Here is a 144,179-nt window from a genome sequence, read left to right as displayed (position 1 = left end):
TGCAGTGTTAATGCAGCACTGGTCTAAAGGCCAACCCGTCTCCTGAGCCGAAACTCTCTCACACTGGCCTCAGAGCAGCGGATCATCCTTACTGAGTCCTGAGATGTGAAGTACCTTTTGTTCAGTGAGCTGCTGTTTGATCTCTTCCTGTGACACAGAGATCTCTTTGTGTGTGTCCAGCGTCTGTTCAACCTCCGTCATCCAGTCCACCAGCAAGTGCCACGATTCACTGAACTGTGGAAGTGAAAAGCACAGACGTTTAGTATTTGCCAAATGATTTCCTGGGAACAGGTCTTTCTGTCGGTGTTGTAGTTCATATGAGAAGTCGATACCTGTTTAGCATGTCTTTTGTCGTCCTCGAGTGTTTTCCCCCTGTCTGTGGTGTGTTGGAGGAGTTTCTTGAATCGGTCCTGAACGGTCATGATCAGGTTCTGCACCACATCGCAGTCTTCCTTTCTGCTGAGCTCGGAGAGACGTGTGGCAGCGGTTTCCACGCTCGTCTTCCTCTCTCCGTAAGACTGCACCTCACCTACCAGCACCTGCAGACGACAGGACTGAATCACACAGACACTCACAGCAGCACACACACAGATGCAGGCGCAGACGCAGACGCAGACGCACATACCCTGTGCTCCTGAAGCTGAGCGCAGACGGTGTCCAGGATGAAGCTGGGCGCAGGCAGAGTGTTTATGGTCTCCTCACACTTGGCCATTTTGGTCAGCAGGTCCTGGACATTACTGTTAAACTCCTTGGCAAGACCAAGCCCCTCTGTTAACTTTGCCTAAAAAAATCAGGGATATTATAGTTGACTAAACTAAGACCGTAAAAACATTTTTGTTACTTGAAATAAAATCTAATTTAACTGAAATACAACTAAAGAAAATAAAAATAAAAATAACTTTTTTTTTAAAATTTCATATTCATTTCATATCATTCATTTCATATCATTTAATTTACCATTTAAATTTCTTGGGCAACATTTCTCATTTTTATCAAACCTGATGTACTAAAATAAATAAATAAATAAATAAACAACATATTTAAAAAAATTGGGGAAAACAAAAACAAACACACACACACACACACACACACACACACACACACACACACACACACAGAGTGTGTGTATTGCATACTGTTTCCAAGCAATAGCATATCATAACATAAAGCTGAAAATCTAAATGATTAAAAAATAATAATTACATAATTTAGATAATAATAATTTAGATAGTTTAATTTACTATAAATAAAAATGATCTGAATTTAAAAAAATGTAAAACGTTGATGTAGAAAAGTATTTTGTTTATTTTAAGATTAGCCAGAAGAAATGAATATTTTAATAATTTTACTTTGAAAGTATTAATGTCAACAGATCATCACAGCCACACTTCTGGAGTAAATAACATTTTTACTTTCTTTGGTTACACTTTGTAATAAAGTTCCATTTGTTAACATTAGTTAACTTCATTAGCTATGATGAACTAACAATGAAAAACAATTCTAAAGCATTTATTCTTTTCAGGTCATTTTAATTTCACTCATTTACTCATATATTATATAAATCAAAAGTATGTGTCAATTTTATTTAATGGACCTGAGCTGGCAAGAACTAACAATAAACAGTAGTGTTTTTATTAACTAACATTAATGTAACTAACAAAGATGAATAAATACTATAACAAAAGTATTGCTAATTGGTAGTTTATATTAGTTAATGTATTAACTGACGTTAACAACTAGGATTGTGAAGTGTTACTCTTCTTTTTAATTATGTATACAGTAAATAATAATGTATATGTAAAAATGCTTTTAAATTCAAGTAAATTAAACTCTCACAACTTTATGCAATACTATGTTGTAAGCCTGTAGATATAGGTGGCTATAATTATGCCGAATACACCGTCATCACCTTTCTTTCTTGCATTTTAGCATAGACAGCGCTCCATTTCTGCTCCAGCATGCATAAGCTATGCTCCGTGCTGGAGCCCCGGGCCACTTCACGTCCCTCCAGCATCCTGTGGATGGCGTTGCGAACATTTGTGTAGGCGTGCATTTTAGAATCCATCTCATTACACAACTCCTGCAGCGCAAGATACAGAAACGAGTCATGTTTTATAAACAGAGTTTGTGGGGTTAAGACTCCCAAATGTTCAGCATGCAGAATTAAAGTCCTCATTACCAAATGAGCGCTCAGTCTCTCGTTGGCAGAGTCTGGCATTCCCCACACGGTCTTACTGGACGACAGCCTCAGGTCTGTGTGCTCCAGCCACTGCAGGAGATCCTGGATCTCCATGGTTACGTCCTGAACCTGCAAACCAGTTATAAGGGCTGAGTTTAAAATACACCGCAAATCAGCACTGAATTATCTAAAACTTCTGCCTGAGCTTAAACTTATATCTTGTATATATATATATATATATATATATATATATACACACAGTATATCAGCATTTAGCTGTAATAGAAAGCTTTCGTAACATCATAAATGTCTTTGTCACTTTTGATCGATTTAATGCATCCTTGCTGAACAAAAGTGTTAATTTCTTTAATTTATTTCCAAAAAAAAACTGATAAATGCTGTTCTTTTGAACTTTCTTTTCATCAAAGAATCCTGAAAAAATTGTACACAACTGTTTTCAACATTGATGATAATCAGAAATGTTTCTTGAGCGGCAAATCAGCATTAGAATGATTTCTGAAGATCATGTGACACTGAAGACTGGAGTAATGATGCTGAAAATACAGCTTTGATCACAGAAATAAATTACAGTTTAACATATATTCACATATAAAACAGTTCTTTTAAATTGTAAAAATATTTCACAATATTACTGTTTTTGCTGTATTTTGGATCAAATAAATTCAGCCTTGGTGAGCAGAATTAACTTCTTTAAAAACATTTAAAATTTTTACAGACCTAAAACTATTGAACGGTAGTTTACACTCAAAAACTGAGATGCATAAGCTCAATCAGATCAGATCAATGAGGTCTACGATCAATCAGTTCCAGAAAGAAATACAGAACCTGTGCTAACTGAAAGAAAACAAGTTGACAAAAACATTGAATCCAAGATTTGGTGATAGCATGGCATAATGAGAGATTTACAAGAAATTTTTAAAATGCTGGTTATTTTTGACTAAGAACACCAAATTAGGTAAAAGATTTTCAGCACGGTTTAGGATTACGTAATTTTTTGAGGAAAGGGGAATGTAAACATAAACACAATGGGACTGAAACTTACTAAAACCATTCTATTTGATTGAATTCTGTAATCTGGTTTATTTGCTGGTCACCTGACTGAGGTTATTTTCCAGCTCTAGTTGTCTGCGCTCTGTCTCACAGCGCACAAATTCCCAGCGTTCGTTCAGCTGTTCCAGACGAGTCTGCAGGACATGTGAGCTGTCTCCCGCCCCAGACTCCATCAGGTTTCTGCCGGCCTGGTTCAGAGAGTCTACCGTGTGCACATGGGACATCACATCATTCCACAGAACCTAAATGCACACAACAAAGCACTTTTGATTAAAAGCAGTAGCCAGTATACAGTACAGACTGTGTAAAGTCTGTGTAGGATGCAGTAAGCAGTGGCTGGTATATAGCTTAATCTTTTTTATTGACGACTGCTGGCTAGCTGACAACTTCAATTTTTTATTCTATGACCATATGGGTGAACATGATTTCACCAAGTACAACGTGTTTCTGGATCAACATCCTTTTTGATCCTGGAACAATATTCTAATCAACCAATCGGAATTGAGGGATATGTTTACAGGAAATGTCAGTTTTAGGCTTACAACCAGAGTTACATGCTTCTGCACCTTTGCTATTCAGCTATCATTTCCCTCAGATTTTAGGGATACGATATGGTAGGGATAGGGTTAGGGTAATATTAGTAATGTTGTTCCAGGACATCAACGTTCTGTTAACGTTTCATTAAATTATGAAAACATCCAGTTTTGCCTCAATAAACTCCTAATTTGCCGCTTAATAATAGTTAGTAACGTAGTTGTTCAGTTTAGGTATGTGTTTTTTTTTTTATTTATGTTTTAAAAAACTTATAGGAATGTTATTTTTTAATGTTCTCTGCACATTTTGAAACAAGTAGGAACAAAAAAAAAAAACCGCTAGATGAACATCCAACTAAAACGTTTCAGAAATTAAACATTCCATGAGTTTTTGTACTTGGAACTGTTGTAGAACTGTTGCTCATAACATTGAGAGAACCTTGCCAGAACGAACCGAGAACATTCCTTGTTACTATGCAGCATTCATTAAGCAGTCCACTAGTGTTTCATTGGAAACGAGCATAAATCACTGCAAAAGTGAGGACACAACATTGGCGCAAGAATTTGTATATAAAAACATGCCACAGACAAACTTAGAGTTTGTGTTTGTACCTTGTGCTTGGCTAGCTCTATCTCACAGGTTTGCAGGTCGATGCTGATTGGCTGAAAGGCTTGCAGTAGGTCAGCCGTGTGGGAGAGCCAGGCGTGCAGCTCATCAAGAGTGTTCTGAAACTGACCCAAGCCCAGCAGAGCACACTCCAGCTGGTGCTGCTCAAAAACACAGTGCTGTCGTTGAAGTACCATTATGATGAAACAATATATATATTTTTTCCATTTAGCTGAGATTTTACCTGTCTGCTGACAGTCTCTGACTCCAAGTTGTCCCATCGCTGACGGAAGTCGCACAGTGGAGAGATGGACCCAGGTCGCTCGGTGCCCGGGGAGAGACGACACACAAAGCGATGGTTTAGACTCTCAATCTCGATCTTCTTCTGATAGAGCTCTCGCTTAAATTCCTGAAAGAGAGGTGAAGATGGCATGACCACGAAAGCTCTGATGAAATCCGATTGTGAGAATTCAGTTTTCAGTTTCCAAGGTAAGCTGTTTGTGTGGTCTAACCTTCAGCTCACACAGCTGCTCTTTAACTGATCCCAGGTCAGATCCCACTGAGAACTCCTCGGTGGATTTCAGCTCTGCAGACTTCAGCCACTCAAAGAGTCCCTTCAAGAGAAGGTCTTATTTTTAAACATTTGCAATATTCTCTTGACCCATCCTAGAGTACATATGAATATTTATAAATGCACATTTAGTCAGTTTCTTCCATTGTCTCATAAAGTCAGAGCAACCAACAAGAGATTTCACTGAATTTAATCCAAATTCTCTATGGCTAGCTTTAGCCTCTCTCAGAAGGGCATCCAAAAGCCCTGCCAATTGGCAGGAAACTGGCCAGTCTGTTAGAGATTCATCACTACATCCACACGGAGGCACGAATACTGAAATACTACAACTGTAGACAGAGACCTACCACCACCACCACACTGTGTTTCAATGTTTTCTACAGTAAGTACAGAATTCATTAGGTAGCCTAAAATGTCAGGTTCTGCCTTTTTTTCTGTTGCTTTTATACTTGACAGTGACGTGACGTGTAGCCATGTACGGTGTCCCATACTCGGAATTTGTGTTTACAAATACCAAGACTCAAACCCGTGACCTTTGGGATACAAGTCCAACTCTCTAACCATTAGGCCACGACTTCCCCTTAAGGTAAGGTACTTACTTAAGGTAATGACTGAAAATTAGTTAGACCTATAGTACGCATGGCATTGTACATAATAGACCAATTGTGGTGTGCGAGAAGGTCGGATCTACAAAGAACAGTCAAAGCAATGTAAATACTTGTGCATATAATTTATGAGGACTGAAGAGAGCACGTCAATATGGGGAAAAAAAGCCAAAACCTGGACATTTTAAGTAATTAAGAAATCCCAGCCACGACGTCCAGGAAAAAGAGGATGTCATCCTACATTAGGAATGTTTTGAAAGGAAATGAGATCTGTTTCTTGTGGCTAACTCACCTGCATGCTGTCCTGATAATGAAGAGCCATTCGTAAACATTCTTCTAACTTACTGTTGCACTCTGTCCAGATCTTACTGAGATTGTTCCACGTGCCGTAAAGCTGCGGAGAAAGACCACTGGATAGTGAAATATGAACAATTAAGTGCATTATGTAGGCCTACAGCAGTTTCTGTGGGGTTTAGTCTCATTTAAATTTCAAATACAAACCTCATCCAAACTTTTCGTGACCTCTGGTTTGTCTGTGTCACCACAAGCTGACATGAGTTCCATTCCCAGAATTCCCAGTGTGTCCAGGTCACCTTGCAGAGAATCAATGTCCTCCCTGAGTGTCTGAGAAGGCAGGATAAGAGAGTTTGGATGGTATGAGGCAAATAGTTGATTCAAAACTTTCAGGAATATCCTTAAATAACCTTGCTGAAAGACTAAAACCAGGCAATGAGCATATCATATGTTCTGTTTTGGACGCTAGTCCCCATGATGGGATGTACTGCTAAAGGCTGCTAAAGCAAAACTAGCAAGATTACTCTGGTCAACCAGCTTCACCAACATTTTCAGCATTTCTGGTTCACCAGCTAGACCAGCAATAAACCAGCCAGCCTGGACCAGCATAGAGCAGGGAAACAATGACAACAGTATCACGTTTGTATCCTACCTGCATGGTCTCCAGGCTCTGTCGGATGGTTTCTGAATCTGATCGACTGGAGTTGAGGTCCAGAACAGCCTGCTGGGCATCATTCAGTCCAGCTATCATGTCACTCACTTCATTCCAGAACCTGACTGCCAGATCCAGTAGATTGAGAAGCCACTTCTCCCTCTCCTGAGCTTGCCTTTGAGCCTCCTCCCAGCGGCTTGTTAGACTGCAAACCCGCTCTTGAATAGCTGAAATGACCAAGATCATCACAGACAGACCACGCTTTTGAAACAAAGTGCTTATGTGATGTTTTGTCATGTAATGCTGTATGTGCAAGGAGATGCATGTGATACATTAAGTGCTTGAGGTACCTGTGCCAATGGAACTGTCCCCAAGAGCGCCTGTGTTGGTCAGGAGCTCCTGAGCCTGTGTCCTCACACTGCTGAGATCCAGATCCATTTTAGAGAGCTCAGACAATGTGTGCTTGTTGTTCTGTAGCTGCTCCTGAATTCGTGGGGTGAGGCCTTGAAGAGCCATTGAGGCCTGCATGTGACTACACAGACGCTCCAGTCTCTCTCCAATCAGAGTCATCCTCTCATTCAGCTGACATGGACATACAGAGTGTCAGGAGTGAGCTAGCATTTATGCAGCTAAAATGTGGCAATAACATCTTTCTATACCACTTTAGCAAAACATATGGCTTCTTTGAAAACAGGTTGTATCATTGTAAGGTGGCGTTCCTGTAGCTCAGTTGAGCATGGCGTTAGCAACACCAAGTTCATGGGTTTGAATCCCTGGGAATTTATAAACTGATAAAAGTTATTAAAAAGCTTTTAATAAAAGGTTAATTTTTTTATCCTTCTCTAAGTGTCCGGTACAGTAATCTCAGCCTCTGGTTCTCCCCTTCTCATACAATGGAGTTTTGGGGCATCCATCAGAAGTAGGTCACCTCTGTGAAGGTTTGACTTATTCAAGTTAAAGAAACTGATTTATAGCTAGAAACCATGTTAAACCAAACTACCATAAGAAGTTAATTTAGCTGCATTCTCCAGTATGGGTTGAGGAGAAAAGTCTTGTCTGTCTTGAAAAATAATGCTCAGAAGGCAGAGTTCCAGACATCAAAATGATACTTTATTGCAAGAAGACAATAAAGCTGAGATGCCTGAAGAACATCTGACCATCTCACTCTCAGCTCACAGTTTTATACAGTTGTCAGTGATCTTATTGCAGGTGTTCTCCTCCCAATACTCCCTAACTCTTCCGCCACGGCCAACTCATTAATTGGTCTCTTGTTCTCTGTGTAAGGATGGTAGACTGCCAACTAGCCTATTTCAAAACATATCACAAAGTGATTATTTGGAGTATTTACCTCATAATTTTTATCCAAAGAACATGTTGAAGGCCATGTGGCCCAAAAGAGCAACTTAGTATCAGTGCGGATGCAAACCGCAAACAACTTCAGCTAAAATCCCATTCTTTCCCATGTGACTTCTCTCACAGTCATGTAGGCCATGAGGTCTTCAAAACACATCTGGCTTTCACAGTATTCAAACTGCTTCTACAGTTGTTTTCTATATTTCTATAGGATAAATAAAATAATTACTCACATGCACTAGGAATCAGCATCGAATCTACATGTGTGTCACCTGTGTATAGCGGGGCAGAGACTCGTCCAGTACTCCAGCAGCTTCTCGAACCCTGTCTCTGATGGCCAGGTGCTGCTCTTCAGTGTCCCTGACTTTCTGGCAGAACTCCTGTCCCTGAGCTGCATTCAGGTCTGATAGACGCTGGGCCAGCATGATCAGCCGTGCTATCAGCGGCTTATGCTCTGCTATGGACTCCCTGATGCCCTGTTTGGAAGTAATGGAGCACCATGATCAAACATGGGTGCTTATATTACTTTATCTGAAACTACTAATGAAGTCTAATGATTGCATTACAACAAGTTAAAGAATTTTCCTATGAACTGTGTCCATTAAGATACTGAACACAGTCAGATGGCTATTAAATTCTTGAGAGAATACTGTATACTGCAAAACAATTATTTATTTAGTGAAATGGCCAAACCAGTGTGGATTCCAATGTGTTTGAACTTGAAGTTGTACTATAGCAAATGCAAGCACAAACATGTACATCTGCTTTCAATACCTTGCTCTGAAGAAGCAGGTTGTTTAGTACCTGTAAGAGGTCCTGTTGTTCTCGGAAAGCCTCGTAGTTGATAGTGTTCAGGGTAAACTGACCAATAAGGGCTTTGGTTTCCTGTAACCATGGTAACACCTCAGCATAGCCCTCTGAGAACTGAGACAAGAGCGACTGAGCATGCTCCAGATGAAGCACGACATGCGAATTAGTGGCAGTAGTGACCTGACACTGCTCCTGTAAGGTGTCTATGGAAGACTTTGGAAGAAAAAAAGACATTAGTATTATGTTGTTTCCTGTCTAGGTTCTTATGTCAAAATATTTAAAAAGGTATTAAGAATGTACATTAGCTTACCTGGAGTCTCAGTGTATCCCCATCCTCAGTGTACGTCTGCAGGAGTTCCAAAATCTTCACCATTTTCTCAATGTTAAACTTGTGCTGCAGAATCTCTACAGCAAGTATCTGTAAAACAACAGACATTATATGAATCATTTTGAAGATTTTTACAGCATTTCTAGTATATATGCAGATAAACTATTTGTGAATGTGCAAAAACTCACTTTCTGCTCATTGAGCTGGGATGCAATGACGTCTGGGTCCAGATTAATGGCTCCGAGCTCCTCCAGTGCCAGTGAGGTGTCTCTAAACCAAGCCAACTCTTTCTCAACAGCCTGTTCCAGCTGATTAAATGCAAACAGGGTGATGGGCAAGAATTTAGCAGCTGCTTTTATCCAAAGTGACTTTAGATTTTACATGCCTTGCTTCGGAAGCAGCAGCTTTCTGGTTGCCAGCTCTTATCTTTAAACCACTACAACACAGTGGTCCAGAATGATATTCTGTGTATGTGACTGCATTATGACAATTATCCACCTGTCTCTTACCTTCTGTCTCTCAGAAGAACACAAGACTGCATCTCCAGTCTCAGTCTGGGCAGCAGGAGCCAGCAGCTCTCTCTCGATTCGACCAAGCCACAGGTGGAGGTCTTCCTGACTGGAGGTACATCGACTAGATGCCTCCAAAGCCTGTTCCAGTCTCTGCAGGACATCAGCACTACCCAGACTCATCACTGAGTACCGGATACGCAGACTGTCCACCCGCTCCTGCACCAGCTGGGTTTCCTCCTCTTTAGATTAGCATGTGAAAGACCGAAACATGTTTGAAACATGATCTTGTGGGTATTGTGCAAGGTTTAGTGTATTCAAAGAAAAAAAAATGGCAGGAAACACCACCTGAAATCTTTTCCATGAGCTCATGAGCACATTGTTGGAGTTTCCCCAGTTCGACACTCTTAGCTTTTATCTCTTCCATGACTGCCTAAAAGGTGATAGAGAAATGCAAAAATTGCTTACACACTGAAATCTTGTAGTATGCAAATGTATTAATGGAAAACAAAACATTTTCTAATGTTTTGTTAACCTTGGCCTGTCCTGCAGCTTCTTGCAGATGGAGCATCCCTCTCTCTGCAGAGCGAAGCTCAGCTAAGTCCTGATCCACAGATATAAGCCATTGCTGAAGTCTGTCTGTCCTCTCCTGGAATAGCTGAGCTCTTGGCAGAATGTCCTCCAGAATCTTGTGTCTGTCAAAACAACTCACGTTCCATCACTAATGTCAGATTTACCTACCCAAAACATCTTGTAAAAAAGTCAGTCCGACAGCCCCATCTAAGTGGGTCGATCTGGGAGCAGAATGAGCTGCAGTGAGGACCAGACTGACCTGCTGTTGGTGCCCTGAAGTAGAGCCTCCCACTTGAGTTTGAGCTGTGCAAGCTGCACTTTGGTCTTTTCACCGTCATTTCCCTCAAGCCCCTCTGCCAGGTGTGGACCCTCCTGCATCATGGTCTCCATACTGGGTCTCCTGTCCTCCAGGAGGCGCTGTAAGAGCTGCAGGACAAGAAACTTATTAGAAATGTATTATGCTCCCTCCAAGGGCAAGGCATAGGCTCAGAGACCTGAAGTGCCAGATCCATAATATTATCCAATCTAGAAAAGCACCTAATTGTGCAGTTCTGTGGTTCTCCAGGACAAGAATTGAGAAACACTGGCAAATGGTGGTCCATTTGTCATTTTATGGTGTAAGGCCTAGGTCAACCTTTGCAACTTTCCTACAACTTTTATCTCCAACTTGCTTCAGCACACATGGCCTGTGATTTTTCAAGTGATCCTGAAGACCTTAATTAGCTGGTTCTGGTGTGTTTGATTAAGGTTTTAGCTAAACTCTGCTGGACAGTGGGTCCTCATGAGCAGGGTTGAAGACCTATGGTGTAAGGTGGTCATGAACACCTCCTATGTGCCCTTTGGCAAATTTCATGCTTATACTATTGTTAACACGGCCACTATTGCAACTGCTTTTAAGTGGCTTACATAAATCTGTTAATCTCTGTAGGTCTACAGGCTACTGAAGAAACTTATAGAATTAACTTCCTAAAACAATTTTGTAGAACACCACCCCCCTTGCGTCTTTGAAGATGCTTTGTATGAGGAAGCAAACACACATTTGGTTCATAGAGGTATTGCTCCTTTTGAGAATCTACAAGCTTTATAATGCACCTTGTTCTCTCTTGTCGCACTTAAGCCAAATGCTTGTATCATGTGTCAGAGGAGCATTGTGGGCATTCAGGTATGTTTCACCTTACTCACTAAGCTAACAAAGATGTATATCTCAAAAAGGTGAATTGCTTTTTTTTCCTTCACCCATTCCCATATCATACACAAAGGCATTCAAAGCTTATTATATGCATGAACTTACCCAGTATGCTTCTCAGTTCAAGAAAAGTTTAAGGATTGGATGAGAAATTACACGACAAGGCTTTTAAAATAGGGTAGCCTTTTTTATTAATAATTTATTTAAATATTAATGTATTAGTTTATTGTTTGTTTGTCTATATAGCACCAACTGAGTTTGTAACATACCTTCTGTTCTTGCAGTTGGGCTTTCACCACTTTAAACTCTGAGGATGGAGGTTTTTGATTGGCTGTCAGCTCCTCAATCTCGCAGACCCACGTCAGCAGCATTTCCAGATTTTGCAGGAATTTCAACGGATCCCTGAACTCATCGTTCAGAGCCAAAACACTTCTGCCATCCTTAACATAAGACCAGACAATATGCTAATTCTTCACAAAAAAAAACTTTTTTTAATAAAGTACAATTTAAGAAAAGATCATTGAAATGTACCTTCCATTGATCTAGACTTGATTCCTGGTCTGAACTTGACTGACCATCATTCAGCAGCTGTGAATCAGAACAACTTATTTAATTGCACTGAATAAATTGGTGATGCATTGTTGATACATTGACTCCAATATCAGTTAAATGAAAATGGTAAATGATGATAAAATAAAGGAAAATATGTTAGGTCTTCAATGAAGAACCTTAAAATCGAAAATAAATTAAAATGAAATTGAATGACCTCTGCAAGTTCCTCAGCAGCTCCAGTAAGGACTCTCACAGTTCTAGTAACAATAGGGTCACCTACTTTGCCCGCAGGAGGATACTCTGTCACCTCCACAATCTCTGTAACAATTGTCTCTGTCACTTCTGTGACTTCGGTAACCTCTCGAGTGTTCGGAGGTTTCCAGGACCAGGGACTTCCAGAATCCCTTCTCTGCAGGCTGGCTCTCGTGTCCACGGATCCATACTGACTCAAGGGGGATCTTCTGTACTCTGGAATATTACACCTTCTGGGCAAAGACCCATTTCTTGGTGTTTTTACTGGGGACGGAGTGCTTCGCCAGGCATTGTCCAGAGTGCTGGTAGTGGTGACAGTAGGGGCTGGGGAACTTCTCTGCTTGTCCGGTGTTGGAGTTTGTCGAAGAACCTCTTCCAAGTCCTCTTTCCTTGTCTCTTCTTTAGGAGGCTCTGGGAGCGGCCATTCTCTCCGTTGCTGGTAGCGTTCTTTCAAGACGCTCTCATCTGACTTAACCTTTTTGGACTTTTGTCCCAAACAGCTAGGTCTGCTAATGAGGTTACCCATGATTCTTGAATCCACGGGTTAATCGGGTCCCTGTGCCATACATACAGGAGTTGCCTAAACTACCTACAACACAAGAAAGGTCAAAATGAGAAGATACTTTTCTTAAACAGCAAAAACACCTATATCTTTTCAAGGAAACAGTATTAGTTTCCACTGCAGTCTTCAAAAGAGATTCATCCAGCTCTGACAAAGACCACTAAGCTTAAATCTCAATTAGATTCCTTGCTGTCCTACAAAGGAGTCTTTCACCACTGTCACGCCAACAAACACCACCATCATTATTTAAACGGCAGAGACAGTAACACTTGACTGAGGCTCTGTCCTGACCAAGAGGGGCCAGATTACTGCGGGAGAACTACAACATGAACACAGAATTGCTAGTACTATCCATACAAATGCAACTGACAAGCCTGTTTATGAGGGCAGTCTCCTCCAGGATACCCACAGCTCCTCCTGGCAGCCACAGCCACTGTCCTCTGCCAAGACTATCCACGGGATGGCCCTGGGAAACCATTTAACTCCTGATCAAATATGACAGGCATGGAAATGCTGCTTCATTTCTTTGCCACAAAAGAATGAACAGTGTTTTTTTAGTGCACGTGTTCATGGTTTACTGGGAAACACAGACCACATGCCTGAGGAGCAGGACAGCGATGAACACATAGACACACAACGAAACATGTTAATGTGCAGAAACACTTATTCAGAGATATTATTTCAACTAAAGACGAATGTGTGTGGTTGAAATCATACAGGCCTTCGTCGTTGGCCAAATTACTGTCCTGATAAATAGTAAATGTACATATTTGTCAAATAAAAGTTTACAGGCTACTTTGTGTGGATTGCAATAGCGCAATTAATTAAAAATTCTGTGCAACGGTGCTATTTCAGTGCTCTTAGAATCTGCTTGAAGATTGCAGGTGGTAAGTGAATGTGCTCCTGTTTAGTGAAGAAAGATTGCTTTCTTTATCTGCTTTGTTGCAGATGCATCTTCTAAAATTTACAGTTCATATTGAACTCTCTGACTGTTGATTTCATAATGTCTGCGCACAGTTTGTGTCTTTGTTGAGATCTCTTCTGAAACTACTGGAGACGTGAGATTACTGTGGCCTGTTTTGAAAGAGAACAATATAAGAAAAGTCTCCATTTGCTCTCTATTTCTGTTTTCTCTCACTCCTGTCTAAGAGAAACAATTAAACAGATAAAATTTCAGATTTTTTTGGGTAAAAGCAGACAAAATCTGAAAAAAAAAAAATTTTTTACAAAACCTATTCTGTTTTATACCTAGCTAAATCACAAAGCTTTTATTTTATAGAATGCAATGACATGTTGGCCTTTGGGTTGATGGTTTTGTTTGTGCAGGAAATACAGAGCTCTGTTGAATCCAGATAAGAGTGTATGTTAATTGCACAGGTGATCTGGGTCAGTCCAGGTCATTGTGGTTCACTGCATGCTAATGGCGAGTGCTGAGGGATCTGGCTCCAGACAGCAGACAGACTCAGTGTTTCTAGATCACTGGAGCAGAAGACTTAGTATCAGCCCACATTCTTGCAGGGTGGATTAGTTTGTATAATGTGTGGGATTTGACATTGCTAACAAGTGACGGGAAATACTGTAATGATGAGTTTGATGCTCTGAACGCTAGCTTATAAATTGATTGAACTAAACAATTATTAAGATCTCTATGAAATTGCTTTATTTAAGAGACTCATTGGTCATGCATTTGCAACACTACGGCAGAGATACTGGTGAATACTAAACATATGGCTTGTAAGAAACATTTTTCTTCATTCGGTTTCCATAAAATTAGTACATAAAGCCATAAAATCTATATAATCAATCTGAACAATATCACCATTGACAAATGCTCTTCCTCAAATCAAGTTTAATTATATTAACTCATTCCATCCATCTCACACGCAGTCGAAATCCTTGATGAATTACACAAGGAGGATGGGATTGAGGTTACAAGCATTAAAGCCGAAACAGTCAGTGATGTAAGAGCAGTAACACCACAGTCATTTGAATATAAAGTTTTACAAGCATTATCTCACCTGCCGTGGCTGTTAGACAACATTCTACACCTCAGTGTTGAACATTTTAATAGAGGTGATGCCATATTCTGCATCTGAACAGCTAAATTAGCTAATTCCCCTGCTCAAAAGACCAGCTTAGGGCAGCATGAATTCCAGGCTGGTTTATCATGGATGTTTGTATGGTGCAGGTGTAGCTGGTGTAAAACTGAACTGGTGATGTTGGTATTTCTGGTGATTCCGTCTGACAATTGAAGGCTTGCTGGTTAAGCTAGTCATGAAACCTTGTTGTAGTAGCACACTAACATCCACCAACCTCCAAATCACAAATTCAAGTAATCAAAGCTTGAGATAAATGATACAGATTGATCCACCTTTGCATGTTTATCAAGGCTTATTTGAACCAGCCGCCCTCTTAACCCAACTCTAATGTATTCTCTGATTTAAGACCACCCTGTGTAGCCTCTTGATTTTGATTTATGAGACATGTCAAAGACTGGCCCCCCAGCGAGCTAGATTAACCCCTGTGATGGACAGCTTTGTGCATCAACAATCCATAAAGCATGGTTAATATAGTCTCATCTCTTACAACAATTGACTCAAAGTCAAAGATTCTTCTGTCATATTCTAATGAATGATATGTCAATCAAATAAAGGTGGCAGAGATGCTCCACTCTGCCTGTCATAGCAATGGGTGTGGGTACTGTCAGAGAGCACAATGACAAATCCTAATCTGACCTCAGTATGGCAGACAGACGGTGTACACTGGTGCCATGCCACGTTCTGCTGGTGATTTAACTCGTACATGGAGCAGTGAGAGTGGTGGCTCTCTTGGGATGTACTTATGTCTTTTTATGGATTTCCTAATAGTCATAAATCAACGCTTTCTGTGTAGGGAGTGATCATGATAATGGTTTCTCTAATTAAAGAGGAGACCCACTAGAAACACAAGAGTGTCTGGTGTTAAGTGTATGCATAAATGCATAACATGAATAAACTCCATTATAAGGCATAATTAATATACTATATTTTAGTTGAACTGACGTTATACTTTTGTCAACATGTTGAAATAGAATCTAAAAGTTGATTCAAAATGTTTATACTAATAAAGAAACTGAATGGATGAATATACAATTAAATGTAACTATATATTTAGGGTATATATTTAACTTCAGTAGTGGTCCAATGAATAAACCACGTGAATGTACTAGTTAAAAAAAAAAGATACTCACAGAACAGTGAATGCGGCCACACACAGCAGCAAGTGAACTAATTACATCCAAATCCTCGCAAGCTGTTTCTACCCGTACCAAATTTGTGCCACAATTGCCTTCAGTGACATTCAAGTGGTTCTGATAACATCACTGTCTCCCTGCATCCAAAGCCGCTGCTGGTTTCAGTGAGAAAGTTTGAATGAGCCCAGAAAGAGGTGGCGGTTGTGACGGTTGGGGTCTCGGTGGTGCATACTTACTCTTGTGCATAGAGGAGGACAAACGGTTAACCGAACAATTCCACAAGTTCCTCCGTCATCATTCAAACAGGAGAACAAAAAAATGCTGCTTGATATTGCAAACTGGTATTTCTTATATTATTTTAATGTACTGTCTGAATTATAGACACACTGTTTTGTAGCGCAAATAGTTTTATCGTTTACTGCACTTTGATATTCTTCTAGTTATTTACCTATAGCGGCTAATGAACTGTAAATCTTGCACATTCACAGAAAATTGCATACTTCTGCTTTACAAAATAAGATGGATTACAGTGTTGTTATTGCTAACTAAAAAAAATGTTGTTAATTGAAATAAAGCTAAAATAGAAAACATATAAATATTAGATGGAAAATATAAACTTAAAACATTTCGTCTTGGCAACTTACTGATATAAAATATATTTATGTATTTATATATTTATATATAAGGTGAAGCACTGAATTTAGTAAACTGAAATAAAAATAAAGCTAAATAGAAATAGCTAAAAAACCAAAAACGAATAAAAATGAAAATCACAACAAAATTACTTAAACTAAAATAAAAACGAACATAAAGACAAAAGCTAACTCCAGATATCAATGAAAACTGTAATATAAATAATACTAAAATGACACTGTATTACAGCGGTATAAGAAACCCTGGTTCTTAAAATTCTTTTTTATTTTTTAATTACTTTTTACTGTTACGATATTCAAGGAGGCATGTTGCCACTTTCCCGACCCTTTCTTGTAATTCTAAGTTTGCAATTCTAAAGTCAGAATTGTGAGGAAAAAGAGTCAGAATTCTAGGTTTATATCCTTCTTTCTCACAATTTAAAGGGGTCCTATTATGCTATTTTACAAAGTCTTGATTTTGTTTTGGGGGTGTACTAGAACAGGCTCTCATACTAAGTTGTTCTAAAAACACATTATTTTTCACATATTATATTTAACTTCAGTAGTGGTCCAATGAATAAACCACGTGAATGTACTAGTTAAAAAAAAAAGATACTCACAGAACAGTGAATGCGGCCACACACAGCAGCAAGTGAACTAATTACATCCAAATCCTCGCAAGCTGTTTCTACCCGTACCAAATTTGTGCCACAATTGCCTTCAGTGACATTCAAGTGGTTCTGATAACATCACTGTCTCCCTGCATCCAAAGCCGCTGCTGGTTTCAGTGAGAAAGTTTGAATGAGCCCAGAAAGAGGTGGCGGTTGTGACGGTTGGGGTCTCGGTGGTGCATACTTACTCTTGTGCATAGAGGAGGACAAACGGTTAACCGAACAATTCCACAAGTTCCTCCGTCATCATTCAAACAGGAGAACAAAAAACCTGTCTTCTCTCAGCATCCTTTGAGAGGCCTTCCTTTCCAGACGTATAAACATGCGAAGCCTTCACATTCACTTGCTCAAACACGACTTCACTTACTCACAAATCCTGGTTTAAACACACACACTTTATGCAAGATGACCCATGCTTTTCCGTCGCCCACAGCCACAAGCAAACAATGTCCCTCTCTCCCTCCGGCTGCCCCCTCCCGTCAGCGGGTATTCTCTCTCTCTTGCCTTTGTTGTGCACAGTCCCATAGAGGAGGAATTCCTTGGTGAAGCAACCCACGGGATGTTCAGCTTCTGAAAAAGTCCTGAATGCTGTGTTTCAAGGTCCAGGATAGTAGGTATTCCCCGTCCGGTGGATTTGGTAGAGTTAAGGCAGGTCCGTAAGTCGGCAGTCTGTTGTGTGAACTCCTGTGCCAGACATTTAGACAGAGGAGCAGTCCCTTCACCTCCCTCTTTCCCTCCCAGCGTTAGCCCCTCCCCCAGCTCCTCTTTTGGCTCACAAACTCTTCTAATGAAACCGAGGAGGATAAAAAGCTTTCTAAAGACCCCCAGGCTGCTCCCAAACATTCACATGTTAAGTGACAGCTGCCTCCAGCCCCTCGCTCTCGTTTTTCCCTCCCTCTCCGGGGCAGACCGAGGCGGGCTACAAAAGGAGCCAACCATCCCGCACACAAAGCCTCCATCTGTGATTGGTTAGCTGGACCAGTGTGTGCTGTGATTGATTAGCTGGACCAGAGTGTGCTGTGATTGGTTAGCTGGGCCAGTGTGTGCTGTGATTGGTTAGCTGGGCCAGTGTGTGCTGTGATTGGTTAGCTGGGCCAGTGTGTGCTGTGATTGGTTAGCTGGGCCAGAGTGTGCTGTGATTGGCAGCACTCGGCGCCTGGTCTGGAAATGTCACGCGCCTTACCATAGCCGCCTGCAAGCTTCAGTGTAAATATTGTGTCAAAATCAAATCAATTTGAGCGCAATTTAAACCCGGATGATTGTAACCACTCTAAGTTCGTCTGCCTTGGGAAAGCTAGCATGTCTCTGACATCGTGATAACACTCATTGAAATGATAAAACAATATACTTATAAACAATATACTTATAAACAATATACTTTTCAAACACACTGTCTGGCAGTGGACCCTGTGGTTCCTTTGCTGGACACCTGTGTGAACTTAAGGAGAACTGACTCAATACATCCTCTAATAACTACCAACTGATTCAGAAATGTGCCCAAATACAGACAACTGTATCCGCCTTACTTTTACCATATGAGCAGGGCTTCCAGTGTCATCCGCTTCCAGTTGTTTTAATGGTCCAATGCTCAAACAGCAACATTACAGACTAACTAAAGTTGAAAAAGTGAAAAAGCATAATATGACCCCTTTAAAGTACTGTATACGTCTCACAATTCTTCATCTCTCAAATCTTTCTGCCAAGGCATAAAAAAAAGATAATTGTGACATTTTATCTCACAATTGTAACTTTTTTCTCGCAATCGCAAGTTTATTTCTCACAATTCTGACTTTTCATTTTCAGAATTGTGAGTTCATATCTTGCAATTGCAATTCTGGCATGATATCTTTCAATTCTGAGAAAGAAGAAAGAAAACAAGCTTGCATAAGGTAAAACTAGACAGTGCAGGGGTTTGTGCTGCCAGTGTCAGGTGTTACAGCACTGAGTATGGTTCCTCCTGCAGGTGTAAATGTGTTATTGTCTTGCTCAGTTTCCTGTCTCCAGGCAGTGTAAATGATCACAGAATACAGTGAGTGTAAGAATGTGAGTCTTGAGCTTGAGTGTAATGACGGTGAGGTGTGGGTCATCAGAGAGGAACGGCACACACCCACCCGACTGAAGAGAGGGGCAGCGCCCAGAAAACAGGGATGTGGAATGAGGAAGAGGGGAGAATAGAGATGAAAGCTCATGAGAGAGTCGCAGAGTGCACACATCCACTTTATGATGATGAATGTGTACCTCTAATTCAGTAGAGACCTGCAGAAGAGGGGACGACACGGCCACTACACTAACCACAGCACTTCAATTATTAACCCCGTCCCATCCCCCGACTGAGACAGCCAGCAAAATAAAACAGACAAAAGGAGGAGACCAGGAAAAAAAGAGGAGCAACAATGCCTGTCACCCTGACTGTCCTGGGAAAGGGAATTCAGTGCTGTGAGCCCAGGAGGTCAAGTCATTTAACCTGACCAGGCTCTTAAACAGAGACGGGACATCAGTGTCTGTCCTGAGTTATGGTCCTAAAACAGACCACCTCTGAAATTCAGTTTTTGTGATGCATATAAGAATTCACACGGCAATAATTTGAATTTTAAATCAGATTTGGGTAGCAAATCATATAAATATATATGGATTAAAAAAAGTCAGATTAGGGTATATGTCGAACATCACCTGACCAAACACGGAAAACAGGTCTCATCGCTTCCGCTTGTCGGAGAACTCACAATTCTAAAAGTAGTTTTCAACATTGATAATAATCAGAAATGTTTCTTCAGCAAATCAGCATATTAGAATGATTTCTGGAGGATCATGTGACACTGAAGACTGCTGAAAATTCAGCTTTGATCACAGGAATAAATTACACTTTACAATATATTACAATAGTCAACATTTATTTCATGATAAAACCACCCATATGATATATATAAACAGAAAATTCCATTTGAGTAATTATGATAAGAGAGACAAAATCAAAGAACGAGTGCGGTTGTGTCCACTTTTGGCACTGCTGTACTGCCATTATATACCCAATCTGACAGAGACACCTGATCCAGGCCTGTTCACTCACAGGGAAAATCAAATTGTCCTCCCATATCAGTTAGCCAGTGTGTGAATCATATGACAACATTAAGGGAGTTGACTGTATTTAAGGTTTTCATCTTATGAGCTTGCAGAATATCACCCTCATAAACAACCTAAAAACATATATACTTGCAGATTCCCCCAAATCCATATATTTTAAAAATGACTATATAAAAGCTGTGATATGAGGAATAATTCAGCTCAGATCTATTGTCTGCTGCACATGTGGCTCGTATGTTCAGAGAGCAGCAGATGAATCAGCGTAATGCCAAATGGGTTGCAGATGTGGCCAAATGTGATCACGGGTCCCCTGTGTGTAAATACCCAGAGAGCCCTAAAGTGGATTAATCCCACAGACATGTTCTCCTCCCCCACCACTCCTGCTTCAAATCAAATAACACACAATGGCTCCTCCAGTACATAATTAGCACCTCAGCGGACAGATCGCATGAGTCCGTCCGTGAGCCTGCCTGACGATTAATAATGCCAAATGGGTTGCAGATGTGGCCAAATGTGATCACGGGTCCCCTGTGTGTAAATACCCAGAGAGCCCTAAAGTGGATTAATCCCACAGACATGTTCTCCTCCCCCACCACTCCTGCTTCAAATCAAATAACACACAATGGCTCCTCCAGTACATAATTAGCACCTCAGCGGACAGATCTCACGAGGCCGTCCATGAGCCTGCCTGACGATTAATGAAAAACTAGCTGGGTCAAAACAACTCAATTGCTGGGTTTGTCCCTATTTTACCCAGCACTGGGTTGTATTTAACCCAGCATTTTTTAGAGTGTACACACGGATCTCCGTTGGGCAGCAAAATCAAAGTGTCATTCCACGAACACAGCGATGTGTCACTGTAACAGTCACTTCCCAAAACACACTGATGCTGACCGGCTCATTGTGAAGCGCTTCCCTGCTGGGATACTGGAAATGAAACCGTCGGTCTTTAATTTATTGTTTATTTGAACATTTATCAGTTGAGGTTGAAAACAGGCACCCTAATTAAGAAAATCCTCATTGCTTTGTATGATATTAATAATTTTCTTATTATTTCATCATATATTTAAAAAGGTTATTGCCCCTTAAATTGTGTCAATATATGCAGCGACTGTGTTAGTAGCTTGTAAAGTAACTACTTTTTCAGAAGGGTAACATGACTGTCGTTTACTCACTACTTGAGCGTTCTGTCAGCCTCTTTTGTCGCCCCATGTGTTTAATCTCCTCTGACGGTTTCATTTCCAGTATCCCAGCAGGGAAGCCCTTCACAATGAGCCGGTCAGCATCAGTGTGTTTTCGGAAGTGACCGTTACAGTGACACATCACTGTGTTCGTGGAATGACACTTGGATTTTGCTGCCCAACGGAGATCCGTGTGTACACTCTAAAAAATGCTGGGTCAAAACACCTCAATTGCTGGGTTTGTCCCTATTTTACCCAGCACTGGGTTGTATTTAACCCAGCATTTTTTAGAGTGTACACACGGATCTCCGTTGGGCAGCAAAATCCAAGTGTCATTCCACGAACACAGTGATGTGTCACTGTAACGGTCACTTCCGAAAACACACTGATGCTGACCGGCTCATTGTGAAGGGCTTCCCTGCTGGGATACTGGAAATGAAACCGTCAGAGGAGATTAAACACATGGGGCGACAAAAGAGGCTGACAGAACGCTCAAGTAGTGAGTAAACGACAGTCATGTTACCCTTCTGAAAAAGTAGTTACTTTACAAGCTACTAACACAGTCGCTGCATATATTGACACAATTTAAGGGGCAATAACCTTTTTAAATATATGATGAAATAATAAGAAAATTATTAATATCATACAAAGCAATGAGGATTTTCTTAATTAGGGTGCCTGTTTTCAACCTCAACTGATAAATGTTCAAATAAACAATAAATTAAAGACCACTAAAACTCAGAAAACATGCTGATTTATTATGAAAACTATGATTTTGCTTTATAAAATGCTGTATAAGGAATCAAAACATCGTCAGCCACTAAATCACTTTTTGAACGGCTTAATTTACATGAATAGTTCAAAAAATATAATAAAATCAGGTTGCAAAAATAAACTAAACAACCTAATGCTACTTAAGAAATGTTGAGAACCAAATACTAGTCTTAATGCATAGTGTACAGTACATACATTTTAGTATGAACAATAAAATACAGTATGCTATATTGTTGTTGTATGTTCATTTGTTGCATAATTCAGCAAAAGGCATACGGTTATGAATAATAAGAAAAGCAATTATTTTGCCTCTAACCCAATTTTGTGTAAAAATGTTAGCAGTATGCTGGAAGATGCATACTGAAAATATAATGTGACATTAAAACCAGTAATGCTTGTTACTGGAAAAGCTTTTCTAGTTTGGAAATTATTTAGAGAAACAATACTGAAAAATTAACTTAAGTTAGTAGCATTGTTTTTTTTTTTTTACTATACAGTTGCTAAAACTTATTTCATACACTGTAAAAACTGGCAACCTGCAATCGTTACATTAAAGAGCTATTTCTACCTGATCTTAAATGTATGTTTTGTTGGTTTAACACATTTTAACACCTTTTTTTTTCAGTGTTCATTAAGCTGTGTGTGTGATGCATCTGAAGCTGATTTGACAAACAGATGTGTGAATCTGGTAATTAATGTGATGGGGCTCAACCTCCGCACCTGAGTCAATTACTGTGTGACAGCCGGAGTCTCCTGTGAATACTGATCTAGATCTCAATCTACCTGCTGTGATGAGAGGACAATGCTGTAAAACCACCTCCAATAACAACATACTACATATGTCGAGACCAAACATTTCTAGTGTGCATTAAAAGTACACTTTTTCCTTATAGGGATAGTCCACAAAAACTAACATGTTACTAATATGTTATTAAAATCAAAAGTTGTATCTTTTAATATTATGTAATGGACCTGAGCTAACATGGACTGAACAGTTATAACAAAAATAATACATGTATTGCTCATTGTTAATGTTAGTTAATGCATCATTACCAATTTTCTTTTAACAGTGTATGAAACTTAGCATTACTGATGCACTTGTGTCCTGTCCGAAGTTTATGCAGTCAGGTTACAACAATAAAGAGGCTATTTACTGAAACAGTAAACACATTTTAAAAACTCTGTATGCAAGTAAAAGAGTGCTCTGCTGTCCAGAGGAAGTGTGAAGTGTGTCTCTGTGAGAAGCGGAGCACAGAGGAGGGAGCTGATGTTTGCGCGCTGTCATTATAAGTGTAGAGACGGGGAAAAGGAGACCATGCTGTGCTGTAACCCTTCACCCTGCTCCATCACAGCTCTGTTTGCAGGTTATGTGTGCGAGGCTCATTTGAGATGCAGAGTTTGCCACAGACTCAGGATAAAGACACACAAAGACTCCACCGTTAGCAGGAAGCAATGGATGAGGCCCTGGGCAAGAATCAGACCCACTGACTCTAGTCATAAACGACGACACTGAGGAGCAAACAACACTTTAGTGATGCACCGAAACACTAAAACTGAAATTAAAGTTTACAATTAGCCAAAACCAAAATCTAAAATAAAGTTTTGCTAATTAAATTTGATATCATTTACTACGACAAGTGACAAAGCTCATACTCGTACTAATAATAAGTTTTAGCTGTTGATATGTTACTCATTAGGCAGCATTTGTGATCCAGACAAATGATTCCTCAAATCATGTGTGTCGTTGAGGAGAGATGTGCTGTTCCTTTAAGTGATCAAACTTATTCACCTGCAAACAAAACAACAGGTGAAAATCCCAGCAATATAACTGCAACAATCCCATAGACTGACACAGATGGAGGAACCTGAGCCATATTTAAGAACCAGACCAGAAGATCACAGAAACTCTTTTGACTGGGACCAGCAAGCCACCACACAGAACACCTCGGCAACCACATAGCAACCTGCTAAAAACCCAATCAGAACACCTTAGCAACTGCATAGCAACACACTGCCAACCATCCTCAGCAGCTTAGCATCATGGCTGCGTGATTTGAAGGGGATTTTTCTCACAATTCTGTCGTTTTTCTTTTCTTTTCTTTTTTTGTGACATAAAATCGCAATTGTGAGTTATAAAATCAAATTCTGAGAAAAAGAGCGACTTTTTTATATCTCACAATTGCTTGTCAAATTTTGTGCAATTCTCAGAAAAAAAATCTGAATTGTGAGTTTATTTCACGCAGTTCTAAGAAAAAAAAGTCAGATATGTGAGATACAAACTCGCAATTGTGAGAAAAAATAGTCAGAATTGTGAAATAAGAAGTCGCAATTACCTTTTTCTTTTTTTCTTTTTTTTCAGTGGCGGAAACAGGCTTCCATACTGTAGGTTTTCACCACAGAATAAAAAAATGTAAAACATAATTGCAACTTTTATCACAAAATTCGGATTTCCTGCAATTTTGTTTTTTTCGCAATTCAGAATTATGAGATGTAAACAGAGTTGTGAGAAAAAAAATTCTGAATTCTGAGATATAAACTATGAATTGTGAGGAAAAATAGTCAAAATTGTGAGATAAAAAGTTTACCTTTTTAATTTTTTGTATTCCTTGGTGGAAACAGGCTTGACTTTTTTCTCGTAAATGTGATTTTATAACTCATAATTCTGAAATCTGTTTATTTCTCACAATTGTGAGCTAAAGAGTTGCTATTACTTTTTTTTTTTTTAGTCCTTGGCGGAAATAAGCTTCCATATGTTCCTCTGCAGTACAAAACTAGTCCAAGTCTGGCAGTGGACGGCTCAATTACTGTTGATGTGAGTGAGACAAAACAGAGAGGAGTGTTACAACATTTCCATTGTGGACAGATAAGAGAACATCCACTGTAAGATGACGGTCCGTCAGCGTCTCATCGGAGTCTAATGTGCTTTCAGAGTGCTCTCTCATGTGTGCGCGGGGCCCCAACACAAACCTGCACCCAGCTCTCCTCGACCAACCTCAACACAAAAGAGCTCTCCTCTCGCAGGACGGCCCTCCAGGGCTTTGGGATTTATGGCTATAGCTCAAGCATATTCTTTGAGCATATTTGATAGGGATGCTTACCCCAGCACCATGGGGACAAGCCTCACATCGCCGCCTTTGATCAGCTTTTTTCTCATCAAAAAAGGCCCCTGCCCACACAATTACCACTCAGCAAAGAGGTCTACATATTCCGGATGTGCATGGGATAGGAGTTTTTAAAAAAAATTTTTTAATGTAGTTTTATCCAGGTGGTCATGTTATAAGAATATTTCATGCTTATATAAAAAAAAGACAAATGAAAACAAAACAAAACATACATTCACATTCTTACATTTTTTTTTAGGATCATTAGTCTTAAATCTGAAGACATAAGCCACATGGCATAAATGTCTCTCCACTTTCCTCCAAACCTTAATCTTCATCTCCTTACAGTATGATGTCATGAGAAATGAGACGTTATGCTTCATCACAAGACAAAAGGATGAAAAGCCTGGGTGGAGACGGTCAAAGGCTGTCTCAACAATGGCACAAAAGAAACTTGAGCTTATTCAGTATTCAAATAAAAAGCTGTTGTATAACGAGTAACAGTAGAAAATGAAATAATGGCCATGAAGGTGTGAAGGGGGATCCAGAGGTCTAAAAGAGAAAATACTGCCCTGCATCATATTTGCATGAAGAAAATCAAATGGTTGTTTCTTACTAATCTTGGGGTGCTGATTCCAAAAATACTGCCTGTTTTGCTTAAGCATGTCACACTTTCTCACAAAATATGATGCATTACACAGCAATTTTGCGTTCAACAACCATTTGTAAGGTAAATAAGTCTTGTATGATTACTTATCAGTGGAAAAATATGCCACAAAGACATGATTCCTGTCTATCTCTGAGCCAGATTACAACTATCTGTTCAATTCTCAGCTCATTTTCACATGTATGAATGAATCTGAAGACACTATTTTATGCCTAAGCTGGATTTCCCTTTTCCCTTTTTTACCCTTTGCAGAAACCGTATGTGATGGAAAGTTTTTACTGGTATTTTTGCACTCAGCATCATCAAATTAGGTAACATCAGGCCTTTTTTTGCGAATCAGCAGAATTTTTGTATTAAATAGTATTATATTTTAAAACAGAAGCATTTTAGAAGTGAGTCTTGTGAATCTCAAAGAGGCACAAAATCACTTTCACGGACTTTTACATTAACTGTTCCCTCGTGGTGGAATGAACTACTATTGAACAATCCGAGCAGCTGAGTCCTTAGCCATCTTCAAGAAACGACTTAAAACACATCTGTTCCATCTTTATTTGACCCTCTAACTCTAGCACTATATATATATATATATATATACACCTTGCTACGTGTACTGCGTTAGGCTAACCAAGACTTATCATTTGCACTTATATATTGTTGCTCTTTTGTTAGTTTTGACTGCTTTTATTGTCCTCATTTGTAAGTCGCTTTGGATAAAAGCGTCTGCTAAATGACTAAATGTAAATGTGAATGTAAGTGTTCTCAGACTTGGGCCCCAGTGTCTGTGAGAGACTCACAGCAGGATCCGGTGGAGGGAGTCTCTTCTCCATGGTCTTCAGCCAGTGTCGCAGAGCCCTGATCTGCCCTCTGAACTCACTCTGCCACTGACTCCACTCCTCTGAATCCATCCTAGCAACAGTACAAGAACACATTCACACTTCACTGCGTGGAGTGAGCAGAGCTGGAGTCTAGACAAACAAGAAGACAGAAGCTCAAAATGTGTATCTCAAATATACTGTATAGTTTTCACTGGAGTCACCTGTTTTGGTCACTACATCAGAATGATACTTCTATTTGTTTTACTGTTGCTCTTAAATGTATAAAATAACCATACAGGATGAGTAGGCATGTCCAAATGTCTTACTGACATTATAGTGTTATAGTGTTTCTTGTGTCTTTATATGTTATCAATATTTTTCTATTGTTGTCTGTTTTGTTGACTAGTGTCTGTACTTATTCTGTTCCTTATTACTCACAAAAGAAACAACATTTTGGCCCTTTAGTGTGTCATAATGGAATAGAATAGAATAGAATAGAATTAAATACAGAATTACGCAGCAATGTACACAAGGTTGTGCTGTATTGCGAATGTAGTTAGATTGTTAGACACGACAGAAGTGACTATATTCGGCACAACTTCGGTGCCTTATTAATTTAACACAAACACACACACCCAATAAAACACACACAGGCCACACATTAATTCATCAAATGTCATCTTTCATATTTATCATGTTATCTTGCATATTTATCATATTTGATATGCCCTGTTGGAAGAAGAAGAAAAACAACAGCTTGAGATGGTTCGCTGGTCTTAGCTGGTTTTGTATGGTCTTGAGTAGTCTAGCTGGTCTCCCAGATTCAGCAGCTGAAAAGCGCCCAGCTAAGACCAGCGAATCAGTCTAGTTTAGTTTAATCTGGATTTTTAGCAAGCATATGGTTAGCAGGTATATCATATCTTAGCTGTTATATCATGGATTTTAGCACAATGTGAAATACAGTTTGGAGCTTCCAGGACGGAACTGTCTATTTTAATATAATCACCAGTAGCAGAGCTTGCATTTTCAACATGTCAGTCATATTAATATGTTAATATGTATTACCTATATATAGGTAGTTTAGGTGAAAGCTCCATGAATTGGTTAAAGCCTATATCAAAAGTAAAATAACTGTGATGAAGAATTGAATGGAAAAAAGACATAAAAAAGAAAATAGGTTTCACCTTTATTTAGGTGAAACCTATTCATGATAACATAACTCCCCTACCCCATAATATAATATAATATAATATAATATAATATAATATAATAACTATAAACACTATTAGATGTTAGCTTAGACACGACCTACAGCCTGAATGCATTACATTTGTGGAATTAAATTGAAAAATATATGGGCTTTATTATTAAATTAAAATATAAAATGAAAAATGGACAGTATATGCTTTGTTTACCCATACTGTCTTCTTTTCTGTGCAGCTGCTTCCTGAAACAGAGGGACACCAACCGAACACACACTTATTATTAACAAGCACATACTTATTGATTCATTTGCAATTCAATATTATTTGCATATTAAATATTTTCAGCTAGTTTATTAGCTTTTTATGTAATTCTATCTCTCTGCTGATCTGAAGACATACCGTAGAACTGCCATCATGCGGAGAAAGGCACGGCATGGGCACAGTTAATGCAGGAGGTCCAGAGAGGCTGTCGGCAGTGTAATGGCACAAAGGCAGGCCATCCATAAATGTGTCTCCCTCTGGGTTCTGTCTTCCAGCCTACAGATGTAACATAATGTCATCTGAGCCTGTCATTCAACCTCCCTACCACCAGAGGACAGCCTCCACTGAATACTGACTGTTTCTCTAATCAACACCATCATCTGCATCACACTTCCTGTCTGTATGTTTAAACAGTCTGGTGATTACTCACCTTAACGGCTCGCTTTGTAAAAGTATTCTGATACATGACTGCTAGAAATAGGTGTACTTTACTGTTTATTGGAATGTCATAGTGCTATGAATGATCAATTAGATTAAACACAAGATAAAAGATCAAACACAAACTGTACAAAGTCTGGAACTGATCTTTCCAAAATATATTTATTTACTCTTGAGTATAGTGTTATTAACTCACTCTTTATTACCAGTATCTCTTAAGGGAAAAGTTCATCCACCAGTTAGTATTTCATACATCTTTTACTCATAAAATCTTCCATATATTGGTGTAAATTCAAAAATCTATTCTTCATCTTTTTAGAACACTTTATAGCAAGTTAGTAAACCATGCAAAAAAATATTTTACATATACATCAAAAAATTAAAAAAATAAAAGAAAATAAAAAAAGTCAAGTACTTTCAAAAGACACAACAGTACAATTAATATAAAAAAAAAACAAGCAAAGAAATACATGGGAGGCAACAAATGACCAAAACATGTTTTTTGGCACAGGAAATTTAAAAATGAAAAATTAAATTGCCTTACACTAAATGAGCCAAAATACATTCAGTCAAAGATGTAATCTGCATTTATTTGTATTATGTAAATGTGTAATGCAATACAAGGGTTTGCACATTGTATTTAATGCATTGAGTGTTTTATTAAAAAAAACTCATGTTGGGGCTAAAAACAATGTAGGCAGTAGAACTCGGAGATTCTACATAAAAATTCCACATTAAGATCAATTTAATGGATCCAATTCTTTTGTTGTTTTGAATGATTTTGTGTAAACTCCAAAGTCCAGCTCCCAGCTGATGAAAACAGGAGCAGTCCACTAAAGTGTCAGTTCTTGATATGATATCCAAGGCAAACTTCAAGGTAGCCCTAGCCTCTAGTGTCTTCATGCAAATGGCAGATGCAAAGGTAGGAGGAAACCCTCAGTGAGGCTCTAAAAACAACATTAAAAATATACTATGAAGCAACAAAATGACAAAAGGGAAACAAAACAGTGAATGAAGGGAAACAAAAATATACTTGGTATCAAACATACAGTACGTACATACAATGCAAAATCATAGAGAGCTGGTGAATTTTTAATAAATACCTGAATGTCTAAGGATGTGGGCTGCTGATGAGCATCATTTATCTCAAGATCCAAGACCAAATGTGTGGAATCATCAAGTTGTCGGTATCTAGTAACTGATGATTTCTGCGGGAGAAAAAAACATGACAAAACCCACACTATAAATGACACAAGAACTATTATATGGCTTAATGCTGTCAAGAAAATCCTTTAGAAAAAGCAGACATATAGTATGCCATTCAACTTATTAAAAAGGAAGCTTCTCAAGATTGCATAAACGTCTTCTACAGTAGCTGTTTTTGAAAGCACAGTGGTAGAACTGAGTAAAATAGGTGTTAAAACAATAAAAAGATTTTGGAAAAGTAAAATCAGTGTGGTCATTAGGAAACAGTGGCAATAAATGTAAATTTAGTTCAACTTACAAGTACTATATTTCATCCAGATCTGTCCAGATGTTATGAGTGAGGAATGGATCAGACACCTGAGCCATCTGAAATCTTCATTGGATATCACATCAGTGGAGGAATAAGAGTAAAACTGGGCCTTGAGGACTCCTTTATAGGGTAGTCAGGAGTTTTAAAAAGGACTTTGCAGAGGGACTGGATCCAGTAAATTAAAAATTGACTTTCATAACAAAAAAACATCCAGTGTCAGGGGACAGTAAAATTGGCTTGTTGTACAAAGTGCTTGCTCCTCCTTTAATGTTTATGTATGTTTATGAATAGGTGTAGTGTTGTTTTACATTCTGTGAAACAAGCTGCAACTTTTTTTTTATAAGATGTCTAGCAGCCTCTAATATATCCATCTATCAAATCTATACAAATATGTAAAATAATCACACTCTTTGTTAATCTAATTTCTTTTTTGTAAAACCTGCTATATTTTCTGGTACATTATCCTGAAATAAGCCAAAGTATAAAAAGAATTTCCTAAAATAACATGTAGAAATGCAATAATAAGTGATATTAAATACAGTCTAGTTAGTTTGATTAAAAAAAAAAAAATCTCAAAAATGCGTTTTTTTTTTTTTACATTTCCTGAATTTAAATGCTGTACTTAAGTATAAAATAAGAAATGAAAATGATCACTTTCAAAATATGTAATATCTGTATGAACTGAAATAAACCAAAAACAGACAACTTGATTAACCATGTAATAGTTATTAAGCATCCAAAATACATAAAATGGGAATTTAACCATCATCAGACAAAAAGATACTGGTAGTTTTTGGAATGCATTTTCCTATACCAAACACATGCAAAGCAGAATAAAGTGATTATCTTTTTCTCTAATTAATTTCTGTGTATTATGTAACTGTGGTGTATAGAGTCAGCACTGATATGAAAGCTGCAGGACCATGTGTTAGGTTTGTTGTGAGGTCCAGCTTTAAAATCTGCGGCTGTAACCAGAGGAAGTATATGAGGATGATGAGAAGTTCATGCTGAATCCAGAGCCAGTAGCATCAATGCTCCCTCTTCTTGAACCTGACCTAGAGCCTGTCCTGGATCCAGACCGAGAACCAGAAGCAGATGCGGCACCACTTGCATTGTAAGGACTGTAGAGACCTTTACTGGATGTTGATGAAGCTTCCAGAAGCCTAAGGCCAGATCCCTCTTCAACCATGCTTCTGTCCATAGCATCTTTGTAGGAGATCTTCAGTTTGGTTTTGGGACATGTAAGATATTTTGTGTAAGCACTCACATCTCGGAGCTTTTGTGCTGTACGGCCATCAATAGAACCTTTCCTGATTGCCTTCTCTAGGGAGATTCGTCCCTCAGCCTCTGCCTCAATAAGGCCACCAGTGAGATACTGCACTTCCAGGAAACGCTGCCCTGCCTCATAATAAAGCCAGCCTTTCTTGAGAGCCTGAGCAGCAGACATTTTGACTTTAGTGCGAGGATCCTCAAATCCATGGAAAGCTTTTTGGGCTAAGTTGAGTCTGTCAACCATTATCTTATCTATAAGACCCTTCTTTGTCGCTTCGGCAACTGAGAATTTCTCTCCAGTAGATGGGTCTATTATGCCACCAGTGCAAGCCTGTGCCTCCAACAGTCTCTGGCCAGTTATAGAATCCACTAAGTTCCTACGCATGGCTTCAGTGACGGAAACTTTTTCTAGGCTATCTGTATCAAGGATTCCAGCCACAGGACCGGTCTCCTCAGTTGGATCATTCCATACAGTTGCAGGAGTTTTGATGGAAGGTACAGGGCTCATTGGATAAGAGGAGGTGGATCCAAAGGAAGATGATCGGGAACGGAAGCCACTCATGTTTCCAGATAACATATCAGCAAATTCTGTGATAGAAAGGGTGCCGGAGCGGTACTGCTCAATTGCACTCTGGTCAATAAGGCCTCTTGCAATAGAATCATCAATGTCATACTGTCGACCTGATCTCCGGTCAATGAGTATAGACTTCTCTACCCCTTCTGATGATGTCATTGTGATTTCTTCCCATTCACACTCTTGCTCCGAAAGTTCAATGTAAGTTTGATGGTCAATTAGCCCTTTGCGGTAGGCTTCATACACAGACATTTCTTTGCCAGAGTCTGGATCTACAATGACGACTCTGCGTTTACGAACTGAGGATTTGGACGAGGTCTTTGTCTCACGTTTCTTTTCTTTAAGAAGCAAGAGCACAAGACCTGTGTCTGGGTCGACTATACACCTGTCCATAAGTTGCAGGTAGGTAAGATTCTCCTCGGTGTTTGGGTCAAAGAAGCCTTTGGTGTCATCTGATGGGTCACTGAGGATCTCATTCATCTCCTCATCAAAAAAGCCTCGGTTGTAGGCCACTTCAACTGGCAATCGGTGACTCTGCTCTGGGTCAATGATTCCTCCAGTAGCAATCTGGGCCTCAAGAAGGCGAATTCCATGGTCTCTCAAAATCAGGCCCTTTTTCATAGCCTGGAACAGGGAGATCATTTTGCCTGTATAAGGATCTCTATAGCCAGTCACAGCCCTCTCGGCAGACAGGAGCTTGTCTTTGAACTCCGGGCCGACGATTCCCATCTTGCCTGCTTCATTTACAGTTAACTTGAGGTTCTTGATAGGGTCAATGATATAACCTGTGGCTGCTTGAGCTTCCAGCAACTCGAAAGCAGTGCCTGGCCTGATCATATTCTTTTTCATGGCTTGGTAGATAGATAGACGGTCTTTAGTAGACTCCACAAACACACCAGCAATACAGCTTGAGCCCTCAAGATATTTTCGCAAGCTATTGCTCACCTCCTCCACTGTTAGTAGTCCCTCATTAAGTTTGCTGACTGTTTGTTCATCAATGATTTTTGAGCGGAATAACTCTTCTATTGTTATTTCTTTTCTGAGACCTTTGAAGAGCAGTCTTCTCTCTCCTAGAGACAACAGATATACACCATCTTTGTCTAACTTGCATCTTTTCAGAAGCTGAGAATATGAAACATTTTCATCAGTCAATGGGTCGACATATCCTTTAACCTCATCGGAGAGCTTTTCATTTGTCTCTTTGTTAATATGTCCACGTTGTGTGGCAATCTCTGTTGGCAAGTGGAAGTTATATTCTGGATCAATGATACCGCCTGTTGCTGCCTGAGCTTCAAGAAGCCTTAGGGCATAGTCCTCTGGGACAAGGTCCTTTTTCATTGCTTGGAAGAGGGAGACAACCTTTCCACTATATGGATCCTTATAGCCAGTGACTGCTCTCTCTGCAGACAGGAGCTTATCATGAAGTTCTGGGCCCACCACGCCTTTACGCACTGCTTCATCTACAGTGAGCATTTCATTCCTGACAGGATCAATAATGAATCCAGTGGCTGCTTGAGCCTCCAAGAGGGCAATTGCAATGTCTGGCTTCATCAGCTCTCTCTTCATTGCTTGATAAATGCTGATCTTGGAATTTGAATCAGTCAACACACCAGCAACACTGCCAGTTCCATACAAATACTGCTTAACACTTTGCATCTCCATGACATCACGCATAGTCTTATTCTCTTTCTTCAGCAGGTTGTAAGTCTCAAGGTCGATGATGCGGGCATTGTACAGATCTTCAATAGTGATTTGACGTCTTCTTGTGCTGCCGGTCTGGGTTTTCCCCCCTTTAATGATTTCTTTCTGCTCCAGAATCTCAATTATAATGATTATCATTCGTTCCTTTGTTAAATTGCCAGAGCGATATTCTTCTAGAAGCCGAGCCCTCTGATCTTCAGGTAGTAGATTTGAATTCATGACATCCCAGAGAGACATAGAGCCCTGACCTTCAATGGGTATATCAATCTGGGTATTAGATAGATCACTCTGGGTTTGTTCTTCACTGTAAAGGTACGTCTTCTCCACAACTGTTGGGGCCTGTGGTTTGGAGAGCTTTAGTAGATTTAAGCCTGTATCAGGATCAGCCATACACTTGTCTTTCAACTGTTTGTATGATATGCTTTCATCAGATGCAGGGTCAGAGAAGTACTTGCTTTCAGCAATGCTGCTGGCCAGATGTTTGGTAACATATCCACGCTGGATTGCAGTCTCAACAGGAATACGATGACTGTTTACTGGATCAATAATTCCACCAGATGCCAACTGGGCCTCCAAGAGTGGCATGGCATGTTCTTTGGGGATAAGGTCTTTCTCCATGGCTTGATATAGGGAGATCTTATTGCCTGTGAATGGGTCTTTATATCCAGTGACAGCTTTTTCAGCAGAGAGAAGTTTCTCATGAAGCTCCGGACCAACAAGACCTGCTTTAACGGCATCATCCACAGTGAGACATTCATTTCTTGATGGATCCACAATGAATCCTGAGGCAGCTTGAGCTTCAAGCAAGGCAATACCAGTGTTCTGTCTGAGGAATTTCTTTTTCATTGCTTGGTAGATGCTAACTTTCTCTTTTGTAGGCTCAAGGTAAACTCCAGCAATGCTCTCAGAGCCTTGGAGATACTTGTTGACTGAAGTGTTTTTGCTGACCTCTTTTGGAGTCTTTTTACCTTGTTCCAGCAAATCATAGGTAGACTTGTCAATGATTTTGGAGTCAAATAGTGACTTGGCTGGAACTGGTGCCCTAAGTCCCTTAAAGCAGCCCTCTTCTTGTTTCTTGGCATCTTTCTTAGTAACAATTTCAATTAAAATCTTTATAATCTTCTCAATTGTCATTTTCCCAGATCTATATTGCCTTATTAGGTCAAGCCTTTGCTCTTCAGTGATATAGTCAGAGTTAATGAGCTCCCATAAGGTAACTTTTCTCCCTTTGAAAGGTCCACTCTGAACTTCAACAGTTGCCTGAGTCATTGTGTCTTTGGTTTGGGCGTCAGTGTACTTCATCTCCTCTTTGGCATTGATGGCTTGTTCAGACAAAGGCAGAAGTTGAAGGCCAGTCTTTTTGTCAGTGACACATCTTTTATAAAGCTGTGGATAAGTGAGATATTCCTGAGTGTTTGGGTCAAAGTATCCCTTAACTTCATCACTTGGGCTGGTCAAAAACTTGTGGGTTGCATCGTCAAAACAGCCCTTCATGCAGGCAATGTCATGTGGAATGCGGTGACTTTGAACAGGATCAATGATGCCTCCGGTTACTAGTTGTGCATCAAGCAGTCGAATTCCTTGTTCCTTCATGATCAGGTCTTTCTTCATAGCCTCGAACAGAGAAATTGTTTTTCCAGTGTAAGGATCTTTATAGCCTGTGACAGCTCTCTCTGCAGACAGTAGTTTTTCATGAAGTTCTGGACCGACAACACCTGCTTTGACAGCCTCATCTACTGTGAGTTGTTGGTTTTTAACAGGATCTATGACATATCCTGTGGCAGCTTGTGCTTCCAAGAGATTAAGAGCAGGCCCAGGTCTCATCATGTCTCTTTTCATGGCATCATAAAAGGACATTGTTTGTTTGGTTGAGTTAATAATTACTCCTGCAATGCATTTAGTGCCTTTCAAGGCATTACGCACATGCTCCATCTCAGACACGTCTTTTACAAGCAGTTGTCCTTTCTGCAACTTGTTATAGAGGTCTTTGTCAATAATTTTTGATTCAAGAAGTTTTGTAGCAGGTACAGGTGCTCTCAGGCCATCAAAGGCAAGCTCATTCTTTTTCCCTTTTTCCTCTGCAACAGTTAGAACAATTTTGATGATCTTTTCAACTGTAATTTTTCCTGTTTTGTACTGGCGGATAAGATCTTTTTTCTGGTCTTCAGTGAAGTACTCAGAGTTTATAATCTCCCAGATGGTCACAGTCTTTCCTTTAAAACGGCCAAATGGCACAGATACCGTTGTCTTGTCAAACACATCTCTTGTTTCCTCATCTGTGAATATCCTGGCATTTAGAGCAGCCTCCTCAGAAATGGGCAAAAGAAGGAGTCCTGTTTCTGGATCAGTGACACACCTTTCTATTAGTTGTTGGTACATCATATTTTCTTGGGTGTTTGGGTCATAGAATCCCTTGACATCATCTGTTGGATTTTGTAGGATTTTACTGGTGGCCACATCAAACTGACCTTGCTTATAGGCTATTTCATTGGGCACACGATGACTATTGACTGGATCAATAATGCCACCTGTTGCTATCTGAGCCTCAAGCAACCTGATGGCATGATCCTCCCCAATGAGACCCTTCTTCATAGCTTCAAAGAGGGAGATCTTTGCCTCTGTGTATGGATCCTTGTAGCCAGTGACAGCTCTCTCTGCAGACAGCATCTTGTTGTGAAGTTCAGGTCCAATTAGACCCTCTTTAACTGCCTCATTGACAGAGAGTTTCTTGTTTTTAACGGGGTCTATTATGTATCCAGAAGCAGCCTGTGCCTCCAGCAGCACTAGCCCTGTCCCAGGAGCAATCTTCTTCTCCTTGACGGCTTGATAGATGGGCATTTTTTGATTTGGATGAACAAGCAGGCCACCAATGCAGTTCTTGCCCTCAAGAACTGTTTTAAGTTTGTCTGTCTGGCTGAGTTCTTCGATTGTGGTGTCACCACTCTGGAGCTTATCATAATCCATTTTGCTTAAAAGTCCTATTTCAAAAAGTCTACTTGCAGGCACCTTCTCACGAATGCCATCGAATGATAATGGAGAGAAACCATGTGTGCTGTCAACTTCATCAGAAATACTTTGACCATTGAGGACTTTTTTGTATTCTGTCTGGATGTGAATCTCCTGGGTGAATTTTTGAGCAACTTCAAGCTGTTGAAGTTTCTCACGCAGTTTCTGGTTTTCCTCAGCAAGAATCCTTTCTTGTTCAAGCCTCTTCCTCTCAAGTTCGTGCATTTCTTTCTGCTTGTTAAGCATCTCTTGTTCAGCCTCTTTCTGTTTTATCAGAGCAGCATCCATAGTGGCCTTCAGTTTAACCTTTTCATCCTCCATTTGTTTTCTTTGACGTTCCTGCTCATCTTTAAGGGTTTTTGACTTTTTGACCTCTTCTTCAAATTGGTTCTCCAACCTCTTCTTTTCATCCTCAATTTGTTTTTCCTTCTTCAACAGCATCTCCTTTTCTGACATAAATGTCTGCTGGAGAATTGTTTTCTCCTGTTTAATTTGTTCTTGCTGAGCATTCACCATCTATAAAACAAGAAACGATGAACAAAGTTAAAACAATGCTAAAAACATTCAAACAAATAATTTTCAATGATGTAAATATCCATTTTAAGATTAATGAGAAATCATTAGAGAATATAATTAAAGATTGGAACATTTGTAACAGAAAAAAAATAACTGAATTAAAGCAATGTTAGTTTTCGGAGAGAGGGTTAACAATGACATAAGCAGCAATCTATGCCATCTTTTACACAATACCTGTTTGGACTTTTTCTGTAACTCTTCAGCTTCTTTTTTCAATTTTGCCTTCTCTTTCTCAAGATCAGCAATGGCTTCGCGCAAGTCATCTGCTTCTTTGTTACTGCTCAATCTTTGTATTTCCAATTTTTCAACAACTGTCATTTTCTCTTTGGTGGCAAGCTCGGTCTCATGAAGTCGGGCACTAATCACATCTGCCTGCTTCTTGAATTTCTTGGCTTCCTCCTCAGCTCTAGACTGGGCATCACTGAGCTGGGACACCTGAAGTCTAAGTTTCTCTGCCTCAGCTGTTATCTCCAACTGTCTTCTGCGCTCAGCCTCCAACGATTTCTGGAAGCCCTCAGTTTCCTCCTCAAGCCGTTGCTGCATCAGTTGTTTGTCTTCAAGCAGCTTTTGAGCTTGCTCTTGAGCAAGGTCTTTCTGTCTCTGTAGCATTTCTGCCTCTGCTCTAAGTTTAGAGGCCTCTTGAATGGCTTGAATCTTTTCTTTAAGCATCTTTTCAGCAAGTGCTCTTTGCTCGGCAAGGTCAGTCTCTGCAATATGTCTCATGCGAGCAGCCTCCTGGGTCTCAATGCTGAGCCTGGCAGCGTCCTCTGCAAGTTTTTTCATGTTCTCAGCCTCCTCAGCCAAGAATTTTTGAGTATTATCTTTGTCCCTCTGGATGAGACGTTGGTTCTCCTCTTCAATTCTGAGCTTGAGTTTGATGAGTTCCTCCATTTGAATCTTGACTTTGAACAGTTCCTCCTCTACCTGGGCTTTCTGTTTAACAGCATCACTGACCTCGTCCTTTAGGCGATGAAGCTCATCATCCAGGAGAGTCTTCTGTTTGTCTGTCTCATCCAGCCGCAGTTTCACTTTAGCAAGCTCTTGCTCAACCTGAGATTTCTGCTTAAGTGTCTGCTCTGCAAGTGTCTTGTGCCTAGCCATCTCTTCATCAGCTAGCTGTTTTTGTTTCAGCGCTGCTGCTTCTGCCTGGGCTCGCTTTTCTGCTTCTAGCTCTGCCTCTTTTCTGAGCCTCTCAGCAGCTTCTTGGGCTTTGGCCTGATTGGCTGCCTCAACCTCAGCAGCCTGCCGCTGACGCTCTGCATCTTCTGCTTGTTGGCGGAGGACGGCAGCCTCTTTCTCAGCCTTTTCTTTGGCCTTTTCTGCTTCTTGGGCAAGCTTTTTGGCTTTCTCAAACTCCTCCTTGAGCCTTTTCTGTACCAGGCTGTCCTCTTTCTGCTGAACAAGAACACTTTGGACTTGATGTTCAGCTGTAATTGCTTTCTCAGCAGCTTCTCTGGCAGCAAGTATTTGCCTCTCAGCTTCTTTATCAGCATCTTCTTTTTGCTTTCTGGCCTCATCAGCTTTCTTTTTGAGACGCTCTACTTCTTCTTGGGCAACCTGGCGCTGTCGAGCTGCTTCCTGCTCTGCGGCAGTAATCTTTTTCAGTTTTTCTTCAGCCTCCCTTCTTCTGTTTTCTTCGTGAAGGGCAAGCTTGCGTAGCTTCTCGGCTTCCTCCTCAGCTCGCTGTTTGCTTTGTTGTGTTTCCTCTGCAATATTCTTCAGCTTATTCAGTTCAAGCTCCAAATCAAGCTTGCCAGATGAAGCCTTCTCAAAGTTAACTTTCAAGATACGAATCTCCTCTTCAACTATCCTTTTCTGTTTAAGAGTGTCATCCACAATTGATTTCTGTCTATCTAATTCCACTTCAGAGGACTTCTTGAGCTGTTTGATCTTCTGATCAATGTCTTGCTTGTGCTGGCTTGCCTGATCTTCAAGAGCCTTTCTCTGGTAAACCTCATCCTCAGCTTGCCTTCTCAGGCGTTCATTTTCAGCCTCTTTTTCTTTTAGAGCTATCTCTGCTTCAGTTTTCAAGCGAGTGGCCTCATTAATGGCAGCAAGTTTCTCTTTGAGAATTCTCTCAGCTTCTGCTCTCTGTCTCGCAGCTTCTTCCTCAGCCACCTGTCTCTGTCTCTTTGCCTCTTCAGCAATGGCACGAAGCTTGGCTGCTTCATCTGCAAGATCCCTCAGTTTAGCAGCTTCAGCTTCCAAGAGTTGTTTACTCTTTTCGGTGGTGGACATGCTGTCCTTTTCAGCTTTAGACTTCAGCAGCAAAAGTATGTCCATTTCACTTCTAACTTTGGAAAGCTCATCTTCAAGCTGCTTCCGCTGCTGCTCTGCAGCACTAATCTCATTCTTAAGACGGTACAGTTCATCGTCGAGCAGTGATCTCTGTTGCTCGGCATGATCAAAATCAGCCCTCAAGCGGATCAGCTCCTGCTCTGCGGAAAGCTTCTGTTGTGCTGTGCTCTCTGCCAGCTTCCTCTGCCGCTCCAGCTCTTGCTCGGCCATGTCTTTCTGTTTCAGGGCAGAGTCTTCAGCTTTGGCCCGTTTTTTGGCCTCACGCTCAGCCTCGTCTTTCTGTTTTTCAGCCTCTTCCTGTGCAAGAGTCTTTTTGTGGGCTTCTTCCTCTGCCTGGAGCCTTAGACGAAGGGCTTCATTGGCTTTTTGCCTCCACTTTTCAAGCTCTTTCTCAGCCTCCTCCCTTGCTTTGTCTGCCTCTTCCTGTTGCTTCTTGAGGCGTTCTGCCTCCTCTTGCAGTTGAACGACAGTCCCATGCTTCTCTCGGAGTGACTCCTCAAGTTTGGATGTCTTTTCGACGTAGGACATGCGCTTGCTCTGCAACTCAGCAGCGGCACTTTTCTGAGCTGCATCTTGAGCGAGCTTGATTTGTCTGGCTTTCTCAGTCTCAGCCTGCTTCATGTGTCTTTCTGCCTCCTCTGCCTGCATCTTGTGCATCGCAAGCTCATCCAGGGCTTTCTGCTTCTGCCTGGCAGCCTCTTTCTCTGCTTCAGATTTCAGCTTTAACTCTTCCTCCGCCATCCGCTTCTTCTGGGTCTCCTCGTTAACCTGCTTGCGAAGTTTCTCAGCCTCTTCATGAGCAGCTTTGCGAAGTCTCTCTGCCTCTGCAGCCTTGTCTCTAAGCTGTCTCAGCTCGTCCTCTGCAGTGGACTTTTGCTTCAGTGTAGTTTCTAGTTGAAGTCTTATGATGCGGATCTCTTCCTCTATCTTGACCCGGCTGTGTAAAGCCTCCTCCACTTGTTGGCTCTTTGATTTCATCTGTTGTTCGGAGAGGTTTTTGAGCTCGTGCAGCTCCAGCTGGATGTTCTGTTTTTGCCTTTCAGCATCCACAGCAACAATCTCTCGTTTGCTAACCTCCTCTTGCATCATGAGCTTGAGCTCCTGTGCCTCTTTCTCTGCTTTGGCAATGGCCTTGGCATGAGCTTCAGCTAGCTGCTTCTGTTTCTCTAACTCTGCCTGCATCTCAGCCATTTTTTTCCTCTCTTCTGCTTTTAGTTTCTCAGCAGCTTTCTGTATTAGTGGAGGTAAATGGTAAAGAAAATTATGATTAAGATCAAGCATGACGGGGTGTTAAAGGAGTAGTTTACCCAAAAATGAAAAGTCTGTCATTATTTACTCACTCTGTCATTCCAAACCTGTATTGACTGTCTACAATATTATATGTTTTACTTTTTTCCGTAGAACACAAAAGGTGATATATATCGGCCACTCTTTCAACATAATAAAAGCAAATGATAACAAGAGATGTCAAACTCTTGATGTCCCTCTGAGATGGGACAGTCCATATAATTTGTGCATTATATTCCAAGACTTCTGAAGCCAGAAGGAACAGAGGGAAATCAACAAGTTGCTATTCACTGAAAATTTGTTCACTATTGTATTTTTTCAGTGAATAGTGACAAAAATGTTTACGCTATTGTATATATTCAGAAATCTAGGAAGACAGCACAAGTTGACGACTGTTATCGTGTTTCGTCACTTTTGAAGCTTGTAAGCTTCAGATCCCATTTATTATTAAATGTTTCTCTTTTGTGTTCCATGGAAGCAAGAAAGACATTTGGGGTTTGGAATAATATGAGGATGAGCAAATGATGACAGAAGTTTACATTTTTAAGTGAACTAATTCTTTAAGTGTTAAGGTTATTATTTAGCTCAAAGAAAGACAGGTTTAGATGCAATCATGACAAACAGGGTTAAGGTAAATTAATAGTCAAATATCATATGCAATCATTTGGATTATGGTAAGATGATATAATTAATGTATGGAGACACAAGACACTGCTTTAAAACACTACATTCTCACAACATGCGAGGGAGAAGCTCCCATATGGTGGCACTATGAAAACCATTTACTGCATTCCAGTTAAACAAAGTGATTAAAAAAGTCTACAGAACAGAATATAATGTAATCAATATGATTTTGCTATAACCTAGATGACTGGATGAAAACTGAGCATAAAGTTAATACAAACTTTAAGTGTGTTTAAAAAAAATCCTGCCCAGCTAAAGATTTATCATTGTTAATAATGAGAACTTGATTTGGTGGCCTGAAAAAAGGATGAGAAGAACAGAACAACTACAAACCAATAGTGCAAGCAAGAACTCCAGTTAGCAATGGAAAGTAAGCTATAAGTGTTAAAAGCAATGATTCAGGCAGACAAGCAGGTCCAGATCCACAGAAAAAGAGGAAACGTTAGTATGAAAAGAACATTTTAAATGACCTTGAAGTATAAAAAATAAGGGCAGTAGGAATCTGATTCGCAAATATGATTATTTACACCTATACAATATATTATTATATTTGAAATTTAGATGATACTATAAAGTTTTCAGTTTTCATTAAAACTACTACTACCTCATTCTATTTCAGTTATGTATTTTTAGTTATGCAGTGTGGAGACCATTTAATTCAATTAAAGTAAATGAATTACACAATCTACAATCATGAGCTAAGAGAATCAGAAAACTACAATGAACAAAAGTACAATAACATTTAACTAGAAAGGGTAACTCATATAAGCTGGATGGGAGGAAATGCAGAATATTAATGAAGACGGATACTGGAATATGGATATAGAATAACTAGAGCGTAATGAAAAGTTTTACCTCTTTAGAGCCCAAAAAAGATCAAGCAATCATCAAGACAAAGCACTGGCAAGCAGTTAAGAGAAGCAAAGAAATCAAAGGTTAGGGTTTGAAAGACATACAGTAGTGAGAAAAGAGAAAAGTATATAGGAAAAGTGGGCCTCATATGAATTGCTTTCCCTAGTGTGCATCAGACACCGTCTGATATCAGTGGTGTAATCTAACGAAGTAATAATACTTTAAAAAATATTTTTAGGAGAAAATGTGACCCTGGAGCACAAAAGCAGTCTTAAGTTGCTGGGGTATATTTGTAGCAATAGCCAAAAATACATTGTATGGGTCAAAATTATTGATTTTTCTTTTATGCCAAAAATCATTAGGATATTAAGTAAAGATCATGTTCCATGAAGATATTTAGTAAATTTCCTACTGTAAATATATTCAAACCTAATTTGATTAGTAATATGCATTGCTAAGAACTTCATCTGGACATCTTTAAAGGCGATTTTCTCAATATTTTGATTTTTTTGCACCCTCAGATTCCAGATTTTCAAATTCGAGTTGTATCTCGGCCAAATATTGTCCTATCCTAACAAACCATACATCAATGGAAAGCTTATTTATTCAGCTTATAATGGTTGAATGGTTGAACCCTGGTTTTGTGGTCCAGGGTCACATATGTACTTTACTTGAGTTTTAATATTTCTGTCAACTTTCACCTCTACTCCACTATATTTCCGAATTAAATATCTATACTTTTACTCCGATACATTTCCCCGAGGCATATTCGTTACTTACTACAAAATAAAGTCGGAAGAACACAGACTGAAAGAAAGCAGGTTTGACGAATCAGTGGTCTGGCACTTGCAAGTTTTAAGTGTCGCTTTCAAGCACTTTATCCACCACTGACAAATATAACATTTACTGTTCTGTTAAAATGTCAAAATACTTAATCAGCAGCTTGTATGTTTTCAAATAAATTCAATCAAATAAAATGTATCTAAAAATTAATCATTATAAGCTATTCTATTTTTATTTTATCGTATTTATTTATTTATTGACAACAATAAATGTGTAAAAACAAACAAACAAAAAAAAACTAATGAAATTGCCCTTAAAAGACAATTTAATTATTAATGCTTAATATTTTAAGCAAGACAGGGCAAATTTATTCTACCTGTCATGCATTTCTGAAATACTTGCAGTAACATACTACTGAAAATAGCTATATTTGTGTCCAAAGTGACACAGAATAAATGTCGAGTCACCCATACATTAAGCATATCTAGATGTTTTTTCTTTTTCTGATGAGTGGTTGGTTGGGTTGGTTAATGTTAGGTGTTGGGTTAGTCTGGTATGAATAGGGTCCCCTGATGTCACGCACCTCCTCACCCTCGATGCGCCACTGCGTGTCTGTGATGAACTTGATGTACTGACTGGTCAGCGTCATCAGCTCACTATAGCGAGTTCTCAGAGTGACATACTATGATGAAAAAGACAAAGCATTTTGAAAAATTATCATTCAAATCCTATCAGTTAGTAGGATGTATTAGTTTACAAGATAACATAAGTGTACATTTAAAATGATAAACCCCGTAGTAACCTACGCAAACATGAGTAATCAAATAATGCACATGTATAAATGTGAATGATCTGTGAGCGTTTTATAACCTCTTGAATGACGTTATCAGAGGCAGACTCCATCTTGGTTTTCTTCAAAGGAGAAGTCAGAGGTTCGACCTGAGCTTTGTAGGCAACCAACTGAAGTTCATAGTCCTGGAAAAATAAAGATTGTAGCACTCCAACCACAAATTGTAGGTACATACAGTAAATAAATAAATGTATATACCGGTACTCTCTCTTATAGAACTCTCTCTCTCTTACCTTAATGGTATCGATGTAAGCTTTAGCATATTTCTGGCATTCATCAACTTTCTCTTTGTTTTTCTCAATCTCTTCAAGCAGTTTCTGTGAAGGTAAAAGTCAGCATATTATACTTATACCTTTGCAATGGGTTAACAAAATTATTCTCATTACAATGTATGTCAGAGAACTAATGCACATAAATTAATATTCCAGAAGCGAAAAAAAGCTTCTGGAATATTTCTCACAAGATCTTTATTGAGCTTGTTTCACATTACACACTGCTCAAACTTTTTTTTTCAATAACAGGTTGTCTATCTGTAAAAATGTCAAGATGTAAAGTCTCTGACACTTACTACTGTACAATAACACTGTTCATCACTGCAATTAATAACTCGATGTCACCGGTCATTGTTATTTATATTTTTACTAGGATATTGGAATCTACACTCTAAAAAATGCTGGGTTAAAAAGGGACAAACCCAGCATTGGGTTGTTTTGACCCAGCGGTTCAAAACAACCCAATAACTGGGTTTGTCCCTTTTTAACCCAGCGCTGGGTTATATTTAACCCAGCATTTTTTAGAGTGTAAGTGAGCTAAATGATAAATGGTGGTAAAGTGAGGCAGTTCATGAGTGGGTTTTGGTTGTTACCAATCAAAAAGGCTCCACAAAGACTTTTTAGTGATAACCAACTTTCAAACTTCAAACAAGCATGAGGTATTGTTCAACCCGTTACCAAAGGATTAACCCAGGGTAAGCTCTGTGTGAGAAAGCTTGTGTTATTCAGTACCTTCTCCTGTGCCAGTTGTTCTTTGAGCATCTTGCTGTCGATTATAGGCACGGCCTGGATCGTCTCCTGCCGCTGTTTGGCGTCTGCGATCCAGCGGATGAGCCAGTCGTAGCTCTCCCTGTAGTAGCCCAGCTGCCGGCCCAGCTGCTCCAGCTCGCGCTGCCGCAGGTCGATCTGAGCGAAGACGGTGCGCCAGCGATCCTGTAGGCTGCCCAGGAGTTGCCGGTAGTGATCCAGCTCGGCGTCCCTATTAAGTGGACAGTTCCTGAGGAGTTACCATGTAAGTACACTGGTATTACAGAGGTGCACCAACTTGAGATCCAACTCTTCCTACTTTACATATCCCTAAACCTACCCATCTCCACCCCCTGTATCAAATGGTTCCAAATACTCTTATACATATTGCTGTTACAAAATGTAGTTATATAATTCCTGTTACACAAGTACTTAGTGAAGTGAAAAAAAGTGTTGTTACTAATGTCCTGTTACATTCTACCTAGATTTATCTCTTGCCTTGCCTTCGATATACCCGTTTGCCATTGTCTGACCCATGCCTGTTAAAACCACGTCTCTTAATAAAAGCTTGCACATGGATCCTCACGCCTCACGTCTCGTCGGGTCCCGTTACATAAAGATGTAGTGTGTTTTTTCCCCTTCTTGTTAATTAATATGCGAATGCAAGTGTAAATAATAATTTGTAAGTTGATTTCCACAACACTGTGGCTTTCAAAGCATAGTCTGTTTGTTTGAGAATCAGTCGACAACCAATGACATCAGTCAATTACGAATAAAGGGGCAGGACAGTCGGTTTGCCCGGCCAATGGCAGACTGGGAAACCTGTTTGAACACAGTCATTTCTACCATCTATCATGTCTACCAAGCTTGGTTTGAACAGGCTTAAAATGCTGAAGACATCTTTTTTACACTAATTTATGGTTCTCAACAAGAGCGCCACAGCCATCTTCCATCTTTCTTAATTTAAAATAAGACAAAACGAGCATAAAAATCTGCTAAAACAAAATTATGATTTTTTTTATTTTCAGTTCACCCCCTCAACAACTGTAAAACTGGGATATACAAGGAAGCCTTATTTTAAAAGTGTGATTTCTAAAGCTGGAAAAGTCATGTAAATTAATAAAATCCTAAAACTCCATGGACGTTTTTATAAAGAATAGACATTTTTGCAGTTATACCAAGCTCTAAAATATTTTATTGTGCATAAATTGCGAGCACAAACATAAAAAAAAAAAAACTATAATTATTCCTTATCCAGTAAACCACAAACAACTGGAAACATCATTAATTGGTTAAAAAGATCAGGATCCAGCTCATAAAACTTCAGGAATCCTACAACAGAATTTACAGAACCTAGGAATGTCGGTCCTTTGAATATTGTTGTGGTTGAGAAGCACTGACCTATATTGTTGTACATATTAAATAAATGGTACAGATACCAGTAAGTGAACATTAAATATTACCTTGAGCTCAGAGCAGTAGTTCTCCACCTCCTGGACGTTTGTAGGAACCGTGTGAACCTCACGCAGACGATTCTCATATTTCTTCACCACATCTTCTGCTCCTTGTGTATTCCGGATCACGATATCTATTGTCTTAAGTCTACAGAGAAAAGAATTGCCTTGATCTGATCTCATGCTTAATTGAAGATTATTAGTACATAATAATACAGAGTCAAAGCATGAATGACGAGCAGCAGTGGATGTGCCGTGCAAAGACAAATACTGCTGCTTACTTCTCCAGGTAGACTGAGGACAGGTTGTAGGTTTGGTCCATCTTCTGCAGCGTGATGTCCAGCTCTGAGCGCAGGACTGGAGTGCTGGACTGCTCCGGCGAGGACAGGACCTCCTCAGCTTTCTGAGACACTCGGTCCAGGTTCTTCTTAATTCCTTCCAGCTCTATTTGCACTTTCTGTTTGAGCCAGAAACAAAAACACAATGATTCATTTGGTTAAATATGACAAAGACCATGGTCCAAGTCATAGTTCACATCATAATCAAAAGAAAAAATAAGAAATTATTTTCAGGGTACAGTTAATTAAAAAACTGAAACTCAAAACCATTAAAAAAACATGTTTGTTGCTTGAAATAAAATAAATGTTACCTGAAATAAAATGAAATATAACAAAATTATTTCACTTTTCATTTTTTTGTTTAACTTGATGTACTAAAATAACTAAAACTGAAATAAAATTGTCTAATATCTATACACACACACACACACACACACACACATTATATATATATATAATATATATGGAAAATTGAAAAATAACTGATTCAAAATATTAATAACAACTATAATTGTATCTCAAATATGCTATATATTGGAGATTTTTTTTTACATTGTGACATTATTTTCAGGACAATTAAGCACAAATTTTAATACCATAATGGGTTAAAATCTCATTACTCTGATTCATTTATATCTCATATTGTTTTAGTATTTGCTGTTCTGTCTTTAATTTATTTTGTATTACAGTAATAAGCATTTAATGAGAATCACAAAGAGAAACACAAAATAAGCTAACAATTGTCTTTTGGATCCATTACAATAATAAGAACATTTAGTAAAACATGCTTAAAAAATAATGTCAGAAAGCAAAAAATATTTTTATGATTTTGGGGATGTGTTCTTAAAATTCACCCATTTCAAAAATGTGATTTAAATATGTATACACATTCTACAGTTGAAAAAGAGTTTTAACTGGATAAAATAAAAAAGAAAGAGTTTTGTGTCGTACTTTCTGATCTCCAGTTTTCTGAATGCAGTCTCTGAGCGGATCTTTATCCACAGGTTGCCGGATACGGGCCACTGTACGAGACTCACAGTCTTCAATCTGCACGCGCAGGTTTTTGACTTGGGTGATATATGACTTGCATATGGATTCATCCTGCTCGCCTGTGAAGAGAAAAGATTTCTCATTATGGCTTTCAAACAACACTAAAGGCAGACGACAGTTTATCTCTCCCTTTATCGGTGCACTGCAGCCAACATTCATGACACTTAGTCACGTCACACACATTCCATCTGTGTTAGTGGCTCACATTTCATCCCAAAATCAGAAGACAAAAAAATACTGTGCATGAAGAAAATGAGGCCTATTTTGAGGACTGTAAAATATAACAGTAAAATATGTTTCATTGCATTATTTTTTTTGTATTAAAATAAAAGAAAGAACAACAAGCACTACCATGATGCAAAATAGATAGATAGATAGATGGATAGATGGATAGATAGATAGATTGATAGATAGAACGATAGATAGATAGATAGATAGATAGATAGATATGTACTAAAATAACTAAGACTACAACTTTAATAAAATAACTAAAAACTATATAGACATTTTTTAAAATAATGACAATAACACAACAAAACTAACTGGCATTGTTTGACCAGGCTGTGTTTTTCCTCTATACTACTCTGCTGCATTGAGCGTTTTAATACATGCACACTCTTTAGAGATGTGCCGTTAGCTAAAGCACAGGACACGAACGACGACAAAAGCTGACACAACATGTTTTTCCATTATAAAGCAGCTCGTCCATGATAACCAATCTCTGCTCATCAGGCCAGCAGGAGCACAAGACTCACCCTGCGCTCTGACAGCTGCTCCTGAAACGTGAATTCAACAGTTACCCAACGTAAACTAACCCTCGTGTTTCAGCGTTTCATGGCATCAGTGGGCTCTGTCAGGGGTTCGTGTCTGTACCTTTCTCCAGGGTGCGGATCAGGCTGTCGTAATGCTGTACGGTCTCCTTATAGTCCCTCTCGATCTGCATGTTGTCACTGGAATCTAAAAGAGAAAGCGTATTTATTCAACTTTCAGATGATGTATACATCTCAATTTCCCGAAATTTACCCTTATGACTGGTTTTGTGTTTTCAAATTTTCCTTGTTTACCATCTGTTTCCTAAATACAACTCGGTCGGTCTGCAACATTACAATCAAGTTACTGAATTAGTTACAGGGTGGCGTTTACTGTAGAACATGTTTCCTTCCTTTTACATATGAGAGAGTGAAATAACCAGTCAGTACATTTACTCCTATAACCACTGATCATCATACATTATTTGTCAACTTATTGGCTAAATCCTAAGTTAATGACTAAAACACAGAGGTTTGTATTTATGTAATGAATGAAGTGTAGAACGGACCATAGTGATGTTCCAGGAGCGGATGAGATGGATGTCTTTCATCAGGTATTGCCAGGACAGCAGACTCCTGAGGTCAGCGTGAAGCTTCTGCCACAGAGCCAGAGTCTGCTGTTGACCGGCCTCCAGACTGACAGAAACATCAACATAACACAACGCTCAACACCTTGCAGTCAATGTGTTTCAGCACAACCACAGGAATCTGTGATTCTTTACAGACCTACAGTAGCTGACCCGCAAACCTAGACAGCATTTGTACTCATTAAAATGTTAACATTCAACTATACTGAAAACAGTTGTTCGTGTTAGTTAGTCATTAATGAAACTACTGCCAATGGAGAGCATTTCCATTCAGTTCCATCTTAGTAAAGATGCTTTCTGTGTAGGCAGCCGTTAACTAAAACTAAAATCACAAGAAAACAATTTCATTACTTGAAATAAAATAAACGTTAACTAAAAAAAAACTTGTGATAAAATGTATTTTATTTCAGCTAGCTGTCAAGACAACATGTCTCTTTTTTATTTAGTTTATCTTAATCAAAATATTATTATCAAAATAACTACAACTTAATAAAAAATATAGACATTAAAAAAAAATAAAAATGACAAAAACACAACAAAATGACTAAAACTACATTTAAAATTAAAACAGAAAACAGAAAAAAAAAACAATTAAAAAGTTATAGTATCTTATAGTAGTATTTTATTTCAGCTAGTTGCCAAGGCAACATTTCTCATTTTTATTTTAATTTGTCGGGCAACATTTCTCATATTGGTTTTTAGTTAAAATGCTAAAATAACCAAAACTAAATTAACTTAAACTAATAAATAAAAATTAATAAATACTATATATGCACACTTAAAAAACACTAATAAAAAAAAAATAGATAGATAGACAGACAGACAGACAGACAGACAGACAGACAGACAGACAGACAGACAGACAGACAGACAGACAGACAGACAGACAGACAGACAGACAGACAGACAGACAGACAGACAGACAGACAGACAGACAGACAGACAGACAGACAGACAGACAGACAGACAGACAGATAGATAGATAGATGATAGACAGACAGACAGACAGACAGACAGATAGATAGATAGATAGATAGATAGATGATAGACAGACTGACAGACAGACAGACAGATAGATAGATAGATAGATAGATAGATAGACAGACAGACAGACAGACAGACAGAAAGACAGACAGACAGACAGACAGATAATACAAAATAAGCCAAACTAAATAATACTATATACGCATAATAAAGAAAAACTCTAATAAAAATGACAAAAACACAAAGGAAAATTACTAAAACTTGATTACCTAAAACTTTATTAAAAATTGGAAAACATAAAATCAAAATCTAATTCAGAACATTGTCGAATCCTGTAATAGTAAATCAATAACAGTGGTAGGCAGTAAACACCAATGTTTGTTTGAAGTACTGCTGTGACAGTGTAGTGTGTGTAATGCACCTGGACACGCTCTCCACAGCCTCCTTGTTGACGGGTGGCAGCAGGAAGCAGATGGACGGCACGACGGCCTCGTTTCCTGAGCGGTTCAGAACCTTCCACCTGAAGGGCTGTGAGTTATTGATGAGCGCGCACTCGTCGCCCTTGTGCACGGTGATCTGTCAGGAGAAACAGGGGTTTGAGCGTGCAGCACAAGCACAGGCTGATGGTGTGTGTGAGAGGTGAGAGCGAGCAGACAGGGATGGACTCTACCTCCATCTGTTTGAAGTCACACACGGCCCGGATGGGCAGCTTGCCTCTGAAGGCGCTGGTGGGGTCACGCGGCTTCAGCTGGACTACGGACTTGGCTCTATTGTTCAGGCTGCCGATGTCAGACTTGAACTCGTTCAGCTGCTCTCTTTCCTCCTGTGGTCAAACTCACTTAGTCAGCTTAAAGATACTTATTCATTTTACTTTTTTATTTTAATAGCGTTATAAGTAACACTTTACAATAAGGTTCCATTAGTTAATGTTAGCTAATGTATTAACTAACATCAACAAACAATACATTTATTACAGTATTTTTAAATCTTTGTTAATGTTAGTTAATGAAAATACACTCATTCATTGTTAGTTCTAATGTCATTGTTAGTGCTAATGTTAACAAGCACAACTTTTGATTTTAATAATGCATTAGTAAATGTTGAAATTAACATTAGCTAAGGTTAATAAATGCTGTAGAAGTACTGTTCATTCTTAGTTCATGTTAACTAAAGTAGTTAACTAATGATCCTTATTGTAAGTGTTACCAAAATGTTTTATGCAGCACTGCATTCAAGAAACAAAGTCGAAATATCCTTCTAAGATTGAAGTGATCGAACCTGCATAGTTGTTGTTAAGTTATTAAATACGTTTATCAACAAAAGACAAGCTTTAAGGGCTCCTGCGGTTTTCCATCAAAATAAAAGTTTGATGGTTTAACGTTTGAAAACAAAGAAATTAAGACAACATAATATTACGGGTGTAATGTCAAATAAATAAATAATATTATGATGTATTTTTGTTAAATACTCATTTTTTATTTTGGTATTACAATAGTAATATTTCTTATTTTGTTTTGAGTCAGCAATTTTAAGATTTTTATTTAGTAATATAATAATAATAATAACAACAATAATACTTTTTCTTAAATACTATTTTTTTTAATTTTGATTCAGTAATTATTTTATTATTTTTTTATTGTTATTATTATGTTTTTTCTTAAATACTTGTTTTTTATTTTAATGAAATATTACAATTTTCTTATCTATTTCTTATTTTGTTCAGATTTAGTAAATTTTATATTTATATTTATTATTATTACTATGTATAACCATACTGATATATATTCGCAACATTTTGATCACACTGTACAGCCCTACAAACAAGCACAGCAAACCTGGATTATTATTATTATTATTATTTTTAAATTGCATTTTAAATCACAATCACAATTTTTATCAAAAAATTCGCAATTCGATTTATTTCCAAAAATCATGCTACAATATTGTGACATCAGTGTTGCAATATTACAGTAAATGTTTGTAGTAAGCAGTATCTACTGTACACTTGCAAAACAAACACTAGCATTACAGTTTAGTGTTTATAAGCCATCCACTGACAACGAAAAGCAAACTCACAACAGCGTCCTGCAGTAGATCCTCCAGACGAGTGGCAGTGGTGGAGCGGTCACACATGTACTTCTTCTTCATGGTCTCCTGCATCTTCTTCATCCTCTCCTCAGCATCTCTCACATCAGCAAAGAACTATGGGTAAAGCAGGTGAGGGAGGTGAATACTTCTTAAACATGACTGACCAACAAAGATGTGCACATCTGATGATGCTGTACCTGGAAGTACGCCGTGTTCTCTCTGAGATGAGTTTCAATGCAACAACACACCTGGAGGATCCAGCTCCACTGCGTCTGCAGAGCTGCGGTGAAGGCCTGAAGATCAACACAACACACACATAACACTTACAACATACACTATCATTCAAAACTGTCTTCAACACTGATAATAATCAGAAATGTGACCCTGGAGCACAAAAGCAGTGTTAAGTCGCTGGGGTATATTTGTAGCAATAGCCAAAAATACATTGTTTGGGTCAAAATGATTGATTTTTCTTTTGGGTATATTTGTAGCAACAGCCAAAAATACATCGTATGGGTCAAAATGATCGGTTTTTCTTTTATGCCAAAAATCATTAGGATATTAAGATAAGATCATGTTCCATGAAGATATTTTGTAAATTTCCTACTGTAAATATATCAAAACTTAATTTTTGATTAGTAATATGCATGGCTAAGAACTTCATTTGGACAACTTTAAAGATGATTTTCTCAATATTTAGATTTTTTTGCACCCTCAGATTCCAGATTTTCAAATAGTTGTATCTCAGCCAAATATTGTCCGATCCTAACAAACCATACATCAATGGAAAGCGTATTTATTCAACTTTCAGATGATGTATACATCTCAATTTAAAAAAATTGACCCTTATGACTGGTTTTGTGGTCCAGGGTCACAAATGTGTCTTATGCAGCAAATCAGCATATTAGAAGGATCATGTGACACTGAAGACTGGAGTAATGATGCTGAAAATTCTGCTTATAAATTACATTGCAACATATATTCACATAAAAAACAGTCATTTTAAATTCTAAATATATTTTATATTTTTCCTGCATTATTTATCAAATAAATGCAGTCTTGGTGAGCGGCTTCTTTTAAAAACATTAATAGTTGACTCCGTACCTCAACAGTCTTTTTGCCTGGATGTCCGTCTTTGATGAGTCTGTCTCCAGTGGCCTGGATGTCATTGATTTTCTTCTCTCTAAGTTCCAGTTCTCGCATGAGTCCCTGAGGATTTAATTAAACCATTAAACTATCCAAATTGTACAATATTCTCCATTTACACCTGGTCCAACTGTAATAGGCAACAAGTCTTGCAGCAGCCAATTTATTAACCAATTATAGTCAAGCTCCTAACCCTAAACAGAGAATCAGGATTATAAACCGCTCTGCACTTACTGAGTAGTTCTCTTTCTTTGCAGCCATGTTGGTGTTGCGCTCACTCCAGTCGTAGTTGATCTCCTCTTCCTCTTTGTCATTGAGCCACATCAGTTCCTTGGTGGCGGCGCTGACGAAGTTATACAGCTGGTCAAGATTTCTCAGACGAGATTTAGAGGAGTTCTAGAGAAGAAGAGAGACGTATGCTGACACTCTGCAAGGCCTAGTGATTTTTAATAGCTACCGGTTAAAACACTCACCAGCAGTTTGTTGTACTGCAGATCCAGTTTGCCCAGATATTCTCTGTATGTGCCTTTACTAGCAGGCGAGAGCTGGTTCTGAAGCACACAAACAGGTAGAGATGTCACAAGAGACCTTCTTAGAAGGTAAAATGAACCATTTTCTTAATTTAGTTAAGTCAAATGGACTTTTATAGTGCTTTTCACAGTATATTCATTGTTTTAAAGCAGCTTTATAGAAAATCATGATGCTAATGTTTATAATATCTTAATATCTTCATGCCTTAAGGGCTGTTCACACCAAAGACAGTAACTATAGCGATAACTATAAAGTTTTAATAATCTTCTGATTAATTGAGAATGGGGAAGTCCACACCACAGTTATAATGATAATGACACAGAAGAACAATAACACTGAAATCAGTTTCAGAACAGTTTTTTCAGCTGATGAACAATAAAAACATTGACAGCCAACCAGAATCCATCCTGCTTTAAAGAGCTCAAGCATATAAAGTGGCACAATGTAGTAATTATTATATTTGTCTATGTAGTTATCATTCTTAATGTAAATGGGCCTATATAGTTGCATTTGGCAGATTAAATCTGGCCGACAATATAGTTTGCATTTCACGCCAATATAAACAATCAAATTTGCTATAGTGGGTAAATAAAAAATATGGTTGAGAGAAAGGAGTCAAATTCTGGCAAATTTAACCCATATGATTAATTGTTTATTTAAAGATTATTTCGCATATTCATGGTGAGAAACAAGTGAAAAAAAAATAAACAGCTTTTAACTTTATAAAACAACAATAAAAAGGCAAATAAATAAAAGGGTTAATCAATGATAAACGATACAAATTTTGTAACACTTTACTTAAAGCCTTTATGTTTAATGCATTATAAAGGGTTATTAAAGGCAATAATGCATTATAATTATTCATAATGTTCGTTGTAATACATTATACATTGTTGTTAATAATTATAACCAAATTAAAAAAAGGCATAAATAAAAAAAATAAAATAAAAGGCATAGTGTAACAATGAATTGACAAGTGTTATAATGTATTAACTGAGGTTACAATTGTTCATGAGATCGTACAATGCATTATAAGGTGCATTACAATGCATAATTAATGTATTATAACTACTTTTATAATGCATTATACATAAAGGCTTTAAGTAAAGTGTTACCAATTTTTTTTATCTTTGATTAAAAATATAAATCTGGTTTCACTTCAAAAAAATAAAATAAAAAAAATCTTTCCATAAGTGTCAACTGAAAAGTAAAGTTCAAGACATCACAGTCCATCATAATATGCTTCAGCGATAATGGCATACGTGGCATATTTAATATGTAAACACTCTTTTAGTAAAAGTAGTTTCAATTAAAAAAAATTAACTAAATAAACAAACAAAAGTACCTCATCTGTTCGTGCGCGCTCGATCTTCGCCCTGAAGTCCTCGATGGTTTGGTGAAGTCCTCTGTGGCTGCCCAGCTGAGACTCCACAGAGGGAAGATCGATGCCCCACTCGGCCGTATCGATCCGCCGCTGGTTCTCCTCCACCCAGGATAACAGGTCCTGCGCGTAACGGAGCGTGACCTCATCGAGCTCGGGCCGCACGCGCTGCATGGGCTTCTGGGTAACGCGTGTGATGGTGTGAGAGGCCGTGCTGACGCTGGGCTTGAGTCTCAGATTGTAGTCGCTGCGCAAGTTCACCAAGCGCTCGTGTAAACGGTAGACCCTGAGAAAAGAAAACCGCTGTCATTCGGGTTGCTTACATTATTTGCTATAGAATGACATAGTTGTTTCATCCAATAGAATTCCTTGTAGGTCCAAAGGGGAAAGAAATATCCCTTTTTAATATACTGAAGGCTACTGGAAGAAGGTGTTCCACTATATGGACTCACCTGCGATACATCTGCTCTGCCTGCAGGTGGCGCCCATCTTTGAGCAGCTGAACGTCGTTGAAGAGGAGCCGGATCATGCCGTCGGCTTTGTCCAGATCCATCTCCACCTCAACCGTGTGCTGCGCTGGTTTCCCGGCACTCAGGAGACGAATGTCCTACAACCAAAGCAAGAGTCACTACAATGCAAAATTTGCTTCACAGTTTGACCGACTAGTAGTGTGTTTTGAGTAAGTATGATCTCACCGTCTGCAGCAGAGACTCAGTCTGGTTGAGCTGTTCCTCACACATGCCTGATTCCATCTGCACTTTACTGACGATCTGCTGGAGACGCTCTAACCTGCAAATGATCAGAGTTCGCAGACAATTAAATTACTTTTTTTTCTAAACTGGCAGTTCGTGGTCAGAATGAGCTGCAATGAGGGCCAGACATTGTGCCGATTAATCAAAGGTCTGATGTACGCGAGACTATTACACAAACGACTGGAATATTTTTCAATAAAATTAAGGGACAGGATTTTTAATACAATAAAACAAACATATATGTTAGTATATGTGTTGGTTATTGCTACAAATATACCCCAGCGACTTAAGACTGCTTTTGTGCTCCAGGGTCACATATGTTGAAAACTATGTTCATTTTGAAACAAATATTATGTGAAATTACTTCAAATAACTAAAATCAGTTACACTTTATTTTAAGGTGTCCTTGTTATAGTGTAATTATACATTTAAGTACTGAGTAATATTAATATTAACTACATGTACTTACTATATGGTTAGGGTTAGGATTCGGTTTGGCTTAGGGTTACTTGCATGTAATTATGCATAATTGTTATTATAATAGAAAGTACATGTAACATGTGTAACAAGGACACCTTAAAATATAGTGTTACCCTAAAATCCCATGGACATTAGTTGGTTAAAAGTAATCAACAAAACAAGCCACAAAAAAGCATGTATCAAGAAACTCACTGTTTTTCACAACGAAGCAAATACTCTAAACGATACGGGTCTGTCAAAAAGGCCATTTTTACAGTCCAACAGCATGCAAGACTCTCCCCAAAATGCATAAAAAAGCATGTTTTTCTAGTTATAATCCTGTCATGGGACTCGGACAGACCAAACTACAGCCAGGATAAAGCTGTTGTGGCGCTTGGTCAGTCATTCCACAGTCCATAAAGAAACTGTGTGCTGCATATTACTCTCGTCCAGCAAGAAGCAGCATTGTCTTGTGACAGGGGACGTGTCCTGTTTTGGATGAAACTCCCTCTCCTTCAAGATGATGGATATCGATAACTATTTAATTTAGTGCAGAATATAATCGCAACATTCTCTTTCGGTCTCATTGACAGTAAACTTGCTACAGTACACTGCTTCACAGAAACTGAATGGAAACACATTTATTTGGATGTCACTATATGATGAATACAGATTCATCAGTCTCTATATAACTAGGAGGTTAAAGAGTTTTTTAAAGTTTGGAGTTGTCATTAAAGGTGTAATGTCACTAAGCCAAACCAAAATTGTTTAATGTTTTACAATTAAAACAGAAACACAAACTATTTTTCTCCATTCTCCTTGCAAAACTGAAGTATTTCACAAAAAAAATCAAGGTTTCTTGTATCAAAATGGCTGTAATTTAGTTCTCCTTTTTACTTCTATATGTAAATGATCTCTGTTATGATTGGCTAGACGCTTCATGTGAAACTGTAGTTCGCACTATCGTTCATTAGAGTACTGCTGAACACTGAACAGGTATTAATATGTAAACATAGTTAACTTAGACAGTTTTAAATGCTTAAACAATAAATCTAGTGATGCAAATACAGGCATAAAGTGCCATCACTTGCTCAAAGTTAATGTGATGAACTAAAAATCACCAAAACTCCAGCTGAAGAAGAGTAAAAAGAAAAGCTCTGTCTGTGGATGCCACTTTTTCATATTTGATATTTTCTATCGAATGCAATAAAATTAATAGATTTTAAGTACTGTAGACCACACTGAGATCTGGTACAGATAGGTAGCATCGTATCATTCTCACGCAGCTCTCATTAGTCTAGAATGGTCTTCATTGTGAGTTATAATGGCTGAAGTGATGACTGGCAGACAGTTCTATTCTGGTTTCATTACACACACATTACATATTCTCAATGACCACAAAATAAAAGCCATGACAAAACTAAGACTGCTCCTCACCTCTCAAACTCTATCCGGAGCAGTCTCTCCCTCTCCAGAATAGCCACATGTAGACGCCCCCATTCCTTCTCAACATCAATGGGATGATAACCAGGAGGAACCTTGACCTGACCAGCGTGAACCGCACTCTGTGGGCAAATGATGGTAAAACACGTTAAGAGAGAAGAAACAGATCGTTAGACAGATTTAAAACACCTTCACTTTAGCAACAGGTAAGCTAAAATAATTTTCACGGCTCATGCTACGTTTAAATCTGTAGCATAACATATTCGGATCCTGTGTACAAACCTCAAAGGACTGGTAGAGGTGTTTGGAGCGGCTCTTGTCTGACTCTTTGGCGGGAAGCTCTGTTTCTTTAAATTTCAGAAACTGACGCCACAGAAGCTACAATATAAACAAACAAGCAATTTAATAAATAAACACAGAAATCTGACACGGTGCAATAATTTGGGATTAACTAAGACTAAAACTATAACCATAAAACACATTGTTATTACTTGAAATAAAATAGACTTTAACTGAAATAAAATGTAAAATAATAACATATTAACCGATTTTATTTTAGCTGAAGTACTAAAATAACTGAAACTAAAACTTAATAAAAACTATTATGAAATGTAATGAACTGTAACACTTTATATATTAACTGTACTATAACTGTAACACTTTTATATAATCTGTTATAATCTGTTAAATTCACTGAGGCAAAAGTCAGTATTAATAGTTAGTTAATAGTGAGAACTGGTCCCCAAACTAAAGTGTGACCAATATTATTTAATGAACCGGACTAACAATGAACGTGTATTTTTATTACATTAACATTAATTAACACGTGTATTTTTATTACATGTGTATTTTTATTTATAACTAACATTAAGAAAAATTCATAAATACTGTAACAAATGTATTGTTCGTTGCTAGTGCAATACATTAACTAAGGCTAACTAAGGAAGGTTATTGTAAAGTTCATCAAATATGGTAAAGGAAGTTAAAATGTGCTTACTTCATGCATGAAAACCAATGAGATTTGTTTGTGCATTTGAGCTTCCATTTACCATATTTAATACCATATATGAAGTTCAAAAAAGGGTGCATAACACCAACTTCACAAGGAACATGTCTTGGGGCATATTTCACCATATATAAAAATGAAAAAAAAAAAAAAATAAATAAATAAAATAAAATAAAATAAAATAAAATAGACTATTCAAATTTATATGCTGGCTATAATAGTTAGTGTTCATTTGGTGATGGTTTAAGTGTTAAATCTGCACAACCATGTTGCTGACGAGCAAAACTTTAATTAACTTTAATTAGTGAAGCTGGTCGACCAGTATGGATTTTTCTGGTTAAACTAGTTAAAACTCCACCATTCTATGCAGTCTCCAAATCGCAGCATATGCTGGTGACCAACTTATCTGGTCCTTTAAAGGACAGTGACCCAGATAATTCAACACAAAACCAATGTGCAACTAACAGACAGCGCAGCACAACAGATAATGAAGACTGCAATTCATTCAATAACTGAATACAAAAAGAGTAACTAGTAGCAACCCACACCACACAACAGCAGACTCACCTCGAACTCCTCATAGCTGCTGGGAAACTTCCTCTCCTCGAAGATGAGTACATGATGTCTGATCCACTGGAGAAGAACGGTGACCAGCTCGTAATACTCCTGCCAGCGCAGCTCCAGCTCCTGCAGCCGGGAACAAGACCACACAAAAACTATTCAGAGAGGAACAGGGAAGCTCTTTTGCCCCTGTGCGAAGTCACTACTTACCACATTCACTCAATTAGGTGTCAACAATCGTAGCCTTGTCTGATAACAGCATATGAAGGGAGGGATGAATCAAAGTACAGAAATAGCTGATACAGGTTTATTGATAGTCTGTGACACAACTCACACAGATCATCTAATTCTCTTCTCATAACAGATGCCGACGGTGTGAAGGAGGAATGAAATAAACTGCATCTGACAGCAGCTGGGTTGTGTTATATAAGAGCAGATGGCAGAGATCCAGATCACACAACATCTATTACCTCTTCAAGTTTATATTCCTAAACCTTCTATCCTTCTTTAAGGTGTAAACAAGGAAAGAAGAGCCTTCTGTCATCTTGTAAACCCGATGAGGGTAAAAAAGTGTTTCGATTCACCATATTTGAATGCATGCAACCTTTTCATTGCACAAAAGGATCTTTATAGCAGAAAAAGGTTCTTTAGATTATTAAAATCTTCTTTACACTAAGAACAAAAATGGCTCTTTTAGGAACTGTTCACTGAAAGATTCTTTAGGGAACCAAAAATGGTTCCTCATCACTGCAAAAATCCCTTTTTTTAAAAGAGTGTATAGTTTTACACATCTTGGAATATAGTTATAGATAATTTTAGGAGCTCAACAGTCTTAAAGTGTGGTCATGTCAGCAAAATGTTGCATGCACAAATAATCCATTGTCTACTGTTAATAGAGATGTATGAAGCACAGAACACACAAAAGTCACTTTCAAACCAAGCATCTTTCTGTTGCTGAAGGCATTGAATTTGCATAACCAACTTGAACGCGAGCAAAACCTGTGTGGGGAACTTTTCGTCTTCACACAGAACTCCAGATTGTGTGGATTCCTATTAAAATGACTGGATTTTGCCCGTGAAATTTATCTGAGCAGCAGTAAATGTAACCGCACCTTTAATCCCCATTCACTGTGATTGTACTAAAAAGGAGCAGCACGCACATTCTGCTAAACTTCTCCTTTTGTGTTGCACGAATGAAATAAAATCATGAGGTCTGGAACGAGTTGCTGAGTAAATGACGATCATCTTGTCATTGTCAGAGAGACTGGACACTGATGCTATTCAGCAGTAGTGTGGGAATTTTCAGAGGCAGGAAACCTTAAGAAACCTCATTCATATAGTTTTATTAGATTTGGTTCGACGGCATATTCACTCAAGAAGAAATGAATTGCAAATGCAATCTAATGCATAAAAATTTTTAACTTTTACAATAAGGTCTCATTATGTAAGATTAGTTAATGCATTAACTAACATCAACTAACAATGAGCGATACATTTGTTACAGTATTAATTCATCTTTGTTAACTTTGCTCCATTATTAGTTCATGATGGCTCAGGTAGATACAACTTTTTATTTTAATAATGCATGTTTAAATGTTGAAATTAACAAAGATTAATAAATGCTTCAGAAGTATTTTTCATTGTTAGTTCATGTTAACAAATGAAACCTTACTGTATAATGTTACCAAAAAATATATAATGAAATCACAATGACAACATTTTAAATCATTGGAGTTAGTGAATTTGAATACTGCAGAATAAAATAAGTATACTAGTTGCTTAATAGTAGAGGGACATAATGAGTTCAGAGACGCAGGTAAAGTGGCCACCTGCTCCATAAATCCCCAAAAAAACATCTGTCTCCGGAGGGATGGAGCCATAACTCACATGCCATGAATACCCAGAGCTGGGAGCAGCTCAAAACAACAGAGAGCGAACAAACTCTACACACTAACACTTAATGATTCAAACATCAAAACCTTTAGATTCTGCACCATAAAAAAAGTGTGATAAATGAAGCAAGCACCCAGGCATCTCTGTGAAATGTATGCTGGAAGGCATGGCATAAAATTCTCCAGCGTGGTACTGAACGTCTGCCACCATGCTCAGATCGTCCGTCCTGAAGCCTCCATGGATCTGCCTCAGGTCTCTCTCTGGTAAATGGCTCTCTGAGCTCCAGTCCGGCCCGTATCCCGTCTGAGAGTCTCCGCTGGAGCGAGCGCCTGGACTCTGGGAGCCACGGCCGGAGTCCTCGGAGGGAATATCCTCGCACAGCATGACCACACGGTCCTCCACGTCACTGGCAGAAGCCACGGTGCTGCTGGAGCTGGTGCGACGCTTCTTAAAGGACAGACGCCTCTTCATGTTGAGCATCATTGTGGCCCAAAATGTGCTTGCACGCAATGCAATTCCAATTATATAGCTCTTGAATTTCCAAATATTAATATCTCCTCTGCATGGTATTAGTTACTCTTCAGTTTCTGAAATCCATTTGTTTCCACTTTCCAGAGAGCTCCAAAAAAGAAAGCAAACTGTTCTTGCAGTGTTGTTTTCTGTCATGCAGGTGGTGCCTGTAAAAGCCTCTTCTTCGTTTCTGAAAGGAGGCAGATCTGACAAATCCTATGGGTGTTCCTGGCTGACAAAAGCATCAAATCCAATGTCAGGGTCAGTTGGGCGTTCCCAGGCTTTGCAGGTACATGTTAACGTTTCGGGAAAGCTGCCCTGTGGGGAGGCCTGTCTCCACTCCGACAGGCACCACACCTCACGATATTTGTCTTTCAGCCTTCATTGTACATTTCATCTAAGACTATTTTCTCATTCAATAGCTTCCTGCTCTCTTTTGTCCTCGCGTCTGCATACAGAACACACCCTCATTACAGAAAAACTGCTTTCATGATCCGTGTGGCATATGTGTACAGTTGTTTCCCACTTACAAAAAACTATATCATTCATTTAATTTATGCTCATATCGTTCCAAACCCATGTTGAACACAAAAGAAGATATTTTTAATAATCTACATGCTGCTCTTTCCAATGCAATAAAATCACTTGTGTGCCAACAAGCTGCAAAAACTTAAGGAAAGCAGGCCATACAACTTCGAATTTTGATCTTAAAACTGCTTCAAAATTACATTAATCTATTTTAGCTCTTAAAACTGCAATTGACCTTTACTACTTCTTACTTAAAACATCCTGACTTCAAGTTACTAAATCTACTTTCTAGTTAGGCTTCTAGTTGTCCTCTGCTGTAGTTCTCAAATCTCATTTACATTTGCATACACTTGAAAATAGAGTGTCAAGGTGCATCTAGTATATCTCATAACTGTTTCTTGAGCAGCTCAGAAACTCTGCATTATATCTCTTTTTGTATTCATCAAAAAAGAACTGTCAGTAACACTTAAAGGCTTTATGTATAATGCATTCATAACGTACGTTGTAATGCATTATATCTTTTCAAAAATAACTGTAACCAAAGTTAAAAATGCATGATAATATTTGAAGTTTTTTTTTTCTTGTTCTTTAATGCATTATTCTTTCTAAAGGTGTACCAATGAATAGATAATGTATTATAACTGTGGTTACAATTATTCATGAGAACACTTTACTTCATGGCATCAAAGTTTGATCAAGAGTGAAGCTCAAACTTGAGTCAGGTAGCACTTTTCTTTATTCCAACATTGCTAAAAGAAGGCTGTAATTTTGAGTACCTATGAGACTAATGATAAATATTTCAAGGAAATATCAAGAAACACCAAAAAAGATGAATTATGTGACAATGCACTGGTGACAACTACTACTTTAGCCAAACCCCAATCTTGAGATGTAGTACAGAGGCACTTACTCGTGTTTGTGTATAACAGCGTTGAAGAGCTTTCCGTCCCTCCAGCTAGTGGTGAAGTTATCGCAGCGGACACCAGAGTAACCCTCCACCATACGCCGAGACCAGAGGAGCAGCTTCTCCTTCGCTGACATATCATCTGACTGACCGTTCACCTGGATATCTGAAATCTGCCAGCCCAGAAAAATGAGTTGCATGGATTTAGTGACATGCGGTAGCAGGAGCCATATGTTTATCATACGCAAATCAATAAATAATCAAAGTGGTTGATAAATTATAGTCATGCATTACAATAGCAATTCAGCCCCAATGAATACCATTGACCTCCTAGGACCCCCCTGAGACATGTCATTATACTTAATCCATGAAAAAGTGTAGCAAAAACAATGCAGTTCATTAAAGGAAAACCCAATCAGCTTGGGCATTGGTTTACGGTCAGTGTTAGGTAAGCTATATATATAAACTGTAGCTTGCCAAGCCATAAGCTCAGTTTGAAGCATTTAAACAACAGTATCTGCCACAAAAACAATGAAGATCTCAAACAGAAAATTTTTTTAGACTAAATCCAGTTAATAAAACAAGCATTAAACTAGATACTGTACGTATTTGTCTACAAAAAAAGACAAAAACTATACTTCTGGCAACATTGATCTGGTTTCAATGAATCAGTTACAAAACAAACCGTCTGAATAATTCAGTAGACTAGAAGAGCGTGTTTGAATATTGCTTTTCAGTATTGTAATTGTGCATGTGCAATACAACATGCCATTGAAAACAGTGCGCTTTTTTTTCGCTACAATATTACATGTTAGAAAAGGTGCTATTTTGAAACGCTTTCACAATGACTGATGTAGTACAGTTGCTTTTAGTTACTCACAAACACTGTTTTAAGGCTTCGATTTGAACAAATTATGGTGACCAAATGTCCCAGTTTATCCAGGACAAAAAAAACGATTGACCCCGTTGATGTTTGATTGGAAATCAATATGACCCAAAGAATGAATAGAACCAGTGATTGATCAGACCGATTTGGAGCCCAGGAGGAAGAGGAGGAGGTAAATGGTATGGGAACTCATCACTGACAGAACAGGAGACCTGGAAGTGGAGGATGATGGTCCATATGAGACCCAATGTCAGCTTTGGGTTCCCGTCGGCAATGTCATCGTTCCTGATATTCACCAACTTCACCTGTGATTTACAGAGAAGAACAGCATTTCACATTTGAGTTTAAGATGAATTTAAATGACTTACAGTACTTACTTCCGTGAAACACTCAAGGAGGCATTTAAAGCAAAATACCCATGTTGCTCTTTTCCACACCATGCAAGTGAATTGTTACCAGGACTGATGATGCAAATGGCTTTTTTCCACTTCTTGGTTTCACTTTATTTTGATGGTCCCTTTAACACATTCTGTTGACTATAAGTAACGTTGCACCTACATGTCTACCAACTCTCATTAGAGTGTTAGTAGAGTATTAGTAGACTGGTAGGGTTAAGGTTAGAATAAGTTGACATGCACTTGCAAAGTTACTTATAATCAGTAGAATGTCTGTTGGGAGACCATTACAATAAAGAGTTAGCAGATATTAAGCAAACAGTCTACTAAAGTGTTACCAAAAAGACCTTTAGTTTAAAATATTCAAACTTCAAAGGCTGATTAAACTCCACAAGAATAAACTGTCGGTGGTGTGCACAGCGCTGATTTGACACATCTGCGCTCAGGGCATTTATCTCCACAGAAATATGCGCTGAATTCAGATCAGAACATTTCACTCCATGGCATCAAGGACAAGTTTGATCAAGAGTGAAGCGTTTCTATATTCCAACATTGCTAAAAGAAGGCTGTATTTTTGAGTAACTATCAGACTAATGATAAACATTTCAAGAAAATATCAGGAAACACCAAAAAAAAAAAGTATGAATTCTGTGACAATGCACTGGTGACTACTACTACTTTAGACTTTTACAAGCCAAATCCCAATCTTGAGATGTAGTACAGAGGCACTTACTCGTGTTTGTGTATAACAGCGTTGAAGAGCTTTCCATCCCTCCAGCTAGTGGTGAAGTTATCACAGCGGATACCAGAGTAACCCTCCACCATACGCCGAGACCAGAGGAGCAGCTTCTCCTTCGCTGACATATCATCTGACTGACCGTTCACCTGGATATCTGAAATCTGCCAGCCCAGAAAAATTAGTTGCATGGATTTAATAACATGTGGCAGCAGTAGCCATATGTTCATCATATGCAAATCAATAAATAATCAAAGTGGTTGATTTCTCACACAAATTTCAGTCATGCACTACAAACAAACTCAGCCCCACTGAATACCATTGACCTCCTAAAACCCCTCTGAGACCCGTCATTAGACTTAATCCATGAACAAGTGCAGCAAAAACAACGCAGTTCATTAAAGAAAAATCCAAGCTTGGAAATTGGTTCACCGTCAGTGTTGGGTAAGCTACATATTTAAACTGCAGCTTGCCGAGCTATAAGCTGCTCAGTTTGAAGCATTTAAACAACAGTATCTGCCAAAAAACAATGAGGATCTCAAATAGAAAACGTGCATTTTTAAACTACTCATAGTTAATAAAACAAGCATTAAACTAGATACTGTATGTATTTGACTACAAAAAAAGATAAAAGATATACTTCTGGCAACATTGACTGATGTAGTACAGTTGCTTTTAGTTACTCACAAACGCTGTTTTAAGGCTTTGGTTTTAACAAATTATGGTGACCAAATGTTCCAGATTATCCTGGACGGTCCTGGGTTCATGAGTTTCATGTGTCCCAACATTTCACAAAAAAATAAAATAAAAGAAAGAAAGAAAGAAAGAAATTACATAAGTGCCAGTTTGATGTTTAATGCAGGATTCCGTTTAGAATTTGGGGAAACTCAATAGAACACGATAAAGAGGCTAAGGAAAAGGGATGAAACACTCTAGACTTAAACTACTGTAAACTTAATTTTGAGGAAATCTTTTAGAAATAGTGTTTTTCTATACTTATTTAAACAATCATTTAATCATTTTTAATGTCAGTCAGGATAGAAGACAAGCTCATGGGAGGTTGCAAAACCTCAATAAAATTTCAAGCAGAAGTTTGGCACCATCTAAAACCCTGGTCACGAGACTCTATTTTCGGTCAGGCTACCTCCATAAAGAGAAAGCTCTTTTATTTCTTGAAGAGGTGGGCAGAAGTTCATACGCCACATCTCTACATAAACCTCTGTGTCGCTGTTGGATGAACCAGAAGTCCTGCCAACTTATTTGATCAATCCAAGGAAATTAAATTCCCTCAAACAATGGAAGGACATGTTCGAGCATTACAATCGGCTGAATGTGTGACAGTCTCCTGGCAGCTGTAGTTTAATTGTTTGAGGTGGAATAAATCAGGGTGTGGTTGTAACTGAACACCTTGAACAACAGATTCACATAATTCAGATCTACAAAACAGCCTGGATATTAGATTATGAAATTAGATTAGATCAAAGATTCTCAATTCCTCATGGCGCCTAAGACACTGAACAGATTTGTGTAGAGAATCAAACAAACTGCATCATTTTAACATTCTACGACTGTTGTGGTTGATCATAATGGATATTCCTGATTAAAGGAGATTATTTTAAAAAAAAAGTGCATGTTATTGCATGAGGCAGATACTGGTTTGAAGCAAAAACGATTGACCCTATTGATGTTTGATTGGAAACCGATGACACCCAAAGAATTAAATGAACCAGTGATTGACCCAGACTGAAGTGATTGAACAAACCAGGAGGAACAGGAGGAAGAGGAGGAGGTAAATGGTATGGGAACTCATCACTGACAGAACAGGAGACCTGGATGATGGTGATGATGGTCCATATGAGACCCAGCGTCAGCTTTGGGTTCCCGTCTGCAATGTCATCGTTCCTGATATTCACCAGCTTGACCTGTGATTTACAGAGAAGAACAGCATTTCACATTTGAGACACTGTCTCAATACTCTATGATTTGTAAGTAACGTTGCACCTACATGTCTACCAACTCTCATTAGAGTGTTAGTAGAGTATTAGTAGACTGGTAGGGTTAAGGTTAGAATAAGTTGACATGCACTTGCAAAGTTACTTATAATCAGTAGAATGTCTGTTGGGAGACCATTACAATAAAGAGTTAGCAGATATTAAGCAAACAGTCTACTGATACTCTGATGAGAGTTAGTAGACATGTAGGTGCAACGTTACTTATTGTCAACAGAATGTTCAAAAGGGACCATCAAAATAAAGTGTTACCCAATTCTTTGATGGTCAGTTTTGCTGTGACCAAAATATGGTCTCAGTTAACTTTCACTTTATGTAAGGGAGCTGCTAGGACAATCTGCTAAATGTCTCCTTTGGTAATCCACGGATGAAAGAAAACAAACAAGGTTGAATAAGGACAATAAGGACAACTGTCATCTTTGGACAAACTATCCTTTTAATATAGTTTGTAAGTTGAGATGTTCTCGTACCTGCCGGTGTCGGAGGAAATCCAGTGCTATCTGCACATTCTGCAGTTTGTGGAATCGCATGCGTCCTCTCTCACGAGGCTGTGGAGACAGACAGAGGGGGAATAAGACACATGGCATTGTTGACAGAAAGGATGAGACTGAAACGCGTCCTTGAGTGCCCAGAGAAGCTTCTTTGGAAGGTCTAATTGAAGAAAGAATGAAGAACAAGGAGGACCTTGTAGTGAGGCTACAATATTTATGAGCACGCTAAGAAAAAACATCAAAGACCCCATGAAATCAAAACATTGAGTTTTGGGGGTTTTAGTCCATGTCTGCTAGCATTGAGGACATCTGTATGCTAGGTGACAGAAAAACTAAATCTGCATTTAAAATACACCGTTTTTATTTTCTGATTCACAGTATTTCTTACATGCTCACAGCAGCATGTTGTGGATGTATTGGCAGTAGCAAGTCTCGGTACTTGCTCTGCTGCAGCCGCAGCAGCAGCAGCAGCGTAGCAGATCTATTCCGCCAAGAACCAAATACATTAACATTGTCATGTACATTACCATGCCAATCCCTCCGAGAGTTGTCATGACAGAACTATAATTTTTGGACATACTATCCTTTTGAAGTAGTTTGTAAGTTGTGTTGTTCTCGTACCTGCCGGTGTCTGAGGAAATCCAGTGCTATCTGCACATTCTGCAGTTTGTGGAATCGCATGCGTCCTCTCTCACGAGGCTGTGGAGACAGACAGAGGGGGAATAAGACACATGGCATTGTTGACAGAAAGGATGAGACTGAAACGCGTCCTTGAGTGCCCAGAGAAGCTTCTTTGGAAGGTCTAATTGAAGAAAGAATGAAGAACAAGGAGGACCTTGTAGTGAGGCTACAATATTTATGAGCACGCTAAGAAAAAACATCAAAGACCCCATGAAATCAAAACATTGAGTTTTGGGGGTTTTAGTCCATGTCTGCTAGCATTGAGGACATCTGTATGCTAGGTGACAGAAAAACTAAATCTGCATTTAAAATACACCGTTTTTATTTTCTGATTCATGTTGCGATCAGGAGCATATGCAAATCCAATAAGTTCCACACAAGAATGAGCTCATCCCCTACAAATAATACCTGCTTTGATATGCCACGCCCCCAACTTCCTGTTTTAGTAGGAAATGCGTCAACACAGATAATGCAATTTAAAAATTTTATAAAATGCACGTCGAGTCATTTCATGGGGTCTTCAAGTCTATTTGACAGAAGTGATGGTCTTGTGGCTTTAGGGATGTAACATGGTATAATATTGTGGATGAATGCTAAAAACTACTGAATGCTAAAAAAAACAATAATTGCATTATAGGAAAGAACTCAAAACATCTGACTCGCCAAACACACTCCAAGAGCTTGCAAACATGTTTTTATGACCTGAACAGCTTTAACTTAAAAAAAGCACGTCTTGCACAAACGTGTTGTTCTGCACTTATAATCAATTGTACATATATTGCTTCAAAATAAATGTGGATTTATTTGGCAGTCACTTAGATATCAGTCATTCGCTGTATCGGTCACACACCCAAACTGTGACGAGGTTCAGATAGAGGATGTCATAAAGAGAAACAGCGTCAGTCATGCGCAAGCGGAACCGATTAAGAGTAAATGAAACAGGGCTACTGTAATGTTATTCACAACAGTCAAATTCCAAAATAAAAGTCCCTCAAATTAGAAGCAAAAACATGCTTTATTAAGAAAGTAATGTTGTTTTGCACAACATAGCTTAGGATTTTAAATCTTTTTTTTTTATTATTATAAATATTTCAATATTTAGCTGCCAAACTGTTGAATGAGAGTAAATGAAACGGCCACTGTAATGCTATTCCTTATAGTAAACCTTCAAAATAAAAGTCCCTAAAATTAGAAGAAAAAACATGCTTAAGACAGCAATGTTTTTTGCAAACAGATCTTGAATCTTTTAAACCTTTAAATTTAGAATTCTTAATGAAGTCTTTCAACATTTAGCTACCAACCTGCTGAATAATTACCCTTATTACTTTAATCAGCTGAGATACCTAGCATTTTATAGTGTTGAGACAGCATCAAAGTAACTCTAATAAGAGTGGGAAACAAATGAAAACAAGACTACAGCAAGCCACAGTGAGTGACCCATGCCAATGAAGCATCTGCATCACTCACCAACCGCACGCTGCGCACAACGTCCCGCTCCCTCGGCTTGACCAGCAAGAGAAGTGCAAAGAGAGCAGACAGAAGTCAAAGGGCAAAGGTCAGCAAAGAGACGGTGGGTCAGGGTCAAAAGAAGGTGGAATGATAGGCAGAGAAAGAGTCAAGGAGGAGCCACACAGATTCAAAAGAAAAGCCAAAGAGTGACGTTAATGTCTTAGCTACAGCCAAGAGATTAAGCAGTTTGATGGGAAGATGTCAAGAATTTTTTGGGAATATCTGAACCCAGTGTTTTGGGTGTGATTCAACAAAACGTAAAAATATTCGAATTTGAAGACGTATTCCAAGGCATCACCCATAAATATGGTGCGGTGTTTGACCTGGAGGTCTGGATCAGGACTTTGGATTTGTTTAGTGTGAAGGCTGAGGGCAAGGTTGGAGGTTGAATGGGATTAGAGATGGTCTTCTCTTGACTGGTTGTTTAGCTGCATTAGCGGAGGATGAAGTTTGGTAACACTCACCAGCGTCTCTCCGGAGAGGACCTCCAGAAGGGAGATCAGGTTATGTCCATCTCGGAGATCTTCATACAGGTCATTCACATGATGCTGAGTCTGAGAAAAAACAAAGATCAATTCATCATCCCTGCAGAAAGAAAACAACAACCTAGAATATGTGAGTGCAAACCCAACTCTGCAGTCAATTCTAAAGATTTCATTCCTCAACCACAATGCTGACTGCCTGAAACAAATACTAAACTTACAAGCCTAATCCTAACGGTAGTATTGTGTTTGTAGCACATCCTGATTACTGCTCGATCAGATTCATCATGATTGTTCTGGACGTTGAACTTTTGTTGCATGATTTAGCTGACTAATGATATTGGCTGCAGGTTTGCACTTAATTAGTGTGGAGGACAAAAACACGCAGCTAGAATTTCCACTTTTGGTAATTTTGTTGACAACATTTTGTCATAATTCATCCATCCTCATGTATATAAATATATTTTTTCTTCACATGAAACACAAAATTAGATGTTAGGCAGAAAGGCTGAGCTTCTACCGTTTTTTTTCCATTCAAGGAAAGTGAATGGTGAAGCCAATCTCCAAAAATACAACTGACATGCCACAATCCAAGTCCTATTTGCAGTCACATATATTCCAATTGACTTTGATTTTTATGGTAGGTTTTTGTCCTTTTTAGAGCTTGGCAGTATAAATCCATATCCGCTGTTCTTGTACAGGATAAAAACAGAAGCATAGACATTCTGCCTAACATGTAATTTCATGGTTAAATTAAAGTATAAAAAAAGTTTTTGACCAGATTATCATTTTTGGGTATCTGAAACAGTTAAGACTCCAAAACTGGGCAGCTCGAGCAGGGACTCTAAACACAAGGATGTATGTCTCTTGTTAAGAGGGGGGGGGGACCTGAATTCAAAGTGATTGATTTGCGTTTTGCTCAGTGAGTACAGGACAGGGCAATGCATGGAAGAGCGGCTCACCTGCCTCATGTCAAAAATGATCTGTGACAAATGATTTACTGAGTGACGGAGTTTAAATTTAATTCTGAAGCTTTCGCTTTCTTTTCTAAATCAACCACTCAGTCATCGTACAGCTGGTTTATAAAACCTCAGTAAGTTCTCTGCTTCAATTATTAAAAAAAATATACAGATTTTCAGGATGAAAGACAGACTGGGCTTCCTCTGGTTTCTATCATGCAGCTTCACCCAACATGCACTGCTGCAAGACACTCAGCTCTCAGCAGCTCGCTTGAAAATCCTAAACGTGACAGTTCTGTGATCATTTATTCACCCTCATGTTGTTAGTGTTATTTTAGTATCATTGACATACTGTATATCGCAGGTTTTGTTAATATTTTAAATTAGACTGTATTTTTTTATTTTCTGTTTTCAATTTAAGTTTAGTTCAAGTTTTAGTCATTTTGTTGTTTGCCATTTTAGTTTTTTAATATGTCTATGAAGTTTTAATTATTTTTTATTTATTAGTTTATTTAGTTATTTTAGTACATTTGGGTCAAACTAAGTTAAAATGAGAAATGTTGAGAAATATAGCTGAAATAAAATAAGTTTTTTAAAATTAATTTCCATTGCCTTTATTTTATTTCAAGTAACAGATTATTAATTTTTTGTTTGTTTTGTTTTGTTTTAGTTTAACTATATAACCCTGGTTCCAAAATTATGTTTTACTATAATTGCAATCAAATCTGTCAAGTTTCAGTAAGGACAAAAGAACAAAATAAAAGTATCAAAAAAAAAAAAAAGTACTCCAGAAAATATCTATATTTATTCAATGATAATCTGCTGAAATCATGAAATCAAAAATCTATGGCAAACTGCATTGTGTCAAATGTGACACAGAAGTTTAAATGTGGAATGGAAAATAATAGTTTTTAATAGTGTTATAATGTTTTTGTTGTTGTTGTTGTTTTGGTCCATATTGAGTTTGACAGTCATGCTCACATAAAATATACAAAAATATATGGAAAAATAACTGCATATGGGTTTGGAACAACATGACATGTGAATGAATGATGACAGGATTTTAGGATCAACTGTTCTTTAACTAATAGTGTAACACAGCCTTTTCACAGTTTCAAAATTTAGCAGCATTGCTTCCTATAAATCAAAGTACAATCACAAAGTAGTCAGATGGTGTTCATGCACAGGACGTGTGATGAGGGAGTGCAGACTCCTTTTGCTGCATTTTGCATTTCCTTTGGCTCTTTTGCTGCAGATTTCTATGCTGCAGTGCATGAGACTAAAACTAATGGCAACCAGTCGATCATTTTCAAGCTGTGTGCACCGTTCTACAGCCTCAGGGAGGACAGGAGCACTGAACAAGCATGTGAGAGAGCAGAGCATGCTGGGACATGCTGACAGATGGACCTACCTCAGCTCTCCGGTGCTGGAGGAGAGGATGAGGAGGAGAGAAGAGCACAGACAGATGAATGGAGTTACATTGATTACAAACGGAAGAAAGAAGTGAAAGTGGAATGATGAAGGAAAACATTAAGATTAGTATGATTTAAAAACTGAAAATCTCCTTTTATCATGTTCAAAATCTGTGATCTGTCTTTTTTCGCTGACAAAAAATAAGACATTTAGCAGAAAGCCTCCACATTAAACGAACACTTCATATGAACCACTGGTGGTAGTTTTTGTTCACCGTTTGACGGTTTCAGCTGATTTATGGAAAAAGTAGCCTGGATGTTCTGCCAAATAACTCATTTTGGCTTCCACCGGAAAATAAAAATCAAGCGGTTTGTAACAGCATGAGGGTGAGTAAATAACGCCACACTCTCAGAAAAAAAGGTACAAAAGTTGTCACTGGGGCGGTACCTTTTCAAAAGGCACACCTTTGTACCTAAAGATTCCATATTGGTACCTAAAAGGTACAAAAGTGTACCTTTTGAAAAGGTACCGCCCCAGTGACAGCTTTTGTACCTTTTTTTTTCTGAGAGTGCAGACACTTAACAAAACTTAACATTTCATTTAGTTAAATACTGTTAAACCTTCAGGAACACTCACTAGAAATTTTCTCAAATTTGTACTTAATTTTTTACAAATATCAATAAGGTATCAAATGTTCAGTATTGCCTTTTATCTATTATATTTATTATATTTTATGCATTTTAAACATATTAATATAAAGCAGCTGTAAGCATTGGGTAAATGAGGAGTTTTATGTATCTGCTGTATGAAGCAGAAGACAAAGAAAGGACAATAGACAGAAGCTACCGAGGTTTTAAAGATAAGCCAAACTGGCATTGCTTCTGACCCTCAGCTCAATAAAATCAACTGAATAAACCTCCAGCCTATTTTCTTTCACAAAAACATCTATTCATCCAATTGAAAGTTAAATGTCAGTGAAGTGCAGCCAAAAACTAGCAGGAAAGCAGAGCTCATATTAAGCCACTAGAGGTCTCTGTTGATGCATTAATTGTCAGTAAATATGACTGAACACAAATCACGCTGTATATTACGATTGCAATGAGTTTCATCACAATCAATGACTCTTTGCTATAATATCACAGTCTGTGTTAGAGTCTCACATTGGCAAAACACCAATACTGCCCTAAGCAACGTATGGATAATAAGTCTTATTTGTACCATCTATCTCCATATATTCAACCATTAGCCCATGCTTTCCTCACACATACTCAGCTCAATCAGCACAAAGCAATAAAACCCTCTAATAAGTGCTAGATAACAGCTGATGACAGGGACAAACCACAGCGCAAACTGTTTTTGTGATCTCTAAGTGTTTGTCAAGGTCAAACTCAAACATTTAGTCAGTAAATATAGATGTGTCAGTGTAGATAACAGCCAGATAATTATAAAATAAGGGCTTATATTTGATAGTACAAAGGGTGAAAACATACTCAGTGTTTGTAGTAAATACAAATGATTTGAACATTTGCTGCCAAGTAAAATTATAGGTTTATGTAGGTGTGCCCTGGATGCACATCGTAAAATCACTCAGAAAAAAAGGGAGACATGATAAACTGGTAGAAATTTGACAATGAGTATTATCTCTCTATCGTGGTTACACTCACATGACATTGCAGTGCTGCACTGTAATAAAAGTTTATGTCTTTTTGAGCCTTTCTTAAAGCGATGTTACATCATTATAGTGCAATAAACCATGAAATAACTCGATACTCGCACACTGTTTCGACTACGATTATTATACTTAACTGAAATTAAAACTAAAACCAAAGCCATATAAAAACACATTTATTGTTGCGTGAAATAGTTGATGTACTAAAATAACTAAAACTGAAATAAAAATGAAAAATTATATAGATATATTTAGGGGGAAAAAACGTTGACAAATGACAAAAACTCACAACAAAATTACTAAAACTCGACTTAAAATTCAAATGCAAATGGAAAATAAAAATTTTGAAACCTTAATAAAAAAATATATATAAAAGTATCTCAATTATACTAAAACAACACTTTTTTAATCAGTTCCCTTTCATGGGAACTTCGAACTGCGTCCTCTAGGGGTCGCTATGGGGAAACCTAGAGGACGCAGTGTCTCGTTCCCTACTCAGGGAACCATGGTTACATAAGTAACCTGAGACGTTTTCTATGTGTGCACACCCAAAGCTAGAGCACAGAAAACTTTAGCACACAGTGTAAAACTATTACTTTTTCACGATTTATTGCATTTCAATTATTTCTATTGATAACTGACTTGTCTTAAATAAGTGTGGGTTTTCACTGTACATTAGTTAGGCTATTATTAGTTTTTGTAAAAAACATTATTTCCATTAAAACTACATTGAGATGTCATTTTATTTCACAATAACAATATATAAGCTGTTGGTCATATCGCTCATTGTAGGTTCAAACTCTACAAGGGTTGATCCATGGACTGAATCATAGGGCTGAACATATGATACTTGTGCTGCGAAAGTGTATTGTGAGTTGCATTGGATTTGTTTGTTAAAATGATAATATCACTGTAATTAAATAACAGTAAAATCACAATTTGAACATGAATGGATGAGGACACAGAAGGGAAGAGCAGAATCAAGTATCACTGGTCATTTTACCTTGAAGAATTGCAGTGAATAATTAACATAAATGTACCTTTATTAAGTGTTTGTTCACCCATTTTGTGAAAGTCTTCTTCTGCACTCTGTCCCGTTCATCTGCAAAAAAAAAGATAAAGATAAAGAAAATTCAACACACTTCAGCAGTGTTCAGAGTAAATGTCTGGATATGAAGGAATTTAAGTGCGTCATTTTATTCGTTAAAATGCCGTTGATTATGTTAAAGTATGTTAAAATGCTAAACCCTATAGATAAGCAATTCACAGGTTCATTTCACTGAAAAGCACAATACCGTCTATGTGATGCTTTTGTTGATTTGAATGTTACGCTCAGCCCAAAACAACACTGATGCAACCACTCTAGTGAGTGTGTTTCAAACCCGACAGTTTAATAAAGAAACCACCGAACTGCAAGTGAAGAGAGCAACAAATTAAAACTCGATGAGAATGTTTTTTCTTTTTAATCAGTTCTTTTTGTGTGGGAATGCCTCACATCTCCTACCAAACTATTAAAACCCAGCACCCCTGAGGCACACCCATGTGAGAAAGCCTGGGTAAAGCTGGAGAGTAATGACAGCAGGAGATGTCTAGACAGCTCCATTGTCAAGTAAAGACGGAGCGCAGGTTTGGAGGGAAGAAAACGCAATGCATTGTGAGGCCTCAGGCTGGGAAAATTCACCATGAAGGCAAAATAGCTTTAATCCTGAGTGTGCATCACTCGTGACTAACCGAACACCACAGACACACCCCCAGCCTGCAGAATCCTGTTCCTTCAGCAGCGAGAAACACAAGAGAACACCATCCATACTGCTGCCTCATACACATTACCAACACTTGCATCGGTCACCATTACTAGAGAACTGCAAAACATTGCAGCTCCGTGTTGTTCGGAGAAAGGCTGTAATTTGAAGCGGCATGCTCACATTTATGGTTAAAGTTAGTGAGTTTGCTAGTAAAGTTGATCACTTTTTCTATTAGGTGGCCTTAACTACAGTACTATGTACTTAACCATTTGAAACATACATGGTGGTACATTGTAATTACATTTAAAGTACTTGTACTTAATTAACACGTGTAATTACACACTTTTAACTTTATCCCTAACTGTAACTCAACCCTTATCACAAAACCTAACCACTTTAACCCTAACCCTAACCTTACTCCTAAACCTAACCAGACTGCAAACTCATCAGCACAAAAAGTGGGAATTTTTCAGAACATTTACTTACACAGTAAATCCATAATCTTGTGGTCGGTATCGGCAAGTACCAAAAATAAAAGTATCGGTATCGGGCGAGTACTGGAAAAAGTGGTATCGGTGCATCCCTAGTATTTATTGTTAGTAAATAGTAGTTATTAGCCAGCTAATATACTGTAAACTGTGACTGCAAAGATCAAAGTACAAGGTGAAAAAAATACACATTTGTGAAAAAAAATTCTATTTGTGTAGAAAAATACACAAAACTGCAGGCAAAAGCATGAAAAATAAGAGTCTATGAAAGAGATTGTGATATACCTCTTTCTGGGAGCAAGTACCAAAACTGCTGTAAACTCCAATCATATCTCAGCTAGAGTTTGTCTAATCGCAAGTAGGATTGGGAAGATGGTTGAACCTGAAGAGACCAAACTTGAACTGAAGGCATCAGGTGCACAGAACATCCCAACACCATCCCTGATTTGAAGGATGCTGATGACTGATCATGCTTTGACCGTGCCATTTGGCAGCAAGGACTGAAAGACGTTTAAAGATACAATAGAAATCAAGCATAAAGCAAAACCTGAATCAATGCATGAGACAAAACATAGAGCAAATGCCAAACCGGAGTGGCTTACATCATCATCCAGTCAAATCCCACCCCCCAATCCAATTAATTTATGCTGGAATCAACTGTTCTCCATTCAAAACTTGGAGCAATTTTGTCAAGTACAACAGGATACTTCAATGCATAATATGACAGACAACTGAAATATGTTTGCTGAGCGACGGCAAGAGTCCTTTAAACGCCCACAGATTGTTAAATGTTGAGGGAACAGCTGATTCAGACACACACAGACGCGCCCGCAGGACTTCTGCTTCTGTTGGGAGGAGTATGATGAGCATATTATGAAACATCATTACCATGGTGACTATCAAGGGTGGAGGCAGTAAACCTTGACCTCTGTCATTAATGTGAGACTTCCCTTTAGTGTTCGAAGAGTCTTACTGCGTGCGGGTGATGATGTGGATGACTACGAGCTCCAGTACGGGGGTCGTCGACAGATCTTTGTCCTTTGACCACCGTTCACTGCTTTTATCCTCTCACACGTATAAAGTTACAGCGCTAATGTTTAAACCAACGCCCTTGTGATTCAGCGCACAACTCCTGCCCTCTGGGGTGTGTGAGGCATGCAAGAAAATTCATCTTTACTTATAAAATAAAATTGTATCCACTGATATTTAATGCAGTGATATGTATACAGATATAGTATCAAATGCACTTTCTCTGTTTGCTCACCACTGTTTGCTGATGAGCCAATCAGGTGCAGGACTGTGATGACAGGACAACAGGGAATGTCGCCTCAGTCCCACTTAACACATCTTCACACTGGTAAATATAAGTCATCTATTTAAATATTGAGGAAATGGCCTTGTGAGACAGCTTCTGTACGAGACTTTTTATAGTGCAAATTAAAGGCACCTGTGCAGAGCAATGACAGTTTGCAAACACTACAAGGCTAGTGATAAACCTTAGGTTGTTTATTACAGATCTCATGTAAAATATCTTATAATAATGTCTAATATAATCCTGTAGGGGGGGGGGATCCTAGATTTCCTGGACCCTAGACTGCCATTGGAGGAAGATTGGCCATATGCAAAAAAAAAAAAAAATTATATATATAAAATAATATAATATAAGACATTAAGACTTGTTCTCAGAGAATATATCTTGAATGAAATTGAATTAATTCTTGAATGAAGTCCAAAAGTTTAAATCTTAATCTTACACGCTTCACTTCTCAATCAAATTGATCTTGTTTTACGAATGGGTTACACTTTATTTCGAGTCAACTTTAGACATTCTACTAACTGTAAGTAACTTTGCAACTAACTCTCATTGGAGTACTAGTAGACTGTTAGGTTAGGGTTGGTAGAATAAGTTGACATGTACTTGCAAAGTCACTTATAGTTAGAGATCGAAATAAAGTGTTACCTAAGAATGTTCCAATACTTTTACTAGAAACCACGACAAAAATACTGATTGTTTCATTGACCATAAGTCCGTGAACTAGAGATCTGACTTTTACAAAGAAGAAATTTCTCCTCCAACATGAGCAGGTGCATCAGAAAGCTTTCCTAAGTACCTTTCCTGCCTTCCAAGGCTTTCAGCATTCCCTGATAGTGCAAGTCATCTGAAGGGATCCTCTCCCTCTCCAGACTGTCGGACGAATATTCCCTCCGTCTCTGTTGCGCACTCATCTCCTTTGCGTAATACAGAGTCACAAACCGCAGTTCTTTACAAGCTCCTTATCTTCACCTCTCCAAGTGGAAAGTTGCAGCGATGTTCCCGTTAAGACGCTCCGTTCTGCTTTCTTTCTGTTTAATTCCTGCTGTCCATTTTCTAGCTCTTGTAAATGATGCCAGCAGCTACAGGTTGTGGGTCTGCTCTTGTGCCGTTCTGACTGCAGTGAGACATGGTGGTTGGAGGGCATTGCGGGATACGCTTGGCCCCGCCTCAGCCCTAAATTGTCATGTTGGTGGAGCCGAGGCAGGAAGAAGGGGTGGAATCAGGGAAAGTGAGTGGGAAGGTGTGTCCGCCAGCATGCCTCATCTAGAATCCCACACCCTCTCCAAACACACACACACACACACTAAATCATCACAGTCTCTAAAGAATAACGCAACGGAAGCCGAGAGTGGAGAGTTGTGTAGCTTCACGCGCTAAAACGAGTGTGTAGAACTGGTCAAAAGAGTCATTACAGGAACAGGATTGCACAATGACGCTCTAAAACTACTCATGCCAATAGACATCACACACACACATATGCACGCACACGCCTCTTTAATTATTAACCACTGTGACATACCTGAGCGGTTGGGCAAGTATGACTAACTGAGGCAGGGTGAGGCTCTGGGATGGGCCGCTCAGGTCTACACATGCTGGAGATTAACAGTAAAATACATAACCAGAGGCTGCAAAATCAACAGCCAGAAATACAAAGAAAACTCTTTATAAGAATCATTTCTTTCCTGTTTGCATGAGTGTGTGCTTATGTGATCGTGCTGAACCTGCACGTGCACCATCTTCCGTCACTAACGAGTGTGTAGAAATGTTCGAAGTTGTAAATAAAAGAAAATACTATTTCAGTCTATCCACTTCAATGTTTAACATCAATTCCATGTGTTACTCGCAATTTCTCTCACAACAGGTGATGAGTGACAGCTCTGCTCATGTCATAAAGACATAAACCTAGAGCTCAGAAGATGAAGACGAGGATGGGGCGTTCATCACATGCTCATCATCTGAACAGACATGCACCTTAAACGTTTGACAATCTGTTCAGGCTCACCGGTAACTATAACAGTCTGAACATGACAGTGTTTGCAGGAATGTCTATCTTTTACGAGATATGACATATTTCTCAGCGGATATGGAAGTTGACGCCTTCATTTTATAGACGTCTAAATGTCTATTGATGATACAGAAGAAAGTATTAAGGTGTGGCACAAAAAACTACCAACACCTATAACAGCATTCACAACCTTTTTTTTTTTTTTACATTTTCTTCAGTTTATGATTTTAAATGATTACTACCCACTGTGATTTCAAGTTGTGCACAATTATTTATCTATGTATTTATATATGTATGTATGCATGTTTTGGGCTTTTTTTTAATGCATCACGGATCATGCATCAAAACTGACCTTAAAGACATTTATAATGTGACAAAAGATTTCTATTTCAAATAAATGCTGTTCTTTTGAACTTTCTATTCATCTGTGAATCCTGAAAAATAAAATGTATCACATTTTCCACAAAAATATTGGGCAGCACGACTGTTTTCAACATTGAGCTTCACGCGCTAAAACGAGTGTGTAGAACTGGTCAAAAGAGTCATTACAGGAACAGGATTGCACAATGACGCTCTAAAACTACTCATGCCAATAGACATCACACACACACATATGCACGCACACGCCTCTTTAATTATTAACCACTGTGACATACCTGAGCGGTTGGGCAAGTATGACTAACTGAGGCAGGGTGAGGCTCTGGGATGGGCCGCTCAGGTCTACACATGCTGGAGATTAACAGTAAAATACATAACCAGAGGCTGCAAAATCAACAGCCAGAAATACAAAGAAAACTCTTTATAAGAATCATTTCTTTCCTGTTTGCATGAGTGTGTGCTTATGTGATCGTGCTGAACCTGCACGTGCACCATCTTCCGTCACTAACGAGTGTGTAGAAATGTTCGAAGTTGTAAATAAAAGAAAATACTATTTCAGTCTATCCACTTCAATGTTTAACATCAATTCCATGTGTTACTCGCAATTTCTCTCACAACAGGTGATGAGTGACAGCTCTGCTCATGTCATAAAGACATAAACCTAGAGCTCAGAAGATGAAGACGAGGATGGGGCGTTCATCACATGCTCATCATCTGAACAGACATGCACCTTAAACGTTTGACAATCTGTTCAGGCTCACCGGTAACTATAACAGTCTGAACATGACAGTGTTTGCAGGAATGTCTATCTTTTACGAGATATGACATATTTCTCAGCGGATATGGAAGTTGACGCCTTCATTTTATAGACGTCTAAATGTCTATTGATGATACAGAAGAAAGTATTAAGGTGTGGCACAAAAAACTACCAACACCTATAACAGCATTCACAACCTTTTTTTTTTTTTTACATTTTCTTCAGTTTATGATTTTAAATGATTACTACCCACTGTGATTTCAAGTTGTGCACAATTATTTATCTATGTATTTATATATGTATGTATGCATGTTTTGGGCTTTTTTTTAATGCATCACGGATCATGCATCAAAACTGACCTTAAAGACATTTATAATGTGACAAAAGATTTCTATTTCAAATAAATGCTGTTCTTTTGAACTTTCTATTCATCTGTGAATCCTGAAAAATAAAATGTATCACATTTTCCACAAAAATATTGGGCAGCACGACTGTTTTCAACATTGATAATAATCAGAAATGTTTGTTGGGCAGCAATTCAGAATATTAGAATGATTTCTGAAGATCATGTGACACTGAAGACTGAAGTAATGATGCTGAAAATTCAGCTTTGATCACAGAAATAAATTACATTTTAATATATATTCACATTGAACAGCTATTTTAAATTGTAATAGTGTTTTATAATATTACCTTATAATATTGACTGACTACTTTTATATTTACACAAGTATGCAACCTCATTAGCTTTGACCAGCCTTATTTAATCACAGTGCCCTTTCTGTTCATGAAGCTTATTAACTTCATTAACTTAATTAGATCATTTATTATAGATCCATTCACATATATAATTACTAGAGAACTGATTAAAATTGGTTAATTATATAATGATATTGATAATAACTAATTTAAACCACAAAGAAAGAGTATTTCTGCTGATTGCAAGGATACATTTATGTCATGCTCTTTTCATGTGTTTTTAGCAAAGGAGCCCACAAGATTACCAGCTGTTTCCAAACGGCATAACATCATTCACAGAACAGCTGATACTGAATGCACACAAAATGACAAGAGCTGGCTGAGATCTGATTGGCTGGATTAACAATGAGCGCTTCTGAAGACGAGTTACACGGCGTTATACAAATACAGCCTTTGAAGATGTTCAAGAGCTTTGTTTGAGACACGTGATATCCTTCAGCACACCCATATATTTAGATGAACTCGTCCTTAAATGACATCTAAAAAAAATAGCTAAAAGTTGGTTCTCGGCCAGAGCTGCAATTTGGACCAGACTTTATTCCAACAGTCAAGTCTACACAAGACGGATCATTCACACGCGCAGGGTGAAGCATGATGGACTTTTTGAATCAATATCAAGTATTCATCTTTCAGCCTCACATACACACACCCCAGATCTTGCTATGAACCACATGCACACAAAACTGCTCTGGATCTGAGGTCAGACGAGCAGATGCGGGCAAAAGTCAACGTGAGCCAGTCAGAAAAAGTTTGCATGTGTTTTTTTTGTGTTAGTATCATATTTGATACATCAGTCTTCATATAGTATGATTTAGAGGATATGGAGGAAAAACTGTAAATTTTTTATTCAGAGGCCAAAACTGTGCAAAATAATGCAATTTGCTGCAGATGCTGATATTTATATGACAAAAAGTATGATGGAATTCTGATGCTTGTCATGTAAATCAATGAGATCTTTATAACAGTATCGCAGATACTTACATAAAATGATCTAAATATCAGTCGTCACTCTATATCTCCAATAATGTGTGTTAGTAAGATGAGATTGAAATGATCCAAACATATAATGCAATGCAATCCAGTGATGATTGAGAGATGAAGAAATAAACGCTCCTCAAAAGATCCTGAGGATCAGATTTGAGACTCTAAAACATGATTGATGGAGAATCAAGTAAAGCTGAGCTGCTTCAGTCCAGTAAGTGTTCATCTGGAAATATTACTAAAAATATCAAAGTTATTCTTATGTTTGCTTTCATAGCAAAAAGACACGTGAAGCTCCAGCTGAAGCTGGACGTTTCTACAATTACACTGAAATTAAAACACATTTTGATCACTCCGAGGCTTGGAATGTGTGCATCAGATATGACCCAGGCTCTATAGGGTTAAGAGCGACTCTGACCCGCCGGGTGTGTCTCGACGCCGGGTTTGATGAGTTTCCACACTCTCAGGCTGGGCGTCTCGGTCAGAGGAGGCTCTCTCCGCACCGGGATCCGGCTGGGCCGAGGCTGCAGCTCACATCTGAAAGAGACTCACAGACTCAGAACCGGTTCACTGTGCTTCATCACGTCTGTGTGTGCGTCTCAAATGCTGACGTTCACCTGCTGTACTCGACAGACGTCAAGATGTCCAGAGATTCCCGCAGCGGCTCCTGAAAAACAGGCCCAGTGCTGCTCACATCCATAAGGCGTCTGCATGTGTTTCTGTGCTGATTCCCTACCTGTGACAGCAGCGCCGTCCTCTGCTGGGGGGAAGGAGAGGGGGCGGGGCCTCTGCTGCACTTGCCCCGCCCACCGTGCCTTTGAATCTCTTTAATCTGTCCGGCTGGGTGGAACTCAGGGCAGCTGTTGCCTAGGCAACAAGACAGACAGACACAGCCAGTTATAAACAGGTTCCACGGTAACCGTGGTAACAGTGGAAGGAGCTATGTGACAGTGGAATAGTAAAAAAAAGGTCAAAGGTCACAGAAGCAGTTCAAACAGGATGTTTATTAGAGAAAAGTCAGTTCGGATGCGTCTATCATGTTTTACAAGATACATTTATGAATGAGCACAGCATCATGTGGTTTACAGGAGACACGCGTGATTGGCTGCCGTTACACATTCAGAGACAGACGGGACGAGAAAACCTACAGCGTCAGCATGAACACACAGTGAAATAGCGAAGAGATGTGGAGAGAACAGGAAGTACACGACACCGAGCACCAGATCACGCTACATTCACACACACGCGGCGTCTGCTACACGCTACACTCGTCACACACAGCTCTGCTAAACTGGTTTAGAGCCGTCTGTACCGTGTGCTTTACATCTGTAGGTCTGACATCAGCTGAAGGAATTCTGGGATTAAAGCAGCTTCGTGTGTAAAAAACAGCTGCGTTTCGCTCATCCGTGATGTTATATCTACAATGCCACACACACGAGCACGAGAGAATCTCACAGACAAATGTCATATTTCACCCCAAACATACAGAAAGAAAGAAGAACTTATATTTAAATATCAGTCGTCACTCTATATCTCCAATAATGTGTCTCAGTAAGATGAGATTGAAATGATCCAAACATATAATGCAATGCAATCCAGTGATGATTGAGAGATGAAGAAATAAACGCTCCTCAAAAGATCCTGAGGATCAGATTTGAGACTCTAAAACATGATTGATGGAGAATCAAGTAAAGCTGAGCTGCTTCAGTCCAGTAAGTGTTCATCTGGAAATATTACTGCAGTTATTCTGACATTTACTTGATAAAAATCAGTCAAGATCTGACAGCAGAAAGACACGTGAAGCTCCAGCTGAAGCTGGACGTTTCTACAATTACACTAAAAGAGCTTTTACTTGATAAAAAAACTCTTAACTATCAATCAGACGATAGAAAGCATGGAGTAGATTGTGTGCGACAGGTTTAACAGCAAAGTTTTGATCATGTTGATCATTTAGAGGCCTTAGAAATGTGATACACTAAGCTTTACAGGCAGAGTTGAGAGTGTACAGAAGCAACCTGGAACATCACAGATATAACTGAAGGTTGTCTTCATAGATATTGAGACTGATGTTGGTAACTCCTCACATTCCTGTGTTAGGCGTAACCAAACCACATTAGCCGTGAAAGTGCCTCCCAATCCCAACTTTCTCTCTCTCTCTCCCCCTGTGGATCTGTGTGTGTGTCTCTCTCTCTGCGTGTGAGAGCGTGTCGAGGGATGTGTGTCTGTCTGTCTGTGTGTCACGCCCGGAGAGAGAGGAATGTGCGCACGTCAGCTTTGATCACAGACACACCCTGTCCTTCCCAACCAGAACAACACGGACACCTGAGCGCTTTTTCTCCCGCTCCATAATATGCTTGTACTTTTTTATGTGATTTTCCATTCGCTCAATTCCGAGAGCCAAGGAGCATTAAAACTCCAATAAGCATCTGTGCTTATCTAAATGTTGTGATGTGACAGTCAGCACTGGGTTTGGGGAAATCTCAGTTCAGCTGGAGATCAACAGAACATCAACAGCAGCAGCTGAGATCTAAAATAACCCATTAGAGCTTCTGCGCTCGTCTCAGCCAGCATGGAAAACAGACGGAGCTACCAAACACTTCTGCAAACTCACTCACAGGCCTCTTCAAAATGATGACATGCACTTCAAAAGCGTAATATAAGACGCATATTAAAGTCAACATGAAATCAAAATCACTAGATTTACTTTCTTATTGCACATTCACCTCTGAACGATTTATCAGACCAAGTTATTTCAAGTAATAATAAACTAACTTTTTCTTTGTAATCTTTAATGTGCGTGTAAAAACTTGCTCTGAAACAACTTTATTCTTCCCCTGAAGTCTGACTGGTAAAGCCAAACATGTTTCAGTCTGTCTGCTGCGAATCTTGTGAAATTAGTGTATAAAACACAACCAGGAGGGACTTTTTCCATTTTTTTTCCATCAAAAGCCCTGTTCCCCGTCTCCAAACTAACCTGGTCACGCGTGAGAAATATTAGAGGAGGTCAAACTTTTGCAAAGAAAAGTGAGTTTTGCTAGTGTTTTTCATGCATTAAAATTGGAAAAAAAAAGTAAAAAAAAAAAAAAGTAAAATGAAGGTACATTTAATAATTTTTTCAAATTAATACATTTGACTAATATAAAATATTTTATTTTTAATACGGAATTGTTACATTAGTTTGTATAAAATGATTAAATCTCTCTCTTAGTGTTCATGCAACCAAAATTTACCTTATTTTAATGCATCCTGTTCTGTGCATGATTCATTGGTGAACAATGAAAAAAAAAAAGTTTGTTCATAATTGATTAAAATTTATAATAAAAAAAACTGGCTCTGTTTTGACTTTTCTGCAATTTTCTCATTGATTATCCAGTTGCATGCAGAAATCATTCACATCATGAAAATAAATTGGGCTTTGATCAGGGTTTCACGTTGACTTTAAATATTTGCCTCCCTCTTCCGGCCAATAATTAGGACATAATCGTAAAACACTTGGCAGGTAATTTTACAATAGCTGAGGTATCTGAACAGCTGAGGGAAACATCATCTAGAAAGGATAAAGATGACGAACACGCCGTGTCACTGACCTGAATGAGATCAGCTGAAAACTATGACACGACTTCTGCTTTTGACTGCATTGCCTTAGTGACACAATAACTTGTTTACATCTGAGATGCTGATGGTGCAGATACGATGGATATCTGAGAAGAGTTGTCCAAACACACAGTAGCCATGGCAGCAGATGAGAAGCACACACTCTTACTCATGTCTGTATTTATAGTCTGAACCGCAGTGGGAGGATTCATCACTTATTGTGAAATTACTTCACAAACCAAAATAAATTTAAGAAAAGATGAGTGGTAGATCACTTCAGCTTCTTACGTCAAATCCAAATGTGCTCATGAGTAATAGATACATGTAACCATGGGCTTTTCCAGCGCCCAGAATATTCAATGTAAATCCCCAGCTTTATGACCTTGTCCATATTATTAAATTAGGACGCCTGTTTTGTCAATAATAAAATGTGTGTTTGAGGAAGAGAATAATGCCAGTTGAGCATTTCAGTATTAGCTTCAGTAAAAGTGAAGGAAATAAAAGCTTTTTTTTTTTTTAAATGAATCATCTGTCTTGTTTCATGCTGTATCTCATCTTCAGTGAAACAAATTATAGCACCGGAGTATTAAACTGGAACTTCGTCATTTTAACACTAGATGGCGACTAAACACAATATCCACAAGAGAAAAATGCATACATTGTGCATTTACTATACATTTTCTCTGTCAGATATCATGTATCACATCCTTCCTGACAGATCTCACTGAAAAAGGTGTGACTGCGACAGAAAACAGTGACATTTAAGGTAATGACCTGCCAGTTTTTCTAATCCGCCATTAGATACTGCTTGTGAATCAATCGTTTTGCATGTTTAGTTTTGCTGTGTCTTTAAAGGTCGGGGGGTTGTGGATGGGCATGGCTAAGTCAGACAGTTTAGCAAAACAGCAAAAACTGCTTTTCATTCACAATAAAATATTAGCTTTCTACTTAACTTAAAGCGGTATACACTGTATTTAAACAGTACTATTCTACATTGTTGTCACATGACCTCACCATATTGTATATGAATGGCATATAGTCATTTCAGAAATAAATTATTGTGCATTTAGTTTAAAGGGATAGTTCACCCAAAAATGGAGGTAAAATATGATATAAATACTGTTCGGTTTCTGGCACAAACCGATCGTTTCGTGTCTTAGGACATCAATGTATCGTCATGAGCCGCAGGGTTTAATTTGGTTTTGTTGGTGTATGTTTTTTTGACTCTCAAAGCCGGGATTCCCATACACTTCCATTATATGACTGACAGACTGCAACGGTTTGAGTTAAAAATCTCAGTTTGTGTTCTACTGAAGAAACAAAGTCACCTACATCTTGGATGCCCTGGGGGTAAGCAGATAAACATCACATTTTCATTTTTGGGTGAACTATCCCTTTAATTTCCTTCAGAAATTCAGCATTCTGTGCCAAGTATACTATAAATCATGCAGTAAGAGTAGTATGCTGTTCTGAACATAACTAGCGTTTAATAAACTGCCAGTTGCAAAAAAAAAAAAACATTCAACATTCTACTTTTTTGTTTTATTTTTAGATACTACTTTGGTCATTAAAATGTAGGATAATTATACAAGAATTAAAATAGTTTCGATGTAGTTTTAGATATGTACAGACATGTCATGTTAACTACACATAAGCGTATAAGTAAGTGCATGTATTCAGCATGTACTGCGGTAGAGCCATGTGAAGTGAAAGCACGTCATAATACATAACAAACTGGCACCAGACTGCCAAAGTAAAGTGATTTAAGTGATTTATCATTTCACCAGCAGGATTGAGATGATTAAACCAGCCAGACTTTACATAACAGTCAATGATGTGAATCAGACTCTATAACAGTGGTGTGATCGAGTGAAAATCCTCCAGTGTGGAGCTGGAGTGACTGAGAGAGGTGTGTTTGTATATCAAACTTACCAACACAACACACCAGTCTCTCTCCATAACTGCTCTGGGAAATAATTCCATCACTGCAAAACATCCTGAGACATGGCCAGCGTCTCCTGCATCTTAAAGACGGCTAATGATTTCAGTCACAGGCAATCATGAAACTGTATGGCCTCTGTTATCCAATGGCAAAGCTGCCTATCTCATCTATCTATCACTGAGGAATGGACATTTAAATAAAACTTAACAGACTAACAGATAAGTCATGCAACTTTTTTTTTTTTTTTAAATTTAAGAAATTTAAAGAAATTATCCAAGAAGCCTTGTAAGGCTATTTTCATTTAAATTTTCAGTAAACATTTGGTAATTTTGTTCTGTGTCTGCCATTTATTTTTTTAATGTCTAGATAGTTTTTATTATTTTATAGTTCAGCAAGATAAACTAAATGAAAATGAAAAATATTTCCTTGGCAACTCAATGGAATAAAATAATTTTAGATTTTATTTATTTATTTATTTATTTATTTATTTTAGTTAACTATAGGACATACAGAGAAGTTGTGATTATATATTTGACTCTACAAATTTTATTATGATTATCTGATTCTGATAACCACTAATGATTTTGTAACAGACCAGATCGCCAACCTAATGAACACTGAGGCCAGTGAACTGTTATGAAATTATAATTCTGACATGCCATAAAATAATTTTTAAAAAAATGGTAATTGCAACTTTTTCACAATTTAGAATTTTTTACTCATAACTCAGACTTTTGTTTCAGAATTGCACAATTTTAACTATGATATATAAACCCGGAATTGCAAGAGAAAAGTCAGAATTGTGAGTTTACATCTTGCAATTCTAAAGTTTATGTCTTGAAATTCTGCCTTTTTCTCAGAACTCTGAGCTTATATCTCAGAACTGCGAGGGAAAAGTCTGAATTGTGAAATAAAAAGCAATGCAATAAGCTTTTTTTATTCCTTGGCAGAAATGGACTTCCATTGGAAATGCATGTGGAGAAGCATTATTAAAAGAAACTAATGCATCAAGAATTTAGAAGAGCAGAATTGCAATTGAAAGTAATTGGTTGAGACCCGGTTAAGATGTACCACAATATGAAATGAAACCTCATTTACGAGTGAAGGGCTAAAAATAACAGCCGAACTCCAGCAGAAGCATCCCTTTGGTTCATAAAAGCCCGTAAGCGGCAGCCCCTTTATGGCTCCCGAAGGCCAGTCGCTGCACACGTTCCCTACATGCCCTGCTGCTCCCTAAAGAAAACACACTCATTCAAACATCCTACAATATCCAGGAGTAAGACAGCACAGGGGCCTCATGTCCGGCCCTCCAGCATATGTGCTGTTTATATCAACCGTCTAGAACTTTCCACTGTGGTGGTGTTATGAGTGAAGTTACTGTATACGCTCAGATGGGAGCTCTCCTATGAATCTGATTTGGAAATGTATACAGAACTGTCTCTGGTGTACTTCAGCTCAGAAGCACTTTTTATCCAATGCACACATGGAAAAACTGCGCCTCTGGATTTGATGTCATTTGCAATTCAAAGTTGTGAATTGTGAATTACTACAGTCTGCATTGTGTTCACGTCTACTGATTCTAAAAGAAAAAAGAAAAAGAAAAAAAAGAAAAGAAAAAAAAACCTAATATTTCCCTGTAAATGTGATATCTATTACTACTTTCTTCTGAGTTTGCAAAAATAACATTTTAGGATAACATGTAGCATAATTCTGATGTTTAGTAGATGCAAAGGAAATTATGTAGATATTCAAGACCAAACGGTTTTCTGGTTCATAGAATAGATAAGAATGGAATATGTATACTTATTTATAATGATCAAAATCATCAACCTCATTTCCATAACCTATGTATCATTACCGCAACAGGTGTTCGTTTAATATTACCTCACTATATGAAAAAACAGTAGTTTGCTTTTAAATGCATGTGCAGAATCAATACATTATGTTTCAGTTTTGCCCCATTATTTTGAAAAAATGTCAAGTTTCAATTAAATACATGTATATATTAAAAATAATAGATTGCAAATTGTGGAAGGTGTTGTGGTAATGAGAGAAATCAGTCAAAATCAAATAAAAATTTTAATTTAAAAAATATTGATTATTTTAAGTAACTGTTTTTCAAGTAACTGTGCATGACTGTTAATAATTAATTTAAAAAATGTTAAAATGCATTCAATTTCCTAATGGTATTAACATTTCCAGACTGTTGTGGTAATGAGATTTGTAACGGATTGGAAAATATGTCCAAAAAGGAGTCAAAAACAATGCCTAAAAATGTTTCAATAAAAAATTATATATATATATATATATATATATATATATATAGGTTGTAAATTCTGGAATGTGTTGTGGTAATTACAAGAATCAAATAAAAATGTTAATTTAAAAATAAATATTATTTTGGAGTTTTAAGTAACTGTGCATGACTGTTAGCAATTTTTTATTTTTTTTTTATGTGAAAATGTATTCATTTTCCTAATGGTATTGGTATTTTCAGAATGTTGTGGTAATGAGATTTTAGGAAAAAAATTGTTGAAAAAATTGTTCAGTAAATGTTTTTAAATTGCTCATAAACCCTTCAGATCTTGTTTTCAATACCAAAAATGTAATTTGTTGATGCAAGTATTTTTTTTTAAATGTTTGAAATCTTTGAAACCAAGATTTCATTAGAATCACCAGTTAAAAAAAAAAAAACACAAAGCAAAATGAAACCCATAACCACTCCCCTTTCTCATCTGACACCCTCTATTACTGGAATTAAAGGGTTAATCTTCCTGCCAAAAACAAGACGAAACAAGCTGAGAACATGAGCACAACCGAGACCTTCTAACTCGCTACTGTTGTGAAACCTCTTACCTTCACCTCTGTGTTTTCTCACACACCAGACTGCAATCAGAGTGACAACATGCCCCAAAAGCACCAGGCTGGGGAGAGCGGACTGTGAGGGCTGAGATCAGCCTGCATGAGTCAGGCGGCGGGAACAGGTGGGAGCAGATGGGCGACTTGGGCTGTGTTCCCGAGTTAGGGAGTGAATCCAGACATTTAAAAAAGACGCCAGTGCAGCGTCTCTCTGCCAAACGTGGAATCAAAAGAGATCTAGTAACTTTCTGCTTCTTCCTTCTGAAGGGAGTTTCCTCCACTACTCTATCTTGTCTTGTCTACATTCCTTCTGTCCATTCTCACGGTCCTTAACATGCTGAAAACATCACTGCGTATTCATTCACTCTCTTCTTTCTCACTGTAATTGTTCTGAACTCTCAAAGTGAGAACATGTTTCGATACAGAATTAAATAAGACGTCAAGCTGAGAAGCTCATAAACCAGCGTGTTTGAACATTTAACACGACTCCAGGGTTTGCAGAACCTGCTGAGTTTGAAATCAGAAGACACACCTAGTCTCTCGGGACAAACTAGTTAAAGTATTTCATCAATCCAAAGATAATTATACACCAAAGGCAATCATTAGCACTTTAAAACAACCGCCCATCTTAGAAGATTTAAAAACACAAAAAGTCATACCTAATTCAGATTCAGTGAAAGTCAAAATGAAATCAAAAACCGACTCTATTTACTTTCTTAACACATAATCCTGGTCGTCGGAATGATTTATCAGTGCTGTTCTATATTTAGAACAGAGTATTAGTAGAGTATTACAAGACCGTCTGTATAATATCCGCTAACACTTGATTTTGATGGTCTCCCAACAGACATTTTACTGACTATAAGTAACTTTACAAGCATGTCAACTTATTCTACTAACCCTAACCTAACAGTCTACTAATACTCTAATGAGAGTTAGTTGACAAGTTACTTATAGTTAGTAGAATGTCTAACATGGTCTATCAAAATAAAGTGTAACCATCAATGTGTTAATTTAATTTACTCTGCCTCTGAAACTTTTTGTTGTCATCACTGATTATTTATTTTTCAACCCCTCCAACTATTTGGCTCCATTCTGGTATGTAATGCCCACTTGGGTTGTAAATGATGTTGACTTTCAGGTCTATTGCCAGCATCTGTTATATGTAGTGTTGTTGTTGATTACTAAAACCAAAAAGCTTAAAGTCCCCATGAAATCAAAATTAAAGTTTTTTGGGTGTTAGTATCAATATGTTAGTCTTAAGGTTATCTATAAGGCAGTGTGCTCCAAAACAGTGACAACATTCGCATTTAGAAGATATAAGCATTCAAAGCTTGCAGTTCGTCACTTCCGCCAAAACGGCTCAATGAATCTTTTTGACGTCACATCGTACTTCAGCTTCTCATTAAACTCTCTGTCCAATCAAATGCTCTCTAGAATCCGAAGCCCCGACCCCCTACACTATAAAATAGACGCTGAATGTGGCTTTACGGAGCTCAACGGCTCTAGCCCAAGCTGTGATATAAACGAACGCTATTGGCTATTTTAAAAAGGGGCGGGGCTGCTTGATATGTCCCGCCCTGTCTTGTGTAAAATGACGTCAACACATAGAGTAACGCTGCGTGTTTCTAAGCATTTCAGGGGACCTTTAAGTACCAAAATGACTAAAACTGAAATAAAAATACATTCAATCTAAATAAAAATATTAAACTAATTAAAATGGCAAATAAAATAAACAAATTTTTAAAAAATATATAAAATAAAATCTAATTAAAAATATTAATAAATACACTAATAGCATATAAATAATACTAGAATAACACTTGTTATATGCTGTTGATTGCCACAGACAATCATTTTGACTTGCACTTTATTAAAAAAATAAAAATTAGTTGACAGTTGCAATGCAAAGTCCACACACTTATATCATAGATGCTGTCCACAAAGCTAAACACACAGACTGAATCACCTTTAAATGGGAATTGTTCATTTCTTTGGTAGATTTGGACATACTGTAAGATTCACCATTGAGTATTGAAAGCAAAGCAACTTTGGAGTTACAGTACGGTATTTCCTGGCGCTCTCTATTATTACAGCGTGAGTGAAGCCTGTTTCAAGCCTGAAACAGGTGGAGGCGTTTTTACAGCTCTCAGAAATAGCGCAGATACGGGACACTTCACATTCCCATGCAGACACAGAGAATTCCCTTCTGAAATCCAACTCTCGCCCTGTTTTTCTACCCGCCCACCGCGCTTTACCACGATAAAACTATCCATTAGACCTGACGAACGTAACTCCTCCAGGTAGAGCTCGCACCTATCCACTGCGGAGCGGCAAAAAAAATAACAAACCAATCATCCAAAACTAAAACTAAAACTAAAACACATCACAGATAACTGAAGTGTGAACGGGTTTAAATATGGAATAGAATTGATAACTCGATGTCTGAAAGAGAAGCATTTTGTATGTCAACACTGAGAGTTTCCCCTCCCACCTCCACCAACATAACATAACATATTAATATAATAAAAGACACATATAGTCAAACGCTTGATGATCTGACCTACCAGGTATGATCTTCATGAAGTTTGAGGAACAGCAAAGGTGGACAAGCAGAACAAGAACGTGCCAATAAAGAAAAAGAAAGAGTCTGGGTTTGTTTGGTCGCCAATGTCCCCTTCTTATTTTTGACGGCCCTTGCCTGCTGTTTGGATATGTCAGCGCTGCTCCCCGGTGGCTTTGCAATTAGGGGGGCGGAGGCTGAGGGTCAGGACGGGACGGGGCGGTGTGAGTGGGGAAAACAGCTCACTGTGGATATAAATATCAGCCTGGGCAAGCTGCTCACGCTGGCACAGATAGAAACTGATGAAACCCGCGCTGGCCTCTTTGAACAGAGATCAGTTTGTTCCTGGATGATGCACTCTAAAAGATGCTGGGTTGAATACAACCCAGTGCTGGGTAAAATAGGGACAAACCCAGCAATTGGGTTGTTTTGACCCAGCGGTTGGGTTACTACCCAGAAGGTTGGGTTAAACATTTAACGCAACCGCTGGGTCAAAACAGCCCAATTGCTGGGTTTGTCCCTATTTTACCCAGCACTGGGTTATATTTAACCCAGCATTTTTTAGAGTGTGATTGAGTTATTCTATGATATTGCATCACAGTCTGTTGGCTTTACCTTCCAAGACGCCAGTTTCATTAAAGGTTCTGAGAAATAATTGGCTTGAAATGTGCAAAATACATTGAACTGATAGAATGTACCCTTGCGCAAAAGAAGTGCACTTAATTGATTTGAATGCACACTTGTACTTCAAATCTTAAAAGTACATTTAAAAAAAAACTGTACTTGCAGATAATATAATAAAAGGCCACTTAAATGACTTAAAGAGAGACACTTCCACACACGTAGTACACTTACTAAATAAACAGTAATAATATCAAATTAAAAGTTTTGGTAACAATTTATTTTAAGGAGTCCTTGTTACACATGTTACATGTACTTACTATTATAATAACAATTAATTATGCATAATTACATGCAAGTAACCCTAATCCTAACCCTAACATATAGTAAGTACATGTAGTTAATTAATATTACTCAGTACTTAAATGTATAATTACAGTGTAACAAAGACACCTTAAAATAAAGTGTAACCAAAGTTTTTGAATCATTAAATCATTTAAAAATCATTTGATGCGCTTTAAAGAAGTGCACTTATTTTGATGTGTTGACTAACATACTAAAGCACATGTAAAGTACTTGTTTATCATTTTAACTTCAGTGTGTTATTCAATATATAATTTAAAGTTAATATATTTTAAATGTACTAAATTGCAACTTTATCATTAATACAAGTTTCAATAGAAATGGCATTAGAGTATATTTTAGTTTAGTATAAATGTTTGTCAGTGCATTCAGCAGAAACACTAAACATAGTTCAAAGACAATAGAATTAATTATGAAATTACATATAAAGATGTACTTACATCCTACTTAAGTGGGTCAAAAAACACTCTAAAGTTCAGCTAATTGCATTTAATATAAAATTAAACTATAACACATTTTCACTTAATTGCAAATAACATGAAGTGTCTGAAAACATTACATTCAGATCACAATTAAGTATATTCTTTTAAAGTACATTACTTCTATAATAAATACTTTTATTTTTTTTAAAGTATGCTCCTTTTTACACTTGGAAAAGCACAGGGTTGCCAGGGTTCATGTTTTTTATTTATATATGGAATGGGATTCCTGGCATGACTGGAAATCTCTTGTGCCATATCACAAGTCTTTAGTGGCCACCCGTGAAGCCAGACTTAAACTAAATATAGCAGAGTTTTACACAGCAATCCACTGAAATTAGCATATGGCATTGTGAATTACGGTGTTGACAGAGTGTCAATTTCATTTTCCCCACATGTTTACAGCGCTTATGACTGTGATTAAATGGAGTATTTGTAGGTGTCTAATTTGCAGGACTTGGCTATTTAGAAAATGAGATGAGCACTGACTGATCAAAACAAGTAATCAGTCCCAGTCTGACTCCACTGAGGCTGTTTAATACATTATAAATAGGTCTAAAAATTAGTGGGTCAACTTTCCTATTAAAATAACGTGCACTGAAATGAATCATCTTGATTTAGCATGCAAATGATAGACTAATGAAAGTTTTTTTTTTTTTTGACCAATCACATGACATCAAATACTACTCAGTTTATTATGGTATGACCTCTTAGTGTCAGACAATAAATAAATAATTAAATGCATAAATAAATCATGGCAACTACTTTTTCTTTTCCATGATGCTTCATCCACACCAGTAGGTGACAGTATTATAAAGTCAGAGACCGCTGTTAACACTGAAATAAATAAATAAATAAACAAACAAATAAATCAATCAATCAATAACAGAGTGGTGTAGGATTTACTTTGAAATCATTTTTAACTCAGAAATTACTAGTAAATTACAAAGAAATGGCAAATAACACTTTGAATTAAACATGAAATTTTAAGACTGAAAAGACTGAAATAGTATTTTCTTGTAAAATGTACTCCAGTAATCTTTGTTTTACTTACAACTTCAAACAATCATTTTTATGAGTCATTTTATGAGTCAAACAATCATTTGCCAGTGAACCAACAAAACAAAAAAATGACAACTCATACAGCAAAGAGGAAAATCAGTTCCTCAGTGAAAGGTTATTGTGTGTCATTACACATTCACCTGGGTTTTTTTTAATGATGTGGACAGAAAAGACTATGACATGAAAACAACTGTTATTTCAGAGGAATGTCTCATAAATCTTTTACATATTGCTGTCTATAGAAGCACTGATGGTTTACTGAGGCATGACTAGGTCTGGGACCATTACATGGTTCGTGAAAAGTAGGCTATTTATCAGATCTCCCACTTAGATTTCCTATTTCATAAAGTTGACATATTAATATAGTTTAATGGGTTTATTATCTCCGAGCCAGTGCATAATCTCTTGGTTTAGGTAAGACAGTATAAAACACCAATAAAGATAGAGCTACCCGTTTTATACATGCATGCATGTCAACATTAGCAAACAGCTGTAAGACCATAATACTACCAGGTGTCAGAGTAGCTGATCCATAGACATCTCATAAATATCAAACAAGAAAGCAGATCATTGTCAAATGATGAAACTATGCCTGGTATAACAGTAACTAAAACATTTTGAGGGTAAAGGTTGTGGGTAAATACTAAAACTGGGTAATGCTGTGAAAATGTTAAAAAAGTTAATCAATATAATTTCTAATACACTTTCTACATTAAGAGTTAACATTGAATACTATTATATTTATAAATGTAACCAAGATTAATAAGAACATGTGGATCCTTTAGCAGCGATATTGTTTCTTATGTTAACCATGCAGGTTTTAGAACGTTACAGACTTTATGCATTAAAAAATTACAGTATCATATTTTTAAAAAAGCTATTAAGTAACAAGTGAACAATGAAATTGTAAACTTTTAGGACTGAGTGAAAGCGTGAACATTTTTTCTGCCTAAACAGAAACTGACTTTTAAATATAACCCTAAAATAAAGGTGCTTCACGATGCCATAGAAGGACCTTTTTGTCTAAATGGTTCCATAAAGAACCTTTAACATCTGAAGAACCTTTCTGTTTGACAAAAGTTTCATTGTGACGAAAGAAGGTTCTTCAGATTATTAAAAGGTAAGAAAGAGATGGTTCTTTAAAGAACCATTGACTGAATGGTTCTTTGTGGAACCAAAAATGGTTCTTCTATGGCATCGCTGTGAAGAACCTTCTGAAGCTCCTTTATTTTTAAGAGTGTACGCTGAGAAAAATTCACTGGAGTCAAAAGAACGACAACTAGCCTTCATCTTTACCAAGAATATAGAGCGGTCTCTGCAAAAGGTCTCCCTTCACAAGAGGTGAAGGGCCAGTTATAGAAGTCACAGCACCAGACACTGGTAGAATGTGTCCGATAAGACTTCTTAAAGGTCAGATTCATTTGGCTCCTCTGAACTGACTGCATGACTCATGAACTGCACCACAATCATGTGGCATTGAGAACATCAGAGAGCGCCTGTCACAACATCACAAGCATGCAGGAATGTATGGTGGAGGCGGACAGAAACACACACTTGCACAACACAGAACAGAGAACAGTGCAAATGGAGAGCTCAGACTTCTGCTCATGCATGACCAGCGAATTACTCAAATATTACTAATGAATAAAGTATTGCTCCTACGCCATTACTGAAGAACAAAAAGGTACTAGGTACAAAAAAATCATTTCCTTCCTAGCTGTAGGCTAAAATTACTTAAAAACACATGAATGAACTTGTATCGAAAAGACCTGCTGAAGGTAATACAGAGTTTTTTTTTCTATAGACAGATGTGTAGAGATACAGTAGGGGGCAGCAGAAAATTACAGAGATGTAACCTCAAACACATCTGACTCTGACTCAGTCAGAGCAAAATATTGTATAAATTATTTTTCCTCTTCAAATCCAATTGCGTTTGGTTGGGAACTATGGGAACTGTGGATTCCTGAAAGACCTGTCATGCTGAAGTGACTAACAAAAACCTTCAAAGGCTAATTGTTTTTGGAGCTTTCCTCCGTGATACACCTACTAAACACACCCATTAGATTGTGCAAACTATTTAACTAGTTGCTGTCATTTCTTAAAGCATAGACCCATGATTCACTAACTCTACAAATAGTGGATCGTTCCAGTGTACAATATGAAGCACTAATCAATAGTTCCTTTAAATGTCTTTGAATTTCTACCAGCATAAACTGAAATGCACAGCTATACAACAACAAAAGCAACTGCAACACACATTCCAGAGATCTCTGTTGCACTAGGGAAGGAAGACAATGGTGGAATTTGGGATGGACAACTTTATCTATGGTATGTCCCATTGCATAATACACAAAGTCACAAAGCAGAAGTCTCCAGCTAATTGTTGACCACTGGAAACCAGAGACAGGGGTAACAAACCACAGGAAATAACCAAACACACGTGCTTCCTGCAGAAGTGGCACACAGGGTCCTCTAAGCACAGCATTGAGTTTTAGAAGAGCTCTTGTTCTATTCAGAGAACAGAAAAACTATAGCTGTGGGTTGAGTTTGGCAGCAGAGAGAACTGACTTCAAACATTATTGTATTGTCAGAAACACAAGTGCTGCTTAACTGCTCATTACCAGCAGTCTGGTATTCCCCTTGAAGAACGAAAACTTGCAACAAAATCACTAGCTAGTCCCAGTATGCTACAGAGCAAAAGGGTGGTTGCAAAACATTGCACGCATAATTTGATGTTTTGGGTGTGGATGTGTCGTGAATCACTGTGAGAGGTTAATTTCTCGAAATAACTGGAAACAAATATGCCCAGATTTGTGCTTGTGGAAAGCAGGACAAACTGAAAAATATAACTAATAAAAGATTTGCACATTGTTGTATAGACAAAACATGTTTTGAAAAAACACGGTCCACGGTTTTTGATACAAGTTAATGTTATATTAATCGTCCTGCACTGCAGTATACGCTTCTCTGCACAACCTGCAAAACTTAAAAACCTACTTATTAATGCTTAATTCACTTAACATAAAACTCTGGCACCATTCACTCAACATGCATATAAAGTTACACGCCTCTCAAGCAAATCATGCCCAACCGTCTAATAACAGCACAACTATTCCGACACTACACCAGTCACCTTGAACCTCCCACACAGCAAATACGGATGGAAACCGGAGCAGTGCTACCAAAATCAAAGCATTTCAGAGAAAGACAGAATGGTAGAACTGAAAAGGACTCATACCTTCTATGAAGTTGGGGAAGGTTTTTTCCTCTGGCTCTTGGAGCGAATGATCCCAAGAAGTCTCTTCAACGGCACCCTGCAGGAGGCCACGCTCTATGGCCAATTCTTCCAAGACATCATAGTCCAAATCATCTCCTGCAATATCTGGCACTGGGGGTGTAACAGGTTGGTCTGCAACAGGACTGGCAATCTGTTGCACTTCAATCACTTCCTCTACCACAACAATCTTCTTCCGCATGGCGTCGTCTACGGACTGCTCTTGCGCGTCGCAGGTATTCTCGTCGGCAGGAAGAGGTCCAGTGATGACAGGCGGTGCAGGGGCCTTGCTATCCGAGAGCCTGCTCTGCTTCTCTGTGCTCTGCTGTGTGTCAGGAGCAGGCGTGTGTTGTGCAATGCTGGGAGGTTCCCCCTGCTCGGGGAGGGGGCTAAGCTGGGCCGAGGCTGCTGCTGCTGACGCTGAGGCTGCCGGTGCTTCCCGCTGTCTCTGCGAGGAGGATGTTTTTCCTTTCAGAACCTCCCGTTTTTCAGGCAAGGGCTGCGCAGGCTCCACCTCCCCTTTGTGAGCCGGGGCCTCATTCTGTACAGCTGTTGGCTGCACGCTCTCCACAGCGTGCATTCCTTCAGGGGATGTCTTTGCAGAATCATTTGTTGCAACTTGCTCAGGGCCCTCAATCTTAAGAAGGTCAACCTGACCAGCATTCTCTGCCTTTACCTCTATCACCTTTGTCTCAGCTATAGGTGGTGGGACTGGTTTTACGGCTGAAGTTTTGCTTACAGATTTCTGCTTTTTCTTCTTTCCTTTCGAAGGCTTTGGGGCATCCTCTGTATCTCCGTCTTTTGCAGTTGTAGTGACTACAGGTTCCTCAGTCAGGTTTGCTGGTGATGGCTTTTGTTTAACAGAATCAGAATCTATATTAGAATCCAATTTCTTAGGCGTTTGCACAACTACTTGCGAAGTCTTGCTGGAGTCAGCTGTGGAAATCTTTACTTCAGCACCTGTAGATGGGGACTGAGTTTCAGGGCTGACATCAGGCCTATGACCTTTAAACTCTGCCTTGACCCCAGCAGTAGAAATGGCACAAGGAATCTCCACCTTTTCATGAACTTTCAATGGACTAGTGTTGTCATCTTTAGATGCTTCTTGGACTTTTTGGGAACCAAGTGTTCTCTGCTGTTTGTCAATCATTTGAACAGTGCTAGATGCTATGGGCGGCACTGCTGTCTCCTCTACAGAAAGCTCAGGAGTGTGCAGTGGCAGATTAATCTCTGATTTCTTTTCAGCAATGTGTATTGCCAAATCTTCGTCCTTCTTAGGCAGAAGTGGCATTGCTGATTCTACAGATTTGACAGACACCTGGGCGCTAATGAAGGTAGATGACTTCGTCTCATCGGCATGAACAGCAATGTAGGTCTCATTTGTAACGTCTGTTTTTTCATTCTTGATTGGTTGTTCTTGCACATTTTTGGTCAGCATGGTTTTCTGCGTTTTCTCCACTTTTGGTTTTGATGGAGAAGAATGAGGAGCATCCTTAGGTGTTTTGCTATCACTTGTGGATGTGGTTTCTACAGAGACATTAATGCGCAATTCTTCCTTTGGCTTTTCTTTTACTGCTTCAGTAGAGACAGACAATACAGAGGATTCCATTGTTGTTGCCTCTACTCTTGACAAAACGGTTTGTATATCCTGCACATTTTTGGTCTTTGTGGTTTTCTGCATTTTCTCCACTTTTGGTTTTGATGGAGTAGGGCGAGGAGCCTTCTTATCCTCTTTGCTATCACCTTTGGATGTTATTTCTTGAGAGACACTGACACGCATTTCTTCCTTGGGCTTTTCTTTTTCTGCTTCAGTAGAGGTGGAGGATTTCACTGCAGTTGTCTCTACTACTGATGAAACAGCTGGCACATCCTGCACATTTCTAGTTTTCTGTGTTTTCTCCACCTTCGGTTTTGATAGAGTAGGATGAGGAGCATCCTTAACCATTTTGCTATCGCCAGTTACTGCGAATGTGGTTTCCTGGGAGACTTTCATAAACACCTCTTCTGTGTGCTTTTCTTTGACTGCTTCAGCAGAGACAGGAAATACAGAGGATTCCACTGCTGTTGACAAAACGTTTGATATATCCTGCACATTTTTTGTCTTTGTTGTTTTCTCCACTTTTGTTTTTGATGCAGTGAGATGAAGAGCATCTCTTTTGCTATCACCTGTGGATGTGGTTTGAGAGACCTTGATATACACTTCTTCCTTGGACTTTTCTTTGACTGCTTCAGTAGAGACAGAGGATTTCACTGCAGTTGTCTCTACTGCTGATGAAACAATTGGCACATCCTGTACATTTTCGGTCGCAGGGGCTTGCTGTGTTTTCTCAACCTTTGATTTTGACTGTGTAGGACGAGTAGCATCCTTATCAATTTTGCTATTACTTTTTGGTGTGGTTTCCTGGGAGACACTGACACACACATCTTCCTTGGGCTTTTCTTTGACTTCTTCAGTAGAGACAGAGGATTCCACTGCTGATGAAACAGCTGACACATCCTGCACATCTTTTGACATCAAGGATTGCTGTGTTTTCTCCACCTTCAGTTCTGCTGGAGTAGGATGAAGAGCATCTTCAGCCATTTTGCTATTATCTGCTACTGTGGATGTGGTTTTCTTAGAGACCTTAATAAACACCTCTTCTTTGGGCTTTTCTTTTGCTGCTTCAGCAGGAACAGATGACACAGAGGATTCGCCTGATGTTGCACCTGCTGTTGATGAGACATCCTGCACATTTTTGGCCACAGTAGTTTTCTGTGTTTCCTCTACCTTTGGTTTTGCAGCATCTGTAGCTGTCACAGTGGATGTAGTTTGCTGGACGACCTTGAATACCTCTTCCTTGGGCTTTTCTTTGACTGCTTTAGTATGAACAGAATATAGAGAGGATTCCACTGCAATTGTTCTTTCCACTGATGAAACAGCTGGCAGATCCTGCACATTTTTCGTCACAAGAGCTTTCTGTTTTTTCTCCACCTTCGGTTTTGAGGGAGGAGGATGACGAGCATCCTTAGCCATTTTGCTCTCGCCAGTTGCTGTGGATGTTGATTCTGCTGCTGTTCCGCCCACTTTTGAAGAAATGGTAGCCACATCTGGGCTCACATTAACCGTTTGTGTTTTCTGAACGAATGCCGTCTTGGTGCATTCTTTGCGTTCTACCATCTTTTCCTGTTCAAATGGCTTGGCATGGTAAGCTTCAATTGGAGGCATATGGCAGACCGAATGCACAGCGACCTTCCTCCTCACACTTGGTTCCATCTCTTTGGTGTAATCGAGAGTATCAGAAAGCATGGGCTGCTCTTTGAATTCCCATGATCCTTTGGGTTTGATCTGAGTGCTAGCCATTGGACGACCTCTAAATCTTGGTGTTCTCTCCCTGGATTCAATCATTTCAGCCTCATCCATGCTCGCCATTTTGCGACGGTACTCCTGTCGATCAAGCAAAGCCTCCTGCTTTTCTGCACCCATCTTGCCGGGTTTGGAAACATAAGAAGTTGGACCCTGAACAGCTTGAACGTGTTCTGCCCTGCGGGTGATGGCCAGAGTGGCAGCTGGCCGTTGTACTCTCTGCAGAGGCGTGGGAACGATCTCTGGAGGCAAATGCAGGTAATCACGCAGGTAGACAATCCCTTCATTAGTAAGGTACCAGTAGTAATGCCTCCATGCAAAGGTCTCCCTCACATACCCCCTGGACTTCAGCGAGCCCATGGCTCTTATCACCTGCAGGTTATCCACACTAGGAATCTCAGGGTGCTTGGTCTGAGGCCGCTTGTCTTTCTTGGCCACCATGACGCCATCCCGAAACAGATGCTCATAGATGGCCTTTAGGTTGTCCAGGGGCATTACCATTCCCGCAACCATTGTGCTTCCTTAGTCGTGCAGCGTCTGAATAAACAGGAACAGCTTTGCCAAAGAAGAACAAGTCACTGAATGACCTCACTCTCCAGAGTCCTGTGGCAGAGCCTGCTACCACGTGCTATCAATTCAATCAAAACAGACGCTAAAAGTAAATACAACCTGCTATTCTGTGTTTGTACGCAGTTGTTTAGCTAACTTCCCTCCTAATCAAAAGAGTTTCTTCTTCCTTCTCAAATTTTCTCAGAGGCAAAGGAAAAACGTAGAAAAGGAAAACTGTGCTCTCCTTTACTCAGCCTTCCTTGGAAATGAGCATAGTCTGGACTGGCAGAGCTGCAATGAGAGGGGGTGTGTGTAAAAGAGAGAAAGAGGGAGAGTACTATGATCTAGCCAGCCCCTCCCACCTTAGTCAAGCAAGGAAGAAACTGTTAGAATCAAACTGCACGGTCGGCAGACTCTTAACAGTTGTGAATGGCTTGAAGTAAGCACTTGCAAAGACATTCACCAAAAGTACAGGGAGCAAAAATAGAACTCTAAAAGTAGAAAAAAAAAGAAGTGCCCGTTCAGCACACTTATGCCTCACTGAGGCATATGTACAGCAAAGTCTAGGAGGAGCCACCCACAGTGGTGCACAGCACACATTACACACCCCCGGGTGTGTTGGACCATCTCACAAGAAGTGGATTGGTCAATGAGAAGCTAGGTTAGAAAAAAGGAGGCCCCTTTCATCCTGTCATCCAATAGGTGAAAGATACAGTTATTAACACCCACCTCAGGCAAGCAAGGTTTACACGCTTCATATCATGTAATGGGACACTCCTTTTGCCCTACAGGCACTTGAATTCCTCAAAACGTTCCTTACAGCAAGTCCTTTGGATAGAAGATAAATAGGTTGACATAGAACATTTGAATATGCATAACTGACTTAACTGATGAATCAGTGCGGATACTGCACAGGAAGAAAGCATGAGACAGCAGGGACTCAAATGGAGAAAAAAAACACGTCATGTCCATTGTTAATGTTATTACAAGTGCAAACACAAAACATATGTTACGGTTTAGCTTTAAACTAAGGCTAATTTCAAATGAGCAGCTGGTTATTGTTTTGCATAATGATTCATTTGTATAAAATCCATGGTTAAATATGGTGTTTAAAGATGTTAAAAGACTGCGCGCGCACACACACACACACACACACAGTATTACACTAAGCACGTTTTTACAAACACTGCTGGCAGTACAGCGACATGATGCAACAGACTGAAAGTACGTTTGAAGAATTCATCTAGAGCTCTATATATCTCAATCTCAATAAAGCTGCTGAATTTCAGTTTCCTATGAGAGAGTCTGCTAAATAAAGAACTGCTTTACTGCTAACCTTTCGAAGGAACCAAGAACGTGGTGTGTGATTTGAGAGGGAGAGTAAGGCAGGGACAGACACAGACAGATGCAGATACGGAGAGCAGAAAGGGAGAGGTGTAGAGTTGCACTGATTGTCTCTAATGCCTTCTGGAAAAACGGCATAGATACTTCTTAATGACTGCTGCAATTACCAATTTTCTGAGTATATCCGGTAGGAATGAGTGGTAAGGATATGCCATACGCAGCACTTCATACCTCAAACGGACAGATGTTTTTGTTTTAATCACCATGGAAATAGACAGACAGTGTGTCAGTTCCGGGAAACTCAAATATCCTCTTTCACGTCACTCCAACGCCATGAAAATAACTTCTGGGCAACAGTGTGGGACATCACAGCAATCTTAACCTAAATCTGTCATAATCAGTACTGATAGATGTTGGCAGTGTGTACGGCACCATAGAGAAAATCATTTATTTGACTCATTAAACTGTTTTTTATCCGTAATTTATTTTATTATAACATAATTATTCATAGTTAGTGTGATGTTAAATTGTAACAATATTTTACAATATTACTGTTTTTACTGTATTTTTGATCAAATAAATGCATCCTTGGTGAGACTTCTTTCAAAAACATTGAAAAAACCTTACTGACCCCAAACGTTTGAGCTTGTATCATTTCAAATGTGATTAACTGTATGCCTAGAATGATCATTTTAAAAACATATTCTTGACCTAGAAAAAAGCAGACCTAGAAAGAGCAATAAGGGATCGTGCTCTCTCTTTTCTTTCTTGGCATTATCAGTCTGTCAGGTTCTGACCGGTCTCAGCCAGAATGACTTTAATGGTTTTATAATTAGCTGAGGCTGTAAAACAAAAGATGTACTCCGTTTTATAACAGTATACATTTCAAGACTTGTTTCCAGGTGCACGAAAAAAAGTCCCAGCATTTGTTTGAAAGGTTTCACTATAGCTGATGACTGGACAAATCCATCTTCAAGTAAGCAGTGAGTCAGGTTCTGACCGGTCTCAGCCAGAATGACTTTAATGGTTTTATAATTAGCTGAGGCTGTAAAACAAAAGATGTACTCCGTTTTATAACAGTATACATTTCAAGACTTGTTTCCAGGTGCACGAAAAAAGTCCAGCATTTGTTTGAAAGGTTTCATTATAGCTGAAGACTGTTTCAAATCCATCTTCAAGTAAGCAGTGAGAGTTAGCAACTACACACAATCATAATAAACATAATCTCTACCTAAAAAAAAGAAAAGAAGAGATCTTCCAGAAGTGAAATTTCTTCATAATGACTAAACAGCGGTGATTCACTGATCGTTATTTGTTCCTCAATTATTCCTATGTGAGTCATTAGAGATACTTACGTTCACACTGTAATGGATTTCAGTGTAGAAAACCTCTTTATTTAACATTAAACGAAAGACAAGCCATAAAGAGGCTGGAGAATGAATTTGAGGTCACCTAATAGAATTTAGTGAAGAATCATTTCAGCTCTTTGTGTGTGTTGCCCAGAATAGACACGATCTGGCTGTCTTCCCACTGTAAAGTGTTCACTAGTGCTCAGAAACACATGCCTTCCTCCTTCAGCCCGCTGACAAAGGTCGACATGCCCCAGAGGTCAGATTTGCATGTGTCCGTGGCAACAGATTTGACAAGCCAGCTGGAATATAATTAAAGAAATTCTTCCTTTTTTTAACATCCTCAAATTAGATTTCATTTTAGCTTTCACATGACTTTTTCCAGTCACTTTCATTCCTAAAAAAGATTCAAATTGTGAAAACTCAACGTAAAATGACTGGCAGATATGACTGGCAGAGGCTTGAAACATTTGTTTGAGAATTTGTCACTTCAGAGCTCCCTATGTAAATGAGAACAAAGTGTGGTGGAGATTGTGTTTGATTTATATTCAGCTCTTCTTCTGAAGAATCTGAACTGAATACTCTTCAGATCTGTTGGGCTGAATATAATTTGCAATATTAATGTAGAATGCAAATCAATCTGAGCACACAGAACACACCCCTACAATTAACACATTGTATTCTATAACATTCTATAACACTGGAAAGTCAACAAATTGCTTTTTCTTTTTCATTTAGTCTAAAAAAGTAAAAACAGAGAATCAAAGGAAAAACTGTTGCATGATCGTTAGATCAGCCTTCACTCAAATAAAATAAGTTACGCACACTATAATCAGGAAGCAGAACATTTGAACATTCAGACTTATAAAAGCTCAGGCTCTTAGCCTGTGGCTAGTGCTGTAAAGGTTGGGGACGGGGCTTCAGCTGTCCCGTACGACACCAGTACAGAGTATCCATAGTGTCACCTCTAACCTCCAGCACCTGTTCACAACCAGAAGAAACCCAATCTCACTCTGTTCTCAGCTGATCAGGAACCTTATAAGGATTGAATCAAGGAGTTCTGACACACCTGGAGAGCTCAAATATGATCCGAATTTCAATAGCTGCCCAAATCTGGTTCTACAGCTTATCATATAATCTTAAGGAAGTAAACATTGCCCCGAATATGTTTATGTTGAACCATCTCCAACCAGCTGAGGTCAAGCATTTCTTATCATGCTGTCTTTTAATTTCCTGTTGTACTTTACTCCCATTTGCAACACCCAAAACAACCAATCTCAGAGTCATTTGGTGCTAAACGAGGCATACAGTAATAGTGATAGTGATTTTTGGCTTCACTAAATAGACCATGCTCATCTGCTCGAAGCATCTGAATGTGAACAAGCACGGCTAATCAACACTCAAGGGTGCGCTTTGAAATGCTAATTTCAATAAGATTAACGTCAAGCGATGATGCAGAAAAAAATTCAATCATGATGGGCAAGGTTTCTCTAGGCATGAGCAGCAAACTTATAGTATAGGTGGGCGGGTTTCTTTCTAAAAAACAAAGAGAACTTATTTTTACCAGCATGTAAAAGATAAACAAGAGCTCTATACATTTCTGACATTTTTTTCTAAAACAAAAATATTCAGATTCAAAAAATAAGCCAAAAAACGCTATGATCCAGAGGACATGATCTTACAGGACAGTAAATGTTGATGATGAGTTTTTCCTGCCAAACTTGGTCCAAGCCAAAGAGTTGTTTCCAAAAATGAAGCTCATAAATATTTGTGAAATGCTGGCAAATTTTATTATAGACTTTTTTTTCAGCTACAAATTAGCTTTCCTCTCCCCCAAAAAGATTTTGATCCATCCATCCATTTATTTTCCAAACCGCTTGCACTTTGTAGGGGCGCGGGAGAAATTCTGATGCTCATGATCAATGCATTCATGGGTAGTTCTAACATAATTAGACAAAACTAAGCCACAGACTCTCTTTAATTTGATTTTGGCAGCTACAAGCAACTAGAGTTGAGACCTATAGTATTTAAAAGGTGCAGAAGTAGAAACCAGCATTTTGCACCTGAACCATACAGGTTTAATTTTGGTAAGCTTCTCCAAAACATTTTCCTCACGTGCTCAAACAGATCCACATTGTTTTAGAAAACGTTAAAACAATGCTCAAACTACTGTTTGTGGGCATGTCTTCATGTTTAAGTGAGGCGCACGTTTGACATCTGAAGCAGCGTAAGCTCCTTCTCTCATTGGCTACACGTGTCTATGGAAAAGTAGTAAAATTATGTAACATGGCAAAAATGACAAGTCTCCCTTGTGCTCTCCACAGCACGAGTCATGGATCACTCCAGCTTGTCCATTTCCTAAATGGAAAGAAACACAAAGTCTCCGATTATCCCTCGCTAAGCACCGTCAACCGTCTGGCCAACACCCAGAGCTTCAGCAAGCGTGCGGTGGAAGGCGTGCATGCAGCTCACCAGTCATTATGGACAACAATACTAATATCCAAAACTATTTATTCACTCTTATTATAGTCCATTTTCAACAATCTAATCTTCTGTTACATATCTACTAATGAATCCCAGGTTTGGAGTTGGAACATGATGGCGTGGAAGTAAATCGCAAGAATGCTTCGTGAGTAGTAAACAGCTCCAGAGGAAAAACTCTAGATTGAGGTTGTTGGGAATTTGAAACAGGCCTGATTTCCCAGCTGTCCCTGTGGGAGCGCGGCGGGAGAGTCAGATCAGTGTGGGAGAGGAAAAGATCCAGCTTCATTAGAAAACGACCGGATAGACATCTCAAGACCAACTTGATCTGTAGGATTAATAGTCATTAGTATTAGTTCATGACAGCAAAGTAAAGACCAAGATGGTTGGTTACCAGCACACATTCTGACTTCAACAAACTAGCAAGACTCAGTCAACCAGCATCATGAGAAAGATCGTGTTGGTTGAGCAGCTCCATTATAAACCAGCATGGGAGTCTAAGACGGTCTTTTCACGTAAGAATGTCTGCCTGTGTTTCAATAGCGCTTCATACAATACAGAATATTTCAAAGCAGCTTCACAGTATTAAACAGATATCAATAACAGAATCGATGCAAACTTCAAATATGGGACCAATTTAAATTCAGCTGTAAATTAATTCTAAAAAGACAATAGTGTCACTATTCTGCACAAGTTCAATTCAGTTCAATAACTCAATTGATGTAGAAAAAAATGATCAATTATGAAACAAATCTGATTCAGATAAAGCTGCCTGACAGAAGACAGTGATGTCATGTGATTTAAGAGTCACTTCATAAGATTTTCACCGTTTCATTTAAGAAAAAATACTATCAAATACACACTGAAACTCAAAGATCTTCATGACAGACCGTCAAAATAAAAGTTTGGTTTGACAGAAATATATTACTATTTTATACATGAACCTCTCAAAGTAACAATCATTTTTATTTTTAAGGAATTTCATTCAACCAAGATATTTTTCATCCATTTTTAATTTGTACAGTTCTGTTGTGCAGCATCTTATTTGACCAAATAAATAAATGCAATGTTTTGTTGTAAATTAATTGTTACATTTTCATTTTATTACACTTTAAACAAATGATCGAGGTGTTAAAGTTTTATTTATTTATTTCATTTGACAATTTTTGATGATAAATTTGTATTAAATCGTAAAACACAGAATTCAGAAAAAATAAAATAGAAAACAGAAGTAAAATAAAGCTGATTTCATGAGGCCCTAAATTAAATGTAGCTTACTCTGTGAAGTTTAATTGTTCACAAACAAGATATATTCATTCTCAAATTGTAACAAACATGTGAAAAGCATTTCCTTCCCCATTAACGGTAAACAAATATTGTGATAAATATCAATATTGTATAAAAAATTATATATATTGTGATAGTATTTTTAGACATATTGCCCAGCACTAGGTGCAGGGATGTTTTGGGTGGTTGCCACGGTGTCTGTGTGGTTGCTAGGTGGTTTCATGCTGGCCCAAGACAAAAGAGCCAAACGTCAAGTCTCTATGATATTCCGGCCTCTGGAAATCAATTTTTTTGTTAATACTGTTAATACACAATCACGTGATGCAATCATGTGTTCATCCGAAGAGCAGCAAAGCAAACTGAATTTGAGAAAATTAAGCTTAATTGCCTTAAATGTGATGATGTGAATGTCCGTCCATACACTACACTGTGGTCATCACCTACCTTTCTTGCTGCTGCGCCAGAAGCGATCTCCCAGAATATCTCCCACATCCTGACTCATCTGATGGTGCATGTCTAGCAGTCTAAGCACCACGTCTTCCCCATGTGGACAACACCACCCCATCTGAAACCCATTCCCCCGTCACACACAGGACGGGGCAAGCAGAGCGTAGCGGAGGGGGGCACGCAGTGGAGAAACAAGAGCTTCTTTTCATGTTCTGCCCACAAACACACAAAGTCATGGAGTCCATAAATCTGTCCCGTCCTGCCCCCTCTATTCTCCCAGAGTCCCATACATCTGCCCCGCTCCAGCAACACTTACTTCCACACAAACACTGGCCTGTTCTGCCACACCAACAAATTCAGCCTGCAATCAATGGGACGAGGTTTATTCATGTGCTGTGAAAGAGAGATCAGACTCTTGGTTTGAGCAGCACAACCAAATAAAACTTTTTTAACAGGCAGGATTGATATCCACCATTAACCAAGGCATTTTGGAGGATAAAACTAATAAGCAGTTACTGGCTGGATCAGCTTCTGCAGTGTTTGGGATAATAGAGTGGGGAAGAGCGTTTTGGGCTGTTGATATGCATTATTAGAGAGCAGGCATTGCGGCTTGAGTGTCTTTCCCATAGCAACCTCATGCCCAGACGCCTGATTTACCACTGCCTGAATCTTATTTGTCAATTTAAGTGCTTTGTCTTTTATAAACCAGCTTGTCTTCAATGAGACGATTATTTGGTAGACATTCCTGCTCAACCGAATCTTGAGAAGCAAAGCATCATCTTTGGGCTTGTTTGCACATTGCTGTTCTTAATGTAACTTTGCAAAGCTTTACATGTTAAAGGCTGTTCATGGCAGTGATTCTCAACTGGTTTTCACTTCAAGACCCAGATTTTACACTGGACCCCAACACAGTACCCAAATTATTTATCATATACAACAAAAATGCATAAAAAAAAGGCAAAAGTGTGATTTACCAGTATGTAACAAGTGATAAATAGTGTATTAATGATAAATACTGTATTAATAATGTCCATATTTAATCAATAACAGATGAATTTGCACTAATACACTGTAAAGTATGACTGAAAGCAAGTGTTTTCTCCTTCCTTTTAAAACTCTATGAATTGTACTATCCAGACTATTTGTGATTATATGGTTGAGTGCAAGTTATTCTCTGCATTTATTATTATTTATATGTTTTTCTCATATCAGAACTGACCTGGAAATTAGGGCTATATATACATGTACTCTTCCGATCTTATATATATATATATATTTTTTTTTTTTTTCAAATAAAGAAAAATTTCAATGGACACAAGACAAAGTGGGGGCATCATTGCATAAGTGAATGTGGCAAAATAATTGTTTCAATTTGATTATATTGTTTTCATAATAATTGGAAGTCAAAATTGTATTGTAATTGAAAATAAAATGTAATTAATTGCAGAGCCTTATTTTTAAGACACGACCTGCCAGTTGAAAACCACTTTTTTTTATATGACATCACAACATTACATGAAATGATTTTATTGCAATAATATGAGGTGCACTGCGGTTCATCTTCACTAAAAAAAACACATCTGGAAGTCATTCACCACAACACAACTGTAATGCTTCAGATTCCTGTCTGCACAAGTAAGTTACATTTCAGTGACATTCATTGTGAAATCAAAAATCATGCTGTTGCAGATCTTCTGAAAAAGTAGAAGGCATGAGTAGAAAAATGTACTATGGTTTTAGTCAAATCTGTACTCGCATACAAAATCTATTATTATAAACTATATTGAGGAGTCATCCATGTTTTTACCTGTGGTTGCCATAGTCTTACAAATAAACAGTTACAGTTTCTATGCACCAACTACAGTTGTTGGTCGATATCTATGCAAGCTGTAAAAAGGAACACTTGGGTAAGTAATATAAAAAAACAGTGCTTTGTGAACGCAGCAGTCTGAAATATCCCAGCAGAAAGCACAAAGCAAGCAGCGTGTTTGTCCCGTGAGTCAGCAGGACGGTTTTACACCACATCAGGGTGTGGTCAGCCAGGCCCTGCGGTCGCCATGGGAACATGAGTCACAGACGGGCCGTCGGCTGGTAAAACCACAGTCTGTCCTGGACTTAGCTCAGTGTTACCTAGCAACAGCACAGCAAAACTCACACCGGACGCCATGCTGGAACAGACAGAGACTTCTGTGCATTTGCATCCGAAGCTGAACGTTATAAACCGACAACATATTCCTTACCAACTTGAACAGGGGCAAGTATATAAACACTTAATAAAAAGTAAGCATGCAGACCGCACATGCATATCTGTACACACGTCAGCATGCATTAAAGTGATTTACGAAAAAACATCCTCTGCTCATTAAAAGTTCAGTTGCACTAGAGAACCAGTGCAGGTCTTTCCAGAAGAAAATAATGTTTTATTTATCTGAGAAAGAATCATGTGGGAATATGACGAACATATAATTTTACGGTCAGACATTATCAGCATCTTGACTCCGATCTCTCTGCTGTCCATTAGTACACACTGGCATTTCTGTTAACTCTGCAGGCCGACAGGCTGCACTATTTCTGTAAATTCACAGTATAGTTTTAGTTCTGTTTGTGTGCCCACGGGAAATGAGAGATAGCACATCTGTTTATGACTCGAGTAAAAAGCTCTGGGCCAGCTTAACTAGTTTGAACTGGTCTCAGACTGGCCAAATTAGTATTTAACTGTTTTAACTGGTCAGAAAGTTACGAGCTGTGAAAAAAAAAAAATCACATATTTGACGTTTAGTATACTTACTAAGCATAAACACAGTCATTTGTTCATGTTACATATACACCATCGTTCAAAAGTTTGGGGGCAAGATTTTGTTTGATTTTTTGAAAAAATATATACTTTTATTCAGCAAGGCTGCATGGAATTGATCAAAAGTGACAGTAAAGACATTTATAATGTGACAAAAGATTTATATTTTAAATAAATGCTGTTCTTTTGAACTTTCTATTCATCAAAGAATCCTGAAAAATAAAATGTATCACATTTTCCACAAAAATATTGTGCAGCACAAGTGTTTTCAACATTGATAATAATCAGAAATGTTTCTTGAAATCAGCATATTAGAATGATTTCTGAAGATCATGTGACACTGAAGACTGGAGTAATGGTGCTGAAAATACAGCTGCGCATCACAGAAATACATTACAGTTTAACAGATATTCACATAGAAAACAGTTATTTTAAACTGTAATAATATTTCACAATATTACTGTTTTTACAGTATTTTTGATCAAATAAATGCAGCCTCTGTGAGCAGAAGAGACTTCTTTCAAAAATCATTAAAAATTATCACTGAGCCAACACTTTTGAATAGTAGTGTATGTGAATATAATTACAATAGCACTAGCAATACCAACGCTGCTCCAAAAAATTATTTTACTATTATTTAACTGATAAACCTGTCCATTTTATTTATATAAAACAGGAAATGTGCTTTTATCGTGCAACACTGATGAAAGTAAACACCTTCAGATATCAGAGTTGCTTCATGTGCTCAACAGTTGTTTTCAAAATCATGCAAAAAATGAGTTTCTTTCATAGTATTTTTGTCTTGTTTTCTAGTATAAATATCTAAAAACTCTTGAAACAAGATGCATTTACTTTAAAGGTAAAATGACTTAAGATTTTTATGTCTTGTTTTCTGAAAAAAATATCAAATTTAGTTAGTTTTTGCTTAAAACAAGCAAAAATATCTGCCAATGGGGTAAGAAAAATAATCTTGTTTAGCCTTTGAATTAAGATTATTTTTCTTACCCCATTGGCAGATATTTTTGCTTGTTTTAAGCAAAAACTAACTAAATTTTGATTATTTCCTTTAGAAAACAAGACTCAAAATCTTAAGTCATTTTACCTGTCAAGTAAATGCATTTTGATTCAAGAACATTTAGATATTTATACTAGAAAACAAGACAAAAATACTAAGTAAGAAAACCATTTTTTGCAGTGAAATCATATCATATAACAGATAAGGAAGCTATTTACAGTGGCGGGCTTTGTTGAAAATGACGTGTTTGAGAGAGGCGGGGCATAGAGGACCTACAATAATGTACAGTATTTGAAAAATAATGTGATTTTTGAACATTAAAGCATGTCAACATATTCTGTTACACCAAATAATGATCTTTAAAATAGCATCATATGACCCTTTTAATGTCAGTTCCTGTGAGATTACCATCTATCTCACAGCCGATGCAAATCTGCTCGAGAATAAGTCTGTCTTGGCTAAATTCCTCCAGTGAATCCATCCAAAGCCTTGCCCAAGTCAAAGAAGGTGGAGTACTTTATGATCTCTCTGTAACTCATAAACTCATAAAGCACACCTGTGTTACTTTCATTACAGTCAGTGTTGTTTTCGGCTCATGCATGGAAAGGATTCCCAGTGAACACGGGGAAATCACGTTCCCCACTCAGCGCTACAGAGCGGAGCAGCTGAACGTCCGGATCTGTGTCTCTGAATCCCACACAACAGACCTCATCTAATCATAAACAAACAAAAGCACAAAGACCTGTATCTCATATCAGGAGCTCTGTGATAATTTCTCCCTCAGTCCATTGTTACATGTTAAAAGCCTTCACTAACGCTATACGAGAAACTTCAGAAAGCTGCCCAAATGCGCTTTCGTGCACGTCTTATAAAGTAGGGCATATTTTCCACGGGACATTCATTTCTACTGACATTTTGGCTTTTCATCCGATAAAAAATGGCGACATCTTCTGTTTGAACACACAAGCTGAATTCAGGATAGCATATTGTTTTCTATTTCTGCAATATAATGATAGTGTAGAAATAGAGCAGTATGCCTCTCCAAACTATATATATGCATATTTTGCAATAAACAAAAATATATTGTTTGTATAATCAACAATTTTAAATAAATAGCGTTATTTCTCCACCGTTTCAAAGGTGATTGTGATTCACAATGCTTTTTGGAATTGTAGTTCTTTGCCGTTAAGTCTTTTTGTCCAATTTTCAAAATTTTTTTTGCTTCAAATCAAAGTTTGTAATGCCGTAATCCACCTCAAATGTGGTTAGTTTGGTTCATGGCTTATAATGTATTAACAAAGACTTATTTTTAAAACCCTATGAGAAAAATGAATGGAAAAATAAACAAATGCGCTGAAAAAGGGGGCGGAGCTAATGCACTATTTTTACTTATCTGGTTCTGGGCAGTATGACAGAGGTTTTGGGCCTTATAGTGACACCTGTCTGTGTGGATGTCATAATCACACACACACAAAAAGGTTCATTTCTATAAAAATACTGTGTTTGCAGGTGTTTTTGTCACCTAGGATTAACTTAAGCAACTAAAAGTGTGTGATTTCCAGCAGAGTACTATAGAATCACAAGTGTGCAGTCACTTTGCAAACTGCACTGGTGCATACAAACAAACAATACAATATGCACTTTATAATCAGTAGGTACTGTGGCAGTCTAATAAGAGCAGCATTTTGCCTTTATGCAAACTTTATGTATGGAAGCTTGCTTCTGCCAAGGGATTAAAAAAAAAGTTAATAAACTCAGAATTGCAAAATATAAACTGAGATATATATTATGAGATATAAACTCATAATTATGAATTTTTCCTATAAAGTCTGAGTTTATATCTGCAAGTTAATCTCTCACAATTCTGACACGATACCTTGTGTGTAAACTCAGTGTAAACTGAGAGTTTTCTCAGAACTGCAACGAAAAACATTTATTTGTGAGTTAAAAAGTCCTAATGACCCTTGATGATTTTATTATTTTTTATTTTCATAAATTTATAAATTTATTTTTATCCTGTGGTGGAAACAAGCTTCCATACATTAGATTATACTATCAAGCCTTTGTCATTAAAAGCAAAAAAAAAAAATTTGAAACAAAAAGTGAAACAAACCTGTGAGCTAAAGACATAAAACTAGTAAAAAAAACCTGATATCTTCTGCTACATGCTGGTAATGACGTTACACAGCATGTGTATGGATGTGTGTGTGTGTGTGTGTGTGTGTGTGTGTGTGTGTGTATTTGTGTGCCTCCTTCTCAGGTTACAGTACAGAGAATGTAAAGAAGGTTTGATTTCTTCAGGGAACAATGAAAATAAACTCCACCCGAAGAAGTGAAAGGCAGAAAATCTAATGGAATAATGTAGCCCAGCCGCTCTTTACACACCGTAGGCTAACAGTACACCCAGTGGATGAGAAGTTTATAACACGGTTTTCAAAGACAGCTGTGAAACCAAAGGCCTTGTACCTGTATGAACTAGAGAACAATGTCCATCTCTACAAAAGAGCCTTACCACACCCTCCCTCAGCAGTCAGCACTCGCTTACACCCAGAACTACAGCGCATTACATCCATGTCTACAGTAACCCAACTGTTATGGAGAATAGCCTATGAAAGCTGCCACCTTTGGGCGTTTTCTGAGCTCAGTGGAATGTAAAATAGAGCTCAGGGTTGTTTTCTAGGACTTATGAGAGTCGTGGTGTGTTATACTTGTGGTAGAGACATCTACAGCTCTGCTGCATGTTGTTCCAGCTCATCAAAATGAAGGGGAAAGTGCTGCAACTCACCTGGAAAAGATAAACACAGAAAGAAAAATGACATTAGTTCACAGCCAGTGGATATACTGTATCTAATTACCACCATACAGGACTTTTGTGCCAGCACTGCACTCTGGGAACACAGACCTCGGGGAAAATTCATATTGATGTCACCGACACAGAGAGATTTAGATGTTTTACAACAGTATGAAACAACACATGCCTTTCAGTGCAGAACAAATGCGTTTTCAAACACTGCCCCCTGCTGAGTGCTGAGTGTTACTGAGGACATGTTTACAGATGACAGATTGTTTGACACACTCACATATCAGTTACATTTGATCAAAAGTGTATGATTATATCAGAAACCATCACTATCCATAGGAGCCTGTTGCATGTACACATACATTTCAAATGTTTTGGGTCGGTAAATGAGTCTCTTGTGCTCACCAAGGCTGCATTTATTTGATTAAAAATACAGTAAAAACAGTAATATTGTGAAATATTATTACAGTTTAAAATAACCGTTTTCTATGTGAATATCTGTTAAAGTGTAATTTATTTCTGTGATGCGCAGCTGTATTTTCAGCATCATTACTCCAGTCTTCAGTGTCACATGATCTTCAGAAATCATTCTAATATGCTGATTTGCTGCTCGACAAACATTTCTGATTATTATCAATGTTGAAAACAGTTGATTCATGAATTGAAACCATGATTCGTTTTATTTCTCAGGATTCACAGATGAATAGAAAGTTCAAAAGAACAGCATTTATTTGAATTAGAAATCTTTTGTCACATTATACACCATTACTGTCACTTTTGATCAATTTAATGCATCTTTGTTGAATAAAATTTAAAGTATTAATAAATATCCCCAAACTGTTGAATGGTATATATGTACATATTACATACATATCCTAACCAATATGCTTATTTAGTATATAATATCTATACAATAAATGCTGCATAAAAGCTTAAAGCTTATAACGTACTCTAAATATTATTACTGCACGTAATACAGATAAACTGTATAATTTACTCTAATTTAAAACAAATTCATATGTAGCTGTGCTAGTTATGTCTTCATTTAATGCTTCATTCTCACACAAGATAATCATAAATTAATATTTAATGTCTATTTATTTACTTATTTTTGTTAGCCATGTAGTTGAGGCTTATTTTACACTCTCAGAAAAAAAGGTACAAAAGCTGTCACTGGGGTGGTACCTTTTCAAAAGGTACACTTTTAGGTACTAATATGTACACTTTAGGTAGCCTACTAATATGTACCTTTAAGGTACCAATATGGACTCTTTAGGTACAAAGTTGTGCCTTTTGAAAAAAGTGACAGCCCCCAGTGACAGCTTTTGTACCTTTTTTTCTGAGAGTGCATGATAACATCCGACTGACTGTATATTATCCTCTACATATTTTAATCTTTCCTTATGAACAGAAACACCCTTAAATACTGAAAAATCCTTCTGTCCCCAATGACTGCTAGGACAGAAGACAATCTTTAGGACCACAGACGGGAAACTAACAGCCATGGAAGGCCATCGAGGGACATATATTCACTATCAGTGTGTGCGAGGTCTCTGAATGGTGAGCTGGCTTTGGCATTGAACACAGAGACCTTTCCTCTGAATATTTCCATAAGCTCATAGAGCTCTACATGACAGCGAGTGAATGTCAGAGAGCTCTGGGCTCAGAATGAGATGTCAGAGCAGAACAGAGAGCTTCAGTCAGTAACAGATGCTCATGCTGTCAGTTATGGACGATTCATTTCCGAAATACCACTCAACCACAGAACAGAGAGTTCAGCTGGAATGATTCTGGTCATCTTCTCATAAACTGCATCCATTATAGACGTTGCGTGTGTGTGTGTGTGGGTTTGCACATACTTCTTCATTCATCTCTGCACGTGTGCACCTGTTTAAATGGATCACCGGAGATGTGGCTCAAACAGTAGAGCATGGCGCTAGCGACGCCAAGGTCATGGGTTCAGCTCGCAGGGAATGCAAGAACTGATGAAATGTGCACCTTGAATGCAATGTAAGTCACTTTGGATGAAAGCGTCTAACAAATGTAAATATTAACACGATTGAAGGAGGAACATGAGCTGATGATTTTACTACATAATTCACTCCAAATCATTGATTAAAACTAGTGCTAATTAGGCTAATTAAAGAATTAAAATGCACATTTTTTAAAGAAAATGCTACTGTAAGTAGGTCAAATTTCATTTTGTCAACAAAACTAAGTTCAGGAATTTAAGCAGAAGCCTTTAGATTAAAAGGTTTTCAAAATCATGATATATATGAAATCGTAACGTTTGTTTCACAAACATCTGACTGCGCTCAAAAAGATATTTAGGCCTAAATTTAAGATCCGAATTGCATATAAAATGTCCAAACAAACTAATAAGCTTAATGTGATGCATATTTGTCAGTCATACATTAATCAAACAGGAAAGATTACTGCACTCCATAAAAGCATACATTACATTTGCATCTATTTTATTCTTTTTGAATAACCATATTTCCAAAATGCATTTCTATGCATTAATCAGCATAAATCTGTTTATTGTGAAAATTAAACTCTTAAGTTAAAAAGTATGAAAATGGTTCAAATACAGCAAGCTATTTTTATGAAACAAGCAATATTCAATTAGTTAAAATATATGAGATTGAAACAAATTGGATTCATCGATGATAAATATGTACTGTGTCTTTAAAACATTCAGTTTATTAGTACTACTACAGCAATCTGACTGACAAATATGCATCACATTAAATTTTTTTAGTTTGCTTATGCTAAAACTGTGTAATCCAAACGGATGGAAATATTATATGCAATTGAAATACATAAATAATAATAATAATAATATTTATTTATTTATTTATTTATTTTTGGGGCACTTTTTAAACTGCATCTATCATGTGCACAAACATGGCCTGCACAAAAAAAGTCAAAAATCCATTTAAAATAAATTAGTTGAAGACAAAATGTCATAAACATTAAACAAGAGTGAGTTTGTGTCAACTGACCTAAATACATGATGATATTGTTGAGAAACTGGGTTGAGCTGAAATTTACTTCATCTATAAAAAGTAACCTCAGCATCCATCCAATCACAGCCCTGCACTTCCCATCATGCTCTGCCTGTTAGAAAACCATTACGGCTCAAATAAAGTAAAAACCGACCCCAATAGTTATTGCTCCCAAATTCCCAATAATCTTATTGGTGCTACTGTTTAAACAGAACAAATACATTTGTATAAACTTCATATAGTACAGAAATGAATGGATGAATAACGCTGGATTAAGTTATTGTACTGTAACTAGTCTAACAATGAATGTTTCTGACAAGGCATTTGTTAGAAACCAAAGCCACTCCACCTCACCTTGACTCTCATATGACACCCACGAGTGAGTTATCTGTGCTTCACTAGCCAGTCAGCGCTTTACACCTGCGGTCTACGCTTCCACCCTGTTACTGAACACAGCCGTCTCATACCTTTACTGGAGCAGTACAGATCCATCATGCAGCGCCAGTCGAGTCCAGTGTTTTTATTAATGTTATCTCTTCACTGAATGCTGTTTTCTCAGTCACTTCTCTGTCTCGCGTTGTATCGCGTGTTGTTTTCCAGAGCTCCAGGTGAAAGCGTTTCTCCTCCCACCGGGTGAGTGCACACTACCACTGGCTGAGAGCCTCTTTGTAGAAAAGAGGGTGTATCAGTAAATCAGCAATAAACCTCCACTCCAGCTCTGCGGCCTTTGTTGAAATGCAACTCTGGTTTAAAGTGGTGTGTGTATCCCATCACACACACACACAACCACACACAAGTAATAGCTCAGAGCGTCAGACGTGTCATTTCTGCATCGCCATACATAATCAGTGCTAAACGAGGTCTCTTATTTTAATGTTGCTGCTTTAAGACAAAGAGCAGGTGATGTGAGGGTCAAAGAGACTGTAAAGAAATAAAACCATAAAACATTATCCCTGTGATTCATTAACATTATCAGAGAAATTAATGTAAGGATTTACTGCTGATGTCTTTAGAGACTCATAATCATTTGATAAATCAATAAACTAATAAACAATACTTTACTATCATCATAATCACCACCAGGCAGCACACTGGGAAATCAATTACAAAACAACAGAGAATTACAACATATTTTAACATTATAATGGTGATGGCAATACCTCGCCTTACATACTCTCTTAGTGAGTGCATTACTGTAAACATAGTTATTATTCATCTTTTAAGACCCGCTGACAAGACTAAATAATTTCCATAATTTCCAGACAACATTTCACAGATGCTGTCCATACAGCTTTAAAATAACTGAATATATCATCATTTCTATAATTCAAAGAGCTAAACTGAAGATTTTTCATCTGTTTACATACCCATTCAAACGTTTGGGGTGAGTATGATTTTTTTATTTTTTTTTAAATAAATGTATACTTTTATTCAGCAAAGATGCATTAAATTATTCCAAAGTGACAGCAAAGACATTTATAATGTGACAACGATTTCAAATAAATGCTGTTATTTTAAACTTTCTATTCATTCAAAAAAATCCTGAAAAAATAAATGTATCACAGTTTCCACACAAACATTGTGCAGCACAACTGTTTTCAACATGGATAATAATCAGAAATGTTTCTTGAGCAGCAACTCAGCATATTAGAATGATTTCTGAAGATCATGTGACACTGAAGACTGGAGTAATGATGCTGAAAATACAGCAGCGCATCACAGAAATAAATTACAGTTTAACAGATATTCACATAGAAAACAGCTATTTTAAATTATAATAATATTTCACAATATTATTGCTTTTGCTGTATTTATGATCAAATAAATGCAGCCTTGATGACAAAAAAGAGACTTCACTGTATATTTTTAATCATATAAATGGAAGCATAAGATTAGAAAGTTAGGGTATTTCTCATGTGTGGAAACCTACACATTATTTTTTTTTTTGTATTATTATTTTTTTTTATCAATGCCATGATTGAGTAAAAATACTGATAAAAATGTGTCTTCCACCTACACATCATCAGTAAAATCAAACACGCCATGGGAGGGGAAAAAAAATAAACAAATAAATAAAAAATGTAAAGGTTAAAAAAAAAAAAAAAATCTGTGCTGGTGATTAATCTGGTCTGTCTGCTGCTGAGAATCCAGACAGAGTCGTATCAGCTACAGAGTGACTAATGCAGTAACAGTGAACAACAGCAGTAAACACTGCTTACCGTCAGAAACAACCTGTGTGGCCTCAGAAATCTGAACAAATGAATAACACACAGTCATGGCTGAGTGAATGAGAGTCTCTGATGATTAGCTGCTGGCAGATTCATGCATCACACATCATAGTTCAAGGCCTGTCTCTGCTTCATCATTCATTCCCAGCCAGCGCCAGACACTTTTAATGGGCCAGAGATTCCCGTCCCATCCAGTGAACACCGTTAAACACCTGCAAACAATGAGAACGGGCTGGAAACAGAGCCCCGTCCTGCTAAAGCAGCTCAAACTCACTAGTTTAATTACTGCACTGTTTCCCATCCAGCGGATATTTCACACAATTACAAATGAGAGCGGCTCTCTTCACAAAGCACTCAGTGATGCTGCTGTAATTATTACTTTCTCCTACTGTAGAGTTATAATCTAAGCATTACATTACTCAGGAATGTGTAATTTACTATGGATTACAATCTCAGTAAAAATGAATGACTCCAGAGCATTACTGATCACAATAAATGTTGTGTTGTGTCTGTATACGGTGTGATTTACCGAGGTCACATTGATTATATTCAAAACTGACATATTCAGTAAGTTCATAACAGTACTGTAAATGTCCATACAACACATATTTAAAGGGTTTGGAGTCTCATAATTAGCATTGGTAAGTGAACTCCTAAGAAAACACTGAGATACCACTTTAAAGGAATGGCTAACTTAAAAATAGAAATTCAGTGATCTCTTACAAACCCTGATATGCATAATGTTTTTGAAAGAAGTCTCTTCTGCTCACCAAGGCTGCATTTATTTGATCAAAGATACAGGAGAAACAGTGATATGTGAACTGTTTTTATGTAAATATATGTTAAAATGTAATTTATTCCTGTGATCAAAGCTGTATTTTCAGCATCATTACTGCAGTCTTCAGTGTCACATGATCTTCACAAATCATTCTAATATGCTGATTTGCTGCTTCAAGAAACATTTCCGTGTTGAAATAGACATTTTTTGTAACATTATAAATGTCTTTACTCTCACTTTTGATCAATTTAATGTATCCATGCTGAATGAAAGTGTTAGTCTTTAAAATAAATACTTAAATCTTACTGAACCCAAACCTTTGAGCAGTAGTTAATGCTGCACCTGCGTCAGTGACGTCACGGACACTACGTCCATGTTTTTATACAGTCTATGGTCAAGATCCATTATAACAGAACCCCACAAACAGCCAATAAACTCACAAAGGTATGAGAGACTCTGACACTGCAAACACAGCAGTCGGTCTTTCATCTCAAAAGAACAGATTCCACACAAATAAACACATCTGTAAATCTTCACATGCGCCCCATGCTGTCTTCCTGCCTTTGTTATGAACCTCTTTGAGCTCCGAGTCAACAGACTAAACACACACACACATACACATACATGTGAACAGAACTGAGCTTTTACCATGGTATTCTGTGTTCTGTGTTTAGCACTGATCTCTGCTGTGAATGTGACGGGAGATGAGCTGTTTGAGCAGAAGAGGGCAATGTTTTCCCAGTACAGCAGAACTAAACTGAATGGTTTCTGACTCTTTATTATTGACAGATTAAACTGCATCATCACAAACTTAAAACTCAAAAAGTGTGGTAGGAGATACCCAGAGCGATGTGAAAAAAACCTGATCAGCTAACTAAACATCTGGATGTCCATTATTGTGTGCAGGTCCGTTTCTAGCCAATTTGACGCCCTAGGCGAAATCCCTATTATGCCTATTATTAAATCTATTTACTTTTGATTTGGATACTATATACTATACTACTACATATTGTTTAGATATTATCAATGGCTACTTTTTTGTCTTTATCTGTTTTTTGTTCAATTTGTTTGTTGTTGTTTCTTGAAACATTGATTTAAAGTGTCAGTTATTGCATTATTATTTCAGTCAAACCTATAAAACCCCCTTGTTACCCCAAACTACATATAAAAGCTTTATCAGTGGCATAAAAGTAACCAATGCAGCTACTTAATCATTTGCTACTCGTTAACGCGTTAACGTCCCCTTTAAATAACGTGACGCTCTGCCCTCTATGACGCTGCTCCCATTAAGCGCTGTTGGAAGTGAATGAATTGATTCAGCATTTCGACACCTCCGTAAGGATGCATTGAACTCGACAAAGCGGTCTAATAAAGGATGTATTGATCTCGTGAATTAGCGAATTTTACTATACAAATATTTTTTAATTGGATGTTAAAGTTTATATGGGAATATTACATGACAATCTGATCCTTTAACAATGCATTGGCGCAAAAAACGCACACCTTTTGGACAAATCTGCCACAAATATTTGGACAAATGTGCCACAAAAGTGCCACAAATACTGCCTAAACAAAATACTGATTTTGTGCACTTTATTTACTGTACCAATATTTTAAATTGGCCTTTGAACTTAGCTTTATTGCATGGCAAAAAAAAGTGTTACCTTGCCAAAGCACTGACAGAGCCCACTGATCTAACGGCGTTGTTGAGCGCTCCAAATGCAAACTTTGCATGCAACAATCAGGCAGCAATTGACAGCACTCTGATCTAGTGGCATACAGGCATCGTCAGATTGACAGTACTCTAGCCCAATAATGTTGGGGGATCCAGTGGGGGCGGCAGTCATATTTCAGGGTGACCGTGCCACTCTTTATCACAACCCTGCTAAAAGTGCCAGTACGTGCGCTCATTGGCGATTCAGCTGGTGGCGCCCTAGGCGACCGCCTAGCTCGCCTATGCCTAGAAACGGCCCTGATTGTGTGCAGCAGCTGGTTAGCACACTAAAGAAAGAAAGAAACAAACAAGCATGCAAGTTCTCTGAGCTGAGTAGCAGTCTCATTTTAGTATTATTTAGATACTATTAAAGTTTTTATTAAGCTATTTATTACTTTTATTTTTATATTTTCAGTTTTCATTGAAATTTTTTTTTACATTTGTGGTAATTTTATATATATATATTAAATATATATTACTGTTTAGGGATCATTTATTTTTATTTCACTTTTAGATTTTGTTCAGTTTTAGTTTTTATTTATTACAAGTTAGTAATTGTAGTGCTTCAACTTAAACTTATTTCAGTTAGATGCCAAGGCAACATTTCCCATTTTTTGTTTAGATTAATTTTTTTCATCTAATATTTAGTTTTATTTTAGCTTCATTTTAATTAGCAAAAATTTTCTTAATTGCTTTAATTTTAGTTATTTTTAATAAAATTTAGGTAGTACATTAAATCACTTATGGAAACTATTAAAGGTCTTTTATTTCATATTTTCAGTTTTCTTTTTTTTTTTCTTTTTTAGTAATTTTGTTATGTGGTTTTACATTTTTTATGACTTTTTAAATTTCATATTACTATTTAAGTTTAATTTCTTTTTATTTCAGTTATAGTTTTTATTTATTATTAGTTAGTAATTTTAATGCTTTTCATGGTATTTAGGTGAGAATAAAGTGCTTTCTTGTGGAGTAGTCATAACTGTAGGGATCTACAGCAGAGTAACAACAAATGAGGAACCTCAGACTCAACTACAGGCCACTGGACAAGAGAACAAATGAAGACAAACTAGACTGATGTGGGTTTGAAGCTGGCACGACTCTAATGGCCTGACTCTCAGCCTGCAACTCAACCCGCTGAATACTAACCACACATGCAGCGTCAGAGAGCCTGCACAACATCAAGAACAGCGATTCAATTACATTCTGTGCTTCAGCTCGAAGACCACCAGAGTGACTGTTATAAGAAATCAGGGTTTGGTTAGCAGGACCTGTGAGCCTCTAATTCTATAAGCAACTATCATTCAGATACAAAAACATATTTTTCCATTGAGAGTGACTTAAAAGAAGAATTAAGCCACAACTTTTACAACAGAATAATCAAAAACACTACATGGAGCTAAAACAACTACTATTAATATATAACAATTATTGCTCATACTAAATGCCCTAAAAATAGGCATTATTTATATATATGTGTGTGTGTGTGTGTGTGTGTGTGTGTGTGTATATATAATTTGTATTTTTGTATTGTATTTTTATATGTATATACACATACATGTATTAATCATTTGTTTGTGAATAAAAAGAATGTAACACAATTGTTGAAGATGTTCTTGTGGTGTCATCGACCAATCATTGTCAGTTTCCTGTGTTTCCAGAGTGATTTGTCACATGGACTTTGCTTAGAAAATCCTATATGAGGAACTGAGCACCAATGAGCAAAGATGGCGGAACCCAAATCCAGAATTCAGCAGTCGAGCCATTCAGCTGCCTCTGAGATGAATAGTACCATAAACAAGTGGCATTTTCCAGGATTATAGAAAGAGGAAAGTACTTAGGATTTCAAAACATAGTCATCCTCAGTTGGAAAACAGTGCTGCACTGCTGAAGAATTAGGTTGAGTGCAATACGTCTTTTGGTGCAATATGAATCCATGCACCCATGCAGTCATCTGTGGGCTTCATCGGAGCGCATGACGGCTGTGGAAGACAGGGCTGGGCACTGAGCAGCTCAGGGGAGCGGCCAACAGGAAGTGGACTTCCCAATGCAAACTTACAGGAAAGCCCTGGGATTCCCTCCCGCTCTGAGAGAGCTGCTATGTCTGTGAGTCAGTGCCAATGCCGAGAGACGTGAGAGAGCAGTGTGTGTGTGTGTGTGTGTGTGTGAGGGGCAAGAAATAGCAACACCCTGTGAACACATTATAGACATCACTGTAGAGTTCAGAAACCGCAGAAGTTGTTGGTCTATAAATATCTTTGGCTCAATATCCATAGGGACCCTTAAGATTTTCTTGTAATCACTGCAACTTCCTCTAGTATCTAATCACCTTTGCATAATGCAAAAGTCTCTTCTGCTCACAAAGGCTGCATTTATTTGACCAGAAATACAGTAAAAACAGTTATATTGTGAAATATTATTATTATTTAAAATGTAATTTATTCCTGTGATGCGCAGCTGTATTTTCAGCATCATTACTCCAGTCTTCAGTGTCACATGATCTTCAGAAATCATTCTAATATGCTGATTTGCTGCTCGAGAAACATTTCTGATTTCAACTAAGGTTGAAATCAGTATGCGTAGGCAGTGGAAAAAGGCCCATAGGAATGAGGAATGTGCTGTCATGGTTAGTCTTAGCACTGTGACGTGACTTCATATGCAAGAAGACATTCGCAGTGAGGTTCGAGAATCACAGGCGCTCGATAATGAATGTCTGCAGAAAGAAAAACTGAACTTTCCTCTGTAACACGGTGGCTGATTCAAGGCCGCGCTTATGTGAGCTAAAAGGATGAAAATAAACCAAATGGATGATAAATCCATTTCACGTAAACTTGTGGGATGAGAAAAGTAGCGTGAAAATCCTCACGTGCTCCAGAGAGAGGTGAACACCAGCATTCACGATGCTATCGATCAAACCATTTCATCCTGAGCATGCAGGACGCTTAAAGAGTGAAATAAAGGTCTCTCTAAGCTGCACGTCCCTCCCTGTTGCCGTCTGTCTCGTCATCTCAGTCTCCTCATTAGCTTGAAGATGATCATGATGGGGGATAGATCAATTAAACGGTACAACATATTATTAAAAAAGATGAGCCTCCTGCTACTTAGTTTAATGGAAAGTTAAGCGTGATCATCATTTAACTTGAACATGACTTTATGGAAAGGATTTTTTTTTTCATTCTTTTGTAATTTATTCATGCTGCCTTTGCAGTGTTAAAAGGTTACATGTCAAAATACAGTGAAAATTAAAAAAGCGCAACTAATTGCATTCACACAACTATGTGAACTATGGCAATCCTGAGAAACTGCAATTTTTCCTTTCAAAACAAAAGTTTTGCAAACCAACATAAAAGTACTGAAATATAATTTTTCCTCCCATCTCCCATTTTTTAACCATCACCATGTCCTTTTCAAGGCTCAGTAGTTTTGTCATATTTAGTTGATCTCTGGTGACAATTTTATCCCCCCAAAAAATAGCTATGTTTAGCCCCCCACACACATATATTTAGAGAAGGACAGTCGGTCTGAACTTCCGGTCGTTTTGAAACAATGCCACAGCCGGCCCACCCAAAACAATGACAACATTGCTCTTGCTTATCTTTAACAGCACTAACATGGAAATATTTAGTTATGTATCTGACATTAAATGTAGTGTAACAATGTATTAATCATTCACTTGACCTCCCAAACATTCATTATTCTCCTAGAAAGGGAATTCCAAACACTTGAGACTGAAGAGTTTAAGTTAGAACAGCACAAACCTCATTAAATCTGATCAGACTAGAGCAGACCAGTACCTTTCAGAGTCGTGATCTCTTGCTGAATGGATCTTGAAGTCATGACTGATTGGTGAATATCTTCAGGAAGCTCTGTCTCTCAGGTCAGTCAGGTAACACAGCTCTCTGTCTCTCTGTGTCTTTTCTTCAGTCTTTTGGCTTGTGGTCAAGCAGTCGCCCTGTGGTCGTATTGCTCATCTTCCTCACTCACATATGGTCTCCCTGTGCTGGAATCTGTCCGTGTGCCTCTCATCCCTTCCACCAAACTCACCCTGAACTGTGAGCATACTGCCTGAGCCAATCCCTCATTCATATTAATGAGGGTCCGGCCAATCCCTGCACAGCTGCACGCACACATTAGTGATCAAAGCTATGAGCAACAGGCTCTACGGACAGAGAAGGATCTCCAAAATCATTACACAACCTAAGCAATTTACATAAAATATCACAACACAACGATGATAAAAAAATAAAATAAATCAATTAAGGAAAAAAGAAATTGGAAGAACACTTAAATGTGCATGAACTCCTCATAAATTAAAAAAATAACCAAGTCTAAAAAATTGAAAGATTTAAAAAGAAATTTAAACCTCCCTTCTCACCGTATTTACTTATACTTCTGTTCAAAAGTTTAGTCAGTAAGAATTTTTTGAAAGAAATTTATACTTTTGTTCAGCAAGAATGCATTATATTGATCAAAAGTGATAGTAAAGACATTTATAATGTTGCAAAAAATTTATATTTCAAATAAATGCTGTTCTTTTGAACTTTCTATTCATCTGTGAATCCTGAAAAATAAAATGTATGACCGTTTCCATAAAAAGCGCTGCATCACAGAAATAAATTACATTTGAACAGATATTCACATAGAAAACAATTATTTTAAACTGTAATAATATTTCACAATATTTCTGTTCTTACTGTATTTTTTATTAAATAAATGCAGCTTTAGTGAGCAGAAGAGACTTCTTTCAAAAACATTTAAAAAAATATTACAGACTCCAAACTTCTGAACAGTAGTGTAGCTCTTTTTTTTTCTTCTTTTCTTTAAATCTTTAAAGTTTGTGCATGTAAATCATTTTCTTTTAAAAAGATTTGATTAATTTATTAAAATGATTAAATACATTTGAGTTTATTTATGAACTTTTATTAGTATTCTTTTTTATTTAAAAGAGAAAAGGAACATTCGATAAAGCTAACAAACTTCTTTGTATGCAATACATTCTTATGGAGCCTTGCATGAAAAAAAATCTTAAAAGAAAATATATTACATCAAATTTTTAGCATTTGAAACATTAATTTTAAAACATTTTAATATTAAATACATTTCTAAAACAATTAATAGTAATCTTTTGCTCTATCCTCATGCAGTCTTTTGTTTTCCTCTGACCTGTTTCACAAACTCTTTTTTCCAACTGACTAGAGAACAAAAGCAGATGAAGTGAAAGTATTTTTCCTAGACAGAAGAGTCCTCATCTCTGAAGAGTTGCTCCCCTGGACATTACAGAAATAAACATCCCACAGGAACAACCACATTCTCAGCATAGTTCACTTCAAACCCAATAAAGCACAGTTACCGGCCAATAAAAAAATATTTATGATATTTGTGTATCAGAATGCACACATAAAGTTTGAGTTATTTCATGTCAGTTAACCACATATCCGTTTAAATGTAATGAAACCACAGCAGTGTCACATGACAACGTTGTTTTCAAACATTGTTATCCCTCTCTCTCAATAAAACTACTGCAAACTTTTTAGTAATAATGCTTACTACATATTTAGTAATATTCTTTCAATAAAGAAGAGATATTCTTTTTTGCATTTCAAATAAGCCTTTGTTCCCTCAAAGTAACACTGACATCATTTACTGACAAAAACTGCAATATTTTGTTTTTCCGCAGTATATTTTGCGACATGAAAAAACAAAATACAAACATTTCCACTAGATGACTTGAATAACTGTATTTGGAAATAATGAATCATTCTAGAATTATCGGGCCAATTTTGTTGGGTATTGTATCTGCATAAAACAAATAATATTTTAAAAAGTTGAAAAATTACTCTTAAACTCTTAACATAAAACAAGCTAAGTACAAAAAAAAAAACACAGCAAAAAGAACTCCCATTTATATATAGGTTGGGAGTGTTGAGTATTGTGGATGTTGAGAGTATTCATTTCTTTGTGAAGTATTTTCTCCTTCCTTCCTCCTCCCCCTCTTTCCAATAATAATATTAATAATAAAAATGAGAATATTTACCCACTGACAAGGATACCCACATACAAACCCTGGGGGAAGACAGGGACCCGATCTGCAAACACACCTCCATCCAACGTCCAGCACACCCGCCTTCTTTCCTTTCCCTCCTTTCCCCCTTTCCCTCTCCCCTCCTCTTCTCCCTTTTCTTTCCTCTTTCCCCTTCTCCTTCTTTCTCCCTCTCCTCCTTCTTTCCTCCTCCTAATTCCTCCTTTTTCCTTTTCTCCTCCCTAATAATCTCTTTACACTTACGTTTCCATAGGCCACATGCACACAATTTCTGATCCTTCAATGTGACTATATGTGTGAAACATTATTAAGAATTATTCTTGATTATTACTAAATAAAAATATTTAACAAAATAATAAATATATTTTGATGGCAAATAAATATATGCTCTGTGGATTTCAGAGCACACTCTTAAACCGTAACATGATTGAATTTAAATAAACACATGACCTAAGAAATACATGATTTAAATAATATACGGCATGCACTGCATGTTTCAGAGGGAAGCTTAGCACTGTTCATTTATACGTGAGCAGCTCATGATCTGCCAGTGTTTTCAAGGTCTCTGAATAATTAGATGTTTCTCCCAAATCATGCAGCCCTAACTAGCAGATTGAATGTGTAAATTAGTGAATCCATCCATGTGGAAATTGTCTTACTGAACTGAATGCAATTAATTGATGTAAGAACGGTTTTGAGTATGATTTCCTTGGAAATTCATTCTGCTTGTGTTTTATGAATAACGTGCAATGAATGGATGTAAAAATCCTCTGTAAATGACAGGAGATGTATGCATGGCCAACAGAGGTTATTTTACTCAGTGGCACCCAAAGCTGCATTACGGATGTCCTGAAAACATTCCAGTCCTCTGAGGTCATGCAATCCCACAATCGCATCTAAACACTCTGCTGATCTGGTTATTTGTGCACTTGACTCCATTGAGAGACTATGTCCATCTACAGCCCGTGAATGGACAGATGTAATGCTAAGCAAACACACACTCATATCTGCGCAGATGAGACTATGGATGAGTGCATGTGTGAGATCCTTTCTGGCATCAGTGTGCGTGTCTCTGTGTGTGGAAGCACTGGGACTCAGGATCTCCTCTAATCACTTGTCAGTGTTTTGGCCCATTGTTACTGTTCCAAACTCACTCACAAACACCTGACGGGATATCCATGTGTTTTCTCTTCGAATGCTCAATTTTTGTTTTTGTTTCCATTTAAAATTTACATCAGCATTTTTTTTTTAAGTCAGCATCTATTTTCTAAATGCATGTTATGGATCTTATTGTGAATGATTCATCTGCACATTTTTATCTCATAATGTTTAAAGGGGTCATGACATGAGAAATTCAAATTTGCATTTATTTAATCAAGCTCCAAAAATGGCTTGTTTGGATATTGGGGCATTTGTGACATCACAGGGGCAAATGCATTTGCATATGACCGCCTCCAGTGCAAGACATCGACCAATAGTTATACATCATCGCAACATAGGCCCCGCCCACTGGTGTTCAGTCGCTTAACGTGCGTAACGTGCTTGAGTGTGCAAATGGCAACAGTAAAGGAAACTTCGCAACAGAACAAGTGGATTGTTTGTTTTTAATGGCATCCCGGATCGTGTTGGAGGATTATATGTTTGTTCAGAACATTTTATTTTGTAAATGAGGTGCAGTATAACGGAAAGTGTGCAAAGAAACTTTTGTTGAAAGATGAAGCAGCCAACTGTATTGAATCTGACTGCAGCTGCATCACAAACCATGAGTAAATCATATCATCAATATATAATATTTGGTAACACTTTACTATAAGGTTTCATTTTTTAACATTAACTATATTAGTTAACATGAACAACATTTATATAGCTTTTATTAATCTTAGTTAATATTAAGTACAAAATGTACTAATACATTATTAAAATTTAAAGTTGCATCTGTTAACACTAGTTAATGCACTGTGAACTAACCTGAGCATTTTATTAATTAACATTAACAAAGATTAATAAATGCTGTAAAAATATATTGTTCTTTGTTTGTTCGTGTTAGTTAATGCATAAACTAATGTTAACAAATGATACCTTATTGTAAAAGGTTACCAAAACATTTAATGATCTATAATACTTTTTTAATGATTTTAATGAACTATAAGCATTTGTGAAATAATTATATAAAACTATATAACCAGTACATATCAACTTATTCTATGTATTTGTTTGTCATTCTAACTAATAGAAATGTAAAGGATCAGGCTTAAAAGATTAAAAGTTCACCAAGTTTGGTGGCAATCGGATGAAAACCCTAGGAGGAGTATTGCAAATTCCACAGCATGCACTTTTCACAAAACCCTGAATAGCCGACTTTCTGTTGGGCGGAGCCTATGACATGTAGTGCAAAAGTTGTTCGGATCAGTGAGATCTATATGTGTACCGAGTTTCATGTGTATACATGTAAGTATGCCTCTGCGGCGTCCTAATGACCACAGATTTCAACATATGTGCCAATTTTCAAGGGTTTTTGAGCATGTTAAGGCCCCCAAAAAGTCCCAGATAGAAAAACAATAGGGCCCTGCACCCCTAGTGGCTTGGGCCCTAAACATCCATGTCATGACCCCTTTAATTAAAATGTCATCACTGGATCTTCCGGTGAAAATGTCAGACTTCTCTCTGGTGATGTATGTAGGACTTCACCAATCATTTAAAGCTCTTAAACTCTGCCCCCGTAAGCTCACGTTCATCTGCATACATTTGAGTGCTACGCCCACATCTAAACATCCAATCAACAACCGATGCACAGAACCAAGTCCCACCCTACATTTTTTCTTTTCCGATAATCCGTTTCACTTGAATGTACGTCACGGAAGAAAAGCTCTGTCGCTACTTCTCTGTCAATATGACTTGACACACATTTTAAAGAGGCCATGCTACCATCAAATCTCTTTTTGACAGTTCATTGTACTATAAAAACATACTGTAAGTTTCAAAACTCAGAGCTTCCTCTTCACTGCAATCAAGCTGCAAAAGTGACTCGTTCTCTGCATTCTTCAGCATGTGCCAGTCCACACACTCAGACTGATTCTGCTGGGGGGAACCCAGGCCCTGGCAGACCATTCCTTCCTGTTGAGGAATGCTGGGAATGAAGGAAAGAGGAAGCTGTTAGACACTCACAGGTTTCCTTTGTTTTGCGTCTCACGTCAGCACCTCAGCACACAAACACAGAGTCAGAGATGAGGTCAAGGGCAAGTGCCACACACTGAGGGCAGGGGCTTCATTAGTTTAGACAGTGACGCACACAGACATCTGGAAACCCTGTACGGTTTACAAAAATATTTCTGGTAGGAAAGATGAAAAGATTCCCCTGCTGTTATGGAGGAAACAGTCCACTAGAGGCTGTGCTCACACAGTCAAATGACAATGCGTTAGTCGTCTTTCAGTCTGAACATGTCAAATCCAAACCACTTTGATTGGTGATGATGAATACAGGTATCATCAATCTGTCTTTGGACGACTGACAGTGGATATCTAAATAAAGCTCTGAGCAAAAGTTCATGTAATCCTGCCAACCTCAAGGCAACAGAAACAGCTGCTTATCTCCCTTTTACAACAGTTCTTCTGGCGCTACTCCAGTCCAGACACAATGAAACCATCTACCAGAATAGAGCTCAAGATCTCCATCTCTTGAGGATTCATGATTTGATGCACACAAGCTGATGCTGCGTCACAAACCCTGATTCTTCTCACAGAGTAAACTACCATATACATGTCTGAAATCATGATGGGATTTTTTGTTTGCAAGAAATGTAATACTTTTATTCAGCAAGGATGCATTATTGTCACTTTTAAACAATTTAAAGACATTTATAATATTGCAAAATATTTCTATTTCATTTATATGCTGTTCTTTTGAACTCTCTACTTATAAATCAGCATATTAGAATGATTTCTGAAGATCATGTGACACTGAAGACTGGAGTAATGATGCTGAAAATTCAGCTTTGATCACAGATATAAATTACATTTTAACAGATATTCACATAGAAAACAGCTGTTTTCAAATGGAAATAATATTTCACAATATTACAGATTTTACTGTATTTTTGAGCAAATAAATGCAGCCTTGGTGAGCAAAAGAGACTCATTTTAAAAACATTTAAAAATCTTACTGACCCCAAACGTTTGAACAGTAAACTTGTAAAAATTTAGTTCCAACAAACTTTGGAAGGAGCATATTCATTAAATTTAGCAAAACAAAACTGTTCACCACCTCAATTATAATCTGGTTTCCATAATTAGATGTAGGGGGATAATATTAATCATGTGATCCATTCACAATCATACCTATTTTTTACAGAACAGAACACATTTCTGCATATTTCTGAATATATACTAAATGGGTGCTCCTGACTCAGAATGTCACATAGCAAACAAGACAAAATACATATGGCTGAAAGCTCAAGCCTTGCCGAGTGACGTCAACAAGGTTTTCTCAAGTCATTATTCAAAGTTTGTCTTTGAGACAAACCTTCCTGTTCTTAAAAATGACACTTATTGCAGTTGTAAGAGTTTCTTTGAATTTCAGTTCCTTTTAATTTAACTTCGATTAAGGCAAGAGACCACAGTTAAATAAAATGTTTAACAGATCTCACCATATTTACCCAGTTGATTAGTCACAGTAAATTAAGACGTTTGTATTACAAGTTTTCTGAAATGTTATGTTTAAAGGTGCAGCATGTAATTCAACTAGTTGTTAATTCAGCAGTCTAATTTCAAAAATGTATTTCTCCCGCCCCCACGGGTTGTCAGATTGAGGAACATGAATGAGCGCAACTGACAATGGAAGGTGACGAACATTACACCGTAAACTGATGAGTTGATTTTAATATGCCTGTGATGCTGAGGCTCTTTAGGTCTGGTAGAATCTGTGATCTTTGACCCAGTTCATTTGCTTGCTTCCATGGCTGCAGTACGCTGTGTTTTCTGCAAACTGGCAACCCAGACTGTTGAAATATTATTGTATTGTACTTTTAAAGACCAATGATATTGGACCCACTCACTTTTACCGTCTCTAATTCAGCACATATATGCCTGTTCACTTTTCAGAGCACTGTCACTCAAATCCATTCCACTTGAGGAATGCCCTAATAAATTAAACTCCATTCCGTGTTTTAGCTACAGCCTTGACTTTCACGCTGCTGTGTCTTCAAATCCATTCCGCTTGGCTCATTCAGAGTCCATATTTAAACTCCACTCCGTGTTTTCAGTACTCGCGCCTGCTGCACTCCCGCTACACAGCAAGATAAACAAAGCATCATAGCATATCTGCCGCTCAGGTGGGTCTGGCTATGTGTTCACATAGGCTACTGTCACTAAACAAGCTGCTATTTAACTGAATGTTCATCATTTGTTCGCCTGTTGATTTTAAAGGCACCATATTTGTTGCAGCATTGAATAAGAGTTACACTTACACTATGTTGGACCCACCCACATTTTTGTTGCTTCCGGCGCTCATGTTATTGGGTAAACTGTAAGTAGGCAGAATCACACAGACCAAAACAAAACCAGACATTGCAACACGGAATGCACATTTTCAGAGTAGAATAACTGACTGTAGCGTTGCTTTTCGGAGAAACAAGTATGTGAGCTTTGCATGTTTCCCGAATATCTGCAAACGTATTATGGTGTTTTAATGCTTTAGTATAGTCAAAAACTTACATACAGCACTTGTATGTAATGAGGTCTTATCTAATTAAATATGCACAAATTTGCCTAAATTTCCAAAACAGAAATATGAACATTGAATAAAGCCGGGTTCAAAGTTTGTGTTCAATTTTGTTGACATATTAAGAGTTTTTTTATATTTAGGATTTTTATCACTCCATTAATCAGAAAATACTGTCAACAGCCAGAATAAAATACTTTTTCACCATATTATTTAGGAATAAAGTGCTACATAAATCAGTGTGAATGACATATGAACAAATCCCTTCAGAATATAGAGAGGAATAAATCTGGTCTGAATGAAGACATGCTATGGAAGCAAAATAGCCCAAAATCTACAAATTGGCCAGTACAAATAAAAAGCAAACAGGAATTCAATCAGAACTTCAAATGGAGGTTTCTAAATGCTAGCAATAGCAGACATTACCACACAAAGTTTTAAAGCTCTGATGACTAATCAGCTGCTATTCATGGCTGGTGACAAAGTTCATGTGTGCATTTCAAACATTATTTCCTATAAATTCATTTCTATAAGCATGCTTATGATTCACGCTCCAGAGTCCTGCATTCACACTGCACTGTATGATATGCTGATATACTGCACGAGCAGACTTGACATTAACACATGACATTCATTTCTATAAGCATGCTTATGATTCACGCTCCAGAGTCCTGAATTCACACTGCACTGTATGATATGCTGATATACTGCACGAGCAGACTTGACATTAACACATGAAACAGGAGAGCAGCACAGCAATTTCATTTTCCAATTCCTGTTATGACACTGAAAACCTGTTGACTGTGTTGCTGACGCATAGATTGCCTTCTGCTCTGGAAATAATAATAATAATAATCACTGTAATCAGGCTTACATGCGCTAATTACAGAGTTCAGAAGAGAGCGGGCGCTCTTTTCCTACTGACCTCACCCACAATGCTTTGCCTCTGAAGCGCTGCCAAACCGGCCCTCAAATAAACTACCACAGGAAGCATAAAACTGTGCGCTCTTTTAGCGTCGCGTTAAAGAAACAAACATTAGGCTTCCCAAACTAAAAGCAGTTCTTAAATGAAGAGGAGAGCGGCGTAATGGCAATCATAGAGAAGGGGGAAACCCATTTCAGAGTTAAACACAGTGGAGAACAGCATTCAGGATCCACATCTGAGATCATTAAATGTTCTCAGGTCTATTATTAGTATAGGTCATATATCATGGAAAGCAGGATTTTCCCTGCTCTTTTGAAAGGATTGCAACGCAAAACTCAATCTCCAGTGCATACAGACTATTTGCTGAAACTATAGTGCTGTTACAATACCAACATTTCAGAGATGTTTCAACAGCTAAACTTCACATTCAGAAGTTTGGGGTCAGTAAGATTTATTTTACAGAAATTAATACTTTTGCTCAGTAATGATGTGTTAAATTAATCTAAAAGTGAGAGGAAAGACATTAATAATTTTTATAAAAGATTTCTTTCAAATAAATTCTGTTCTTTTGAACTTTCTATTCAATATATATATAATTAATTTCAAACAATGTTTTGACCTGGATTATTCTTAAAAATGACACTTATTGCAGTTATAGAAGTTCGTTAAAATTTCTTTTAATTTAACTTATTCATTCTAATTCAATTAAAATTCCAGAATTTAATGAGAATTTCAAGAATTTCACTGGGGTGGTGTCCTAAGGTACAAAAGCTAAAAGCTACATCTTTGTACATTACTTACCCCTAAATGGTACACATTAGTATGTTAGTACTTAAAGTGTACATATTAAAGGGCCCCGCTCCAGTGACAGTTTTTACCTTTTTTTCTGAGAGTGTACGATGTCTCAAAGCTCTAATGACCAAACATCTAATGAGCTGTTGAATTAGAATTAATTAGATGAGTGGAATCAGAAGTGGAATCATTAAACGCGAGCAGTGCTCTCGGTGGAGTATGTGAGGGATGCATGAGCGGGTGAGAGCAGCTGTGTGTCGGGTGACCCGCCATGACATTCCTGATCCTCATGCTGACCCAGTCATGCAAGTTTGAGTTTCTCACATGCCACTGTACTGCGGTAAGCTGCTGCTTTCTGGCTTTCTGTAAATGTTACAAACGTGTCATCTGATACAAGCCGCTGATAAAAATCAATCCCAGCAGTAGTGAACTGAGAGAATGAGGGTGCTGTGAGGAAGAGGAAGGCCATCTGTGACCTCTGAGGACTGACTGCAGCTCAAGGCTGGAAGCATCCACTCGTCTCACTCCGCTCGGACACTCCTCAGGGTGCTTAAAAATAAAATCGCCATCTATTGGTTCTCGCTCTGCTGCAATAGAGGGCTCTTAATTCGAAAGAGAAACTTCTGGAGAGAAATGATTGTCTGGAATGTGAGCTCATATCCATTGGAGCATGACTCTGACTCATGATCTCGTAGCCGGATGATTATATTCCAAATAAAGCAAGGGCAAACTTTAATGTGTGCATGTGTGCTGAAGCATGAAAGGACACGGACGCTCTGTCAAACTTATTCTTGGACAGTTAAAACTGTGACACGTCCAGATGAAATACCCTGAAACGTCTGTGACTCGATCAGACTCAGAGATGCACAGGGATTTACAGCCGGGTCCATGAGTCTGAGATCAGAGTGAAAAGCTGAGATTTCAATTTCTGGTAAAAACTAATTGAATCCTGGAAATATATATTTAATTAAATTTATATTTTTCACTTTCACTTATCATCTGAAATAAATCAACTTTTCACTCAACTAATTTTATCTCATCTTTACACACATGTCATGAATCACACTTTGTAAAGAAGAAATAAACAAACCATAATCATTAAGTGGAATTAGAGTGTGCATGAGCCGGTCCAAATGTCTGAGATCACATTGAAATTCTAGGATTTGAAATGTAAAATAACTTAACTTAATGTAAATTGAACTTTTCAGACCTTCAGACTCTTTTCATTTCCTAATCTTCTTTTACACACATGAAATAAACTCTGGGATTCAAAATGTAATTTAATCCTGGAAAACTAACTAACTAAATAAATAAATGCATAAATAAATAATATTCATTTTAAACTGTAAATTAAATGAACTTTTCACTCAGACCTTCAGACTCATTTCACCCCTATAACTCCCTTTTACATGCATTTTGGGAATTTAAATGTAATTTACTCCTGGGGAAAAAAGAACAACACTTTACAAACAAATAGACAAACAAAGACAGAAATGTTCATTTTAATGTGATGTAAATTAAATGTACTTTTTACTCAGACCCTCAGACTGATGATACACGGGGCAACTTTTTGGGCAATGTTGTCGTCAACAGGCAACCAGGTGAGACACAGGGCCCACGACCGATCTAAAGCATCCAGAGAGAAATGTGTTACCCATTCTCAATGGGAAAGTGCCCAAGCAACATTGCCCAAAAAACGTTGCCCGGCAAAATTGCTCAAAAAGTTGCCCCGTTCATCATCAGCCTCAGACTCATTTTATCTCTATATCTCACCTTTACACACATGAATCACACTTTACGAATAACCACACACACACACACACACACACACACACACACATACACATACACATACACACACACGCACACAGATCTGGGAAATGATGGGGAGAGAATGTTCTCGAAGTGACAGATGTGATGACATCCTTCACAACTAGAACAGTCCATGCCGTCCACATTCCGACACCCGGGGTTGTGTGTGTGTGTGTGTGAGTGAGTGTGTGTGTAGACAAAGACAGTGAGAGGACATTTCTGTGCATGCATATGTGCAACTACAATTCACATTAACTGAACAGGAGAGTGCACTGAGATGGATGCGTTTGCATGATGAATGAGACCGTTTTAATGAAGTGGAAGAAGATGAATTTCTCATTGGTTAACAGACGCTTCATCAGAGTTTGTTTGCAGTTTCCTCTGCGCTCCTGTGATGTCTCATCCTCATTCAAATCAGGATAATCACTCTGAATCAGTGTGAACTCAGCTGATTAAGTATAATCACTACCTACTCTCTGTTTGTGTGCACAAACATGTGGAGAGAGAGAGGGAGAGAGAGAGAGCACACACAAGGCCAGGGACAGGTTTCAGCCAGCAGAACGGCCTTCAGCACACAGGAGCTCTTTGTGTGGTCAGATATTACCTTTGAGCAGCACAGCCGCTCAGACACACAGACATTTATAGACTGACCCCTCGATACTTAAGTGGAAAGCACTACTGTGATTTCCATCTGGCACAAAGAGAGCAGTGTGATGAAAAGCCAAGAAACAGCCACTGACATCAAGGGAAATCCCGCTCAATGTCAAACTCCGATCTGTCTTACATAACACTCAGCATTAACTGGAAAAATGGAGTAATACTGAGACACATCTCATGCTGCCAACAGAGTGACTACTCTCTGAAAATACTATATTCTTTATTTTACATTACGTTTTATCTAGAGAAATGCGTGTAAAAACCATAAAAATCAAGTGGCTGTGGCCTCCCTTCAATTCAGTGATGCTCTGATGCTTAGTGTACAGTTATATACTGTATATAAACTTTTTTCAGCTTAATTTTTCAGCAAGAGTTTACATCTCACATTTTTTCTTTGTTTCCACCACAAATAAAAAAATAAAAAAGTAATTGCGAGTTTTATCTCACAATTCAGACGTTTTTCCAGCAACTGCAACTTTATATCTTACAATTCCAACTTTTCTTCTCAGACTGCAATATTATATATCACAAGTGCGAGTTATAAACGCACAACTGCAGGTTAATATCTCGCCATACTCATTTTATATCTTGCAATTCTGACTTTTTAAAAACCTTTTATCCTATAGTAGATTTATATCAGTAATGACAGCAGATTTTGAGATTTCCCTGAAACAAAAAGCATTTCCATGAGATGCAGAGCGAGATTTATAAATGGAGCGTATCGATGACAGACAAAAGTATGGCTACAACTGTGTCTGTCACTAAAAGGAAGGATGATATGGAATGTAACAAACTTTAATGGGTGAAGATTAATAACCGCAAGACCAAAGAACCATATTTTTAAGGATTTTTAATATGCGGGCTGAGAAATGCATTCTAGGCTCCATGCACACCTCAACACGCTGAGCTTGAAGTTACACGATTAAACAAACATACAACACACACACAGATAAACTCACACAACCACTTCCGTCGAAAACACACACATGCATTCTCTCGCTCTCGACTGACAGTAGTGGCGTATCGAACAAATGCATTCTTCAGATCTGATCAATTCAGAGCTCAACTATGTGGAAATCTTTCAGCAGAAACTCCTAATAAGGAAGCTGCAGTCGGTGTGAGTTTCTCATCCATTATGTCCTCTGAAGGAGAACTATTTACCTTTACATACATATCCAACACTGCTACTATATGAGTGGAAGGTTGACATCATGACAGTGTGGAAAAACAAGGAAGTCGAGGTCAACCAGTATATCATATGCATGCTATTTAAAAAATTACATTTAAATGCATTCATTTTATTTCATCATTTTCTCTCTCCTTTTTCTGTACAATACTTATATAGTTTTTGTGACAAAATAAAACAAATCCTCAGTGTGTGATGATTTTGATTGTTTTGAAAATTACAAAACATACTCATCATTACATCGTCAATTTTGTAGCGTTTTATTTTTTTATTGAGATTTCAATTGTAATTAACTGCATTTTTTATCAATTGTATTGTTTTTGTTTGTTTCATAGTATTTTAAAAACAGCTGAATAATTGTGTTTTTCCCTCAGTTATTCTTAAATTGTAAATGAACTTAAGATTTTAGTTTTGATCTGGAAGCAAATCATTGTATATTTTAAACTTCATTTTTGCAGCAATGTGTGAAAACGAGAAAATGCATTAAAACTGAATAACGCTGTGTGAATGCACCATTGAATTACCAATATAAACACCTCTTTCAATGCATTTTTTTTTAAATATATTTTTATCAATGTATATGGCACTGTGGGCAGAAAAAGCATTGGAAATGAAGCAGCCATATAAGGGGATGTGCTGAGCGCTGGTAAAGCTGTGCTGTGAAAGTGTAAATCTCTTGAGCCCAGCTTGTTCCAGAAGTGTCCGTATAATCCGACCGTACGGATGAATATCTTTCATACACACTGATGCAGAGCAACACACACATAACACCACAGCTACCAATCAAATCAACCACAGATGAACGATAAATCATATGCACAGACTCAAAACATAAAGAAAGCTTGCATTTTAGAACATGCATGCATTTATTTCGTAGTGCCAAAAATACAGTGGTATTTAAATTGGCCCTTGCTAAACAATCAAGACTGCCAAAGGCCACAAATAGTTGTTTAATTGGAGACCACGAAAGCGGGGGCAACATGCACCGTTATTTAAAGCCCTTTGTGGGTTTCAGCAGGACTACATGGGGCAAGCTGTTAGAGAGAGAGAGAGAGAGAGAGAGAGGGAGGGTGGGTGTGTGTGTGTGTGTGATGATCCTGGTCTACGGCGACTCATTGACGCCCCGCCACCTGCTGCTGCATATTACATTAGAGGATGCAAACTCACTGAAATACAGACAAACGCTGTCTATAAAACGCTGTCCAATCTCAACCAAGAACTTAGAACCAAAAACACTGCTCTCAAAACATGCAATGCAAGATCCATTCACATATACGAACACGTCAGCACATTTACATGCACATCTTTACACTGATTCCTCTTAATGAGCTGAAATGAGCGCTTATCAGAGAAAGGTCAAAGTCAGACCTGATCAGCACATGGAGATTTTTGTCCGTTTAAACACTTATTGTGCTTCAGTCAGTCTGAACCTGTCTGTTTTCTCTCTGACAACAAAACCTGAGAAAATCTTGTGTCATTTATAATGAACTGATTTTTGATAGTTCATTATATTTTGTTTATATTATATTTATCTATTTTGATAGATAGATTTTTGATACTTTTGTACATACAAATGAACTCAATAACTTACGTTACCTTCAAGCAGTGTTATTTTAAAGGGGTCATATGATGCGATTTCAATTTTTCCTTTCTCTTTGGAGTGTTACAAGCTCTTGGTGCATAAAGAAGATCTGTAAAGTTGCAAAGACTAAAGTCTCAAATCCAAAGAGATATTCTTTATAAAAGTTCAGAGTCAGCCACGCCTACCTAAAACGGCTCGTTCTAACACACCCCCACATACCTACGTCACGATCTCGGAAGATTTGCATAACGCCGCCCAAACGTTCACGCAAAGAAAGAAGCCGTAACTTTTATTCTCGCTGTAGTATTACTGTTGCCGCTGTCGCCATGTCGTGAAGACGCTGTGTGCTTCGTTGTGAAAGCGAAACTACTTTGTTTGGTCTT

At 38.0% G+C, this 144,179-nt stretch overlaps 1 protein-coding gene, 1 long non-coding RNA gene and 1 pseudogene across 2 annotated transcripts in view; all 3 read right to left on the bottom strand.

The window, feature by feature from the left end:
* The window catches only part of LOC107726239 (microtubule-actin cross-linking factor 1, isoforms 1/2/3/5-like), a 24,782-nt gene extending 12,171 nt beyond the window's left edge, over positions 1–12,611 (bottom strand). The window contains exons 1-24 of the mRNA XM_016535761.1: positions 12,038–12,611; positions 11,803–11,859; positions 11,541–11,711; positions 10,345–10,511; positions 10,048–10,207; positions 9,861–9,945; positions 9,513–9,754; positions 9,192–9,311; positions 8,986–9,093; positions 8,670–8,888; positions 8,138–8,341; positions 6,863–7,094; positions 6,513–6,739; positions 6,068–6,190; positions 5,859–5,960; positions 4,903–5,004; positions 4,635–4,799; positions 4,396–4,551; positions 3,295–3,492; positions 2,180–2,308; positions 1,910–2,080; positions 626–781; positions 333–539; positions 115–234 (exon numbers count right to left, since the gene is read on the bottom strand). Coding sequence (XP_016391247.1) covers positions 115–234; positions 333–539; positions 626–781; positions 1,910–2,080; positions 2,180–2,308; positions 3,295–3,492; positions 4,396–4,551; positions 4,635–4,799; positions 4,903–5,004; positions 5,859–5,960; positions 6,068–6,190; positions 6,513–6,739; positions 6,863–7,094; positions 8,138–8,341; positions 8,670–8,888; positions 8,986–9,093; positions 9,192–9,311; positions 9,513–9,754; positions 9,861–9,945; positions 10,048–10,207; positions 10,345–10,511; positions 11,541–11,711; positions 11,803–11,859; positions 12,038–12,601 — 4,185 coding nt within the window. The 5' untranslated portion in view covers positions 12,602–12,611. The remainder of the gene's footprint in view (positions 1–114; positions 235–332; positions 540–625; positions 782–1,909; positions 2,081–2,179; positions 2,309–3,294; positions 3,493–4,395; positions 4,552–4,634; positions 4,800–4,902; positions 5,005–5,858; positions 5,961–6,067; positions 6,191–6,512; positions 6,740–6,862; positions 7,095–8,137; positions 8,342–8,669; positions 8,889–8,985; positions 9,094–9,191; positions 9,312–9,512; positions 9,755–9,860; positions 9,946–10,047; positions 10,208–10,344; positions 10,512–11,540; positions 11,712–11,802; positions 11,860–12,037) is intronic.
* Positions 12,612–28,739: 16,128 nt separating this feature from the next.
* On the bottom strand, positions 28,740–103,823 carry LOC107726229 (plectin-like; annotated as a pseudogene).
* Positions 83,510–84,682, bottom strand: LOC107726241 (uncharacterized). Its single transcript, XR_001638248.1, has 3 exons — positions 83,932–84,682; positions 83,813–83,862; positions 83,510–83,732 (listed from the first exon to the last, which is right to left on the bottom strand). It is a non-coding gene; the product is annotated as an uncharacterized LOC107726241 (long non-coding RNA).
* Positions 103,824–144,179: the final 40,356 nt, after the last annotated feature.

Source organism: Sinocyclocheilus rhinocerous, unplaced genomic scaffold (genome assembly GCF_001515625.1).
Source record: "Sinocyclocheilus rhinocerous isolate Xijiao unplaced genomic scaffold, SAMN03320098_v1.1 scaffold216, whole genome shotgun sequence".
Taxonomy (NCBI): Eukaryota; Metazoa; Chordata; class Actinopteri; order Cypriniformes; family Cyprinidae; genus Sinocyclocheilus; species Sinocyclocheilus rhinocerous.
Note: the sequence above shows the minus strand (reverse complement) of the source record. Positions and strands in the feature narration are given on the sequence as shown.